This window comes from Thermobia domestica, chromosome 4 (genome assembly GCF_964235325.1).
Source record: "Thermobia domestica chromosome 4, izTheDome1.hap1.1, whole genome shotgun sequence".
Lineage (NCBI taxonomy): Eukaryota > Metazoa > Arthropoda > Insecta > Zygentoma > Lepismatidae > Thermobia > Thermobia domestica.
Window position 1 is genome coordinate 70,937,808 of NC_137457.1, and position 144,179 is coordinate 71,081,986.

A 144,179-nucleotide genomic window follows, 5' to 3' on the forward strand; every position below is an offset into this window, starting at 1 on the left:
GTCACCGGAAGTAAGTCAATATGGACCTATGAATATAGCGAAACAAGTTAATGCTGTTCCGCCACCAACGATGAATTCCTTCACTTGGTTTAGTGTGTATTTTTTCCGTTCTTTTCGCCTACTTCCACATTTTGAGCATCACCAGAAATGCGTCAAAACGGCCCATCAAGGCGTGAGGAAAAAGACCCATTGTCCCGCCACTATCCAATTTCGAGGTCGTTTTTTCACATCGTATAGTGCCTGTTTTGTACCGTTTTGTGCTCCTATTTCCACTTTAGTGCGACAACAAAAATGGGTCAAAATGGCCTACAAGTATAGCGGAATAACCTTAATGCTGTTAAGTCACCATCGAATGTCGAGGTCGTTTACTTCACATTTTTTATGTGTGATTTGTGTCGTTTTGTGCATCAGTGGAAGTGGGTCAAATGGTCCTTGAGTGTGGGATGAATATTTCTTTTTCTGCCATATTTGTAGGTCCTCTTTGACTCACTTTCGATGACGCAGAAAACGTGAAAATAAGCGCACAAAACTACACAAAAATGGAAATTTAGGTTAATTACATGGAAATTTTAAGTTTTTACGGTACTCTAAATTATATGGAAAATATTGTAGATTTTTCTTTTACGTTGGTCTACCTTACGTTTATTTTGGTCTTTCAAATGTTATTCTTTTTTCAATTAAAAAGTATCTATAATTCAACAAGAAAATATTTATCAATGATAATTATCTATATTATCGAATTCATTGTAATTTGGTCCATGACAAACACTTTATCATTTCTACTAGCCGTTATGACTGTTCTTTGCACGGATCAGATAAAATATCAATGTAAACACACTGAGCAACGACAGAACAATTAGGAAACATTTCTAAAATTGGATATATTTTGTGTGAATATATATCCAACAACGTACATGTGTTTTCATTGGGAAGGCCGATGGGGGCTGAATTTGAACGTAAACACTATCGGGGTATAACTATTCGTCTGTGCAATCCCGATAAATATGATTTAGACACAAATATTGGTCATTTTCTACTACTTTTACATGTCCCGGTGAACGTCTCCTAAGACACGCTTGGTTCGAATTGTGAAAGAAATCTCCTCTGCCCCGAGCCAATACCGCGAAAACTGTGAATCTGACACTAACATCGGCCATTTTCTAATACTTTTTACTTATACCGATAAAAGCTAATATGATCCTCTGGGTTGAAGCCGATGGGGGCTGCATTTGGAAGTTAATGACTGTGGACGTATCACCATTCTTCTCAGCTATAGCGAAAACTATGGATTTGACACTAACATCGGTCATTTTGGATTACTTTTACGTTTCGGTATCCCTCTCCCCCATCCCCGTTGATCCCCGGCCTGCAGCCGAATAGGGTGAATTTGGAAGTTAATGCGATCGGAGTTTCACCATTGATCTCAGCGACCGCGAAAGCTATGAAATCGACACTAATATCGGACATTTTCTACTACTTTTACATATCCCGGTAAACGCCCCCCTGAGACCACCTGGTAACAATTTTGTCAAAAACGCTTTTCCTTGATGTGGGACCTGGACAAAGGTACCCGTGACCAAACTTTGGTTACTCTCGGGCAACTTGCCTGCTCCCAGCTCGGTCCCGGAAAACGTCCCCCTGATACCCCCTTAGTTCGAAATTTAAAAAAAATCTTCGTCTTGATCTGGGGCCTAGACCAAGCTACCTGTGACCAAATTTTGAAAAGTTTCAGTCCTCTCGTCTGGTCCACAGGCCGCACAAAGAAAGACAGACAGAAAGAAAAAACTCTTTATTTTATTTATATTACAAAGGTCAGTTCCGCCGATATTGTAATATAGCGGTGCTTGAGCGATTGATCGTAGAAATTCAAACTCCGATGAGTGATAATTTCATAGGCTTGTTTTACTACAAATTTAAACTCTTTATTTAGTAGTGAAGAGGACGCGAATCATGAGTCAGAGTTGATGACAATGGGTTTTTGTGGGTCTGTGGGTCACAGTGGGTGAGAGTGGTTCATATTGGGTGGTGGTCCAGAGTGGGTTACGGTGTGTCGTATGTCATAATGGGTGGTGAGTCAATTGGTCGTGGCTAAAGTTTTCATTGCCCCACGCCCTCTCTGAACTACAGTGTTGAAAATTAATCAGTGAAAATCAATTGCAATTGATCAATCAATTGAAAGTAATTGCTGTGGGAATCAATTGCAATTACTTTCCACTGCAATTACTTTCAATCAATTGATTAATTGCATGTGATTCTCCATTATTAATGGCCAACTGCAATTAACAATTAACCATTACTTACAAATTAATGGTTAATTGTTAATTCAATTGAAATTTGCCCAACACTGCTCTAAAATATCTACCGACAATTTTATTTGCTCTGGTCCACTATTTCCTGCGCTATTACGGTAATATTTACTTTTTTTTCGGAAGAGGCCTAGGCCCCAACGCTGTTTTTTCCGCACAAATTAAAACACGTTTCGTTTATTGTTTTGCGAATTGTCCCTATACGAGCTTTCGTTGTAATTCTCCATACTCTTTAAGAACTTCTGACGTATAATTATTTGCACTTTTGACATTTCGTAATCAACGGTTTAAAAGGTCCGTGATATACGCAACCCTTTTTTTTAAGAAAAATACGAAAGCCAATTACCTCAATTTACGTCTACAATATTTGTGCACAGTATCATTCAATTCTTGGCTTTTAGGCCTCAAATTTCAAAGTTTTCGGTGGGAGATTTTGTCCTTAAAACCGCTTTTCCGCAGAAGATAAACTCGCATTCATTTATTTTTTGTGTATTGTCCCTACACAATGTGTCGTTCCAATTCTCACGATCAAAGGTTAGGGGGGGTCTGTGTCCCACCTTAACCTTTTTTTCAGGAAATACGAAACCCGTATTTCCACATTTTATGTCTACCATATCTCTGCACAATTTCATTCACTTTGGTTCATTTCTTCTGACCTTTCGGGCCCCAGTTTCAAACTTTCAGATGGGGGTTTTGTCCCCTAAAACCGTTCTTCCGCAAATAAAAAAACGTATTTATTTATTTTTTACGTATTGTCTTTACTCAAAGTTTCGTTGCAATTCCTCGTGTCCTTTACATACATCTGACATGCTGTGATTAGTACTTTCGATATTTCGTGCTCAAAGGTTAGGGGGGGTCTGTGCCTCACGTAATCATTTTTCCAGGAAAATACGAAACACTTATTCTCTCATTTTACGTCTGCAATATCTGTGCATAATTTCGGTCCACTTCTACTTGCCTTTCGGGCTTTAACTTTAAAAATTTTAAGTAGGAGCTTTTGCCTCCCCCCAAAACCACTTTTCCATAGAAAAAACACGCATTCGTTTATTTTATGTGCAGTATCTAGCTGCCATTTTTTTTTCAAAATTGCAGTGTCATAATGTTATATGCATCACTTTTACTCTTCTAATAGAAAGAAACCCTTTACCCAAAAGGGTTCCCGTACCAAATGTTCTTTGGACGAAATGTGCTTTGAACTTAACATCCTTGGACGAAATGTTCCTTGGATCACTTGTCTTTTTGACGAAATGCCCTTTGGACCAAATGTCTTCTGGACGAAATGTCCTTTGGACCAATTACTTTTTGGGCGAAATGTTCTTTGGAACAATTGTCTTATGTACGAAATATCCTTTGGATCAAATGTCTTTTCGATGAAATGTCCTTTGGATCAATTGTCTTTTGGACGAAATGTCTTTTGGACCAATTGTGTTTTGGACGAAATGTCCTTTGGACCAATTGTCTTTCGGACAAATTGACCTTTGGACAAAATATCCCTGGAACAAATGTGTTTGGACTAAATGTCTCTGGCTGAAATGTCCTTTGGAAGAAATATCTTTGACGAAACGATCCCCAACCACCCACCGACCCATTCTGTTTAGTGCATTGTAGACAACATCTTCTGAACACTGGTGAGCTCTGTCTACGTTTTACTTTCAAGATCTCTACTTTTCTTCTTTTTCCATTTGTTTCTAATGAAAAAAAGTTCAGGCACTTTTGGATTTTGATATTTGCAATTGTAGCAGTGGCAATAGAAATAGGAGATCAATTTTGAGATACGGCTTGTGAGCTTTTAGAGGAGCTACCTGCTGGAAAAAAATTGAACCACCTGTACTATATGAATTATTATACCTAGTATAAAAACTGAAAGTAACTATGTCTGCGAGATCATCACGATTAAATTGCAAATTCAAATGAAACGACATTCGCTATATAATCATGCCCCAATCCCAACTGGGAAGTTATCATACGCGTATCACTTTCATTATCACACATATCCTTAGTGGGGAGTAGGGGTTCGAATTTTTGCGAAAAATTGAGTATCTTACAAGCCGTTCAACTTAGAGAGCCGAAATTCAGTATGTAACTTTTTATTAAAAATAAACAAAACGTGTTCTGGCATTTTAACAATGTATTTTATGAGCGGGAAGGATTTTCTATATGTTGGAAATTGGTAGTAGGTTGATTTGTAAAAATTGTCGAAAACCATTGATGTTAGTTGAGAAAAAAATTGAGGAATGAAAACTACAAACCTTCGCATTTTATACCCCAGCTGTCTATCATAATAATTGCTGAAGCTGTTGCTTAATATATGGATCGTTGAGAGCATAAGGGAATCAAGGCATAACGTTGTGAGAAAAATTGACAAAACATTTGTATTCCAAGCTTAATTTCATGGGCATTTTAGATTAGTGCGGCATGCTTAATTATATAGAAAACTAGATTTTCTTTCTTTTTTTACGTTGGTCTACTTTATCTTGATACTTTCAAATTTCATCCTGTTTTCTACTGAAATGTATATATGAGCGAAGAAAGAAATAATTATATATGATAAATTTAAATTAATCTTAATTAGGAACTTGAGAAAAACTTTACCATTGTATATCGTAAAGGTCAAATCCACCGGTAACAGATAGGTGCTTCAACGATTGACGGTAGAAATTCCAACTCCGATAAGTGATAATTTCACAGTCTTGTTTTATTTCAAGTGTAACCTCTTTAATCAATGGAGAGAAGGAAGTGGATCATGGGTCAGAGTTTTTGACGTTGGTGGGTCGGAGTTGGTCACAATGGTTCAGAGTGGTTCATAGTTGGTGGTGATCCATTCTGTATTCTACCATTAATTTCATAATTCACAATCACAGTGTCCTTTAGCTCTAAGACACAATCGTGGAACGTAGAATTTAATATTAGTGATGTAATAAACCCATAATGGGGCGCTTCTTTTTTCGCTTTGTTCATTATACTTTTGCAATGGTAAGACAAGCGTTTACATCTTCTGAGTAGTTTCATAGTTTCAAATTTCTAGAGGTGGTAACGGAGTTTTCAATGAAGGGTTTATTACCATCTTGAACGCTCGCTATTTTCCACAAGTTAACATAAAGACTCAAGACTCTTAACATTTTTTTAAAAAAAAATAGCAATACTTTTAAATGACATACTACTTGATTCCCTTTGCCATTTTCAAATTTTGAGTTGCACCCCTCCTGAGACCCTCCGGGGAAACTTGGGGCAAATCTTTTTCCTCGACACGGGGTACCTTTGAAATGATAAAATACATGTTTTCCAGTTTTGATATCTATTTCATCGTTTCAGACTTTTATTAGTGCCAACGGGCTTCATGGATACCATGCTTCTTTATTCTCTTAGTGTTCAGATAAAACCCCCCATGCCGTAAGCGTCAGTGGACCACCGATGTGCAACTGGCAACTTTTCGCCAAAGGTTGGTGATCCCGCAGCTACGATCCGTGGTGACCCAACTTCCGTTTTGAAAATTATACCACCAGCGGCAGAGACTCGACGAAACGCCAACGAACCAGAAAATTCCTCCCCCCTAAAAATGTTAAACCGCCCATATGCCTGATTTGTTTATATTCAGGTGAGTGTAGAAAACACTAGGGAAAAAAGCAAGTATCCCGAGGCTCGAACCATCAACCTTAAGTTTACTTGCCGCATATTCTTCTGACTTCGCCAGGGAAACGATGAAGAAAATCTCGCTTGTAGAAGGATAAATTATTGAGGTCTTAAGTTAGCCAATCAAACAAATCCCTTTATCTCGAGTTCTGTGAGATGGTACTCTAAATCGTTTCGAGATTTATTGCTTTCTGGTGAGCTACTATCTATATGCAAAATTTGAGAAAGTCGCCGACGCGCACCTTCGGAGCCTCTTCGTTAGTGCAATGTTGACCAGAGATGGTATGGGTCAATGAAACCTTGATCCACAACATACTGACCCACGACCCATCGTGACCCGCAATGACTCAACACCCTACGTGACCCATTCACCCACTATGACCCAGTCTGACCCACCACCAACTATAAACAACTTTGAACCATTGTGACCAACTTCGACCCACCAAAATACATCGTCATTAAGTTTTATCCATGATCCGCGCCATACTCTCTACTGACCAAAGACGTTATATTTGTAATAAACCATTTTTCACAGTAGTTAGCTCCTCTAAATCTCAGCCTGCATCTCAAAAGGCAAGTAGTAAGTCCTATTGCCATTGTTAAAACTGGAAGTATCAAAATCCAAAAGAGCCTGAACTTCTTTCTTCATTACAACCAAATGAAAAAAGAAAAATGGAGGTCTTGAAAGTAAAACGTAGACAAACTTGCCAGTGTACAGAAAATGCTATCTAGAAGGCACTGAGCATAATGGGTTGGTGGGTGAATGGGTCAGTGTGAGTCACAGTGATGGTGTTTCGCAGTGGGTCACGCCTTGTTGATCTACGATCCACTGATCCACTCACAAATATTGACCCATTAGACTCACCGACCCACTCAATCTCCGATTTTATATTTAGTATATCATTTAAAAGACGAAACATACCTCTACACATTTTTTCGATTGCGAAGGTTAGCTTGATACATATACCAGCTGAATGGTAATTTCTTCTTAAGGTGAGAAATTTATACGATTAAAAAGCCCATCTTGAAGTGGGTATAAACTACATTCCAAAGTTATTAGAAACGCTTTTAGCGACCCCAGAAAACTATTACTTCGACAAATATTTACCTACAGATGCAAAGGCTCGGAAAAAAGGCTTTTTTGGAAGAAAACTCGTTATTTACTGTTTCGCTTATTTGCTTGGGAAATTTTGGGCTTTTTCCAAAATTGTGCTTTATGTTCAAAAAGCAGACTTTGTTTCGCTTCTCTAAAGCACAAAAACTCATTTATTTAGTGGTTGATGTAGGTAATAATATAAAACCTAAAATAAACCATGAATTACGAAAAGTGTTTTTTTTTAATTGTTAACATATTTACATTATTAATTCCAAAGAATTAACCAATTGATGAAATAATTTTTAAACCTCTTATACACAAAAGTAAGTACTTTTCTTTTTTTAAAAAAATATACACAAATAAGTAGCAAAATGTATGTAGGATTTTTATTTCAAAATATCACACACCCTCTTTTTGAAACAAAATAAAATAAAACATGAGAGAAATATATTTATAAGATATTCTTAAAGGCTGCACATCAAGAGCTTGGTTTCTCGTGTTTAGCATAAAACAAGATACGTGCATTGTTAATTTCATTTTCTGATGTACATTTGTTCGGAAATTATAACTTTTTTCGGTTTCGAAATCTAGTATGACAAATTGCAGTTGTTTTAGCTATACATACGGCAACATTTAACGATGAGCTACAGAAATTATTTTCAGACTCACATATTCATCCTCTCATTATTGATCCACTGCGAGATTCTAATCAGCATATAGAAACAAATTACCTTTAAATGCTCGCAAGGCAAATACTCGCCTGTCGTGGTGATCCTAGAACTTCTGAGGTCTCCATTTTGTAAATACGTACATAAATATTTCATTTCCACTCCCAACTTTCATACCTTATATACACCAATAGTTAATTATGAGCTACACGAGTTGCTTTCGGTCGGACATGAACACCTTCTCATTACTAATTCTCTGCGAGATTCTCATCATTAAATGGAAGTAATACACCTACAAAAGCCCACCTTTTAAACCTCCCGTTGGGATCCAAGACCTATAGTTTTCGCCATTTCGAAAATTCGTACCCACTTCCTTCACTTACACTATCTAGTTGTTTTAGCTATATATATGGCAACACTTAATTATGAGTCACAAATTATTTTTGGACAGACATACGCATGATCTCGTTACTATTCCTCAGCGAGATTCTAATCAGAAAAAAGAAGTAAAGTACATCTAAATGTTCGCCTTGCAAATACTCGCATGCCGTGGTGATCCTAAAATTAGTGAGGTATCAGATTAGTAAATACGCACATACTTTCTTCATTTCAACTCAGAAGTTTTTCTATCTTACCTATAGCAACACTTAATTATGAGCTACACGAGTTTTTTTTCATCGAACATGTACATTTTCTAGTTACTAATCCTCAGCGAGATTCTCAGAAATTGGAAGTAATGTATGTATAAAATCCCACCCTTCAAATACTTGCCTTTCGTGGTTGTCGTAGACTTATAGATGTCAACTTTTCGAATATTCGTACAAACCTATATATATATATATAGATATATATAGCAACACTTAATTATGAGCTATACAAATTAATTTTCGACGTAAATGAACATCTTCACATTACTGTGAGTCTGCGAGATCCTCATCAGAAAAGGAAACAATATACCTATAAAAGGCACACCTGGCAAATACTCGTATGTCGTGGCGATGGTAGAACTACAAAGGTCTCCATTTCATAAACTTAGACTTACTTGTTTCACTTCCACTCTCAACTTGTTCTACCTTACGTAAAGCAACAGCAAATTGTAAGGCTCACACACTGTATTCCGACTTACATATTTATTCTCTTGTTACCGATCAACTGTGAGATTCTCAGCAGAAAAAGGGAAGTAATATACCTATATAATCCCAGCTTTAAATACTTGCATCTCGTGATGATCGTAGACTTACTCTGGTCTCCATTTCGTAGATTCGTACGTACTTCTTCCGCTCCACTCTCTAGTTGTTCTAGCTTACCTGTAGTAACCCTTAATTATGAGCTACAAAAATTATTTTAGATCGACATATTGATAATCCCATTACACATCCTCTGCGAAATTTTAATCAGAAAATGAAGGTAATGTACCTATAAAAAGCAAATACTCACCTGTCATGGTGATCCTACACCTACAGACGTCTCCAATTTGTAACAACGTACCTACTTCTTTCACTTCCACTCCCTAGTTGTTTTAGTTATACATATTGCAATATTGATTATGAGCTACACGAATAATTTTTGGTAGGGACATGTCCTTCTTTTCACAATTGATACTCTGCGGTACTCTCATAAGGAAATGGAAGTAATGTACCTATAAAAAGCCCACCTGGCAAATACTTGCCTCTTTTCTTGATCCAAGACCTAAAGAGGTTTCCTCCTCGTAAATTCCTACCTATTTCGTTCACTTCCACTCTCTACTTGTTCTAGCTAACCTTTAGCAACATTAACTACACAAATTATTTTTGGTCGGATATGTACATCTCTTATTGCTGATCCTCTTCGAGATTCTCATCATAAAATGGATTTAATATACCTTCAGAAACCCTCCTTTGAAACACTCGCCTGTCGTTGTAATCCTAGATCTAGTTTACGATACAAAGACCACTGTAGGTCTAGGATCACCACGACAGAGGAGTATTTGCTAGGGGGACTTTTCATACGTACATTACTTTAATTTTCTAATCAGAATATCGCAGAGGATCAGTAATGAGAGGAAGTAAATGTCCGTCCAAAATATTTGTGTAACTAATAATCAAATGTTGCCGTATGTATTGCCAAAATAACTAGGTAGTGGAAGTCAAGAAGTGGATACGTTTTTTCGCTATAGAGAGCACTGTAGGTGTAGGATCAACATGACATAAGAGTATTTCAAAGGAAGGTCTTATTAGGTACATTGCTTCCACTACCTAGTACATTACTTGGGATCATCATCTCGGAGTGAATGAGGAATGGGAGGATGTATATGTCCGTTCCCAAATAATTTGTGTAGCTCATAACTAATTGTTGGTATAAACAAAGTAGAACAAGTCGAGAGTGGAAATGAAGGAAGTTGGTTCCAATTTACGAAATGGAGACTTGTGCAGTTCTAGGATCACCACGACAGGCGAGTATTTGCCAGGTGTTTTTTTTTTATTTACATTACTTTCATTAACTTGCGAGCATCACGCATAACGTCACTAGTGAGAAGATGTACATATTCGTTCGAAAATAATTTGTTTTTCTAATAGTTAATTCTTGCTATAGGTAAGCTAGAACAAATAGAGAGTGGAGGTAAAATAAGAAGGTACGAATCTACAAAATGGAGACCTCTGTATTTCCAGGATCACCACAAGAAGAGAGTATTTGGCCAGGTGGACTTTATATACCTACATTATTTCCATTTTCGGTTGAGAATCACGTTGAATGTCATTAGTGAGATGTACATGTCCGTCTGAGAATAATTTGCGTAGCTCATAATTAAATGTTGCTATATGTAAGAGGGGTAGATTAGAGTGTGGACTTGAAGAAGTAGGTACGAATTTAATGAATGGAGAATTGTATACGTTTAGGATCACCACGAGAGGGGAGTATTTTCCAGGTTTGCTTTTTAAATGTACAATACTTCTATTTTGTATTGAGAGTCACTCAGAGGATCTGTAAAAAGTGGATGTGCATGTCCGTCTTAAAATAATTAGTGTAGCTCATAATTAAATGTCCCTATGAGTAAACTACAAAAGTAGAGAGTGGAAGTAAAGGAAACCGGTATGAATTTACGAAATGAAGACATCTGTATGTCTAGGATCACCACGAAAGGAGAGTGTTCCACAGGTGGACTTTATATACGTACATTTCTTCCATTTTCTATTGAGAATCACGCAGAGGAACAGTAATGAGAGGATGTACATGTCCGTCCGAAAATAATTTGTGTAGCTAATAATCAAGTGTTGTTCTAGGAAAAAAGAACAGCAACAACTAGATAGTGGAATTAAAAGAAGTCGGTACGAATTTTTGAAATGGAGACCACAGTAGATCTAGGATGAACATGAGAGTCAAGAATTTGAAAAGTGGGCTTTCACAGGAACATCATTTCCCTTATGAGATGAGAATCTTGCAGAGGATCAGTAACAAGAGGATAAATATTGCAAACGGAAAATAATCTGTGTAGCTCATAATTAATTGTTGTCATAGGTAAGATTTAACATATACAAGTGGAAGTGAAGAAGTAAGTATGAAGCATAGATGTTCATTTTACTTCGACCTCACTCACCCTCGCCCTCGCAGTAGCAGTTGGCCTTCGCCCTCGTTCACCCTCGCCCTCGCCGTCGAAGCTTGTCCTCGCCTAGCGCACCCTCGCCCTCGCGGCCAAAACTTGTCCTCGCCCTTGCGCACCCTCGCCCTCGCCATCGAAGCTTGTCCTCGCCCTCGCGCACCCTCACCCTCGCCATCGAAGCTTGTCCTCGTCCTCGCGCACTCTCGCCCTCGCTGCCGAAACTTGTTCTCGCCCTCGCGCACCCTCGCCCTTGCCGTCGAAGCTTTTCCTCGCCCTCTCGCACCCTCACCCTCGCCATCGAAGCTTGTCCTCGCCCTCGCGCACCCTCATCCTCGCTGTCGAAGCTTCTCCTCGCCCTCGCGCACCCTCACTCTCGCCATCGAAGCTTGTCCTCGCCCTCGCGCACCCTCGCCCTCATATCATTGAGGGCGAGGGTAATTGAGGGTGAGGAGGCCTCGAGAGGGCCTCCTTTGTGAGGATCAGAGCATCAATTATTCAACCTATTTGTTGAATTATTTCCTTATCATTAGTGGCGGATCCAGGGGGGCGATCGGGGCGATCGCTCCCCCCCAGAAGAGGAAACTTCTTTATTTTATATATACAAATAAAACGCATCCCAGAGTTTGGATCTCCTAAAAGTAGCTCTAAGTAGCAGTATTACAACCCACCACCCCCACCAGAAGTCCGTCCTGGATCCGCCCTTGCTTAACATACGTCCTAAAGAAAGGAAACTAAACATATCATCGTATAACTTACTGTGGAACACCTAAAATGGAACAACTGTTACAATGGAGATCACTCGGTCGATAGTGACGTTTACATCATTTATCAACAGTCTGAAGAGTGTTTCTTCCAGACATGTTTTTTGGGGGGTACTGCCCCCCGAAGCTCTGGGAGCCTCCCCCCGAAGGAGACCAAAATAATAAGTCTACAATATAATAATGAATAGAATAGTACCTGCAGTGCCGCCCGGGATACTAAATGTGCCCCCCCCAGAACATTGTTTCTAAAAGAAACACTGCTTATGAAAGACTTCTTTTTCTGCGAAACGTTATCTCAATTAGTTCCAAAGCGGCTGACTAACATATCGAGCCCTTGTAAGAAGAAATGAATATGAAAGTACACTCGGATAGGTTAATTTTTTAGCCATTTTTCGTGGCAATTAAAACGCAACTCCTGTAGCTTTCTTAACTGCACGGGAAGACAACTAATACGTACTCAGGGAACGGCAAATATTTTATGGCACCATTTTCATTCTATGAACCTTAATACATACAAAAACTTTTTATTTCCAAATGAAACTATATAGCGACATTAATGGGTCATTTCAGAAGAGTGGGGGGTTAACTGTCCCCCTTTGCCCCCCTAATCAACGCCCATGCTATGATGTGTGGCACATTTGTGCGAAATTAATAATAACATGATTAAACTGTTTACCCACAACAAAATCCTGCTCGTTTTGCTGAAGTGGCTTTTCCTAAGTTTTATATATTTTATATATCCTACAGTTTTTTTTCAGGCCTTTTTTTAATTTGTCCAAATTTATATTTCTCCTCTTACCACACAATCGTTCAATACTTGCACTATAATATTTACAATCAGTTTATCATCTTGTAGCGTATTTTATTCCTAATAAAAATCACTGAACAACACAACATACAAACCCTATCTCACTGGCTTGCACGCGAACCATTGATGCATGGGGTCCTGGGGACAATTCCGAGTGAGAGAACATTGAACGACAGTGGATCGAATTCCGCGTTAAACCTATAGGTCCACTTCTCATAGCCTCGCCGACGAAAGAGGACGCTAAACTTCAATCAGTCAACAGTTGCAAATTTCGGCTGCATAAACAACTTATGTCTTGTGGAACTTATTAAATTTATTTTGTTAAAGCAGCTCTTTTAACAAAATTTCAGTATTAACGTGTCAGATATTTCTATTTAAGGACAAGAAAAAACATATTATTTATTTTGTAACTAAATGATAGCTCTACCCAGGTAGATTATAAAAGCAGAAACAATGAAAATCGATACAATAGTGACTGACATTATTTTAACAAATATCGATTCAGATAATAGTTTGGGCTGTCACAAAACTATGAAAAGTTAAAAATTCCGATTAATTGTATCAACTTCATCAATGGTGGACATTGTAGGAGGATGTATGCTATTAATCAGCCCATTTCATGGGCATCCAAACTCACGAGACCAACGCTCGCTAGCTCGGCATTCGCGCTCGACCGTTCTCGGGTTCAATAATTAAGCGCTGCCCCGAGCGCCAATGAAATAAGTCAGCGCGAGTCCAACTGAGGGAAGTGAGCCCGAGCACGATTCCCAAAGGAATAAATGAGCGAGAGCCCAGTCGAAAAAAATGAGCCCGACTCCGAGAGAGTCCAGAGCAAAATGGCCATCTATGAACCAAAGTCATTCCATCAAGTCTTTTTCCATCTGATCTACTGCATTCTGATGGTTCTCTCATTGATTGTGTTTGTTCAGATATCAGCGCTCTTGTCATTTACGGCTGAATGACGTGAGTGACTGTCTGTCTGTCTACCAACACTCCTGAAACATGACAGTGTAGTAGACACTTCTTATCTAAAACGTCTCCAGCACAGGGAGGGCAACAATGAGGCACACTTACTTCTTAATGTAGCGCTATTTCTACCCGGAAACTTTCATGGGAAAAATCAAATATTATTCTTATTTGCATTATTATTTTTTATAATTAAGTACGTACACACGAGAAATTGTCTACTGCAATTAATTGAAAGGAAAAATACGATTAATGTATAACCTTGCTATGACACTAACTTTTCATCTAGGGGACATGGCAGATGATATTTTTAATTTTGCCTCTCTCCAAAAGAGGTCAAACATCTAACTCCAAAACAGTTGCTTTTAAGGAAGCTTGTCCCCCTCCCTCGCGTGCCCTCGTTCTCCTGAAGGAAGTTGTCTCTAGCCATCGTGCACACTCGCTCCCGCAGTAACACTTGGCCCTCACCCTCGTTCACCCTCGCCCTCTTCGTCGAAGCTTTTCCTCGCCCTCGCGCACCCTCACCCCCGCCATCGAAGCTTGTCCTCGCCCTCGCGCAACCTCGCCTTCTTCGTCGAAGCTTTTCCTCGCCCTCGCGCACCCTCACCCTCGCCTTCGAAGCTTGTCCTCGCCCTCGCGCACCCTCGCCCTCGCTGCCGAAACTTATCCTCGCCCTCGCGCACCCTCGCCCTCTTCGTCGAAGATTTTCCTCGCCCTCGCGCACCCTCACCCTCGGAATCGAAGCTTGTCCTCGCCCTCGCGCACCCTCGCCCTCGCTGCCAAAACTTGTCCTCGCCCTCGTGCACCCTCACCCTCGCCATCGGAGCTTGTCCTCGCCCTCGCGCACCCTCGCCCTCGCGGCCAAAACTTATCCTCGCCCTCGCGCTCCCTCGCCCTCGCGTCACTGTGGGCGAGGGAACTTGAGGGTGAGGATGCCCTCGAGAGTGCCACCCTCGCGAGGGTGAACATCTCTGGTATGAAGTTGAAAAACGGAGGTTTATGTTTTTCTAGTATCACCACGAAAAGGGAGTATTTGCGAGGTACTATTTTTACGTACATTACTTACATATCTAGGTGAGAATATTACAAAGGGTCGTTAATGAGAGTATGTATATGTCCTTCCGAAAATAATTTGCGTAGTTCGTAATTAAAGGTTGGAATTCGTAAGTTAGAACACCTAGAGAGTGGATTCGAAGCAGTAAGTACCAATTTACGAAATCGAATTCTCTGTAGATGTAGGATCACCACGACAGGCGACTATTTGCCGGGTAAGCTACTTAAGGGTACATTACTTCTCTTTTCTGAAGAGAATGCCGCACAGTATAAGTGACGAAAGATAAACATGCCAGTCTGAAAATAATCTTTGTAACTCATAATTAAGTGTTGTTATAGGTAAGCTTGAACAAGACAAGAGTGGAAGTTGACTGAAGTGGGTATGAATTTTCGCAATGGAGACCACTGTAGGTTTAAGTGTCAGCACGGCATTCAACTATTTGCCAGGTGGGCTTTTATAGGTATTATCTGTCAGGAAAGTAAATGAACACATATGTTTCGAGTCTGGCGTTCCTGCGCTCCATCCGTGGAGAGTATGAGAATTAAATCAATCAAGTGTTTACTGAGGGGCAAAAAGAAAAGTTTAATCTGAATAAGACACTGCAGAGGCGCACAAGCTGTGATTACGAATAGTGTATACTGTAAATAAAGGACAACACCGAAAGAGAAAGCCAGAAACAGCTTTTAAACTTAGAAAAGAGAGTAAAAATTGTCGAAGTGGGAACAAAAATTACAAATACAACAAATACACCGACAACTAAACGATCACCATGCCATGACCTTGGTGTAGTGGTTAAGGTGCTGGCTTACAAATGTAAAGGGCGCCAGTTCGAATCTTCGGTGAGGACATTTTTAAAAATTTTTGTTAATAATACATGCAGCTCGTGAGAGATGGTAAAAGAGGTCGTATTTAGTTTTTCGTAGCAATTATTATTGGTAATGTTTAGTACTGATAATACTTTTTGTCTTTGCGTATTGCTTTTATTCTTGTCTTAATTTTGAAAGAGAAGAAAATGCGAACAAATGCCACCAAAATTCCTCATATTTTGAATGTAAACGCCATTTGCAATTAGTAAAGAATAAAATTTGAACATTCCGATGTAGCTGCAAAAAGTAAAAAGAAAAACATGGAAGTGGAGTGTTCGAATCCATACTCATGGCTATTAAAAATACAATTTCTACATGCCTTATACCTCCCGACCACGTTTCTACGTTAGCAAGTAAGATTTTTCTCTTAGGTTAGGCAGGTCAATAAGTTTTGCAGAGGGGCCCGGTTTAGCTCTAACGCACCACAGGTGCGAGAAGGGAGCAAAACACTTTTTCTCTCTTCCTCTGTGTGTCTATTTATCTATCTATCTGTTTATATATATAACACTATTTGTGAATGCATTAACCACCCTAATTTTCAGCGGATTGAGACGAAACTTGGCACAAACATTAATTGTTGAAATATCTTGATGAGTTCGTTAACCAGAATAATCAGATGAAAATGTTCAAAATGGTGGCCCTTGAAACTTTTTAAAACTTCCAAGGGAACCAAATTTTGCCCATAAATAGGTATTCAGAAAGTTTGAATAACTTTTCCTTTTTTACTGAAATATTTGTGTGCAGGGACTTATTGAAATATTGGACCCGATTAATCGCCTAAAGCAGGTTAACGCCCTTTCGCTACGGTAGGCTTTTTTTCGCAGGAGGAGGGTTATTTTCCTTTCGGAACAAGATGATTATTAGTGATGATATGGAATTGCACATTGAGAGTGAAATAACTTGTGAAACGTGTTATTTGAGAGGATAATATAATAAATATGCTTTCCTCTAAAACAGAGAGCTGTAAATCATGTATTTTGAGTTCGGGAGCCTGAATAGCGAGGAGTGTTATTTGATTTGCTTTTTAGTAACACATTGCATTGCAAATAATGGTAGGCAACTTTAGTGGTAAGTAAAACAATAATAATAATAATAATAATAAAAATAGGTGTTGTTTGTGGGAAGGCAATATCTTTTTTAGTTCTTCTTTAAACAAATGATTGTAACGCCATATCTCCCTTACAAACAAAATATTAGCAATTTATATCGAGAGAACGGGAAATTGTAGAGTGATGCGAGAAAAGTCCGGCATTTAGAAATTTCTGATTTTGTCAACATTCCGGAATTCGGAAAAACCCTATTTTTTCGAAATCCGGAATTTTTCTCAATTCTGGAATTTTCTAAATTCCGGATTGTTTCCGAGTCCGGAATTCTTCTGAATTCCGGAGTTTAACTGAATTCCATAATTTTCCGAAATCCGAAAAGTGAAAGTTCCGCTTCCGAAAAATGAATTTATTTTGGTTAATATGAATCGTGGCGGGAATAAGTCTTTGACCGGGTAATGGCGACTGCTTTGAAAGAAATGGGGTGTATGAGAATTCAATCTGTCATATTTGTAGTTTCGTGTGGAGAAAAAACAAACTTGTGAACCAGCGGTTTAAGAACAACTCAAGTTATTAATGTAAACTTTTCCGATTTCATAAAAGAAATACGAAAGACATTTTAAATCGAAGAAATATAACATACAAGTTTGCAAGCGGAGACAAAGAAACCTAACGTAACCAGACTAAAAACGAATCTTTTACCGCGTAGCGATCGTGGTTCAGTGGTCATGGTGCTTGTGGGAATGCACATTGTTTTTTTTTTTACTTTAGGATTTTTGATGGCGATTGATCGGCGATAACATACGTTTTATTATATTCTGATATTTGAATACTCGGATCTTTCAATACTTGAACTATCAAATCTTCAGGAATAATACTAGTAATAATAATAAACTAATAATAATTATTATTATCTCGTAGAAGATTAAAAGCTGGGAGCTAATTATCGCTCAGGTCATACCATTACAAGCAGAAACGTGACATTTGGAAAGAATATTTTGGTTTGGTTTAATGTTGCTCACGAGAAGAGGAGTTTTTCATCTCGTTTCTAAAACAAATAAAATAACATGAGAATTAACATTTTACATTCGAGACGGGTCAAGGCTAACTCAAAATTTTCGTCTCTCTTTGGTGATGAGAATCGAGACGAGACGAAAAGTATGGTAAACATTTCCCGTCTTGTCTCGATTCTCGAAATCGTGTATGTCCATTCTTTAAATAACAATTGCTCTGTAGACTGAATCTCATGGGCTATTTCGTTACATTATATTTCAGAGCTCATTGAATTATGCTCTGTGTAGGTATTTTGTAGCAAAAAGTTTTAATATTTTCCTCTGCATATCCTAAAAATTAGTTTATTATATGCCTTACTGTTGCGTGATATTCAGTTATATTTATTACAGTTATTTCCTTAAAACATACAGTAGAATACTTTCTACATGAAACTTCAATGGAACGTTGCAGTTTAAAATGTTGGTAGTTGCAGAGGTGTGTCTTGAAGGTTCGGAACCCTTTCCCCGAAATCTCTACTTTTAAGTAAGATTTGCCAAATTTCAACGGCAAGTTTAAAACTTTTCTTCTTCTTCTTCTTCTTCTTCTTCTTCTTCTTCTTCTTCTTATTATTATTATTATTATTATTATTATTATTATTATTATTATTATTATTATATCAACACCGTGTATAATCTTTAAAAGTTATACGGTTTGTATCTGAATAGTAGAAACTAATTAACTGTCGATCTTGGTCGTCGAGAAGTCTTCAGGAGGGAAGGACAGCGGTCACGCTCTGGGTTTGAGTTCCGAAGGGACAAGTGTTCGGGCTCGAGCCAAAAATTGTTAAAATTATAGGCTTCAGCCAAACATGTTCAAAACAGCTGGGACTGGGTTCAGGCTTCTCAACGGCTCGAGCGGCTCGGCTTACAGCTCATTCACTTCGAACCGAACCGAAAAGTGAGCCGAGCCAACAGCTCACCCAACCGAGCCGATTTGAGCCATCGGCTTAGTTGAGCTGAATCCAAACGTGCCAATGGACTAGTTTCAACTTAGCTGGCTTGAACCGGTTCACATGAGCCGAGTAGAGGACCCATCCCAACGGAGAAAGCTCGAGCCATTGGCTCAATTGAGCTGAGTCGATGGCTCGTTCCAACTGAGCCGGCTCGGGTCATCGGCTCATCCCAACCGAGTCGACTCGAGCTGTTCGCTCAGTTGATACGAGCCGAGCCGGTTGATATCACTACCCGTGTTGGTCTTCGGCTTGGGCTCAAGAATTCGACAGTGTAGGTCTCAGCCTTGATTTTAAGAACTACCGTATATACTTATATTGGTGACTACGACATTTGAGGCTATCTCGTAATAATAATAAAAAAAAAAACCTTGTCTTCTCGTTATCTAGACGAGACGAGATACACTAAAATTGCCCCACGAGATGCACTAAAATTACGAGACGAGACGCACCCCTGTCGTGAGCAACACTAAAAGTATTCCACATTAATGCTTACATTTCTCATGGCTTTCGCTCTCCAGTCTAATCAGGCCATTATTTCAAAACGAGTTAAAACGAGCTGAACGAGCGAGCGAGCCATTATCAAACTCGACTCAACTCGAAACTTGTCCTCGAAAACAGCTTGACCTTGATCGCTACGCGGTAAACGGTTCGTCTTTAGTCTGGTTACGTTAGTTTTCTTTGTCTCCGCTTGCAAACTTGTATGTTATATTTCTTCGATTCAAAATGTCTTTCGTATTTATTTTATGATGTCGTCAAAGTTTACATTAATAACTTGAGTTTCTCTTAAACCGTTGGTTCACAAGTTTGTTTTTTCTCCACACGAAAATACAAATATGACAGATTAAATTGAATTGAATACACCCCATTTCTTTCAAAGCAGTCGCCATTACCTGGTCAAAGACTTATTTCCACCATGATTATATTAACAAAAATAAATTCATTTTTCGGAAGCGGAACTTTAACTTTCCGGATTTCGGAAAATTATGGAATTCAGTTAAACTCCCTAATTCAGAAGAATTCCGGAACTCGGGAAGAATCCGGAATTTAGAAAAATCCGGAATTGAGAAAAACTCCGGATTTCGAAAAAATCCGGATTGTTCCGAATTCCGGAATGTAAACGAAATCAGAAATTTCTAAATGCCCGATTTTTCCGAATTCCGGAATTATTCCAAAATCGGAATTTTCCGAATTCCGAAATTTGTCCGCTTTTACCTTCGGGAGTCCGGAAAGTAATAATTCCGGAATTGGCTATCTCTAGTTTATACACAACCTTTCAGAACACTAAGCTAGTATCTGTCTACAAACAAACAAGTAATGCAAAGCATTTTGTATCCTGCAATACGTCATGTATTAATATCCGACAGCAGTTTCAACATCTAACCAGAAATTGCATGTATCTAGTTACTGGCAGCTGAGGTATGAAGAATTGTATTGTGTTTTATCTTTTTGTGTCTTATACAACCCTGCAAACCACTGAATATCTAAACGGCTTTCGTTAAATCCAAGTTGTAGTACTCACAGTTACATCCATTTGTGTCTATATGATCGTGTTACTAAAGCTTAATATATGACAGTGTATAGTAAGTGTTTCTCTTCTCTCCCGTAAAGTTGTGATACGATCTACTACAGAATAAAGAACCAATTATCAATTTAACCAAGTTGTTGTATTACTACACATTTGCTTCCGCCAGTGTCAACTTTGGTCAATCTCGTTGACGCGACATATTTGCTTTTTTATACCCCTTTCTTCGTTTACTGAACTAAACAGTAACTATTCTGAAATATACTACTGCGCATGCCTCGTAGATAAATATTTATGATGCCAATAGTTTCCCTTTTGTTCAAGGAATGTTCTTTTCCTTATTCCCAACATGACCCTTTTATTTCATTATATGAAGAGCATGTAGGCCTAAATACCTCATGTATTGCATAGAATGTAGGTTTAAGTCTTTCAGCAAAGAAGAAACATGTGACCATAGTATACAACCCACAGAAGTGATAGCTGGCAATACAGTGGTCGTAATCCGTAACGACACAGGGAGTAAGCGGTGTCCTCCCCGCTGGTCTAGTGGCTAGCACGTGCGCCGGATGTATGGTGTATGGTGTCCCGGGTTCGATTCCCGGCGGGAGAGCATCTATGATTTGTAAACTGTCCTCGATGTTTCTGTGTTCGTGTCCCTGTCGTTGTAAGTTATTAGAAAAAGCAAGTTAAACGAGTGAAGCAAGTAAAATTAGCAATAAGTATGTTACTAAAATACCTTCGGTGAGTCAGTTAAAAAAAAGTGGACAAAGCACTGGCTTTTTGCGCCGTCCATGCGAGTTCGAATCTATCTCGGCTTTATCTTTTATCCATTTGAGAGAAAGTATTGTTTGTTTTCGCTACAGGTAGCCATTTTTTTCGTATTTTTCTCCGTCTTTCACAGATAAAGTAACTGACTATTCTTATTTTTTCTATTATACGAATGATGGATTTTCTCTTTGGTTTCATGTCAAACATGCACACGTAATGAAAAGACGCTGTTGATAATAATAGTAATATGAAATATTACTAGCTAACTCGTATGTGTATTTCGACAATATTATTTTATATTATTATGTGGAAGTAACTAAGGCTGTCTGGAGCCCGCCCCCCTATTTTTTTTCGATGCGCCTTATGGGTCCACGGTGTCCAACGTTGGTCCCATCTCACTAACGCCTCCTGTTCTCTCGATATAAGTTATTGACATTTTGCCTAAATAGGGCTCTGCCGTGACTCCATGACTACCCATGACAATGACCCTTCGTTCATTTTGCATTGAAATCGCTTATTTTTCTGAGTACTATGAGTGCATACTGTCCAACGTTGCTCGCATTACTCTACAATTTCCCGTTCTCTCGATATAAATTGCTAATATTTTGTTTGTAAGGTAGATATGGCGTTACAATCATTCGTTTGAAGAAGAATTGGAAAAGATATTGCCTTGCACAAACAACACCTATTATTATTATTATTATTATTATTATTATTATTATTATTATTATTATTATTATTATTGTTGTTGTTGTTGTTGTTTTGCTTACCACTAAAGTTGCCTACCATTATTTGCAATGCAATGTGTTACTAAAAAGCAAATCAAATAACACTCCTCGCTATTCAGGCTCCCGAACTCGAAATACATGATTTACAGTTCTCTGTGTTAGAGGAAAGCACATTTATTATATTATTCTCTCAAATAACACGTTTCACAAGTTATTTCACTCTCAATGTGTAACTCCATATCATCACTAATAATCATCTTGTTCCGAAAGGAAAATAACCCTCCTCCTGCGAAAAAGAAAGCCTACCGTAGCGAAAAGGCGTTAACCTTCTTTAGGCGATTAATCGGGTCCAATATTTCAATAAGTCCCTGCACACAAATATTTCAGTAAAAAAGGAAAAGTTATTCAAACTTTCTGAATATCTATTTATGGGCGAAATTTGGTTCCCTTGTAAGTTTTAAAAAGTTTCAAAGGCCACCATTTTGAACATTTTCATCTGATTATTCTGGTTAACAAACTCATCAAGATATTTCAACAATTAATGTTTGTGCCAAGTTTCGTCTCAATCTGCTGAAAATTAGAGTGGTTAATGTATTCACAAATAGCATTATATATATATATACAGATAGATAGATAAATAGACACACAGAGGAAGAGAGAAAAAGTGTTTTGCTCCCTTCTCGCGTTGTGGTGCGTTGGAGCTAAACCGGGCCCCTTTGCAAAACTTATTGACTAGCCTAACCTAAACAGAAACCTCTTACTTGCTAACGTAGAAACGTGGTCGGGAGGTATAAGGCATGTAGAAATTGCATTTTTAATAACCATGAGTATGGATTCGAAAACTCCACTTCCATGTTTTTCTTTTTACTTTTTGCAGCTACATCGGAATGTTCAAATTTTATTCTTTACTAATTGCAAAAGGCGTTTACATTCAAAATATGAGGAATTTTGGTGGCATTTGTTCGCATTTTCTTTTCTTTCAAAATTAAGACAAGAATAAAAGCAATACGCAAAGACAAAAAGTATTATCAGTACTAAACATTACCAATAATAATTGCTACGAAAAACTAAATACGACCTCTTTTACCATATCTCACGAGCTGCATGTATTATTAACAAAAATTTTTAAAAATGTCCTCACCGAAGATTCGAACTGGCGCCCTTTACATTTGTAAGCCAGCACCTTAACCACTACACCAAGGTCATGGCATGGTGATCGTTTAGTTGTCGGTGTATTTGTTGTATTTGTATTTTTTGTTCCCACTTCGACAATTTTTACTCTCTTTTCTAAGTTTAAAAGCTGTTTCTGGCTTTATCTTTTAGTGTCGTCCTTTATTTACACTATGCACTATTCGTATTCACAGCTTGTGCCCCTCTGCAGTGTCTTATTCAGATTAAACTTTTCTTTTTGCCCCTCAGTAAACATTTGATTGATTTAATTTTCATACTCTCCACGGATGGAAAGCAGGAATGCCAGACTCGAAAAATATGTGTACATTTACTTTCCTGACAGATAATACCTATAAAAAGCCCACCTGGCAAATACTCGAATGCTGTGCTGACACTTGAACCTACAGTGGTCTCCATTGCGAAAATTCATACCCACTTCAGTCAACTTCCACTCTTGTCTTGTTCAAGCTTACCTATAACAACACTTAATTATGAGTTACAAAGATTATTTTCAGACTGACATGTTTATCTTTCGTCACTTATACTGTGTGGCATTCTCTTCAGAAAAGAGAAGTAATGTACCCTTAAGTAGCTTACCCGGCAAATAGTCGCCTGTCGTGGTGATCCTACATCTACAGAGAACTCGATTTCGTAAATTGGTACTTACTGCTTCGAATCCAATCTCTAGGTGTTCTAGCTTACGAATTCCAACCTTTAATTACGAACTACGCAAATTATTTTCGGAAGGACATATACATACTCTCATTAACGACCCTTTGCAATATTCTCACCTAGATATGTAAGTAATGTACGTAAAAATACTACCTCGCAAATACTCCCTTTTCGTGGTGATACTAGAAAAACATAAACCTCCGTTTTTCAACTTCATACTTACTTCTTCACTTCCACTTGTATATGTTAAATCTTACCTATGACAACAATTAATTATGAGCTACACAGATTATTTTCCGTTTGCAATATTTATCCTCTTGTTACTGATCCTCTGCAAGATTCTCATCTCATAAGGGAAGTGATGTACCTGTGAAAACCCACTTTTCAAATTCTTGCCTCTCATGTTGATCCTAAATCTACTGTGGTCTCCATTTCAAAAATTCGTACCGACTTCTTTTAATTCCACTATCTAGTTGTTGCTGTTCTTTTTTTTCTAGAACAACACTTGATTATTAGCTACAGAAATTATTTTCGGACGGACATGTACATCCACTTTTTACAGATCCTCTGAGTGACTCTCAATACAAAATAGAAGTATTGTACCTTTAATAAGCAAACCTGGAAAATACTCCCCTCTCGAGGTGATCCTAAACCTATACAAGTCTCCATTCCTTAAATTCGTACCTACATCTTCAAGTCCACACTCTAATCTATCCCGCTTACCAATAGCATCATTTAATTATGAGCTACGCAAATTATTCTCAGACGGACATATACATCTTCTCACTAATGACATTCTGCGTGATTCTCAACCGAAAATGGAAATAATGTACGTATATAAAGTCCATCTGGCCAAATACTCTCTTCTTGTGGTGATCCTGAAATTACAGAGGTCTCCATTTCGTAGATTCGTACCTTCTTATTTTACCTCCACTCTCTATTTGTTCTAGCTTACCTATAGCAAGAATTAACTATTAGCTGAACAAATGATTTTTGAACGAGCATGTACATCTCACTAGTGACATTATGCGTGATGCTCGCAAGTTAATGAAAGTAATGTAAATAAAAAGAACACCTGGCAAATACTCGCCTGTCGTGGTGATCCTAGAACTGCACAAGTCTCAATTTCGTAAATTGGAACCAACTTCCTTCATTTCCACTCTCGACTTGTTCTACTTTGTTTATACCAACAATTAATTATGAGCTACACAAATTATTTGGGAACGGACATATACATTTTCCCATTACTCATCCACTCTGAGATTATGATCATTAAGTGGAAGTAATGTACCTAATAAGGCCTTCCTTTGAAATACTCTTATGTCATGTTGATCCTACACCTACAGTGCTCTCCATAGCGAAAATTCGTATCCACTTCTTGACTTCCACTACCTAGTTATTTTAGCAATACATACGGTAACATTTGATTATTAGTTACACATTTTTTTTCGGACGGACATTTTCATCCTCTCATTACTGATCCTCTGCAATATTCTGATCAGAAAATTGAAGTAATGTACATATGAAACACATACCTGACAAATACTAGTTTGCCGTGGTGATCCTAGACCTACAGTGGTCTTGGTATCGTAAATTAGTACTTACTTCATTGACTCCATTCTGTAGTTATTCTAGTTTCCCAATTACAACAATTAGTTATGAGCTACACAGATTATTTTCCAACTGACATGTTTATCCTTTCGTTACTGATACTATGCGAGATTCTCATCACAGAAGTGAAGTAATATAGGTATAAAAAGCCTACCTTGCAGGCACCTGCTACAGGGGACATCCTACAAATACACATATAACCTTTTCGTAAATTCGTACTTACTTATTTTCCATCCTCTTAAAACTTGTACTACCTTACTAATAGCAACAGTTAATTATGAACTTCACAAATTATTTTCGGACGGATATGTACATCCTCTTATTACTCATCCTCTGCGAGATTATCATCATAAAATGGATGTTATGTACCTAAAAAAGGAACACATTTCAAATACTCGACTATCGTGGAGATCCTGGACCTATAATGGTCTCCATTCCGAAACTTCGTACCCAATTCATTTACTTCTACTCTATACTTGTTCTAGCTTACCTACAACAACATTCAATTATGAGCTACACAAATTATTTACGGACAGACATGTACATCCTTGCTTTACTGACTCTCTGCGAGATTCTTATCACGAAATGGAAGTAATGTACCTTTAAAAAGCCCTGCTGGTAAATAGTCGCCTGACGTTTTATCCTGGGCGTACAGTGGTCTCGATATCGTAAATTAGTACTTACTTCCTCGACTCCATTATCTGGTTTTTCCAGCTTACCGATAGCAACATTTAATTATGAACTAAGCAAACTATTTTCGTGCGCACATGTGAATCCTCTCATTACTGATCCCTTGCAATATTCTCAACAGGAGATGGAATTAATATTTCTATAAATAGCGAACCTTTCAAATACTCGCCTGTCGTAGTGAACTAGAACAATACAGGTATCCATTTCGTAAATTCATAGCTTTTATTTTACTTCAACTCTCTACTTGTTCTAGCTTACCTATAACAAAACTTAAAATTAGCTTTGTAAATTATTTTCAGACGGACATGTACATTTCTCTCTACTGATCATCCGCGTGATTCTCAACAAAACATGGAAGTAACGTAGGTATAAAAGCCTACCTTGCAAACACTTTCCTGCGGTGGATATCCTAGAAGTAGAGATATAACAGTTTCGTAAATTCGTACTTACTTATTTTACTTCCTCTCACCACTTGTACTACCTTACTAATAGCAACACTTAAATATGAGCTTAACGCACATGTACGTCCTCTTATTACTCATGCTCTGCGAGATTATCATCATATAATGGAAGTAATGTACCTAAAGAGCAATACATTTCAAATACTCGCCTGTCGTGCTGATCATACAACTACAGTGGTCTCCATTCCGAAAATTGTTCTAGCTTACCTATAACAACACTTATTTATGAGCAACACAAATTATTTACGGACGGATATATACATCCTTGCTTTACTGCTCCTCTGCGAGACTCTCATCAGAAAATGGAAGTAATGTACCTTAAAAAAGCCCCCCTGGGAAGTACCGTCCTGATGTGGTGATCCTAGACCAACAGTTATCTCGATATCGTAAATTAGTATTTACTTCTTCAACTCATTTACCTCTTTTCTCCAGCTTTCCATTACCAACATCTAATTATGAACTACGCAAAATTTTTTTTCGGGCGCACATGTGCGTCCTCCTATTATTGATACCTTCAAAATTCTCACCAGGAGATGGAATTAATATATGTATAAAAATTCCATCTCGCAAATACTTGTCTATCGGGGTGATTCTAGAACTACAGACGCCATCATTTCGTAAATTCGTACCTATTTCTTTCAATTCCACTCTCTACTTGTTATAGCTTACCTATAGAAACACTTAGTCCTAAGCTACAAAAAATATTTTCGGACGGGCATGTACAATATACAACGGTACAGCGGTACAATGTACAACTGGATGTACATTGTACATCCTATCATTACTAGTAATCTGCGTGATTCTCAGCTGAAAATCAAAGTAATTTACGTATAAAATGTCCACTTGGCAAATAATCGCCAGCGGGGGTAATCGTAGAACTACAGATGTCCTCATTTCGTAAATTCGTACCTGCTTATTTTACTTCCACTCACTACTTGTTCTAGATTACCTATAGGGACAAATTTTAGTATGAGCTACACTAATTATTATGGGCGGACATGTACATCCTTTTCTACTTATCCTCTCCGAAATTCTCATCAGGAAATGGTCCTGATTTCGTAAATGTTTACTTACTTCATAGACTCCACTCTCTTGTTGCTATTGCTTTCAAATACCAACATTTATTTATGAGGTACGCAAAGTATTTTCAGGCGGACATGTACATCTTCTCATTACTGATCCTTTGCAGTATTCTCACCAAGAGATGTAATTAATATATGTATAAAAATCCCATCTCGGAAATACCTGTCTGTCGGGGTGATTCTAGATCTACGGAAGTCATCATTTCGTAATTCGTACCTATTTCTTTCAATTCCACTTTCAACTTGCTCTAGCTTACCTATAGCGACACTTAACTATGAGCTACGATAATTATTTTCGGACGGACATGTACATCCTCTCATTACTCATCCTTTGCGAGATTATCAAAATAAAATGGAAGTAATGTACCTAAAATGGCGCACTCGTTTGTCGTTGTGATCGTAATCCTACCGTGGTCTCCGTTGCAAAATTTCTACCCACTTCCACACTGTACTAGTTCTAGCTTACCTTTAACAATAAATTATGAACTGCACACAAAACTTTCCGACTGGCATGTTTATCCTCTCTTTTCTGATTCAGAGAAAAGAGTGATAATGTACCCATAAAAACACCACCTTTCATATACCCGCCTCTCCAGTTGATCCTAGGCCTACAGTGTTCCCCTTCTCGAAAATTCGTACCCACTTATATACGTTCATTATATAGATGTTTTAGCTATTTATAAGGCAACACTTGATTACTAGCCACATAAATTATTCTTTTGGACGGACTTCCTCTCATTATAGATAAACTCCGACATTCTAATCAGAAAAGTTCGACATTCTAATCAGAGTGGTGATCCTAGAACTTCTGAGTTCTCCATTTCGTAAATTCGTTGCTATGTGAAAAAGGAAGAAAGATTACTGTCCACCTGTATATACATGGAAAGATAATAATAATTAAATTCGTCCCTTAATGTTTGAACACTCTCTACACGTAAAGTTTTCTTTTTACTCGTGTGAATGCATGTAAGTTCCACCACCAGCATTGTCCGTCACCAGTAATATGAATTTATTTTGTTTGTATCACATGAGTAATATAATAATACATTAAAGTTAATGTCACTGCATCCTGTCTGTAAGAAAGGAAGAAAAAACATTGTCACAAAACACTTCGTACTCTGAATGAAGCAAAACACTGCGCTTCAGTTTATTTCCCTAGTTATGTGAGAGTTTGTGTCTTCCGTAGTCTCTTCATTGCTATGCAGCAATACATGTTACTTGGAGGTTTGTATTCTGTCGTATGTATTTAATTGTCAGTATCACTGAAGTCATTACTTCGATAACCGGTAATAATACTTAATACTCTGCAAACATAGATTCCTCAGGATCATGTTGTTCGGCTGTCCACATGGTCCATTGTTGATATCTGACATCTTAAATAAGGCATTTATAGGAAACTGCTACTGCTGCTGTTGTTCTTCTCTTGATGATTCTGACATGTTGTTATGTAGGCGTGATCATTTAGTGTTTTTATGCATATAGTAATTACATTCATTTACAGATATTAGGACAAGCACAACTGTTGAGTCGGCACCATTCCTGAGAAGTAGTGAAATGAGTTCCTTGTTAATGTTGGACATTGACATACGATTAAAATCTATAGTAGGCGTAGAAGGCTTAGTTGTTTTATATTTATTTAATGTATCATCATAGAGGTGTATCGAAGAACAATTTGGTTTAATGTGGGAATTTGTTTTCGAAAAAACATATTTGACATATTGAATGTTTGACTTTTAAATATTGTTTGGTTTTAATTTAATTTTGAATAGTTTGTATATTATAAATGACAAAACTATTAAAATGATTACTAAGATAGTAATTATAGGGATGACGGAACTACGTTGTAGAGCGTACCTAGAAAGAGAAGAGAAAAAAAGGTTCAGAAAATGTAGTTGTTACTTGGTTATTCTTCTATGAATTATGTTTGACATAATTTTAATAGGAACCAAATATTCCTTCTTTTTAATTAACTAGTTTCTTTGCGGGATGTTTTGCATTCCTATTGCCTATTTAATCTGCTGTGAAATAGACTCTACTTGGAAAATGTATATTCATAGCCTACTCAGCATTCAATAATTTCATATTTTATTTCATTGTTTGTTTCTTTATTCATTTTCAGGCTTGTGAATATGATTATTTATTTAACGTACTATTCTATTCAGGTTGGACATTTTAATAACTAGAGCTACAATGAGAATTAGTAACACAAATCATACTAGTATAAAAATAATTCCAATGCCATAAGTAATATGAGTATCTAAGTGAACCCATATTGGAGTAGTAGGGTTCACTGTGAAATTCGATAGTTGAGAAGAAAGGTTCTGTAATTTATCCAAGTAAAATTGGTTTCCTACATCTCATTGTGAAAATGACAGATTTGTAGGTACCTCTATGTGATCGTATGTAACTTCTACGGTATGTCTAGTATCTAAGATTATTTGATTTACTATCCCTGAATCGAATGCATTGTAAGGAATAAGCTGCATAATTTGAACATTGTGTTGAAAGTCTGAATAATTTTAATAAAGATGTGTTTGGACATTTCTAGAGACAAAATGAACAGTTGTTAATGTTGAAAACTAAATTCTTCGCCATTTTTTCTATGAGGGTGTGTAGATAAATAAATTTGGAGTTCGTTTGAAATGCTCTTACGGCACAAGATTGCGTCATGTTGGTTTACACAAGATCAGTTATACATCTAGAAACTGGTGTAGTTGATATTTCAGGTGTATCACATAGGAAGAGATAGCTTTTGCAAATGCATTTTTCATGAGAAAGAGGATAAAGTGGTTTTTCATTCAAATAGGCTACATTTGTAGTTCTAATTTAATATGTTATTCCTGATGCAGATAACCTTGATTTGAAATCTGGAATAAGGGACGTACATCTGTGGGTAAAATAAGGGATATTTTTAAAAGTACTGTTAGGACTTGCAAATCCAGATTATGGTCTATAATTGTCGTATGAGTAGTTGAATACAAGAAAGCTAGATCCTGTTTGAAAATAGTGTGTTTCAATAGACTATGCTGTCCAATAATTTGCTTTGCATGGTCCGTATCTAGTATGCGAAAAGAAAGAATATTTTGATAAACATCTGCAAAAGTTTGCAGAATTCCCTCATGAAGCTGGAATGTAGTCATGAAAGGCTTTAGACTTTCTTCGCGGGTAAGATAATAACAATATTGTGTGGTCACTGCCAGGTTCAAAGATTCATAAGATCTTTGAATGGCAAGAATGACGTCATGTTGAATTGAAAGAGCTTTATTAAAATTGGTTTTAGATTTCTTAAAGTTCGAATTCAACGATTTTGTCGTGACGTTCAAGGTTATCAACTACTTTATTTAGACGATGTAAATGATAAGTGTTATAGGAAGAAAAGGTCAAGCTTCTTAGTCCTAGTAAAGAAGCAAATAAAATTGTTTCTTTGTTTTAGACTGGTATGTAACAATTATTTTCCGAAATAATAAAATGACGAGGGTTTAAATTTCATATATTTTGTCTAAATTCGGTATCTGTATCTTTAGTTGATTCTAAATATTTGTGGAATTACGTGTGTAATGATCCTCTTTGACCGTTACACTTTCCCAAAAAGATTATTTAATATGATTACTTAATTACCTCTTAACTAAGAGTTATTTCTTCTCCTTTCCCCCCAATTCTCGATCTCTTTGATGGATTCAATATGGATGACAATTGGGCTGGTTTCTCTAACTGAATCATAATATTTTTCTTTGTTAGTCTATGGTCTGCAACGAGATTGATTCTCCTTTTTCGCACGATGGCGCTAGTGTTGAAACCGAAGTGTTTGCATTTTTATTTAGATGGAATATTTTGTTTGTGAATATATTAATTAAATGGTAACCTATATTCAATCTACTTTTATTCTGTTAAATTAAATTCTATATAATAATTTCCGTTTAGTTTTGTTATATGCTGCGCAATTATAGCAGCCAATCAGGATGCATGGAGGATTGTGTGAGCGCGTTTTCTGTTTCCCTCCCCGCACTGCAGCGAAAAATGGCTACGAGGAGGTAGCTTAATGTTTGTCTTCCGAATTGAGAGAAAGAAAATAATAACGACATATTGAACGGGATAATGGAATTACTTGGAATCCGAGTAGTGGTGGAGGAGAGAAGTGTTACGTTATTGTGAAGTGTCAAAGTAGTTCGTAAACTGATGAACTTATCAAACTGTATTCTGCAGCTTGCTCGTCTTGGCGAAGTCTACTGTCTGAGGTTTTCAACTTAATTTCTTGTCCTTCTCCAGCACCTGAAGTAAAGACGAAGATGTTCTCCTGTAATCCCGCCTGTGGGGTCTGATATTCTGTGCGATAACAAAAGAAATTGTCTTCCTCCTTCGGTTTGAATCTGATTCCGTTGCTTATTAATTATCGGTCAATCCTGTCGCTAGGACCTACCACATGGTGTAAGTGAATTCGTAATGTCATTGAATTGAAGATGAAGATGTTCTCCCTGTGACTTTGCCAGTGTAGTCCGTTCTTATATGTAGTGACCTTAGCAATTGTCATCAACTTTGTTCTGTTGCTGTAAAAGCTGAATGAGAATTCTTGCTGCAATCTGTCCTTTATCTACTTCCCCTGGCTTGGTGCTCCTATAGTAATTCTGTACCCTGATTTTGAAGTATTCTGCTGGATCATGTTAAGTGAGGCCTGGAGGGAGTTTGTGAAGATTAATCCGTTGGTCACGTATGCCTCTGCGATTGTGCACTTCAGAGACTGGTTTGTGCGGTGTTAATCCTATCCTATAAATTGGGAATTCTCTGAGTAGCTGCCGGACTGACCTTAGTCATCAATATTCAGGTAACCTCTTTCAGTGTTGAAATTTCTTACGTGACTTTGTTGGAAGAATTAATATTCGTATCCGGAATATTCAATATTATTAATCCAAGTAATTAGAGGGAAATTGATACTGTCTCCATTTATAAGGTTTCTTCATTCACGAATTATCAATATTGTTTATTTCACTTATTTTACATTCTTTTACGATGTCTGGGTTATTGTTTAACACTATGCATTTCTTGTTTAACATGACAGTCTAAAGCAAAAGTGAGCTCTCCATTCAGTAAGTCAATCCACGCACTGGTGGGGTAGTTCGATGTCAATGTAGTTTCTTTCTCGCATTAGAATTTCATTAGTCGAGCAGATGGTTAAATATAACATTTATTTTAGTGCTAGTTTTTGTGTTCGACCCACTAGCGGACACGACACTTCGTATTGTTAACTTTATAGTTGTCATGATTTGGTAGAGTTTGAAAGGTTAGTGACAGCTGGCTCATGTTCGACCCACTGGTGGGCACTCCGTATTGTTTACCATATAACCTTTAGTTTATGATCTGTGATATGAATTTGCCACGCAGTTAAAGATTCATATTAATCCTTCAAATATTCATGTGTGCTGTAAAAGTTAAATTAAGAAGCTACGTCTAAATGTCTAGTTAGACGTCTCGCAGACGATAGGTATTGCTACTGTTATTCACGACGAAAGGTGGTGGTGTTAGGGGTGAAGTTTAGGTTGCTGGCTGGTATAGTACCTCCGGTAAATGTTTCTACTACTGCTATATTATGTCCCCGCCAATTTTTCAATTGTAAGCCGAGTTAGGTGTGGCGCCCTGTTAACACAGTTGGATGCGGAAAGAGAGTGGAAACGTTATGTGCTTTGGTCGAAGAGGATGGTCGACTCAGCCGCAAAACTACTTCGTCTGTAATGAGATGTTCTTGTAAGTAGTAATACACCTCTCTGTATTTTTTCTTTTTTTCCATTTAATTCCAGGTTACTAAAGTTCACTATTTCAAGGTGTCTATTCGAGAAATGTAAACAATCGTCTAATGTATTATTAAGGATAACAACTATTATATTGTTCTTACTGGCTATTCAATTGTGTTGGTGTAAGAAGTTCTCTAAGACTTTGAGAGACTGCGATACGTATGTCCAATATTTTTTTCGAAGCTATTGTAATTCGAGTCTAGCTGAAACCTCATAATTGCTAATGTTATGTGATTTGTTGAAACCGTCTGCTGTTCACTTAAAGAGGTTAAAATAAATATAATACGCATATTATATGGTGTTATTTCTCTAATGTTCATGGATATTTTCATTTCCTCTCTTCCTATAGTAACGATGGCACCATTGGTGTGCAATAACCTGGTAATAGATAGCTTTTCGCTTACTGGCCAATAATATTAAGAAAGTGAGTAGCATCGGCTACCTATATTTTTTTCTTTTCTTTCCTCTTTCTTCCTTTCTGTGCGACGTTAGGTACGAATAAAAGTAGCTCATAGCCAGAACCGCTCGTCTCAAGTTTGGCAACCCAGATGAAAAATAAGTGTCTCGTCTCACGTGCATGAATTCTTTTTGACCATGTCGAACTGTGAATCAAAGTGAAAGCGCAACAGTTGATAGATATATTGGGAGAAATACGTGCTAAGTCCACGCTGCGGTAATGCTTTGCCCAGATTTCCAATCGTGAATTGCGGTTTCTTTTCAAAGGGTTCGTTTCTGCCAGGCCCGTATCCACGGGGGGCAAGGAGGGCGGGACCCTCCTAAATTTTTTGCGATTGGCTTGCAAATGAACTATCGAGAAACTATAATATGGTTGGGTCGGGCCCCCCTAAATTCTACCAGCCCCCTCCCACATTTTTGGGCTGGCTACGGGCCTGGTTTTGCTAGTGTTTCTTGTACTGTCATGATCTTTATTAAAATTAGATTCATATTTGTGGCCCTGCGACAAAAGGAGAAAAAAATTTGTTCGGATAATACTTTAATATATAAAAACGACTAATTACAAATAGTATGAAAAATATTCAAAAAGCTCTTTGAAGATTTTTTTAATAAAATCACTCTAAGATTGTTGAATGTCTATACATAGTAAATTTTCTACTATCCTACATCGCCTAACTAGCTTATCAAAGAAATAGAATAGTCCCAGGAGAAAAAAGGTATACTCTCCAAAGCACATGTCTTCTTGTACTATTTCATGATGATTAAATCCCCAAGAAACCAACGCTCTTAAGATGGCGTATTAGCTGCACCTCTCTTATATATATATATATATATATATATATATATATATATATATATATATATATATATATCCTGTATGTTGCGAGGCACGGCATGACAAGTTTCACTGTTTTCGATAATTTTAATATATGTCTACCTCATCACCTTCGAGTTTCGTGGTTGGATCTAAACAACACCAGAACTGTCTGACTAAATAAAATGATGAAAATCGTCACAAGCCGGAATCTCATCTACGTTCAAAATTTGAGATCTGTTGGATGGTTTTAAAAGTATTATGTCACTAACCTAGTCAGTTTTATTTTTATTTATATTCAATATTGTATATCTTCCCCTTCTCCTCCTCCTCACTGTTGCACCTTCAAAATGAACGGGAAAATACATTATATGCTTCAATCTCATCCCGGTTAAAAATTTTATAGCGATCGGTCTTTAGTTGAGGTGCTATTAAGATTTGTTTACTTTTGTAACTTATTTTCTTCCCGCCGTCAAAATAAAACGACCTTAACAATCCCAGGCCCGAACATAAGCTAAGTGGAAAATTTTATGGAGATAGAATGGGCGGTTCAGGAGATTATGAGTCACAAACATATTCACTATACCTTGTTTTTTTTAAGTTGTGTTGTTTTCTTTCTGTGCTTGTGCCCTTGCTAAGACAATAGAAATTTTAGCTACTAACTGTGGTAAATGTAAATCTTTTTAATACGATCCACAGATATGTCCCGGGTGTTTTTTTTTCTAAAGTTCGGGAGTACTTCTACACGATATTAATTTGGATTCAATTATTCTGGGATGTACCCAAACCTTGAAAGGAAATATTAAATGTATCATTTCTTTTATGCAGGCTGTGCGATAATAGACTAAACCAAGGTCCTCCGGATTATAAGATGTTTGCTTCTGCCTTGTTGTCAAATTTCTTCAGGTTGATGTACGCCTTTTTGGGTTTTGGTCACACATTATTCCTTATTGCTTTTAATTTCTCCATATCTACTTGTATCGTATATTTGAGTGCGAATGTAAATTCGGAACGTGTCCTAGGGTCGTACTCAAATATTAGAAATCTAAAAGTGTATTGAATGTATATGTGGCAAATATATTTATATGTCGCAAATATAACGTGTGAAAGTCATTTATCCCCCTCAGTATAAGGTTTTTGTACGATGAATTTTCAACAGTCCTGTATTTCTTTATTTATCTGTTCAGTGATTCCATTCAGTATGATTATATGCATCACAAATATTTTGTATTGAGAATGATTGTCGTATTTCTAAGCAAAACGTTGAAAACGTCTTGCTCTATGTACATTGCCTAGGTATAAAACTTCGAATGTTCCAAAACGGAGGATGATTTCTCCGCGTAAGAATTTTTTATATTCTAGGCGTGATATTTGAAGTAACCTAGCCTCTAGGAAGTACTGTAGCTAGTAAGATATATTTATTGCCTCCTTTTTCACTTGGAAACAAACCAGGAGTATATAACACCCAAGCTCAACGCATTTCTCTGGTACGATGATACAATATTTCAGCTTGGTACTTCTCAGATATTTTTTTAGCTTCAGACAGTAGAACTCGCCTTTATTTTATGCGTTAAATATTTTTTTGTGATCTGGCATATAGAATTTCCTAGGACAGTTTTGTTAGACTATCCTAGGGAATGTAAAACCGAAAAGTGATGTAGTTGGATGTTTAAGAAAAGTTGTGAACCACAAATTACCAAGCGACTTAGGGTTCCATAAAATGAGTAAAAGAACAATTTCCGGATGGTTTCCTGAAAAGTATGCCATGTCGAAAAAAAATTGTATCTTGCAAACTCCTGAAAGTTTACATTGTACTCTTCTTTCTAAGACAGTTACGATATTCCTATACTTGTCTTGCATATGTAGTTCCGTTTCTTCATTCGGTAGAGAATCGTTGCAACTAGGTTGTAAAAATTGGACTTGGAGAGAATTAAAAAGGAAAGACTTATAATCCTCGCTTTCTCTGAAGTTGTCGTTCTTCTATACCTTTTCACCTTGAATATTAAGTGTTCGTTGCAGAAACAGTATTGTTGAAGAAAAGAAAAAAAGGGGAGTTTATTCAAAATAAGCATTTATATATGGCATAACTTTAAAGACATTTAATATTTTGCACAATTAGCTCTTGTTGATTGAAAAGTTCCCCGAAATAATGTGTCACCTATGGAGTGAGCGATAATTACGTCAACCCTGGTCTCCTTGTATTATAGCAAGGAAACGCGTGAAGGAAGTTCCAATTTCTGAGTGTATAACAAGATGCAGTGTGAATTATTAATATTTGGTTGAAAGTCTGTGAAGCGATTTAGAAAGATTGGGTTTGTATGTTGGAGGATTATGGAGAATGAGGATCATACCTCATGGAGTATACTTACTATAATATTATGCATCCTTGTGTTTCTTTGGTGGTTAAATCCTTTTGACTTGTAGTCTTCGGTTCTATCTGAAGGATGATCGGGTTGTCACTGGTGGTAAATTTCCTCTTCATTTTAGGCATTATTTTTGTGATATATGCATATTATTTGTTTAAAAAAATATCTGAATTTTAACCTCAAAATTTCAAGGTATTTCCGTAGAAAATATATTTTATTCAACGTCAAACTGTTATATACTGGATACTAGAAGTTAACATGAAATTGACTGAATGAAGTTTTGTGATGAAAGAAAGTGGGAATAAACAGAACAAACAAGACAAAATCCTAAGTATATGCAATTTTGTGGCTAGGGCCTGTAAATTAAAGTTTTATTCTGGCATTCGCCTGGTGGATTGAGCGAGAAAAGCTTGAAAGCCTCAATCAGATTCAGTGTTATCATATTTAGGGAGGGTTATCGGGCTCAGGGCACTCTCGAAATAAATTTGTTAGTATTCGCATTCCAATAATGTTTTCATCGTTCCTAAGGGTTTGAATGACTTTCCATTTTCTGAGGCCCTTTCTTCAGAAATAACACTGTATTTGTCGAAAATTGATTTCAGGTAAGAACTCCGTTAATATTTGTCTATCTTTAGTCCATTCTATTTATCCGTTTCTATTTCATAGTAGTTACTTTCTTTCGTTTCTCCTAACATATTTTCGATCGTTCTTAGTTGTGTTTCAAGTCTTCCGTCGTCAGTAACACCAAAAGTAAGATGCACAACACTAACCTGCACGGCTATCATCATAACGACTTTTTTTATTATAAACAAAGGAATATTTCCATCGTTTATTTAGAAAGAAAGGTAAATGCTTGAATTTTAAAAAAAGATCAAGAGGGGCTAATAAATAGCCCGCAAGGTTTGATAGGCCAAGAGGATGCTTCCATTTTCTCCTACGAATAGAATAAAATGTAATATCCCCTGTTAATTTTTTGTGTGTATCATATCTCATAATATTCACCAGTTTGTAATTCTCGCATTAAATCTAGAATCAGTATATTTCAACGTTAATTTATCTCAGCATTTTCTTTCAGGTAAACCTTGCGCAAACAAATTGAATATTACCATTATTCTAAAATGAAGCCAGTGAAGTTGATAATGCATTACGAATATTTAACGTGTGTTTGCAAAAGCGTTATTTTAGATTGCATTCAGGGTAAGTGCATGCGTCATAAAAATTTCATATATCTTCTTAGTATATCAGTAGATAATCAATAAAAGTATATCTATTTATCAAACCAAGGTGGGCAATTGTCCTCTGCTTCACCGTGTTCTGCATAGCCACACCGAAACAAAATCCTTAAAACGTCACTGGTCAGGGGGTTTGACTGAGGGTTCTGAAAACAGGATTTCCTAATTGCAGGTCGCCCACACCAATCACTCACTTAATAGTTTCTTAGGAGGCTCATTGCTTTTATTCCTTAATACTCCGCATTTTTGTAATTGTATTTATTTATTTTAACGACGAAATGTAAACATACAAAACGATGGAAAGATTTTAAAAAACGTCCATTTTCTTCAGAGGTATTTAATAACTTACATCGTTAGCCTTACCGGGAAATGCAAGACCGAATACCATTTGTTCATGCTTGATGACTGCCACTCACTTCTATTCATGTTCCGTTAATATAAAATATTCCTAAAGTACTAAAATTAAAGCGGTAAAGACACTTCCTTTTACTCGGATAGAATTCAAGTAATAAAATTCTACAAAAATCAGTTGGTTCTGTAATATATTTACCATATCCATTGCCTATATTCTTTACTAACGACTAATTCAGAAAAATAATCTCTACCATAAAATCATTAGCAAAATTTTTACAGCCGCGTAATTTATATTCAATAGCGTACCTTACTTTGTCTCAGAGTCCACGGGGTTCTTCTTTCAGCACAACGCTCCCCCTCCCTCTCCGCCTATCTAGCAGGTGATGATGAAGCTTTCCGCGCTGTACCTGTTAAGTTCTTTCTAATTCAATTACGCCATTTAAATGCTGTCTACGAAAATTGGTAACCCTCAATATAGATACTAATTTTAGAACAACTTCAATGTTTCCATACCCATTGTGCAACATTGTGAAATGCACTACTGTCACCTGACAGAAAAAGAAATCTGATTGGCGAAAAGCTAATATATTATTCTCAATGAATGTGGCAACACTAAGCACGGTACATCATAATCACTTACAAGTTTTGGAAAAATATATATTTTAAAAATAATTTTCATGTTAGTATAAATTAGTTACAGAATATTGAATTATATTGGATACTTCTTTTGCAGGAAAGTGGTTGTTTTCTTTTTTCTGATTTTCGATAAAGTATCATAATACGATATGAAAACCTACGTAGAATTTAAGGTTTTAACAATTCAAGCTCTATTATTTTTAGATTTATATTGTAATATAAACATATAAATGGCATCAATGCAATGTAAAACCAATATTTTACAGCATAAGAAAACTTAAAATTTAGGTAATAATTGGTTTTTGAAACAATATTTGCAAGGGGTCAAGCACAGAAAAATCTTGCAGATAAACAAATTCCTGTAATTTCTATTTCGATAAGTTACCACTAAACGGTTAGAATGATAACAAATAAATCGAAACTGTTAAACTCCACATCCTGAAATAAAGAACCATATATACTGCATGTAGCCTACTGACCAATTTACGCCATACAAATGCTAATAGTAACCAAACTCACAGGACTAATCAAGATGATTTTATGTCTCTTGTTAAGCATACGTCTATTGTCAGTCTTATAGCTTATTCTCACTCCAATGAGTCGTAACTTTGAGTACGTTTATTATAATTGTACTAAATTACTGGTGGCTTGATCATGCTACCAAATGTTTATTCAAAATAAATCTTGTTTGTGAATAGTTAATTGGTATTATCCTGGTCTTATTTTTTTAAAAACAAATCTTAATATACATAACAATTGCACAGATAAACTCTAAAATGTGTCAAGTGCCATTGGTCTCTCGATAATGTTCTCGCTGGTTTGAGAGGTTACGTCAACATCACCTTTATACCATAACGGAGACGTTTCATATTAAGGTCCCATATCCAAGTAACGTATCTTCTCTCATCATCTCGCATATCAATGTAACATATCATGCAATGGCAATTGTCATTCAAACTAAGGGGGTTTGAACAAGGATTTGTAAGAATGCGGTTGCTTAAATCTAGCCTATTTGTCACTAATAAGGGACATTTTGTTTTCTCTCTCTCCCTGTTTTCTTTAATGGCGCAAGTGATAAACAATTTCAGTTGACAAATAAAGTCCTTGACGTAATTTCTCGCACGAGGGTTTATGGTAAGTAAAAATTGATTAAAATGGTTTGTGAAACAATAGACAAATTTCAAATTGTCATATTTCCAAACTCGATTAAGACTTCACGGTTTTGTACCCTTCGTACAGTAGTAGTTATCATGCACAAGGTATAAAATAAAAAAATATGCATGTAAACAAGATAAACATGTCTATAAAATATAACATACAGATTCTTAACGATCTTGTTCTACAATTCTTTTAGTTACTCGTCTTCGCTGACATATGGCTCTATATACTACACGCTATTTTTTCTTTTTCCTCTAGAAATAAAATGACACGACGGCACTAGCTTGCAACATGAATGTTTGAGGACACTTGCTGTTATATTGTCAGTTACCTCACATAAGGTCTATGAATTGGTTTCCGGTAACAAATATTAGTTCGCAGCTTTAATTTTTACTTCCTATGGAATTACTTAACTATTTTACTTTGTTTTCTATTGTCGCTTCGTGCAAATGCATTTTGCTAATCAAAGTTAAACCTAAAATGCAGCTGTAGAAGTTGCAACTCATAATGCTACTACTTCTTTGCTCGGATACCATTTACGTCTTCCTTAACGCAGTCCAGACAATTGACTGTCGAAAACATACTTGAGAAGTAAAGTCTACGATTGGCTGGTAGGGTACACTGTCCAATCCGTAATGGGCATTGATCAGTTTAAAGTAAGTGCAGATGATTTGTTAGTTTTCGGTGCTGTGAGAAAATGCGAAAAAACTTAATTTTCATAATGCTCTGCACAAGGAAGGCACTGTTCTGCACACGCACACAAATAAAAAAATCACTCTCGAAGCCTGCTAATTCCAAAATAGTAGAAGGATAGCAAATCAATGGCACGAACCTTAAGTCACTTTCTCATAACTGTTGAAAATAAAAAAACAATAAATAGAGCTTTTTATCTCTTGTGTAGACGAAATTGTCTAACAATATTAATAATATATCCGTACTCTACTGTGTAACCACAGTAACAACATTACGAAATATAATTTATCTGCCAAGTGATCTAGTAATGTAAAGTATTTAGCCAAGAAAATAGCAAGAGAGGAACTCAGTACTACTGTGAAGTTTCATTTTAGAAGTCGGTGCTTTAAACATACAGTTTTCCATAAGCGTGTATTTAAATGGACCTCTCCTGCCCTCATATTTTATTCAATAGTCAACATGTCAACACTCAAAGGAACGAAACAAAAGAAAAAAGTCACAGTTACTAATATATGCTCCTAATCCATAAATAAAAGTTTCTCAATAACTATAAATATTGATTTTTTTTAAATATTAGTTATAGATCTTTACGATATTTCTGATAGATAATTTATGAATTGACTATTTGCCTAGTTAAAATATAATTTCTAGTAATTCCAAGTCAAAGTAATTTCTAGTTAATATATAATAACTAACTAACGCTATGGCCTGTGGAACCCCGAGGTTCAATGCCGCGTTCAGAAGAGCTCTCTACTGATTTCTATCCTTAGTCAACTGGATCCAATTTCTACTTTGCTTTCGCATTTGTGCAAGATCCATCTTAATATTGTCCTCCCATCTACGCCCTGGTATTCCTAATGGTCGTTTTCTAATTGGGCTTCGAGTCAAGACTTTGGACTACCTTCTTCCATTCCAGCTACATCAGCTGCCCACCTCAGCCTCCTACACTCAATGACCACAACAATGTTCGGTAAACCGTATAAATACGAATTCCCTGCTTTTAGTCAGCATTTAATTTCTTCGTGAATACGATTTTCCCCTGTTAATATGAATCCTAGATATTTGAAAGCATCTAATTTTTTGTATCCCTTTCCTTCCCACACATTGTGCTGTGAAAGTAAACTGACGAAAACATTCCAAGTCCGAAACTTATCTATGTTGAAAGTTCGATTGAGTTCGATCAGGTGGTTCAAGAGTTTTTAGCTTCTATTCATTTTCATATATTTACCCTCCTCTCCTCCCCCTCCCCCGTAGTTCTAACATCAAAGTCAAATAAAAAACTTCCCAGGTTCAAACCTTATCTAAATTGGAAATTTGATCTAGGTTGGTCATTTGCTTCAAGAGTTAATAAGTTTTATTTTTTCTTTAATTCCCCCATCCTCCCCCAATCCCTAAGTTCTAAATTCAAAGTGAATAGCTAAAAACACTCCCAAGCCAGAGCTACTTCTAAATAAAAATGATCGATCGTAGAGTATTTCTAGAGAGTAAAAGCCACAAACATAGTCCCTTTCAATTTGGATCTGAATTTTTTTTGTTTACGACACCGCTATTAAGATATTGGTAGCATAAATTAAATTTCTTCCTATTAGTAAAGTCTCCTTATATTTTAACCCGCATAAAGCTATTATGATATTAAAGATAGGCTACTGCTACAAATCTCTTTAGTGGTGACATTAGGTTCAGTTTTCTTTCTTTCTGTTGTTTTTTGTTTCTCTTTTCAATGAGATATATGAATGCTGCATTCCTAGATTGTTGGTAGTTTACAGAACCCAAGAAAGAGAGAATCGCCTCCCTCAAAATAACGTAGAAAATAATGAATGAGGGACGCCATTGATTTTTGTGAATATGTTGTTCAAAATATTAAAATATCATTAGGTGGACAATATGTTTTTCTCAGGATCTGAAAGTGACGCTAACATTTGCAAAGACACTTAAACTTCTTTCTTCCCCGTCTTTTTACCATTTAGCAAACCTCGATGTCAAAATTTTAAATGAAACTTCATATTTAAAAAGAGTACTTTGAATCGTTCCTTGTTGCGCAATTTTGGGTAACAAACCTCGTTTTCCAAATTGTCCCGAAGTATGCTTGTTATTTATTATAATGTTTCTTAAGAAAGGATAACTTTCTTAGGATAGTTCATTCAATCTCCGTCGCTTTGAACTTTGGAGTGTGTTAATTAAATAAGTGACGAAAAAGAAAGGAAAATCGTGAACTCTGGGAAGGAAATGTTGGAAATTTTCATATTGAGGGTTCAAAAATAACGAAGATGCTGATAAAGAAAGTTTATTTCAGTTTTATTTATCTTGACAATTTTCCCATCACTTTAAGAAACTTAAAATTATATTTGTTGTACCTAATGATATTACAACACATTCAGCAAAAATCAGCGACGTATCGCATCCTAAATATTTTCTACTATTTTTCTTAAACTATCACTTGCAAAAAAAAAAAAAAAAAAAAAAAAGCAAATAAGCAGCGAATGTTGTCCAAAAAGTTTCACGTTTGCACCTACATAGTGTCTACAATCTGCGAAACTTAAAAAAGTATTTAGAACATCTCACCGAAATTTAAAAATAATAATGTTTGGGTATGTATGATGTGATAATTCGGTAAGAGGTGGGGTAGGGTTAGAGACATTTTTTGGTGTGGTTGTATGTTCAAATTAATGATTTTTAGTCAATAACGACTTAATTTGGATCAATGGGCTATTTCACTATCTTACTAAGAAAGGTCTTTTATTATCCGTTAGTGAAACGAATTCCATGAGTGCATCTATTTATTTGTACGTATCAGTTGTTCGTTTGACTTTTAGATTTTTAATTATTTCATTTATATATATTCGAGATTAAAGTTCAATATTGTTATTTTCCTATGATAGACTAAAACATTACTGAGATGAGATTGATGGGTATCAATTTGCGATGCGATGCTATATTTCTTTTGAACATACAGTTTGTGAGAATTGAAGCATATAAGCTCACACAGGAATCGAAACCTGATCTTCTGCGTAAAACCGTAAGTTGGCCACAAAACAATGAGATAATTCTATATTCACTGGTATAATTTTTGAAACAAATGTTTCCTTATTAGCAACTTTTATGACAGTTGAAAACCACTGCAACCAAGTGGTATGTATTGCTGTGTTTATTTGTTTATTTCTTGATTTTGTACAATAATATCCTTTAATTGTACATAAAAGTAGGTATGGAAAATTGTCCGTACAAAATAAGATATGTTTGCAAAAAGTATAAAGTAGAGTCAATAATATGGAGCTGACTCAATATAACATATTTTAGAGATATAAAATGTCTTTCACTTATTGCTAATTTTAGCTAATTGCTAATTTGCTAAGTTTAGCGCTATACCATTTAAAAATTATTTTACCGTTAACGATTGTAGTTTGTGATTTAATACATTTTGAAATCTTATCTGAAGTCGAATGTGGAATGAAGTATAAATATACTATCGAGTATTAAAATATATCTCAAATATCTAGGAATAAACGACCACTTGTAAACGTAGAAAATCGAAAACAAAACGTTTCTACTGTTGAATCATAAACGATTTCCAATGTTTCTTTCAGGCATTACTTCTGCAGTAAATTCTTTGGGATATTAAAGATTCTTGCATTGTTTGCTTAAAGATAATTATTAAAAATTTAAGCACGTGAATGCAGTAAGAACATTATGTTTTTACTTATGTTTTTACTTATGTTTTTGTTATGTTTTACTTATGATTTTTAATATGTCTTTTTTTCAATAACATCTCAGTACATCTTGCATTATATTTATTGTATTACATTATATTATACTATATAATATTTTATTAAGTACATTTTTATGGTGCCTTCATTTCCTATTTTCAGTTGCATCTGATGGTAAGTGCAACGTTTTATTTGACATGTGATATGGCATAACAGTGTGTGATTGCGAACAAATAACTATTTTATTTGAGGAAAATACCGAATATAGCATATAATATAAATCAGACTAAAGATTATTACCACAAATAAATGTTTCATACAGAGTTCTCTTAGATATGTCACTTCCCTTGGTACCTACGTTTATGCGACACACCAAATCCTTACACAGAATAACATAATTCATGTACAGTTCATTATGTGCTGGTGAAGTGTGTGCTCGTATCTGATGTTGATTGACATAATAAATATTTTAATTACTTCTAAATGTTCATTTGATGATAGTTATAGAAATTAAAACCTAGAACCGTTCTTCAATAAACAAACAAAAAAAAACAATTGATTTTCTCAGAATAAGTATTATTTATTTTTATTTATTTGTATCATACTCCAGGCCCCAGCAAGTCTTGCACTCACTTTAAGGAACAATACATTTACATTGGTTATACATATTGAAATACAAAAATAAATTTCTAATACATAATAGATATACATAAACAATAATACAAGTAAGGCAATATCTGTTGAGTTTATCCTTCCATTTATTTGCTACTTTTTTAATGATATTCCTTATGAAATTGGACCTCATATTCTTAGTTTCTGCCATAATAGCTCTGTTATCCGTTTCTTGAATAACGATTTTTGTTTCACTTGTTTTCATTCAGTTGGAATTTCATTGAAGGATTTCATTAGGTAGTTTTTAAGAACTCCTAGTTCTTAACCCCTCCTGTTCTGCATGTTTTTGAAGATTCCGCGTGTATTTGTTTTTTAAGTATTGTCTCATAATTATGAAAATGATTATTTTTATTTACTATTATATTATGATGTATATTATTATCCATAACATTAAACATATAATACATTGCTCATTCTTTAGCTAAATAATCTATTCGTAATACTTTAGAGATGCTTCAGTTATTTATATTTGTGTTTAAGCGTGGCAGATTGTAGGGGGTAGTAATGCTCTATACTTCAAAATTTGTAGTGGATGCAGTGCACATTTGTTCGAACGTCCTAATAATATGTTCATGTAAGTTAGATGAGAGTGTACATAAGCATAGTAGATTTTTTGAGATTCACAATAATATATTTCTAAATCCATTAAGCACCCCTTTATTAGTAAGATTTTTTAACACAAAAATGCTATGTGTGGTCCCCATTCGAGATGCTGATTAATTATTATTCCTAGGCATTTAGTTTCAGTGAACCTTCTTATTTGTTTACCTTGCAAATAAATATTTATATATGGTCTGCATGGATATACGTTTTCTTATGGTAACTCCACCGACACACTTTGGGAGGTGATTCCTTATATGAAATGAAAGAAAAAAATCTGATAAATATAGGACGTAAAACGTCTCCTTTCAGAGTTATGAACCGCCGAAAATTCAAAAAAATCATGTTTCGAAACGCCCTGCCTTTGAAATTATAGGACCTATCCCAAGCGGTTTAAGAAATTAAATAGGAACTAGCATGCGATCTATCTAAATAGCCATGTTTGTCCTCCGTTATCGGCGAAACGAACGCGTCATAAGTACTTACAGGAGTATCCCTATACCTCACTTCCTTTTTACACTTCGTTTCTCCGATAACGGACCACCCTGTATACGTTTTTTCTACCTTTAGTTAAGGTTTATTGGAATTCAACCAATCCTGCTGTAGATTTAGATCCTGCTGTATTATATTTTCTAATATATTTTTTATTTTCCGCTATATATGACACATACATATCGTCAGCGAATAATACTAACGTACCATTTAGTTTGATATTTGCTGCATCATTTATAAATATATAAAAAATAGGAGAGGCCCCAAACAGGAACCTTGTGGTATCCGACGTGTAATTTTCTGTTCTGCACTTGTGAAACTGTTTACCTCAACATATTGCTTTCGTCCATTTAAATAACGTTTCAGCAATTGCAATGCAACTCCTCTAATTCCGTAATTACTAAGTTTGTTAGGCAGAATGTCATGCTTAACTGTATCAAAGGCTTGGCGAAGGTCAATAAACAATCCTGCTGATGCCTGTCCTTTATCTAAAGCCTCTTCTATCTTAACACTAATGTCTGCAAATTAATGATGGCAGCAATGAATTGCGGAAGATAAGTGACAATGACCTGTTGTTGCTAAGGAATCTTTATTGTTCAATCTGCACACACCACTAGTCCATGATTGTTCAGTTGAAGATTCTCCGAGTTACTGTTGAATCTGCAGGACTCTCATTGTCCAAAACTTTGTAATACACACAGAAATTAAAATTGATATTTCTAAGTTCATCTTCATTAAATGTTTCCTTAAAATCGACTTGTATGATGTAAAGAGTTCATTCCAACTGCAGACTGTCGTCCAGAAGAAACGGCTATTTTATGTCATAAATTTAAATTATTTGAAGTATACTCTGGTTCGAAGCGAAAAGATTTTTCAGACAATTAGTATGCGTCTACCACAAAAAGGTTATAAAGGCATTATATATTTTCCTTAGTTTGTATCTATATGTCTGGAAAGAGAGTGACGTTGTAAAAGAAGTGTCCACCCTTGTTCGTTCATAAGAGATTTATTTTTACTTGAAAAATAACACCTTAAACTATTTTTTCGCCATAGTTTCCACCAATGGTTAATAGCACTTGTCATAGCAGGTGAGCAATTTGTTCATTCGTTCCGCACATAAGCATCCCGCCAGTGAAGAAAACTATAACTCTAAAGAGTTTTAAACGTTGTCATCACTTTCAAGGCTCTTATCATCGATCTCCGACTCAGGTGTAAGTACAAATGATAGTTGGACTACGCGAAATCCGAGTTGTACAGCAGGTGGTCAAACTGCTCCCAACCGAACTGTCAGATTAACGTTCGGGTGGAACCAGCTGAATGGTTACAAGCATTATCTTTGACGAACACAACTCTTTTACTAAACACTCCTCTCCTTTCATTTTGTTGGGGCGCGGGGGCCCAGTGGTAGAACGTTCACCTCCGGTGCTTGAGGTCCCTGGTTCGATCCCAACTCGCGCCTTGTAGACTTTGTGGTGGACAAACACCGTGCTCGTGTGTTTTCCGAGGGTTTTCCAGTTTACTCCTTTCTTCACTCCGCCATTTTCATTCATTTCTGATTATCGCAGTCTTCTTTAGCCTAACCGTCATAACCGTGGAATTTAAAACATAAATATTTCACTTCATTTTTTTTCTTTCTATTACGAATAGTAAAAATGTTTCTCACAGTATCGCAGTATCGTTTCTCATTGGTAGTTTCACCGCTGGGTATGAAATCAATCAGCAAAATCCTTTCATGTATAAAATACTGTTCATGTGAGCCTTTTGGTGTCTTATCATTTAAAACTTTTGCTTTGAGCGATATAATGCGTGCGTCTACTCTCTTGATTGTTGCTTCGGTTCCAAGGAGACATAGCGAACACATGTTTTCCTACGATTTGGTTTGAAAGGTCTTCTCGCACCACATTGTAGCCGTAAGTCATGCCAAAGCTCTGCCACTTCGTTTGTCTTTCTGAACATCTTGGAGTACTTTTGGAGGCCAGTGCTAACCCAGTTTCCGATAACCGAAGCAATCGGCAAAAATCTCATGCTAAACCATTATGGAACATTATGGAAACTGATGTTAAAAGATTATCGTTGTGCAACGTGATATTCTCTTCCACTATCCTCACAAAGTCATCAGTCACAACACAGGACAACTACTTCATGGTTAAAAGTGAATATTTGTCAGTTCCTTATTCAGCAGCTTCATGAACGTTCGCAGCACTTACTAATTGCACTATCAGGTTAAGGGGATCTGATACCACTTCGCTTACGTTTCTAACTCTCCATTTGATAACATGTAAAATTTAATATGGCAATTTCTAACAAAGTATTGCAGGTAATGACTTGAACATTTTAATACAAATACACAAGACCCATATAAATCCAGCCACGGTCTCCAATTTACGTTACATGCGTTAGATTAATATTAATATATTCTTCAGTAACTTTGGCAACTATGGTGTGTATAGTATATGGATAGATCTTTTAGAAGGAATTGAGAGCCCTCGGAACCTCTAGCCCTACTAGTCTTCGCGACACGTGGTAGTGATTTATGAGCGCTTCAGGCTAAAAACCAATGTCGCCTCTGATCCTTTCTTTCTAATTTTCTTTCTTTTTCCTTTTTTTCAAAAACTTGTTTTGGGCAACATTGCCCTTTTGTCGGCTGTCTATAGAAATAACAGTCATACTCCCTGGAATTGTTGATTCTCGGTTGGAACAGTCACTTCCTCTCCGTCGTGAACCTCAGTGTTAGATTCGACAAACAAAAATAAACTCGAAGACAGTAAATGTAAAAAGACAACAGCAGCAGTAGTTTGTATTAAAAATTTGGAACGAACAAAAATATTGTATCTAAATAACATATTTGTGTTAAATGTACTTTATCACAATAAGAAGTTCTATATTGTTCTCGTATAAGATGCTATAAATGCTCTACTGTGTAATAAAACTAAAAGTAATGTCTTTGAAAGATGGTATTAGACATGGTAGAAATTGGTTTTGTGGAGCCAATGTAATAATTTCATACATACACTATTTTTATTCAATTTTCAGACATTAGTATATTGGTAATATACAAAGTGTATAGTACATGTAATCAGTGTACAATATTAAGATATTTTATTGATGATTGCTTTTTGGATGAGTTAACTTCAAGCATATAATCATTCTATTCTTTTCTGTATATTAATTCTGTAATTAATATAAATGTGTACACAGAGTATAAATATTGTTTGACAATAGTAAGGTATTTTGTTGGGAAAAAATGCTTTTTGTAGGATCGTTTTAATTTCAGATATATAGTTTCGTTTTCATAAAGTAATTAATATAAATGTACCAACAGTATAAATGTCGTTAGTGTTAGAAATGTAGTGAAATATTTCGTTGATAATTGTTGTAGAATCATTTGAATTTTAACCTTATAGTCATTTAATGGAGTTTCATAGTCTAATGGTTAGAGCTTTCGACTCCTGATCGCCTGGTTCTAGGTTCGATTCCCTGCTAGAATACTCAAATTATTGGCGTCTGCCCATTGTCGTGAGGCAAGCTGGGTAGCCATGTGATTAAAAGACATGACAGTCTATATAATTAACATAAATATATACACAGTACAAATGTTGTTTGACAGTAGTGAGGTATAATTTATAATTCGTTTATAATTTATTTTTGTAAGATGTATACTATTTTTATAATGGTAGAATGTGTGTATACTATTTATAAGATGTTACCTATACATTTCTTTGTATAGACTTTTATAATGTATAATGAATTTTTATAATCAGGAGCGAAAGTTTAAAACCTTAGAATGGGCGAATCTTGCCACAAAAGCAAGATTTACCCGTAGAAAGATTATTATTATTATTATTATTATTATTATTATTATTATTATTATTATTATTATTATTATTATTATTAATAATAATAATAATAATAATAATAATAATTATAATAATAATAATTATAATAATAATAAGGGAAGGAATAAAGACGTACTAAAGGAAGCTAGTAAATGACGACAGATCATGAAGATAATAGGAAAGAGAAGAAAGAACGTGCTTACCTATCTTATTCGACACTCAGGTCGGACACCGTTGGATAGAGGAAAAGGCAGAAGAAAAACCAGGAAGTGGAAGACCGATGATAGAAAAATCTATAAGTTTTACGTCCCACAGTTATGCCTGGTAGGTTAAAGGAGCTAGTGATGTTGAGAAATGAAGGAAATGGTGAGATTCAGGAAGTGGAAGGAAACGGGAGAACCCCGACAAAACCCACACACAAGGTGTTTGTCCTCCACAAAGTTCACTTGGTGCGAGCTGAGATCGAAATAAGAACGCCATGCATTAGAGGTGAACGCTCTACCACTGAGCCACCGCGGCCCGACCAAGGATAGATGCAGTAACGAAGAAGAGACCTTATCAAATTATAAAACAGCTCTCCCAGGGGAGAGAAAAGTTTTAAAATGTCCTTCTTGCCCATCAACCTATGATTGAAGTGAGGAAGATTATTATTATTATTATTATTATTATTATTATTATTATTATTATTATTATTATTATTATTATTATTATTATTATTATTATTATTATTATTATTATCAGTGGCGTATTTACGATTTTGTTTCGGGGGTGTTTGCTAAATTTTGGTGGGCTTTGCCTGAAAATGTGAAAATTCTGCAAGATATTTCATATACTTTACTATAGTAAGTAAAATTTCAGGGGGGGCTGAAGCCCGGAAGCCCCCTAAATACGCCACTGATTATTATTATTATTATTCTATCGAGAATGTACTTCTGGGTTTCTTCCTAAAAAAATACACACACTATTTCCAACTATGGTTATCTTACTTTTTACAAGTTTGTCTAATTCAATATTGGTTTAAATAGTAGTTTTCAAGCTACGAGTTCTATGACTAACTGAATAGTGCACGCCCCTTCTGGCTCACTCGCCACTATTTAACATTAAATTTCAGATGTCTCGATATATTTGCATAAGTTTATTATTTCTAAAAATAAACATTACGTACAAGATCTATTCAAATTGATATCAAGTTTTTCTGGCATGTGTATATTACGCATATCTTTCTTAATTTGCATTACTCACATTACCCCAGAGAACGAACAAATTTTAGAGATCTGGTTTGAACTTCTCTTACAATAGTAAACAAATATACGAAGAACAAATTTACCATTATTGACGATGCGGAGGGGAGGAGATTTTCTGGACTAGGAAGGAATGTGTGCGGGTGCAGAGGAGAGGTCTGCACGGGCCGGAATTTTCAGCCCGGGCCCGGCCCGTGAATTTACAATGTGAGGCCCGACCCCAGTCCGAAATATGTCTTGGTATTTAGGCGCGAGCCCGGACTGAGCTCTGTGATAATCAAATGAGCCCGAAATAAGTCCGAATTACAGAAACTTCATTATTTATTCAAAATTGTATTTTTATTTACGGCAATTCGAGGTTTGATTTTGCAGTTGTGTTTTAAAAGTCCTCCAGAAAGAAAGGTGCAATTTGTATCGTTCTACACAATATTTACAAAGTTAGGCCAGAAAAAGTCCGAGAAATATGGTTGTATATTTAAAAATTCACAGCCCGAACCCAGGGGCGTCATTTAGGGGGCAGGGAGGGGCATTTGCCCCTCTGAGTTTGAGATTTATATATATTTTATCAATAGAATAGTAGTAAGTCAGTGAAAAACGCGAAATTTTATATATATCAATGGGTCTTGCCCCTCGATGCTAAATCTGAAATGTCGCTACTGCCCGAACCCCTCCCGGGCACGAAGTGATGCATGCTTTGTAGGCCCGAGCACGTGCAGACCTGTAGTGCAGAGGCGTTTCAAGTGGTGGGCGACTGCCCACGGACTTGCATCTTTAGGTACCTTGCAAAGACCAACGAGTCTAAAACGATTTGCCACTCACTTTTGTCGATGCAACAATAGAAACAAGTATGAATCTGATTTGACTTACAGAAAAACAATACATAAGGCTTCAAACTAACTTTTCATCTATTCGTATATATTAGATCGCTAGCATACGCGACAGACGGCGAGTTTATTTTAAGATTGCAATAATGAATGTGTATAAGTCTTTATCGTTGAGATGAATTGTTTTCGATAAATTTTATTATAATTAGCAATTTTTAAAAAAGGGGGCAGGAAGGACTCGTAAACCTTACTCGCCTTGCTGTGCAGATGGTAAGGTCAAAATCAATACTGGATAGTGAAAGTGAAAGTGTAAGTGTAAAGGCTAATATGGAACAGAGAAACAAAAGAGAACTTTTTCAGAAGGGAATTGGGAGGGGAGGGGAGGAGAGTACAATACCGTAACACTTGAAATGCGGCTTGATCAGTATACTTCAACAAACTTTTCTTATTAGATTACGCAATTTCTAGTTTCTTACTCCGATTATTCAAAGCGTTCAAATGTTCTCGGAGGGAGTTACCGCCCCTCCCTTTAATCCGTCCGAGGTGTCATTCAGTTTAGCTTTTTGCTACTAATTCAAAATGCTTTCCGAAACAAGTTGTCTTATTGTGACTGCAGGGGGTGGAAGAAACAAACAAACTGTGAAAGGAAGAAAGAAGTGGTTTTGGGCTCTTACAGTCCAGACCATTCTAACCACTGAGAAGTGAGAATCACAACGTGATTTTTCTGGTAAGAGCGTCCTTTTAAAAGCAGCTAACAAGCAAACAGATGGGCAGCCCTCTCCCCTCTGCAGCATACTTTTTATTCTCTGTTGCCAAACTTACTGAAGAATATATTGCAATTAATCTAACGCATGTAACGTAAATTGGAGACCGTGGTTGGATTTATATGTGTCTTGTGTATTTGTATTTAAAATTTCAAGTCATTACCTGCAATACTTTGTTAGAAATTACCATATTAAATTTTACATGTTATCAAATGGAGATTAAGAACCCTAAGCGAAGAGGTATCAGATAACCTTAAATCTGTTCAATCTGACGATGAATTTGGGGCAATGCAGCGTTTCTTGCAGACGAAAAACGGGTAACAGAATGTTGGATGATTCACCTAAACGGAGGTAGAATTAAAAATAATAAAATAAAAAAGAAACACTCAATAACATAGTGCTCTATTAATAAAATTGGTTTGGTCAAATCGTGCCCCTAGCTTCCTGGCCATTTCCATGAGTCACAGAACATAGAATAATAATACGTATATTGTGTGTATCAAAGTGAATATAATTTGCGCTGCAATTTATGTGGCATAAAGCAAAAAATACAGAAGAAAAATGTTTAGAATTCCACAAACTATGCAAATGTATTGTTTTAACAAGCTGTTGGTTGTTGGAAGCTAGTAATGCAAAATATTTTCTCACATTTCCTGTTTCTGGGACGTGATAGGAAGCATACTATAAATGATGCTGAACGTTCCCCGGCAATTTCACCACAAATGACCAAGAAGGTAGTCAAGCAGAGGCAGAGGCGAAAGACGAAGGAAAAAGAGGACTTAAAAATTTTCTGGACTCATCACAGATATGAATTATTACCTATAAAAATACGGGGGCAGCGTTATGGTTGGGCTTTTTTTATTATTTTATAAATGTTTATTGTGACTTGTGTCTTCCTTGGCAGTCTGGCAGTAAATTTTCTCAGTATTAATATAGATGTTTTTCTCTTCCAATTAATTGAAGACCGACGATATCTCATCGTTCGTCTATCCATCTTTTGCACTGTAACAGCTCTGTTACTAATATGGGCTCCCACTGTTTTTCATCAATGTTTGGAATAGAACCCAAGCGAGAAGAATAATCTACATCTGTTTACTAACATAACCCTGTGCTATATCTGCTGTGTATCGCACTTCATCACATCATGTTCATCAACCTTCACTTTTACTTCAGCAAAGATCACAATGTCCTAACTACAAGTGTGTGTAAGAAATAAATAAGTAAATGAATAAACAAATAAAAAATAAATAAATGGATCAATAAAAGTGTCTATCACAATTTTACCTTTCCTATTTTGGCACTTCTTCCTTACACTCAGTATTAAAATATCCCATAACATAAACCAACCCTAATTACTTTCCTCCCTTGTTCTTCTGACAATCATCTTCCCATAGAGGGCGCAACCTTCGAGCGGATAGGTAGCCTCCGGCTAGCAAAAAAAAAAGAGAAAGAAATCAATTATGCAATTTTAAATCATTTTGTAACGAGCAACTTATAGTATTTTTATGGTAACCTTACTCTTCTGACTATAATAAATCTGTTTTAGTGCAAATTGATTTTATTATTTAGGTCAATTCTCATTCCAGACAGTACACGTATATACAAAGGAAAGAATAATCAAATAGGTACTGCTACCGCATTCGAAGTAAGCTTATCTCTGATACTTACAGTCGCCCGATATTTCATTTCATTTGAGGGATCAGATATATCAGGTCAATTTCAAATCCTACAACAGAAAGACTTTCTTGCTTGATTCTAATACGAGTTTATCCAAACCCCTCAGCTTGAAGGAAAAACAAAGAAATCACCGCACCAGCATTCCTAGTACAAAAATATGTAAGACTATGTAAGACATAACACAATAGGTATTGAATGTAGTTCCATATGTTGGAAAAATTCAACCCAACATCGAGTTGGATATGCTACCTACGTGTATTCTTTACGAAGCTTCTTGTTGAGCCTATTAAAGGATCAAGGGGAAACATAACGAGGTAAAAATGTTTTACGAGAATCCCACTAACCCTTAATGCATTTACGCTTAAACGTTTCCAATAAGATTTCCGAGTTGTCTGTTTTACTGAATCGATAAAATACAAATGTTTTGATAACTTTTGCTTGTAGTTTATAGTTCCAGAAAGAAAGAGATGTGTTGTTGAATCTTCTTTGGTAAAGAAGATTTTCTATGTCATTAATTATTATATTCTATGAAATACTTATGAATGTTTTATGTGAACTTAGAACTTTTTTAATATTCAAGTTTTAGTACTATTATTCAATTTTTCTAGTTATTGTGGTTTCTGAGATTTTCATTCCTCTTCATATTCAGGTTTAGAATGAGATATGTAACATACATGTTTTCTGTTTTTTGATTGACACACTAAAATACGTCTCGTACATAGATCCAGTCCAAAAATAAATATTGTTTTGAGTAATAGCAAAGCAAGTCAAGGCAGACGTGAGAACACATAACATTGTAAAGGAGTTCAAGGAAGGACGGAGACGGTAAATAAAAAATATATCTATAGCGCAAATAACGGTCTATGACCACAAAAATTAGGCTCTTAAAACGAGGTCTGAAGGAAAATAGCAATATTTTAGATCGAAAAAAACATACTAAATACTAGAAGTCCAGAGCGAAAATAAATGTAATTCAAGGGATGGCAAGAATTGCGCTATTTGCAACGAAGTGTTCGTCTCTTCTTCTAAAAAATATTTCCAGATTGAAGGGGAATACTATATTTCGTCGTCCACGTAAATGAAAAATGCATAGCATATTTTCCTATGGTTGGAAGTAAGGCTGTCTGCAATGAAGACGAGAATATATGGTATTAATGTTAATAAATTAAAGTATATTTCGCTGTTGTTATTAACTTATTTTTTGCTTACCACGCACATATATACGTATGTATATTGCTAGCATCATTTGTTCTAGATTATTATTACTATAATCCTTTCTATTTAAATATGTCTTGTTGGAGTGACTCATTCAAGTTTAGTATTCCATTGTTATGCTAAATGGTATACTAGAAAACCACAAGGAATAATTATGTGTAACTTTAATCTGAAGAGTTTACATTAAATGCTGAATTACATGTGAATAAATAACTTCTACCTCAATTTATAACCCAATACAGTTATAAGGTGAAGGAGAAATATCACAAAGAACATTAGTACTAATATACATTACATCACATATTTTAAACATTTTATCTGACGTAAGTGGAAAGTAGTCAAGAGTATTGCAGAAATAGCGAGAACCGGTACATAAATGGAGAAGTCATAATTAATAAACGTTAATCTCAATTAATCAACATTATTCTTCATTAATCTACATTAATCATTCAACCACTGTGTGCCCACTAATGGTGGAATATGAAATAATCTAGAGGTATGTTACATATCTCATTCTATGCCTGAATAGGAAGAGGAATGAAAATCTCAGAAACCACAATAACTAGAAAAATGGAATAATAGTACTAAAAGTTGAATAGTGGAAAGTTCTAAGTTCACATAAAACATTCATAAATATTTCATAGAATATAATAATTAATAACATAGAGAATCATCTTTAACAAAGAAGATTCAACAACACATCTCTCTCTTTCTGGAACTATAGACTACAAGCAAAAGTAATCAAAACATTTTTATCTTACAATGAGCCAATCCATTCAGTAAAACAGAGAATTCGGAAATCTTATTGGAAATGTTTAGGCGTAAATGCATTAAGGGCTAGCGGGACACTTGTAAAACAGTTGTCCCTTGTTATGTTTCCCCTTGATCCTTTAATGGGCTTAACGTGAAGCTTCGTAAAAAATATACGTAGGTAGCACATCCAACTCGATGTTGGGTTGAACTTTTTCCCACATATGGAATTACATAGTCTTACATACTTTTGTACTGACTTACTAGAATCAAGCAAAAAATCCTTCATGTTATAGGATCTGAAATTGACCTGATATATGTGATACCTCAAGTGAAAAAAGAAATATCGGCCGACTGTACTTATCAGAGATAAGCTTTCTTGGAATGCGGTAGCAGTACCTATTTGATTATTATTTCCCTTATTTAAACCTGTACTGCCTGGAATGTGAATTGACTGAAATAACAAAATCCATTCGCAGTAAAACAGATTTATTTTAGACAAAAGAGTAAGGTTACCATAAGTATACTATAACTTGTTTGTCACAAAATGATTTAAAATTGCATAATTGATTTTTTGCTAGCCGCAGGCTACCTATCCGCTCGAGGGTTACGCCCTCTATGGGAAGATGATTGTCAGAAGAACGAGGGAGGAAAATAATGAGGTTTGGTCTATGGGATATTTTAATACTGACTGTAAGGAAGAAGTGGTAAAATAGGAAAGGAAAATTTGTGATCGACAGTTTTATTGATCCATTTATTTATTTATTACGCACAATTGTAGGTAGGACATTGTGATCTTTGAGTCACAGTCATGACGTGAAATTGAAGGTTGATGAACATGATGTGGTGAAGTGCGATACATAGCAGATATAGCATAGGGTTATGTTAGTAAATAGATCTAGATTATTCTTCTCGCTTGGGAGCTACTCCAAACATTGATGAAAAACAGTAGGAGCTCATATTAGTATAACTATACAAATCAAATATTAAGAACTATGGCGTTTATCTTAACTTTCATGTATTAGGCCTATTGGCGGATTACTACTTCTTCGATCCCTTTGTCGGGGTGGGTGACACACAGGATTCGTAGTCGTTGCTCGACCTTTCTCCTGTGATGGGAATTTCAATGTTCGTCGACCGACTGGTTTGCGCTTCTTCTGGTCATCGTGGGTCACGTCAGTAGTAACCACTGACACATTATAACATTGTCCACTGTTGGTTGATGACCAAAAATTGTCCAATTACAAATTAGTTTAGATTTCACTTAGGCAACTGGGTTCACTTGCTAATTTTCGTTCTCATGGGAACTGAAGTATAAAAATTCTCTCAGCAACTTTTCGAACAAAGAGTTATTGTTCTACGCACACACACACATATGGAGATAAATTTAATTTTGGCGTCTTTAGGTCGAAACCGATGATAAGACTGGTTTCACTGTTGCCAACTAGTGTCCTTTTCACTAAAATTGCTTGGGAAAACTAATAAAGCAAACGTTTTAATTTTCTTGCTTCGATGAGCGTCCCGCTGTCGATAGCAATAAAACAATAAAAGTTGTCTTTAAAATATCTAAAGAACTGTTCTCTCAATTTACTTAAAATGCAAACTTTTAACGGACGCTGTCTTTAAATTTATCAAATAATTTTCAATACAATCGTCTGGCAATTTGTGAAAAAACATCAAATGTGGCCAATGATCATAATTGAACTTGTATTCAAATTCTCTTATAAACTCCTCTGATAATTTTTGTTCACTTGCAATGTAACGCCAATCTACAATATCCTTTTATTTCTCTTATATAGATTCTGATATGTTTCTCTAGATTTAACTTCGGTCAAATTAACTCTGTTTCCACATTCTATTATAAACTCTTTTGATAATTTTGAACACACGAGATTTCCTTACAAATCACCTATCTCTAAAATCTCATAAAGTCTTCTGATATTTCTTAGTATTTGCTTACATTATCCCAATCAACCTTCTTAATACGCAAATGTCGAGATATATATCTTGCATCAAACCTTCATCTCCATACATTTTATCCAACTCATACAATAGACCTTTTTCAAACAGCTTGTTTGCCATAAATTTGTAGCTTTTGTTTTCTTCACAGAGTTGTTCTGATTTATATTCTATGCATATTATTGTTTCTATCAGGTCATATTTTCTTAAACATTTCAATTCTGATATGCCTAGATATGCCTTTTGATTGTGGACGGTAAAGTTTGCGCACTTTTAAAAAATTATTTCATCTTTTATAGAACTTTACAAATATGAACTTACTCATATTTTAATACAGAAAATTGTAATTGAACATGTCACTTCCTAAACAAAAATTATCTCTTACACTTGTATTCAATCTTGTGTGCTATTATTTAGATCATGATGAAGATGAAGATTTTTAATTAATGCTACAGTGCCCGAGAATTATCCTGGCAGTGACGTAGGCTTCGCTCTTGCTCAAATGCCATCCCACTGGTTAAAGAAGGCGCTTCGTTCAATTCAACGTCCAATCCCAGGAAAGAGAAAATGCGCGAACACAAATACCAACTTAAAAGCACGCTCCGTTCTCTACAACAGGAAAGCGAAAGAAAATGAACCGAAATAGGAGATTCGTTTTTGATAAATATATTGTCATCTTTGTATAACGATAACTGGAGTTCAAGGAGACATAAATGCTACATTTTTTGCTTTTGTATTTATATAACTTTCATAAAGAATATGGTTATTTTATATTTGAATTTTATATTATAAATTTGTGGAAAATAATTTTAAATGATAGCCATTTATGTTTATTCTGTTCTAACAACATTCAGATTTCAACATTATACAAACTTTCGTTCTGTTGAAGATAGACACAAATATGCAGTGGACGAAATGGGAAGGGAAGTCCAAAGTTTATTTTAAAGAAATCCCCATGTCTTTACCTATCACGGTCCTTGAGTTAGAGGATGATATATGAACATGTTTCCTGGTGAAGGAAACAGAGCGTGGGGGTTAGTGAATGTAGCTCTTTACCAATAGTACACAAGAAAAACACACAACCAAATTATAAAACAAAAGCGAAATTAAATGAACTGAAAAGCGCGTGTTTTCTTTGTGTAGGGCTGTACAGTCTGTGGTGACTGGTGAAGTTGTCAATCCTTTGTTTGGTTCTCGTTCTCGAAATTTTGTGTATAAGAATGGGTGATAGTACCTTAAAGAAAGGCAAGCCATTCCATTGTGATGCAGGAGACATTGTTTTTAATGTTTACAACTTTTCTTGCAGCAAACAATAATAAATCTGACAGTATTCATGAAACCTCCCGTCAGTGAGAGATCCGTGTGGCGAATTGTGAAAGAGGAGTAAAGTCTGGACAACCTGTCGTAACACCCTATAAAGCAAGACCAAATACACAGAAAAGACAAACAAATTTAGATACTTTCGATGAAGTAGGCTAGTAGTTCGTAGACAATTCACAATCTCTATGCTGAACGCATTGTCGCCACCTTAAAAAAATATTGTGCGAACTTAAGAAAAGCATTAACTTCAAAGGTTCGTCTGAGTGGGTATTACAACAAATACTGCGCAAGTTAGGATGTAGGTTTAAAAAAATTCTATTGGAAATGGAAAATTGCTTATTGATTGGAAAGATATTGTCGTTTGATGACATAAATATAGGATCTAATCTTATTTTTTCTTTCTTTGTCGTAACAATGCAGACATATATACTAGTATTATTCAAATACATTGTTATCCAAATTCTCTCTAGTTCGCAACCAGCATTATTTTAAACTGTTTTTACGACGTGACTCGCGAAGCATGATTTGTGAATAGCGTAAGTTGGTAGCTTTGCAACTGAGAGCGATGACGTCACTGCCAAAATAGTTCTCGCCAACTGTAGGTATGATGCAGATGATATTTTTGTAAATCAGATGATTATAACAATTTACATGATGATGAAAGAGTTATTTTTTATAATCCTGATTTAATTAATTTTTGCACTGCTATTATGACGCAGGATCATTTATTTAAAATATCCGTTATGGAAAAAAAAGAAAGCCTTAAACAAAATATTATTGAGAAATATATTATGAATTTGTCACATGAAATATTAGATACACTCACAGATTAGCAATGGTCTTATGTGCGTTTTAGTAAAAATGATACAGAAGAATTTATACGTAAATATAACGATAATAATAATTGGGAAGTTTTAACGTACAATAACTTATCAGAAGACTTCATAAGACGGTTTGCAGATAGCGTTAACTGGTTGACTATAAAATACATAGAATAATCAGAAGATTTCAGAAAATTGTATAAAGAGAGTTTGCTAATAAGGCTGATCGGGGGATTAGATCAAACCAAACATTATCAGAAGATTTTATTAGAGACTTTTCTGATAATGTTAATTGGGATGATACATCATGGTTTCAAACTTTATCTGAGAACTTTGTAAGAGATTGTGCTGATAGCAATTTCGTAGGTAGGATAGGAATATCATTGATACAGTGTTTATCAAAAGCTCTTGGTTTAGAAATTAAAGATAAAATTCTTAATTCCGATCTCCTACTGCTATGTAGCCACTATTTAGAAATTCTATTTGATTTAATTTTGTAATCTGATTTTAGCTGGAGCAATGTTCTAGCTAATTTCTTAGACATCGCGTTAACAATGCATCTGATGATGCGAAACCTTCAGAACCTCTTTCGCTTTCTTTATGAAATTCAGTAATTACTTTAATTGATAATGATTCATGTTTTATTAAAACTAACTGTGCAATCCGCTGAAATTTTTCAAGAATAATTTCAGCACTTACAAGGAAATTTAAAAAATCTAAGCTTTGAATTAAATTTCGGTTTAGCACGTGTGGTCTATAATGGAAATCAGTGAGTTTTTTACTTACTGTTTTGTTTCTATTTTCTCCAGAAATGTGAAGTTTCATATATGCTTTTTAAAATTCATACTCAATACACGATTTACTAAAAAAATCACAAGCTTTAGATGTCTGAAATAATTTAAAATATATTCATGTGGTCCATAATAATCCGCAAGTGGTAAACCTTGTAACAATTTTGTCGTAAAGTCGCACAGGCACTTCTTCATATTTTCTTCAAGTCGCCTGTTGCTAGTCAGTTGTTTATACGCATCAGGTACGGCTGTTAGGTCTGGTGTCTGCATATAGATATGAGGAAGTCAAGTAAATAAAATTAAATTTGCAGATAGTTGATAGTAATTTCGGAATATATATGTGTCTTACTGATAAGGAAATCGTAGATTTTCTTCTGAGTGACGACATTGATACACGAAATGAAGTGGAGATTTAAACAGATGCACAAGTATGCAAAGAAGATATTGTATACCTGTTTAGCGATTTTTAAGAAAGTGTCTCGTATTATGTTGAAGAAGAAAGTGAATATTCAGGTTCAACAGATTTATCTGATAATGAGACAGTCAACGATATTATGGATTACGTTTTCTTATCAAAAAATAGCTGTGTGTGGACTTCAAAACCACCCGTTCCTTCTCGGCGCCGTGCATCTAATCTAGTGTCAAGCAAACCAGGACTCACAGAGTACAACGCTCGTGTTTCTCCTGAACGAGATTGTTTCGAGTTATTTATTACGGACAATATTTTGAATACTGTAGTGAAACATACAAATAAAGCTGGTGAAACAGCAACACTTCAATGGGATTTTGGGAATCCTCATCAACCAAACTAATTCAAACCTTTGGAGAACGATGAACTACGTGCCTGTATTGGATTGCTGTTTGCTATGGATGCTCTTCATCAGAGTCAAGTCCGCATTTCAGATTTATATTCTCTACTGATCAGACATATTTTGCCCTCTATTTGTCACCACATCATCTCAAAACTAATTTACAGAGTTTCTATTTGTCTCTTGTTTCGATAACAAGACAGCGTAGAACCAAAGAAAAGAGCCTGATAAACCTTGCATTAATTAGAGATGTAACCGGTATGTTTTCCCTAACTGTAGAGAAGCTTTCTGCTCACACGAAAATGTGACAGTTTACGAGCAGTTTGTATAGTACAGGGGAAATGTCCTTTCAAGGCTTTAATGAAATCAAAGCCTGGAAAATATGGCATAAAGTTGTGGCTTCTAATAGACTCAAAAGTGCATTAAACTTTTAATCTGCAAGTGTACACTAGGAAGAGTGGTGAAACTCATGAAAAAAGACCAGGTCCCGTAGTGGTGCAAGATTTTATACTGGCTTTGCACGGAATAGGTCGAGGGTTACAGTCGACAATTTATTTCCGGATTGTAAACTTGCATTATCTCCTCTGCAACCAAATATAGCCCTCGTTAGCGCAATGGGGATTCAAAAGCTTGATATCCCACAATATTTGCTAAAAAGCGAAGGACGTGAAGAACACTTCTTTATTTCTGTTCAGCGGGCAATTCGCAACGATTTCATATATGACAATGTCAAATAAAAACGTCATCTTACTTTCCACACAGCATCATGATAAAGCAAGAGGAGACGTTTCAGCTGATAAGAAGCCCGAAATTATATTACATTACAAAGGAACGGCAGGCGGTGTTGTTTTGGTAGATAAAATGGTTAGAAGCTATTCTTGCTGTAGATTTGCAAGAAGGAGGCCATTTCGTTTTTAACTATGTTGATATAGCAGCTTTACATACTTTTATATTTTTGTGCCATACACAGCAACGTAACGATAAGGTACCAAATTTGAGAAAAGAATTTATTCTGGTAGTTGCAAAACAACTAGTAGTACCATGGATCAAGACAAGACTTCAAACCACTCCTTGTCACCGGAAACACGTCTTTCTTGCTGCTGCGTGTATTGGAATAGAAGCTCCTTTATCTGCAACTCAGGAAATCTTCATATGTACTGGTAAGAAAAGAGGAAGATGCCAATTCTGCTTTCAGACAAGATAAGGTCATAGAAAGACAGACATTCAGCCAGCACTTGTTTGAAATGGATTTCCAAGGAACATCGACAAGTCACGTCAATTTAGATATTAATCTTGCAGCTGTAAGGTGAGCATTTTCAGTTAAAATATTAATTTCAGAATAATGAGTATTAACAATGAGGGGAACTGATTATGTATTCTAACAATATATAATCTAAGCTGTAATGGAATCAAGCTGCTAATTTCGTAGTATTTCCATTAAAAAAAGTATGATACATATCCCGTTTCCATTTCCTTAGTGTCTAGTGATATCAGAAAAACGTCATTGCAATTTGCGACCAAGGGAATCAATATAATGACAAAAAAGGGTGAAGTCCAAAATGGAATCCATGTGATAAAGAATGTCAAAAAATATGGCGTTAAACGGAATGTTAAATCCAAATAGTTCACAAATAGACCATATTATCGACGTTCTTTTCTAAATTACTACCGCAACTTTTCCGTTATTTCCACTATCTATAGCACCAGCACATACATCTATGTTTTTTTAAAATCAAACTTGACCTACAAAAGACCTTCCCAAAGTATCCTTTTGTTATGTCCATCTTAATACCAATTTTAACTAAATTAGTATGCCCAGTATCTATTCTTACAATCTCGGAAGAATAGAGATCATAGCCAGCAGAATTTTTTTATAATAATTCTAAGAACAACACTACATTCTTTTAAACAAACAACTTTGAGAGACAGAATGCGACATTCATTCTTATGAGATAATTCATAAAATGTTTTATTTTCATTAGGAACATCATGAAACGCGATGTCCGATGCTGGAAATATATTCTGTTTCTATATATGTATACTCTTAATTGTATAAATCTGCTAACAAGATCTATATTGCTTAAAGTTGAATTCTTTTATTACGTATATAGAGCGATGGCCGGATTTCCAGGTATGGCTTTTTCATTACAGTGTTCCAATAACTCCTGTGATTGTTTATTTTCTAACCGATGTTTAAATCTCTTACCACCATCCTGACACAACTTAGTAGCGCTAAAGTATCCTTTCTGCTTTACCTACATTAATTACTTTTTTAAATTTCATTGTCCGGTATTCCGGCTCTTGAAATATATGCCATTAGCTCTCTTCACTCCTAGCCAATGAGCAACTCTCATACGAACGTCTTCACATAACTTAGTAGCCGGAAGCTAATAGGTCTTTCTCGTTCTATTTCTTGGATTGTTAAGATATATTTTATTTAGCTAGCAGAAATTCTGGCTAACTAACAATAGTCTAACCACCAAATTGACAAAAGTTTTAAACACACATTTACCAATCGCACAAATAATCAACTTTTTAAACTAGGTTTTACTCTGATAGTGGTTTCCATAACTCATTACCCTTACCTTTACTAGTATATGGTTCTTGCTGCATTCCAAAAACTTAACACTGTTAGTACCTCTATTTTTTCATATATTATCCCGAGGTTTGGATATTTATCGTATGCATCAGTAAGGGTTTATGTAGATTTCTTTTTTGATATCAGATAGCATAATGGGGAAGAGGATAATTTAGTTTGATTCTTGTATATGATCAGACAGTTATCTTTTGAATTATCATTGATATATTTTGCTACTATTTCCTTTAACTCTACATTTTGATATTTTAATTTATGCATTGATTGTTCGATATCTTTTATTTGTGATTGCAACTTTTCAATGTTTCCTTGACCTTGTTTAAAGCCTCGAGCGACTTTTATAACACTTATCGTAATAATCAATGAAAATTCAAGACGAGGTGGTTAATACTGTAATACTTTCTTTCTTTCACATGTTCCTGTTATAATTGTGCTTGCTCCTGCTTAAAGTATGTATATAGAGATATCCCTATCATCAAAAGAATGCTCATTCGTTTGTAGAATGATATTGTACAAACTCGTTTGATTCTTTAATGTTCAATATAGTGTTTTTCCTGGAATTCCCGGAATCGCTTTTTCATTATAATATTCTATTAGTTAATTAGATTGATTATTTTCTATACGGTGATCAGACCTTTTACCACCATCTTCGCACAAACTAGTGGGACTAAAATATCCTGTCTCCATACCTATGATCTATTTAAAATCACCAAATAAAACATACGAAATACTACCTTTAATCTCCTGGTAGCAAATATCGTTTAAACTGTCAGTGTTAGCCATAATGTCTATATTTATCATGAAGAAAGTAGTTTTATTTTATTTTTATTTGTCTTGCTCCTAGAAGGGGCACCTGACGATGAAAATAGCTACTTTTTCTACGTATGTTGATGTGGTAGGAATCCCGGTCATTGGAGCGGTTAAGGGAAGCCCGGCCATCGCTTTTTTCATTATCATCTCTTTCTTTAGATTGCTAATGAAAAATCTCTTAATGATATCCATCCTCGACTAGATATCCTACCACACAATCCTAGAAAACGTTTGTCAATAATAATCATAAAAAGACAAAACATACTAATCTTAATCTACAACATATCTTCATCTATCAAACTATTCTGTGACTTCAGCGAACACTAGCCATTTAACATATATTTAGTACTTTATTACCTTTCTTACGCGATACTTTTCCAACAAGGTACTCATCTGTGTATTTTGTGCTTAATAATTCTTGCTCATAGAAACTTCCTTGTACATCCAATTCTATTATTATGTATGTTGGTGAATCAGAGGAATTTAACATCTTTAATATCAAATATTCCACCAGTTAGGCGTATACTTTTTCTCAAAAAAACTTTTAGATTTACTTATATGAGCGTAACTATTAATTTTATATTTAGGTTTAACAAGCTTATATTCTTTCCAATATGCTTTCTCTATATTATTTGCTCATTCATTTTATTAACTTCTACGAGCTTTATACCTATGTACCTTATTATTATAATCGCTAACATATTGGTAATATCCCTGTCCATTTATAATTTCCTTGCGTAGTAAACTTTTCACATGTTTTTAAGGACTTCTGTTGAAGCGTTCTATGATTGAAGACATTTATCACTATAAGCTGAGTAATTATTGATGTTATACTTCTCTATAATCTCGTTAAAATCTTTGATATAAAATTAACCAGTTTATAAGTTACTAGATTTTCTAATTTTTTAATAATGATTAAAGCGCCTCTGTAAATTTTTAACACGAACAGCAAATGCATATTTCAAGAATAAATCAATAATCGTTACTAAAACCTTTGTTTAATTAGGAAACACCTTCTAGTACCCTGCTATCAATTTCCACAAGATCACAATGCCAAAGGTGATTTATACCTTGTGTAACAACACAGCCCAGGATATTTTTTCTTGCAAGTTTGTGAATTTCTTGTAGAATGTCTTCTCTAAAATATCCACCTTCTTCTTGTCAATATTTCTATTTACAAATTGAGATTTAGTAACGCCGCATGCAGAACAAACAATTTTCTTTATATAACTTCAATTCCCTTGTTATCTCTATTCTACTGGTATCTTTCTTTTTATCTGTTGACTTCTCACTTAACACAATACATAATAATTATTATACAGAAAAAGTTATGGAAGTACACTTTCTATGCACATAATAACAAATAGAAATTGGCTTTTTTCGAAAGCTGAATTTTTATCAGCTTGAAACGTTATCTCAACCTTTTAATATTTAAAGGAAATATATCTACAAAAATATATTTAGAAAGTATCTATCCAGACTTTCTCTAATGTTATGACTATCCAGACTTAACAATTTCATATGGATTATTTTTTTCCATTATAAGGAAACATATATCCATTCGATGGATAAGAGATTCTAAAGATTAGAGCTTTAACAATTTTAGTTATCAATCTTCATAATAAAGGTATAGTTTCCTTCTACATAATGAACATATTTGCTTATTTGTTTGATGTTTGGAAATTGTTTGTAATAAATTTATCTAACGCTGACTGAAGTTGACGTAATCTTGCATCACCATCATTTGTAATTGCATAATGTAAAAGATTTAATAGTAAACTTCCAATGAGTATGTAACTATCATTTATCCAAATATTTAATTTTGATAATTCTGATCCAATATCTAATTCGTTTTCATTAAGTACGTGTCTTGCTATGACTTTAATACACTTTCAAACTTCCATCCATCATTTCAAGTTGACTACTTATTGGCTCAAGTTGTTCCAAATTTACTACATCTTGGTTATCAATCGCACTAGCTACATTAGCAAGTCTTATGTATTTAGATCATTGCAAGACACACACCATTCGTGTTATTGGATGTAAAAACTTTATCTAGATCACTAAGGTTTTTAGGCTTTTATTTCGTATACAATTCTTTAATAGTTCTAATTGCTCTTTCCTAATATTTATATCTAATGTCTTACTTAACACCATGCGTAACACCTTACATATAATACTTCAGAATACTTAACACAAAGAAGAACAGTGATATGAGCTCCACAAAAATTATTTAAATCACCATTCTCATCTCAAATTGAAGCTTTGATGCTGTTAAATGCATTGCGGTGTATTGGGAAAAGTATATTTTTTTGAGTTCATATATAATTGGTTCTCTAAACTATGCATTTGTTCTAAATGTTGCGATTAAAACTATTTCATTGTGTGTTGTGCCATTGTGTTTTAAAATCATATATTCTACTAAATCACAGTAAATATTTATAGTATCATATTGATGAAACTTTGGAGCCTTATCTCTAACATATTATGTTTAATTAGGTATATTCTTCTCATATTGAAACCTAACACAGTGTTAATGGTATATCTAATTTAATGTCACAAGTTTTGCTTAATATTGTTACTTTATTTTTCTTTCTGTCTTAGGTAAATTGAACTCTATGTAATAAAATACTGACGAAACCCATTCTAATCAATCAATCTATTCTATTCTTCTAATCCTTTTAAATTGCATAGCACAGGAGGGACTGTGATTTCATATGAAAACGTTACCTACTCTCCAGCAATTATACATCTGTAATGAATACTAACTTTTAATTTATTATTTTTTCTGTAAATTTTCGAGTTCAGTATGTTGTGTATAATCTTGCAAGGGTTATTTCTAAATTCTTTCCAAATGGAATGTTAGAACAGATAGTCTATACAAACGGTAAGTGTACAGACATGCTTAGTACAGATGTATACGTTTAAATTAAATACTTTCACTAATTATATAAAAATATAATTTTGATATTAAAGTAACGTTAACAGAACAAACAACAATGAGAAGAGGTGTACTGCTTCCTGATGATATAAAATGTTTAATACTTGGGTCTAGTTTATGCGGAAAGCGGCGTTTATGATTGATAATTTCTTATTAGAACGTGACTGGTTAAAATGTGGAAATCTTTAATCTAAAACTCTCAATCAACTAAAACATCAAAAAATAATACAACTTTTTCGAGATATAGAATGTGGTATTAAAGATACAGTAGCAATTGTAAGAGGAAAATACTATTCCACTAGATGAATGTGAGAATGATTCTGAGGTAGTGTTTGATGATTTCATTTTAGAACTAAACCCTGTAACAGAATATTTTACTATAGGTCGACAAAACTTTTTAAAATATTTCTTCCTATAAAAAAAACTATTCAAAACTACCAAAATAATTCATTAGAGCTAACTTAAAACTTCTTTGTATCTTGAGACAGGACAATGTAAATTTAATGTGTATATATATATGTAGTTAAAAGTGGTCATGCTGTACCCATTTAGATACTAAATGACCATTTTGCATGTACGTGCATAGTTGCAATGGTCATTACACCCCTGAATGGTCATTTCACACCTAGAAAATGGTCATTCTGTACCGCAACAAATATTGTTAATGGTCATTTTATAACAATAATGGTCATGTTGTTCCATTCAGTCGTACCAACCTATTTTTGACAAGTTACTGTTGTATCATTTGATATGCAACCATTCATCAGTTGTTGTATCAATTATATAAAAAAATACACTTGCATTTAGAGTGCTTCTTGCTATGCGCGTTAGGATATCAAAATCGATACTTATTGAAATAGTCTGCACTTATTTCACTTTTCTAATGGTGATTGGCTAGCTACTTTTGTAAAGTTAGTGTCTTTTTTAAGAGTTAGGTACGAATGAAAAAAAATGCAGCCTTTGAAATATACTTTCCATAATACTGAAAATCCTTTGCAAACTCAGATCTTTCATAGAAGTCCACTGGCATACCAATGCTTTCTTGTACCTACAAAAACACCAATTGGGAGGGGGGAGGTCAGTGACTGACCACAAATGCTAAATGTATACCGAAATTAGTGCTTCTCTGTGGTTAATTTTAGTTAACAATATGTTTGATAGACCTCCGAGCTACGCAATTAAGTACTGGATGTGCTATCGGACGACTACGTCCGTCCGTTAGTCTGTTTGTCCGTCCATATGTAAAGATGTATCACAGCAAAATGGCAAGAACTATCGATTAGTGGTTTTCGAATTCTATTGAGCGTTCCAAGAATAGCTTCAGCCTCTTTCAACAACCTCCTACTTAAACCAGAAGTGAAAGATATAGACCACTTCCAGTTCCAATGATAATGTTCATAAATCAAAAACGGTAATAGATAGCGGTAAACAGTTTTCGGAAATCGATTTTGGGTCTCAAATCAACATATCATTTTTAACGGAGCGGGCAGAGTCATCTTTACTTTCACAAACCGGAGTGGCGAATTCACCATTACTTCCGGTTCCAATATTGATGTCCACAGAGCAGAAACGGTAAGAGATATTAAGAAGCTGTTTTAAGGATTCGACTCACGGTCCTAAAAATACTTTTTGTCTCATTGGACATCCTTCTATCTAAACCAGAAATGGTAAATATCGACCAATTCCGGTTTCAACAAGAATTGTCATAAATCAAAAATAGTAAAAACTTGCGACAAAAGGTTTCAAGAATCGATTTACGGTCTTAAGTAAATATAAAATCTTTAACCTTATATCTTTAAAAATTGGAAGTGGTATAAATTCACCACTACTTCCGGTTCCAACATTTGATGTCTTTAAATCGAAACCGGTAAGAAATATCGAGGAGCGGATTTTTGTACTCGGCTCAGCATCTAAACAAATGATTTATTTTAGTCAGTTAAACTTCTATTCATACCGGAAGAGGAAGAAAACCATTTTGATTTTGAACATTTATCTGAGTAAAAACGGTAATAGATAGCAGCATATTGTTTTGATGAATGGACTTAATTTTTATAAAATATAAGCTAGACTAATATCTTTCTCCTAAAACTTGTAGACAAATACTAAATCCGGTTTCAATATTGAAATCCATATTGCAGTAACGGTAAGAAACATTCAGAAATGTTTTTCTTTCTGTTGGATTCATTTCAGCATCCCAATGGTAGATCTGTTTTAGTCTGTTAATCTTCATTCAAACTGGAAGTGCTAGAAATTAACTGTATGCGGTTTCAGTATTTATGGACATAAAACATGTTGCAATGGCGACAGCTGTTTTTGAGGATTGATTAAAATTCCAAAGCAAGGCATAATTTCCATCCCATCTCGCTACTAAAACTGGAAGTGGAAGAAATTTACTTACTTCTATTTTCAGTGTATAAATATGAAGAACATAAACGCTAAGAGACGACAAGAAATTGTTCCGAAAAGAGAGACAATGATATGGGACTAACTGTTCAGGGTCAATAACGTCTCGAGAATAAGTTCCATCTCAGTTATCTTTTTCATCTACTGAAACTAGACTACCAATTCTTTTGGTTTCAATATTAGTTTCTGCATCGTAATAACGGTAAGGAATAGAAAGAATCTATTTTTCATGTAATTGGAATACAGTTGTGTAGCACAAGAGCTATCTCAAATCACAATGCAAGAAACCAGCAGCAGCGATAATTTTAGGGGGAAATTTGCTACCAGCTGTAACGAGTGGCCTTGAGGACACCCCCAGGCTCTGCGACTGGATGGACTCGTCCCATGGTGTCAACGTATGAGAAGCTAGAGATTATTAAGAAATAAGAAATAATAAGGGAATAGATATTAACGTAATGTAATAGTGTTGTTAAAAACATGTTAGCTCTAACTTGCACACATATTTAATCTTTGTATTTTAAAGTTATCAGTTAATAATATTTTAAAATAGTAGGAAAGAAATAATAGGAGTGCGCGAATCTAAGAACTAAAATGGAAATCTTTCATGTCTGCTAGCGCGTCACATGATAGATAGAGGCTTCGTGATATGCGGCTGCCTTGTGCCCGTATACTTTCTCTTAGTTGGTTTTGCAGGACGGATCGTTTACTCATAGTTGAATGTGTAGTGTTGGAAATGGAACAAAACGTGTACCTTGAGTTGCTTGGTGTCGATGTCTGTGTCTGTGCTTAACAGTGATGTCGAACGGGGGCAATGAATATATTGGGCATTACGGCAGAAGGAAAGAAAAGTGTTAAAATTAGTGATTTGTGCGATGAAATCATTTGCAGTTTCTCAGTGGCAAGTTATTCAGTTAAACTTTTTTCATTTTTTTAAAACAGAAAGATTGTAGTAGATTAGGAGCCGAGGTAGGAATTGTGCGGGAGACCGAAGGAGGTCAACTCTATGCCCGCTTATATGTTACGAATTTGTCCTACTAACCAGAGAAATCGTTTGATTACTATAACCTTAGTTATATCTGGTTAGTTTGTGGAGCATTTTTGCCCAAAAGGATGAATTCAGCTTTTTTGTGGGGCAATAAATCTGTGAAAGAAAAGAAAGAAACTTGGAAACGATAGTTACTTGCTTTGTTTTAATGCAGAAAGCTATTATCTTAGTGAGCTCAACTGCTATTGCAAGTACTTGTTCTTATACCAAAACCTTTTCCAGGTTAGATTTTTTGGTGAGAATATTTTATAAGGTTCTATTTAATAAGAGCCGTTTTTGTCCAATATGTTTGTTCGCTTCTTTTAACATCTTAATGGTCAGTCAACGAAGTCATTCCAATATTATAAGACCGAGATTCAAGGTAACAGGAAGAATGAAAAATTGGGTGAGTTAAGTTTCAATTTTAGTAGTAGATGTGTCACTTTGTAAACAAAACCTGTCTGGTTTTTAAAATAGTTGTTTCCGCTTTGACTACGACGTTAATTGCATTTGATATAAATTGCCATAGTAGGGTTGTGTTTCATGTTCTAGATGAATCCTCCCCAGACTATTATTTTGAAATTGGTGGAATGATAATCCAGGAGACAGCTGCGAACTAGTTTGAAGAATAGTAAGAAGTTTGCGATTATTCCTTGTGGATATGTTATATATATCTTGAAGCTTTGGTAAGATTCGTTAATTCGTGCATAATAAATTTATTTCTGATGAATGGTTTCCATTGAAAGTTTTGATCGTGCACTAAAGAGTAAAGTTTTTCGAAGAGCATTTAAAATTGAAGGTTCATTGCGTAAACGTTTAATTGTCATAAAAGATTAGTAATTGTGGAATCAGTAATTTCCGTCATTTTGAAATCTAATTTATTTCTTCAACTTTGTACAGTCACGTCCAAAAATAATAGGACTAGGTGTAATTTTTAATAACGAGTATTATATAGTATAAATTGAATTTGATTGGAATGAAATTCTTATGATTAACTCTAACAGTTGTCGATGTCACCAATTAACGAATGATGTACAGTGGGTGGCAAAATTAATGGTACCATAGGTTTTGAGTCAACGTTGAGAATTTTCGCTTGATATTAAAGGAAGAATTTTTCTCTGAATAGAATATTTGAAATTGAGAAAATATTGTTAATACTCGTTCGCTTCAGATTTATTATAATATTAAAGTTCTCTAATACCTCGGGAGTTTACTTTAACTTCTAATGTTATACTGGAATGAAATTAGAATCAAATCGTATTGAGGTACCTAAATTGCTGTTTTATAATACGATTGAATTAACTATCAATCTTTTGAATCAAGATAAATTAAGTTATTGTTAGATTCGGAAATCAGTTACGAATTAATTCACGGGTTAACTATATATATATTATTTTTTATATTATTTTTTATATTATCATTTGTTGTTATTATTGCCTTGTGTATATATATTAATCTAACGCATTAGTGTATATACACAAGCATCTTTGTTGTAATAAAGTTTGTTATTCAAAATTTGAATTTTGTTTTTTTTTTATTTATTCTTATTAATTGTAACCTGATTTACTTTGTGCATTGCATTAACGTATTCACAAGGAATATTAATCCGTCCAACCTAACGTAGCGACTTTAGTTTATGTGTCTGTTCTGCCAAGAACCTTCTTTCAGGTCTGCTGCTCGAGTTTAAATCGATTCTTGATTTAAAAATCTTTTTATTTTTTTTCTTCCTTAATTGTGACTCTCGATTTGGTTTCGTGAGGTGGGATTAGAAGGAAAGGGTCCTTACAGTAGCTAAGAGAAAGTGCCATCATCTTAAAAAAATCAGTATTAGAAATATATCTAGTTCTTATTATAAAAGTAAAAAGAGAATTAGTTTTTAAATTATATTTGATAATAAATCGTGTATGTCTATTCCCTTAATTTGTTTATGCATCACATATTCAAAAGCTATTGTGATTTAATAGTAATAATTAGAAATAATTGTTATTTTTTGTCTCTTCCGAATTTTGAAATTTCGCAGCTAGTTTTGGTAGAGTCGATTCTCATTTGTGTAGAAGTAGAAGTAGTCTTAGACTTAGCTTGTACTTATGTTAATATTAAGTAACATTTATTATATATTATTTGTATTCTGTTTATGCTTATTGAATTTCAGTACAATGGTCGATCTTAGAGATCATACAGTCATTGATATTCCCGAATCCGAATATTTAACGTTGGATGCCACAGCGCATTTTGATTTTGATAGAACTTTAGAATTTGGATCTGTTAATATGGAATTTACTCCTCCTACGCAGGGTAGTTTATATATATGCGACAAATACCATCGCCTTTTGTTAATTTATCTAATCAATCCACGCAATCTTCGAATGGTACTTTTGGTTTCAGCCGCATGGTTAATGCTACTAGTTTAGATGGTTTTAGAATGGATCACAGAAAGGTATCGTTTGCTGAACCAATGTTAAATGAAAGTAATTCAAGACCTTCCGAGAATAATCCTGTAGGTGATGAGCGATTGAATCATCAATATATAAATTAAGGAAACTTACAGAGGAGTTTCTTATATTAGAAATTCAACTCCTCGAGTGGGTAGTGATAATACGTTTGCTCGGAAATCCAAATTCCGGTCAGAGATTAGAAATACCAAATCCTGTAGACCTAATGTGTTTTTTTCAAACCCAGGTTCTCATGTAGAGTCGAATCGCTCTGACATGTATATTGAGCATAAGGTAATGGTTAAATATACTCATATCCGATCTTTGAGTTATTTGGAAAATAGGTTGCGAGACATTAAGAATGTTAATGGCAAAAACAGTATTCAGGTTTTTGAAATGCTATTCTAGATGGAAGAAATATTAATGGATAGCAGTTATACTTTAGCAATGTTACTTTCTGTATTAATACGTAAATGTGAAGCGGAAGTATTTAAAGTGGTAACTTCAGCATTGAATGAAAATATGAGTTGGGTAAATTTCAAGCAGAGTATTTTAATGAAATTTGTAACTCCCTTCATTCACTAATAGGAGAGCGTGTTTATAGAAAACGAAGAATAACTGAATTTGTTAATGATTACGTGAAATCAATTATAATTTTCATGGCTGTTTTGAACATGAGTATTGAGGAAGAAGACTTGGTCAAAACAATTTTATGCGGAATGAATCCAAGTATTAGATTTAAAATGTTGAATTATTATGTGCCTTCGAATAGGTGGGAATTATTAGATATTTTTGAGAAATTTGTTTCAAGATATAGAGAACAATTAGAATACAACAGATTTGGTGGGATTAACAAAGGCAAACCAAATATGGTATTATCAAATAATAGTTTGTCGACTCGAGATATTAAGATGAAAGATAATAGTGTTAAATCATTTCATAATGTAAAACTGAATTCAATGAATGAAATATCCTGGACTTCGATTTCTTCAGGGTTTCGTTCATCCAAAAATAATCGGTCTGATCAAGCACTGAATAAGAACTGTAACAGAATTCCATCTGAAATGGACGGAGTTGTTGCGACGTTTGTTGTTGTCAAAGTGAACAATATACTAACTATTGTTTGCGTCGATGGGGGGTCAAGTTTCAACCTCGTTACCATTGATATGGTCAGGTGTTGTGGTTCCGAGAAATTCATTTACGAAGTGGAAGAGAAAACTGTTAATGCTCCTTCGGGTTTAAACTTCGTAACCAAAGAAGAGATTGTTCAAACAATCAATCTATCAGGATATTTCCAAACTGTATTCTTCAAGGTAGTTGAACAATTACCTTGTGATTGTTTGCTTGGAATGTCATTTCTTCGCACTACGTCTGCTATATTAGACTATGATAAAAACCTTTTGATTTTGTACAATGGAAAAAAGAGGTTACGACTTCTGTATCCACGAGATGTGTTTAAACGGAATAATGATGGATTTAGATCCAGTGATCGTGGTGGTCACGGAAAGTTTAAGAAGAATAAGTCGTCTTCTGCGTATACGGTCAATAATAACTCTTCAGGCCAGACTTCATTGTTCTTCAGGGCCGATGTATCTTCCATGGGGATCAAGGAAAAAGGTGTTCAGTGTGATTTGGATTTACAGCAGCTAGAAGCTCAGATGTTAACTATCAACGCTCCGAGTTCTTCGCAACTTTTGAAACTGCGAGATTTGATCGAATGCAACTTGTGTAAGGGACATAGTGATGCAGTGGTAGCGTATCTCGAGATGGAAAAAGAGAAACTGGTGACAATTGATAATCAGGAACTGGATATTCTTGAAAAATTAGTGAAGGGTGATTCCATTAACCATCGAAATGATACTTCGGTTGATTTACCCATGATTTTAACCAATCTTGAGCCAGTTGAAAAGACTGATGATCGTCGTAGTTCGGCTAATAGTGCGAGTCCCAACGGTCATTTGGATGGAAATACTTCGTCAGTGTTGGATTACAAACAGGTTCCCACTGTTTGTAATGAATCTTTGGGTCGATCAACTTTGAAGAAAAGGAAGACGAAGAAGAAGAAAAAGAAGAAACATTCCAAAGATATGTTGAATCGAAGTGAAGAAGTTGAGCCAGAGAATGAAGAAGACAAAGGCGCTTCGGTCCATCCATTTTCAAAGCTAATTAAAGAAAAGCAAGTGAAGAGCAGTTCGTCAGAAGCTTCAGATGCTGATGTTGAATTAGCTGAAAATTTTCGTACTCTTTTAAAACGAAATAAGAAGTATGTGATGGAGAACTTACCTCGTCGGACTCTAAAGCTTGATCATTCCGAACAGGTGAAAAACCATGAAAGCATACAGGTTGAAAAACCAAAAAGTGACGACACCTGGAGTTATCGGGATCCGGATGTTGAATCATTTATTGACTCAGTTAAGAACGAATATGCAGATATTATAACTGAACGCGTTGGATGTATAAAAGATTTTGTTGGTAGGCTTTATTTGTCTGACAACAAGCCATTTAAGCAGAATCCTTTTCCAATTCTCAAGAATAAAGAAAACTGTTTGATAATCAAATCAGGGATATGATAAGACAGGGAATATCGGTTGAGGTTGACCACTCGAATTATGCGAGTAGTTGCTTTTTGGTTAAGAACAAAAATAAGACTTTTAGAATCGTGGAAAATTACGTTAAAGCGAATGAAATCATTGTTAACAATCCTTATCCATCTCCCAACATTGAAGAGTGTTTAGCTGGGCTTGCAGACAAGCATTTTCACAGTAAAATTGATCTCAAAAAAGCCTATAGGTGCCTTCCATTTCAACTCAGGCAGAGCATGTACCATCACCATCTCAGAAATTGTTGAAACTTTTTTTGTAGCAACTAGACATGTTTTTAAGAGACCCATATTTTTTTGTTTTGTCGAAAAAAATTTTCCCGCCAAGTAATGGGCCATCAAAGACGAGGAGTACAATTTATGAATTGTAGAAGACATGGAAAATGGTCAATTTCGGAGCCTCACCATTCGGCTATGGAGACAGGTAGAGTTATAATTCTTGTTGTGGTATGTACATAGGGATATAAATAAACTATATTTTATTATAGTTTGGTTTGCGCATGCGTATCTTTTTGTACATAAATTAACAAATGAACGTCAATTTATCTGAAAAGTCGAAATTTGCGAATTTTTTTCGAGCACTTCCGGTTCGAATTTTAAAATTCTGTTTTCACGGTTAGTAAGACCTAGTTACCCGCTTTCCGAAAAAAAAATTGTATCGCTTCTGTGGTGAACCGTTTTGTCGCAAAAAATTCGAGAAATTGTAAAATTTTCAAAAATCGCCATTTTTGGGCGCCATTTTCTCGAAAACACCATTTTCTAAAATTCTGAAATTTTGTCAGATGGTTCAACTTTACCTGAATAATAAACACACCAAATACCATTCTCGACCAATGCTTCATGGATTAACTGCAGTCTTTTAAAGTTAGCGAAGTTTCGCTAATTTTGATGTCACAGTTAGCAACACTGGGAACAATAAAAGTGCAATGATTTGATGATGTTTGTGGTTCATATTCATTAAATGAAGAATAAAAGGTTTTCTTGGCTGGTTTTTTATTATTTTGAACAAAGAGGCGCTCTGAAATAGTAAAATAAGCCTCCCCCTACTCCTCCGTTTTCTTAAACTGAAGTAATCTGAGGTGGAAATTACGATTACGAAACACACAAATTTTAAGTTTACTTGAAATGGCCATCCAATGAATTCTGATGATCTATAAAAGGCCTTAACTATTACCTCAGTATGATTTGGAATGCTCCAGACAAAGTCTCAATTAAGTGCGATGTCATTACAGTGATCGAAAAATGACAAAAAGTTAAAAAAAAATCGAAACGTTTTCTTACGCGTTCCAAAGAAATTTACTGAATTTTTAAACAGAACAATCCCAGCATAAAAATGGGTCACTCGGTTTTTTATAGTATTCGACTAAAGTGTGTTAGTCCGCAACCTGAGAGGGAAGTGTGTGTGTGTGTGTGTGTATTGTGCAAATTTTAAGTTAGCTGCTACTGCGTTGCTACAAATCAAAGGTGCAACCTGTATTGAAGCTGTCATGAGTGACCTATTTCCTTTAGTAGTATGATCCGTAGAAAATGACAGCTGTCTTCTTCAAGAATGTGGTGAATGTCCTGGAGTGGAAGAAATAAGTGTGGTGTCTTTAATTATTGATCCTGATGAAAATGATAGTGGTTACTTATGCCATATGGGAGAATAATGCTCTCGTTAGGGAAAAAAAAAAAAAACTGTGCCACTTTCTGTTTTCGTATCGTACATTGCCGGTTTAATTGTAAGAATTGTAATTCATGACTACATCAAGAAAATCCAAAGAGAATCAATTGGTACCGAAAACCACCGTATAAAATTTCAAGATACAAATTCTATTTTACTTCATGTGGACTTCGTTGAAAACTGGACTGTTATTCTGCAAAGTGAAATTCAGAGTTATTACCGAAATATGAAACAATTGACAGTTTTGTTGTAATAAACGACGATAAAACACACGATTCGGCTCATGAACTCATAGTCATAGACAAGATTCTAAACATACTCGAAGAAAAGCGAAAATATATTTTATAGAAAAAACTTTGAAGGTTGAAAATAGGTGTCTACAATTTCCCAAACCGTGTCAGTGATTTCTGATGGTGCTGCATCCCACTTTTAAAAACCGCTTTCAGATGTTCGAGATGCAGACAGGTCCGATAAAGCAGTGTTTTTGCAGTGAAACCGGCCATGCAAGGGTCTCTGCGACAGTAGTGGGGAAGGGGGGGGGGGCAAAGAATGTGGCAACGCGCCATAGCCTTAGGCTAAAACAGATACACAGTATTAAAACCGCACAAGAAAAAAATGAAATGAAATCTTCAAGTTTTACGTTCCACGGTTATGCCGGTTAGGCTGAAGGAGACTGTGATTATGAGAAATGAATGAAATGGTGGAATGCAGAAAGTGTGAGGAAACGGGGTAACCCCAAGAAAACCCACGAGCACGGTATTTGTCCACCACAAAGCCCATACGGCTCGAGCTGGGATTGAACCAGGTACCCCAAACACCGGAAGTGAACGCTCTACCACTGAGCCACCGCGTCCCCACTAAAACCGCAGGAGAATTCGTGATTATAGTGCAAGTACAAACTCCGGGTATTACTCTCGTTTTGTTACCTGGAACTGAATTCGACGACTTCCGGAAGAAAAAAGGAAAAGTATGGGACCGGTAACTGGTATTCAACGAAGTTATCTTTGGCTTTCAGAAAATTGCGAAGTTTTTATGGCAGTAACGGGTCACCATGAACTAACTTCATACTTCCGCCAAAATCGAACTTTTGCAATTCAAAGTGTAGATTTAAGAAATCTGCAAAAAGGAACTTTTGTTATATACATATATGTATGATAACCAGTGGTGCGTAGCAGAAATATTATGAATAAATCATGAATTACGTGAAGTTGAAGTGCTGTTTATGCTTCCACATGAACCTTCAGCAGGGTACAGGTTTCCAGAAGAGCATAAGAGAAGTGAAAATAAGTGTTTTGTGACTATCGACAATGTGCTACGCAGGGGCGGATCCAGGACGGACTTCTGGCGGGGGGGACTGTAATACTGCTACTTAGAGCTACTTTTAAGAGCTCCAAACTCTGGGATGGGTTTTATTTATATATAAATAAGAAAGTTTCTTCTTCTGGAGGGGGCGGCAATCGTCCCCCTAGATCCACTCCTGGATGAGTTATGAGTGAACCAACATCTATTGGATCATCTGCACGGTTACATGCTATTAGCAAAGAAGACAACAACCAAGCAAATGATTGGCCCATGTTAAAAAAAAAAAAAAAAACAGTGAAATTTTGTTTCCGAGGACCATTTTAAGTAAGTGAACTTGAAATTTGTGTGTTTCGTAATCGTAATTTCCACCTCAGATTACTTCAGTTTAAGAAAACGGAGGAGTAGAGGGAGGCTCATTTTACTATTTCAGAGCCTTTTTAATCAAAATAATAAAAATAAACAGCCAAGAAAACCATTTATTCTTCATTTAATGAATGTGAACCACAAACATCATCAAATCATTGCATTTTCATTGTTCCCAGTGTTGCTAACTGTGACATCAAAATTAGCGAAACTTCGCTAACTTTAAAAGACTGCAGTTAATCCATGAAGCATTGGTCGAGAATGGTGTTTGGTGTGTTTATTATTCAGGTAAAGTTGAACCATCTGACAAAATTTCAGAATTTTAAAAAATGATGTTTTCGAGAAAATGGCGCCCAAAAATGGCGATTTTTGAAAATTTTACAATTTCTCGAATTTTTTGCGACAAAACGGTTGACCACAGAAGCGATACAAAATTTTTTCGGAAAGCGGGTAACTAGGTCTTACTAACCGTGAAAACAGAATTTTAAAATTCGAACCGGAAGTGCTCGAAAAAAATTCGCAAATTTCGACTTTTCAGATAAATTGACGTTCATTTGTTAATTTATGTACAAAAAGGTACGCATGCGCAAACCAAACTATAATAAAATATAGTTTATTTATATCCCTATGTACATACCACAACAAGAATTATAACTCTATCTGTCTCCATAGCCGAATGGTGAGGCTCCGAAATTGACCATTTTCCATGTCTTCTACAATTCATAAATTGTACTCCCCGTCTTTGATGGCCCATTACTTGGCGGGAAAATTTTTTTCGACAAAACAAAAAAATATGGGTCTCTTAAAAACATGTCTAGTTGCTATAAAAAAAGTTTCAAAAATATCTGAGATGGTGATGGTACAATTTTATATTTTTTTGCCTGAGTTGAAATGGAAGGCACCTATAACCAAATATTATTAGATAATAACTCGCGTGACATAACTACTATTGTCACCCCTAAAGGGTTATACCAATATACTACGGTATCTGTTGGTATTAAGACTGGTAGCAACATTCTACCGCGTGCTATGCATAAAATACTAGGTGATCTTGAAAATGAAGGTGTTAAATCTTTCTTTGATGATGTCTTGATATCTTCTGATAATATTGAGAGTCACAAGGGAACTATCCGAAAGGTATTATAACGTTTAAGAAATATAATGTTACGGTTTCGTCGGATAAGTGTATGTTTTTCCATACTAAAATGAATTACTTAGGTTCCGTAATTTCCGGTGACCAGATGAAAATTGATCCGGCCAGAGTAGCTGCGATTAAAAATATACCTCCACCTCGAAATAGGAGAGGCCTTATGAAGATACTTGGTATCTTTAGCTATTATGCTAAGTTTGCATCCGAGATGCAAGAGATCATGGGACCTCTCAGTGAATTGAAGTCCACAAATAGCAAATTTGTCTGGACATCAGAACATCAGAATAATCTAGGTATTTTGAAAAAGATCTTGATGGAGAATGTAGTCCTTAAGACTCCGAATTTAAATAAAAGGTTCACGCTTAACGTTGACGGATCTGGGAAATGTATAGCGGGCTGTCTGTCTCAGGAAAATAGGAAAAGGGAAATGTAACCCTTCGCGTACTATAGTAAGAAATTGTCTGAGGCAGACAAGCACCGTAGTATTTACGAAATAGTGTTCATAAGTCTCGATAAAACCATTGCCAGATTCAGACATTATTTGGTTCGTGAGTTTGATGTCCTGACGGACAATAAGGCATTAACTTGGATCTTGAGTAATTCGAAATGTCTATTAAAGTATGGAATACTCGTCGAGACCCTTGTCAATTTTCCTTTAAAATAAAACATAAGAGGTCAAGCGACAATTTAGTTGCCGATGTTTTGACAAGGGTTTATGACCCGTTTCAATTTAACGTTATGGATGGTCCAATCGGTTTGGCAGCCTTTAATAACAATACGAGATTGGCGTATTCTTGGGCACTTCCATTAGTGAAGGACCCAATAGATCAACTTCAAAAGGAGGATCCAGAATTAATAATTTTGATAGATAAAATTAGTAATGGTGATTCTGTTCAAGGATATATTGTTAATGAAAATATTCTCATGAAGAGAACTAACTCTGCCCTCATTCCCTATAAGATAGTAATACCCAAGGACCTGCGGAGAGTGTCAGTGGAGTACTATAACCAGGATAAGTAGGTTGATGGACACTCCGTTATTTATAAGACTCAGAGAAAGCTTATGAAACGCTTTACGTGGAATAAAATAAAATAGAAGGTAACAGATTTTGTTAGGACCTGTCATAAGTGCCAATTGTCTAAAGAACAGAATCCACGGAAAATGGGTCTTCTTGTGTCGGAGTCTAGCAAAAGAGAAGGTGCACATTGGATGTTTGATATTATAGGAATTTTGCTCAATTCTAAAGAGTATAAGTTTATCTTAATAGGTGTCGATAATGGCAGTCGTTTTGTAGTACTGGAGAAATTGAGAACCTTAACATCGACATCGATAGCCTGTAAGATGACTGAGATTTTCAGTATACTTGGATTCCCAGAAGCAATATCGACTGATAATGCCTCAGTCTTCGTTTCTGATTATTTCAGGAAATTCCTATTTGGGCTTGGAATTAAACATATCAAACTAAGTCCATACCATGCAGGTGGTAACGCTGCGGAGAGATTCATAAAGACCTTGAAATCCTCCATTAGAGCTTATTTTTCAAATAAGCAACATTTATGGGCTACGCTTATTCCAGACCTTCAGTACACTATAAATATTAGCGAGCAGTCTGGGCTAAAGATGTGTCCGATCGAAGATTTTTATGGACGTCCGAGTTATACCCCTATGGAAATGCGATGGAAAATCTGTGAGTCCGATCTCGCTGGCAAATCATCCCAAAATATTTCGCTGAAAGCTTTGGCCAATATGGAAAAAAGCTGGAATAATAAGAAGGAACTCATGATACAGCGTAGAAGAGAGGTGAATTTTAATATCTGAGATAAGGTTTTACTCCGTACACATGTTAAATCATATTTAAAAGATCGTATAGCCAAATCTCTAAGTGATAAATGGCATGGGCCGTATATTGTCAGGAAATTCCTCACACCAAATACAATTCTAGTTTCTGACGAGAGCGATTCTTTGACTTTCTATAGAAGGAGTCACGTATCTGACGTTAAGATTTATCGTGAACCTAGATCAAGAGATAATTAGTTATGTTTTGAAACAAGAAGAGATAAGAAAATTTATGGTAAGAGATAGATAGTTAAATAATTGAATATTGCAAGGAATATATATATATATATATATATATATATATATATATATATATATATATATATATATATATATTGAGATGTGTAATTTCTTTGTTTTGTTGAAACGAACTGTGAAACCGTGGCAACGGATTCAACATAAATTTGCTGTTATGGTAAGATTGATTATAATATATTAATATTAATATTTATCTTAAAAATTTGTAAATAGTATTTATTGAATTACATATGTATATATTTGCTTCGTATATAGTTTAATATGTTTTCTTTTATTGTAGCCATAGTTGTATTCCTTGCCATTTGGTAAAAAATTTTTGCATGTGGTAAATTTTTTTTACGGCGGGTGGATGTAACGATTCGCCTTGAAGCAACTGGATGGACTCGTCCCATGATGTCAACGTATGAGAAGCTAGAGATTATTAAAAAATAAGAAATAATGAGGGAATAGGTATTATCGTAATGTAATAATGTTGTTAAAAACATGTTAGCTCTAACTTGCACACATATTTAATCTTTGTATTTTTCAGGTAATAATATTTAAAAAAGTAGAAAACAAATAGTAGGAGTGCGCGAATCTAAGAACTAAAATGGAAATCTTTCATGTCTGCTAGCGCGTCACGTGATAGATAGAGGCTTCGTGATATGTGGCTGCCTTGTGCCCGTATACTTTCTCTTAGTTGGTGTTGCAGGACGGATCGTTTACTCATAGTTGAATGTGTAGCGTTGGTAATGGAACAAAACGTGTACCTTGATTTGCTTGTTGTCGATGTCTGTGTCTGTGTTTAACAGTGAGGTCGAACGGGGCAATGAATATATTGTTCATTACGACAGAAGCAAGGAAAAGTGTTAAAAATAGTGATTTGTGCGATGAAATCATTTGCAGTTTCTCAGTGGCAAGTTATTCAGTTATTCAGTTAAACTTTTTTTCATTTTTTTAAAACAGAAAGATTGTAGTAGATTAGGAGCCGAGGTAGGAATTGTGCGGGAGACCGAAGGGGGTCAACTCTATGCCCGCTTATATGTTACGAATTTGTCCTACTAACCAGAGAAATCGTTTGATTACTATAACCTTAGTTATATCTGGTTAGTTTGTGGAGCATTTTTGCCCAAAAGGATGAATTCAGCTTTTTTGTGGGGCAATAAATCTGTGAAAGAAAAGAAAGAGACTTGGAAACGATAGTTACTTGCTTTGTTTTAATGCAGAAAGCTATTATCTTAGTGAGCTCAACTGCTATTGCAAGTACTTGTTCTTATGCCAAAACCTTTTCCAGGTTGGATTTTTTGGTGAGAATCTTTTATAAGGTTCTATTTAATAAGAGCCGTTTTTGACCAATATGTTTGTTCGCTTCTTTTGACATCTTAATGGTCAGTCAACGAAGTCATTCCAATATTATAAGACCGAGATACAAGGTAACAGGAAGAATGAAAAATTGGGTGAGTTAAGTTTCAATTTTAGTAGTAGATGTGTCACTTTGTAAACAAATCCTGTCTGGTTGTTAAAATAGTGGTTTCCGCTTTGACTAGGACATTAATTGCATTTGATATAAATTGCCATAGTAGGGTTGTGTTTCATGTTCTAGATGAATCCTCCCCAGACTATTATTCTGAAATTGGTGGAATGATAATCCGGAAGACAGCTGCGAACTAGTTTGAAGAATAGTAAGAAGTTTGCGATTATTCCTTGTGGATATGTTTATATATTTTGAAGTTTGGTAAGATTCGTTAATGCGTGCATAATAACTTATTTTTGATGAATGGTTTCCATTGAAAGTTTTGATCGTGCACTCAAGAGTAAAGTTTTTCGAAGAGCATTTAAAATTGAAGGTGCATTGCGTAAACGTTTAATTGTCATAAAAGATTAGTAATTGTGGAATCAGTAATTTTCGTCATTTGGAAATCTCGTTTATTTCTTCAACTTTGTACAGTCACGTCCAAAAATAATAGGACTAGGTGTAATTTTTAATAACGATTATTATATAGTATAAATTGAATTTGATTGGAATGAAATTCTTATGATTAACTCTGACAGTTGTCGATGTCACCAATTAACGATTGATGTACAGTCGATGGCAAAAGTAATGGTGCCATAGGTTTTGAGTCAACATTGAGAATTTTCCTCTGAATAGAATATTGGAAATTGAGGAAATATTGTTAATACTCATTCGTTTCAGATTTATTATAATATTAAATTTTACAAGTACCTCGGGAATTTTCTTTAACTTCTAATGTTATACTGGAATGAAATTATAATCAAATCGTATTGAGGTACCTAAATTGCTGAAAAGAATATTTGAAATTGAGGAAATATTGTTAATACCCATTCGCTTCAGATTTATTATAATATTAAATTTCTTAAATACCTCGGGAATTTACTTTAACTTCTAATGTTATACTGGAATGAAATTAGAATCAAATCGTATTGAGGTACCGAAATTGCTGTTTTATAATACGATTGAATTAACTATCAATCTTTTGAATCAAGATAAATTAAGTTATTGTTAGATTCGGAAATCAGTTACGAATTAATTCACGGGTTAACTATATATATATATTATTTTTTATATTATCATTTGTTGTTATTATTGCCTTGTGTATATATATTAATCTAACGCATTAGTCTACACAACCATCTAGAAGATTACACAACCATCTTTGTTGTAATAAAATTTGTTATTCAAAATTTGAATTTTGTTTTTTTATTTATTCTTATTAATTGTAACCTGATTTACTTTGTGCATTGCATTAACGTATTCACAAGGAATATTAATCCGCCCAACCTAACGTAGCGACTTGAGTTTATGTGTCTGTTCTTCCAAGACCCTTCTTTCAGGTCTGTTGCTCAAGTTTAAATCGATTGTTGAGTTAATTTTTTTTATTTTTTTCTTCCTTAATTGTGACTCTCGATTTGGATTCGTGTGGTGGGATTAGGAGAAAAGGGTCGTTACACAGCAGAAAAAGTAAATTACACTTTTAGACACGAACCACCCCCAAGAAATGTCTTAATAGCAGATCTCGTAATTTGAAATAACATGCGAATCATAGGCAAAAAATCGCGTTGGGGTCAGTCCTATTGGTATGGGAGTGTTAGAGTACGGGACTTTGGCGTGGAGTACCTAAGTTCGGTTTCTGTAATTTGTTAGCGTGGGCGAGGTTTTTCCTGGTTTTCCCTTACTCCCACCAGGCAAATGCCGGGATGGCACATAACATACAGTTCCCAGGCCGCTTCTTTCCCTTCCCATTATTCCATCCCGTTTTCTGGATTGTGTGCTCGCTGAGCGACGTCATCCCTTAAGATGTGGCGGGCTTAAAGCCGTAGCTTCCGGTAGTTCTCACAAAATGTATCAATAAATAAATAACCCGAGTTCGGTTTCCCTGGGAGCTCTTGCGGTTGTGATTACACGTTAATCTTTAGATTCACATCTCATATAGACTTGCTGCTGAAACGATAAACACTAAATCAACGATCCAACTACATACATTGTAGCAAAATATGAAAAGACGCGAAACGCTAGAAAATTTCAGATAAGAGCATTTTTTAAAATGGAGAGATTCAGTTTAATACTTACTTTTTTTCACCGTCCTACAACGTTAGAAGCCTGTAGCCCTGAATATTATTCTTCCTAAATATTATTCGTCCCTCCTAAACTTTATGGATAGTGTTATTACGGATGAGGTCTAAAGTCGGAGAGTCCGAATTTTAGTGAGTACTAGCTCACCAATATTAGTCAGTTGAAGCCCAAGTGAGCCCTAGCCCGATTGAGCACGGGCCCTATCAAGATAAGTGCGCCCCAGACCGAGTGAACATAAGCCCCAATATTAGTGCTCTTGAGCCCGAGGATGCCTATACCACGTATGGCAAGTATGAAACTATAAGTGTCAGACAAAAACTTACCAAACCTACCTGTAATAAGAACTACCAAACTAACTAATAACACAAAATCATCACTAAACGAAAAGAGAATACAAAATTACCATTTCATGTAAATGAGAGTAATGTAAAAAAAATCTTGAAATGTTTCATTTCGCCAGGGGTAGAAAGTACAAATTAAGCCTGAGGCAACTTTAAAAGTAATGTGATGCATATAAAAATAATAATACATTTAAAAAAGACAAACGAACTGGTGCACCCGCATACGAGCAATTGCTTATCAGCGTTTTATCTAGAATTGCAATAGAAACCAACTATTACAATTAGGGTGTGTGAAGATTTGTTTTTTAGACCAATATTAGGACTTTTTTTCAGTATTTGTAATTGAGTAATACTCAAAGGCTTTTACATTCAATACTGAGTTAATTATTTCACATTGCCACACTCCCTGTTATCTAAAAATTTGATGTTTTATTCCTCGGAGATAACTTACTTTCAACTGGTAGGGGTTTAATTAAGATTTTCTGTTAACAACACATTGATAATTTTTTATGTTACATTTTAAAATAATGAACTATATTTTTGCCTTAGGGACTTACAGTTGTTTCCCTGAAATGTCCTAAGCGTTCAAGCAAATGGAACTTGCATCATTCTCTACTATTCAAACCCTAGTGTGAGGAAGAGCCAGGGCTCAGCTTACCCTGGCCACCCCCTAGCTACGGGCCTGCTCAAAGAGAAAAGCGTATAATGTGATTATTTTTCTGGGAATATGGCATGTTGACTTCTTTATTCATATATTGTTATAGGCCTCGGCAAAAGAATAACGTAAGGTTCATATGCGCTATGTGATTTGTTTGAATGTCTAACCGGTAACTTAAACGTCGGTTCTCAAGTTGTGTTCTTTGAAGCAAATGTAAATGCATCGCAAAGAAATTGAAAACTATAACAGCAAATACGTTTTACACGCAATGAGGAACTATAATCATAAAGACACATTTTACATGGATAATTCATAGTTTGCTTATCGATTCCCAAAGTGCTTTCCAGCTTTATATAGCGCAGTTCGTTTATTTGCTTTATTTTTTAAGTTTCCAAATTTTCAGTTTTCCTGTAAGAAGGTTATACAATAAAACTGTCTTCATTTACGATGTGCCTTATTACTTACAAAGTTGGTTCTAGATAACTTATTTGTTAAAGAGAGACTGACTTTCAGACTAAATTTCTATCAGATAAGAAGTTTCATAAAAAATCCCCAACGAAATCTTATACCAGAATCCTCCCAACAGCATCACACTAATAAATCGAATAAATAAGGATGAAGGAACTTCACTGTAGAAATAAACTTTTAGCACAAACTGTTTGTCAGCCACTGGCAGTTTAACACGGACTATTAAAAATGGCCATTCAGTGACAAAAATGGGGCGAAATGGCCATTTTAAAGTAGTTAAATTGTGTACTTACCACCTAACTGAGAATGTCTTGCTTAGTTGAGGCAAACAGGAGGTTTTTTCCTTTTTAATATTTGAATAATTTTAGTATCGATTCAAGGGGCCTTACCAATAATAATCTAGATTATGGACAAGACTATAAAGTTACGTATCTCAAGATAACTGTGCTATATAGTTGGATGAGTGGTATTAGAGCTAAGGTCCATTTCAACAGCGAAGCTATGAGATATGTATGTACAGCTTATTCTATTGTAAAAGAGAGAGAACAAAGCATATTTCTATCCACGAATAAATTTAGTTTATTTACTCAAACTATCCTTCTCTAGGTTGAAATTATTTTCGTTATACCTAGGTAGATTAGTTTGAGAGTGGAGTGTTTCATTTTTTAAAAAATAGTTCTAAAAGAGTTTTTTTAAAAACTTTTAGTGATGTTAGTACTGTTTGAAACAATCTTTTATAGAAACACCTTTAACAGTGGTGTTGATATTACATATCGTTTACAGTTGCATAACTAAAAATTAATCGGTCTCCCCCATAAAAAATCTAATGATCATGTTTCTCTCTCTCTCTCTCTCTCTGTCGCTCTCCCCTATGTAATTGGCAACATGGCCCCTTATACCAATATTTATTATAATATTTTGATAACCTTTGAATTGCATGGCCTTATAAACCCAAAAACGGGCTCTATGAACCGTGTGAGCTCCATACTAGGAACTCATGTGTTATGTCACTAGCATGTCACCAGAAGGCCTTTTATCAAAACGCTAAAAGTGGCATCAATTTGATTCAGTTTCTCAGCACGTTACTCGGAATCATTAATTGCACAAATAGCGTGATTTATCTTTCGAAATTTTGTAGGAGAAAAATAAAAATATAACAACTGAATCAGTCATTGTTAAAAGGGACATATGACAAAATTAACATTTCTAGATAAACGCATAAAGAAAACTCTAAATTGTCGTATGGATTTTTTTGCTAATATTTATAGTTGGAGGTCTATGGGAAGTATTTTTATAAGTACTTATCTCTAAATCAAAAGTATTTGTGCTTATACGATTATAGAAACACATAAAAGTTTTGTGCTTAACCCCTTTTAACAATCACTGCAAATTAATGCGTCTTTGTTCTGCTCTGACCTGTTTTGTATGATTTATTTTTAGACATGACTAAATGTTGACACATCTGAAACTGTTGACATTAGCGTAACTAGAATATCTTCCTCGGGGGAGGGAGGCATGACCCCTTAATTATAAGAATTGAAAGAACTATTCAACAACCGCATGGTATTCCAACAGTACTAAAGGGGTTCAACAGTGTTCTGGGTGTGGCGTGGCCACCCCAGGTCCCATCTAGTTATGACTTGATAGCACAAATAACATTAAGTTATGTAGAACACTTCACCAAATATACCATTACAAAGAAAACAAAATCACCAAGAAGTGAAGCACTTTATTTTTTTTAATATTCATGTTAATTTTCACATAAATCAAACCAGGTTCTGAAATAAAAACAACATACATTTGGGACGACTTTTCAAAGCAGAAATTATTGCAATATAGAGTACACAAATACTCGTATTAAAAATCTTACAAGAAGTCTGGTCTCTACTTTTGTTTGCTTCTTGTCTATTCTTATGAAGTGAACCATTGTTATAAACAAATAATTAAAGAAACAGAAAAAGTTCTTACAAACATATGACAATAGACTTACTTTCATACAGTGGTGGATGCACGAGGGTTACGGACGAGGGGGCCTCCTCAAAGATTATTTTGCTATGTTGTTCTGTATTAACTAGTTAGTAAATAAAAATACGACATATCCTCAGCGATCCAGACTTTGCGACACAATATATGATAATGATACCATGCAAAAGAATATTGAAGGCACAAAAAGTATGTAAAATCTCAACTGCTATATATTTTATAAAGGAATGGGATCACAGTATTCAGCACCATCCCGTTCAATTTGTGGTTTCTGGGACGGATAAGAAATGATAAGAAATGATGTGAGAATTCCATATCCAGATGAATAAATTATTTTGCACCAACTTTGACTTCAATGATAGGAAAATAAAACGAAATTTCAATTTAAAGTCTCATGGTTTGGCCTTTAGGCTAAAAAACACACGACTAATTATTAAAACTGAATGATTATGAAAATTGCTGAAAATGTGAGATGAAACGGAAGAGCCCGGAGAAAACCACGGACACGATGCTGTTTAACAAAACTCAGTTGACCTAGGATCGAACCAGGGAACTCTCTCAGTAGAGGTGAGTACCCTACCACTGAGCCACCTTACTCCATATCAATGATAGGAATATCAATATGAATGAAATTTATAGTATACAGTCAAACAATTCTTACAAAATGATGGTCCATGTATTCCCTTATTTTATGCATCTCTAAATATTTTGAATCTCAAGATTATATTACAGATAGTAAACATGTTACTTTCCCTGATGTGTCCAACAGTTTCCTGTTTTGGCGCGGAGTAGTATTAAGTTCTATCTCCATATAGCATGCCCACGATACGCCCATTCCCTCCAAACTACTATCCTATCTGGATAATAAAAAGTATATAATTGGTTAGAACTAAGAAGGAAATAACAAGAGGATTATCGTATTTGGTCCAGTACTTTCTGTGCATTTTTTTAACATGACGCAAACACAACTATTGCTCTAAGTTAATAAATGTAAAAATTACGTCAATTACAATGTTGGACATGACTTCTTGCCTCCATTATAGGAGCGGTGTGCATGCCCATGCCATTCACATTTCGTTTCTGAAGGATTCTCTTCCTATGTGTACTTCTACCTCCTTCTGCGCAGTTGCCCGGAGCCAATTTTTTTTCTCGTGTTTGTATGTGTACAGTCGCGGCCACCGATAAACGGCCCTTACCTATACCCTAAGTAAGAAAGAGTCACTGCTGCAAGCATAACCACAAGTGACCACAAAAGTCTTTTCGGCAAAAGGACAAGGTTGTCACATTTTTTTCTTGAAAATGTCTGGACACCCTTCTCTTCTAAAGAAAGCCATAGAGAAAGGCGTCGTAGAAACGTATCGATGCGTGAATTGTGTAATAAAAATAATCTAAGAAAAATGTTATATGATCCATTGCCTACAACATAATTCAAATCGGGCGAAAATATCAAAACTCAAAACGAATCATTCTTTTTACTTAAAAAAAAGAAAAGATAAGAAAGACATATACACTATTATATAAAAAAGATTAAAATGACTTACTCATCAATAAGTAAGTCAAGTTATTGTAGACACAAACATGAATTCGTAAGTATGTTACTTTGTCACACAATCAAGGACTAAGAATAGATTGTTTCGACGTAAGTATTATTTGCGACATCCTATCGCACTCTTGATTACACAATTTGGAGTCCCCATGGACAATAACGAATGAATCAGGGATGCTTTGGCCCGGGATTGCGTCACCTATTGAAATTTTGCTTATGCTTATTCAGGGGCCATGTACGCTGGTGTGAATGAGTCAAAGGTACCTTGGCCCGGCTATGACGTCTTTCAATTGGGATTTTTGGGTTAGAGGTTATGATGATTCTTTAAAATTATTAAAAATATGGTCTTGATGATTTATTACGTTATGAATTAGTAGAGGTTTATGAATGTTTTTTTTTTATTTTTCGTCCCCTTTTATGGCATAACATTTGGAAATTGTTATCCCTTTGATGAGATGGACTAGCACTGGTGCAAATGAAATCTTTAGTTTTACGTCCCACGGTTATGCCGGTTAGGCTAAAGGAGACGGTGACCATGAGAAATGAATGAATCGGTGGAATGAAAGTGTGGGAGGAAACGGGAGAACCCTGAGCATAATGTTACCAACCACAAAACTACCTTCGCGTCGATCCAGCCAGGGACCCCATTCCGCAGAGGTGAACGCTCGACCATTCAGCCACCGCGCTCTCTACTGGTGCGAATGAATTAGAGGTATTTGATCCGAGCTAATGTATGAGATAAAGCTTGATTAAACTTCATTTCAAGCAATATCAATGTCTCGATTCGGCTATGGCTTACCAAACGGTTCATCGTCTCAAAAACTTACTCCCAAATATTTCTTCAAGACAATTAAAATTTTAAAATCAGTAAACGGCTATGATTATGCATTATGAAATGAGTTATGACCAAACAGATCATTGCTATTTTTTAAAAAAAAAAAATTATGAAGTTTTCTCGTCATCTGAAATGATAAACTTTTATGACTATAAAATTTAAATAGAGGATAGTTATTGATGAAAAGTTACCTTTACCCAAAATTGGTTAATCCTCTTCTTCTAGCTCGACCTTGAAATCCTTTGATTAATTTTACACTTTGAATTTTAAAATTGCAAATGTAGTCGAAAACGTTCATTTGTTGTAAACCGTTTATTTCTAAGGTGTAATCTAGTTAAGCGATCACTTTCAAACTACTTAATTATTTCTAAAAACGTTTGTATGAAAATTTCGAATTATTTTTAGTTCGAAACTTTAAACTTTCAGTTCGAAAATTTTGGTTTGAAATTTTAGTTCGAAAATTTGATTTGTAAATTTCGTTATAATTTTTTAGTTTGACACATGTTGAAATTTTTAATTCGATAATTTCAGTTTGATTTTTTTCGTTTGAAAAATCTTGATTTCATTTTTTTGTTCGAAAATTTTACTTTCAACTTTCTAGTTCTAAAATATTGGTTTCAATTTCTTTTGGTTCGAAAATTTTGATTTCATGTTTCGAAACTTTTAGTTTACATTTTCTAGTTCGAAAAACTCAGTGTGTAATTGTTTGAATTGAAAATTTTGAAATCGAAACTTTTTATTTCATCTTTTTTGTTCGAAAATTTGGAATTTTCCAAAATTTGTTTCGAAAACGTTTAATTCTTAAATTTCAGTTTGCATTTTTTTCTTTGATTTGAAATTTCGAATTCAAAAAATATTATTTCGTTTTTTCCAAAAATGTTTAGTTTCAACATTCTAGTTCTGAAATTTGGTTTCTACTTTTTTAGTTAGAAAATTTCAAGTTATAAAATTTTCAGTTTGACACAGGTTGACATATTTATTTCGAAAATTTCAGTTCAAATTTTTTGATTTAAAACTTTTGCGTTCTAGATATTTTAGTTTCAAATTTTCACTTGAACTTTTGTAATGGTTCACAATTATTGGACTCAAAATTTAATCGAATAGTTAAAAACCGTTTATTTGTTAATCGAAAAGCTAAAACCGTTTATTAGTTTATCGAATAGTTAAAACCGGATAATGTTTGCCGGTTAACCGTGAAACAATTCCCTCTTTGCACTCACTGAAAAAATTTTGGCTAAAATATTTTGCGATGATGATTTTAACTAAACCGTCAATGTTATTTAAGATATTAATTACACGAACTAACAACAAAACCAAGAAGGTAACCTTAAAGTATCGTGGTTCTCTTTTATCAAAAAGCTTAAGAGGAGTGCATTAAGGTACGCATATCCTCATTATATGTAAATAAAGTGACAGTAAACTCTACTTTGAAGAGCTCACACAACGTCTATGTGGAGCATAAATCCAAAACAGCACAAAAATTTGTTAATATCAGTCATATAAGCCATCATCGAGAATCAAACTCATGACCTTCGGAAAACTAAATCTAGCCTGTGAATGTCTATGACGTAATAAAGAGAATAGATGAGGTTAGAAACTTTCCCAAATTATATCTTTAGCAATTTTAGGTGATCAAATACTAAAATTAGTTCTGGAGACCATGACTTTGGTTCTGCCAAATAAACCCACCAAACATGAATTTTAGTGTTCGTTCATGTACCCATGCCCTATAAAAGCCTATACTCATGACGTCATTATTATTTATCCCCGAACGGAAACGAAAGGAAGTAACTACTTTCAGCTCAGCACTTCCCTCTTTTACCTTCTCTAGGAATGAATGTATTCTTTCAAAGTAAACCATTACACATATATGTTCCTGTTTTGTCATAAGAAATAACTCCTCATTGCTATCTCGTTACATGAGTATGATTAATCGTTATTACAATGAACCAATCAGTTTTAAGCAAAACGTAAATGTGACGTCGCAGAGGAAAACAAGAGGTACTAACTAGGTCCAAAATAACATCATCTCATCCCTTTTCTCCTTCTCAAAGAATGAATATATCTTTTCAAAGTAAACCATTACACACTATTTGACAATTAAACACCGTACTTGTTCAAACAAACAATGCCAAGGTAACTGTGACAACAAATACGTAAGCATAGGTAACACGATATAGCTGACGTTTCCTTTTAAACGTATGATTATAAGTCAATACACAAAGAAGCTTTTTAAATCTTTCCAACAGTTTTATTTAATTCACAAACGAATAAAATATAAATTATTGTTGGTAACCAGGTCCGGGATCGCCCCTCTCCCTCTTTTGTGGGTCTCAAATAAATGTATGCTTTCCTGGACACACTTTTTTAACAATTGAATATCGTGGTTCGAGTCCCAGAAGTCCCGTGAATGAAAACTATACCTTAACCAAAGTTTTCGAGTTAAGTTGATTTTGAGTTTAACGTCCCATTCAGCAGCGATAATAAAACCTACTAATTAACGTGAAATCCGAACCGCGTGAGCTCCTTCCGGAAATCGAGCTGTGGTCTCCCACGTTAAAGGCACATACGCTAACCGGTTAGCAACGGAGGAACTCCAAAGTTTTCAAGTTTCATATTAATACTAATACTAATACTATTACTGGGGTCTACTAATTCATAATGTAATAGATCATCAAAAAAGAAGTCAAACCTTCTTTGAGTAATTTTATGACCATAAAACGGAACGAAAGAAGCCATCATAACTTCCAAGCGAAAAATCCCAGTTCAGTGACGTCATACCAACACATTAGCTCGAACCAAATACCTCTAATTGATTCGCACCAGTAGAGAGCCTGGTGGCTGAATGGTAGAGCGTTCACTTCTGCGGAATGGGGTCCCTGGCTGGATCCCCGCGAAAGTAGTTTTATGGTGGGTAACATTATGCTCAGGGTTCTCCCGTTTCCTCCCACACTTTCATTCCACCGATTCATTCATTTCTCATGGTCACCGTCTCCTTTAGCCTAACCGGCATAACCGTGGGACGTAAAACTAAAGATTTCATTTGCACCAGTGTTAGTCCATCTCATCAAAGGGATAACAATTTCCAAATTTTATGCCATAAAAGGGGACGAAAAATAAAAAAAAAACATTCATAAACCTGTACTAATTCATAACGTAATAAATCATCAAGACCATATTTTTAATAACTTTAAAGAATCATCATAACCTCTAACCCAAAAATCTTAATTCAATGACTTCATAGCCGGGCCAAGGTACCTTTGACTCATTCACATCAGCGCGCATGGCCCCTGAATAAGCATAAGCAAAATTTCAATAGGTGACGCAATCCCGGGCCAAAGTATCCCTGATTCATTCGTTATGGTCCATGGGGACCAAAAATTGTATAATCAAGAGTGCGATAAAGTGTCGCAAATACTACTGACGTATGTCTTATAGGGGAGTAAAAAAGGGCTTAAATAGCTTTCGCTAAGAACAGAGTATATCACGAATCCTTGAAGTTATTTTAATTTAAAACTTCCGTTGCTGAGAAGGGGAAGTAGACATTTTTTATAATATTATACCTATAATTTTAGTTTTATTGAAGAAAAAGTCCCAGGTAATTAAAAACAAACATTACTAGGGATGATTCCACTCCGGGACCAAGTACCTGGAGAAAACCTATATATCATCTGAAAGCTCTTGCCATGAGAAGTACCAAACAGTTTTCAAATGAGAGGCAAACCCTCAAACTGACCCTATATGAAGACCGTTTGTTGGTATTTGTTTCCCTATGTATAATATATTCGACAGAAATAAAAACGAACGTTACGATGCATCACACGTAAGCCCCTGAGCATATCATGTTCCTGTTTAGCTTACTGCTAGAACGTGACTTGGGTAAAGATTTGATAATATCACTTTGCACCCAAATCTACCCATTTCCTCAGTGTTGCCAACGAATTGTAAATACAACGTGGCAGATGGTTTCTGTACCACTCGATGTATATCCATGAAACGTGGCATAAACATCATTCGCCACTACAGAAAATATATGTCGGACATATTTCTCTCCCAAGGACCTCAGTTTGTCAGTGTTGTCAACCAAGTATAAAAATAAGAAACTGTAAAACAGGTTGCGTGCGATGAGAGGTTTATACACCAAGCTTGGCAGAAACATATCACAAACTATAAGAAAAAGCTGTTGACTGTGGCCATCTCCCAACCATTCCCAACCGTTCATTTACACGCAACTTTGTCTCACGTTCTGCCCCAGACAGGAACATACTATGGTCGTAAGGAAATAAATTGCAGGAAACAGAATCGCTTCTGAGGAAGAGAGGGAAGCATAGGACCTCGCTGGTGGATGTTGTGAAAGATGTCAGGTACCGACTCTAAGTCATCCAAGAAACCTCTATTCCATATGTGATTTCGCTTCAAATATCCAATATCTCATTCGAACTCTAACGTACAATGGCGAATATTTGCTGTTTTTCTTGCGGCCTGCTCTATATTACCCCGGATGAATTTAAACCAGTAAACATAGTCCTATAAATCTCACATCCCTCCTTGATGATTTGCAGCAAACCGCATGGAAATCTGACTGCAGCCAGAAATTCTAGAGCCAAATGAAATCCGTGAGTTTTTAAAGAATCACCTTCTATATACGTATATAAGATGCAAAAATATATTGATCAAAAAAGTCTTAGTGGAAAGGGCAATATAAAGCAGGATGGTTTTATCAGATAATAGTTGTACAAATAGTTGACTTCTCCTCCAATCAGACACTTTAGTTAGTTTCCCTTAAGGTAAAGTGTCTGATTGGAGGACTTTGAAGACTAAAGTGTCTGATTGGAGGACAAATTTCTCGTCATGTAAGTCCATAAAATGTTAAAATCCCTCGAAATCTAGAATTCCAATAATTTCAGAAACACAATTCAATATAAAGCAATATAAATTAGACAGTAAACAGTAAAAACGATAGTAGACAGTAAAAGTACGTTCTACACAAATTTTGAACTTCAAACTAATACACTCATTTATCCTCAAAGTTGAGTTTTTAATAAATCCTACGGTCTACTTCAGTTTGAACTTAAAACTAATACGCTCATTTATCAAATCCTATGGTCTACTACAACGAATCTTTCTTTACACCTAACAATTCTATTACATTATACTGTATAAGTAGTAATTACAAAGAATAAATTAGGTGCTCTTTAAATTCTAACAAGGGACATGTTTCGGTTCGAACGCGAGGATCAACATAAAACTTGGTAGACATATACAGGACTAAGTACTGACCACTGTATGGTATGTCATTCCCATGTAAAACTCGTTTTCCTCCGACAGCGCCACCTATCCTTCGAAACACTAGCAGTTAGATTCTTCGTTATAGGTACTGAGTGAAGATTAGTCAGGTGCGTCAGTGTGTGGTAGTAAGCTCGAATTAGTGTTAGGTGTGATAGTCAGTGTGGAAAAAATGGGGCGGACTGCTGGCATTAACTCCCTTCATGAAGTTGAACTTTTAAAAGACAAACTAAGGCGCATATTTAAGAATCAAACATCAGTTGGAGGAGAAGATGAGTCATTTGCTACATTTTGGTGCAATTTAATTATCAATGAGTACGAAAATGAATTGGAAATGATACACACATCGACACTGGACAGAGATGATAAAGAAAATGTCACGGCGCAGAAAGATATCTATGATAGCAGTTCAGAGCGGGGTGAAGACAGCAGTCCAGAGTGGGAACAAGACAGCAGTCCAGAGCGGGGACAAGGCATTAGTCAAAGCGAATACGACGTATCTTCAGCATGAAAACTGAAAAGAATAGATATTTTATCGCAGTTTACGGACGAGGAATTCCGGCGTATATACAAAGCTTATCATGAAGGAGAATACAACTCGTACAGGATCTTTCTGACACGACACAAGAAAATTATTTCTTTGAATAACTGCAAACCTATTTTGGATTATGAACATGCGCTGTCTACGAACACCGCTTCATTTAAAGGGAATGGGGAAATGAAACTCCAAACAATGAAGTGCGAATTCATCAGATTATTTGACGAGGCGCGAGAGCATGTAAAATCAGTGCAGTACTGGTATTTACAGTGCTGGGCTCTCCAAGCGATAAAAGTTGGCTTATCGCATTTCAAAAAGGGAGCCGACTTTTTTGAAAATCTTCCGAAACAAGCAGGCATTATTTCACGAAAGATTACGACCTTTATCAAATAATCTGATTATTTCACATTTCACTGCTTGGAGTTTCATTTCCCGATTCTCGGTTCCCGCTCTGGACTGCTGTCTTCACCCCGCTCTTAACTGCTATCATAGATATCTTTCCGCGCCGTGACATTTTTTTATCATCTCTGTCGAGTGTCGATGTGTGTATCATTTCTAATTCATTTTCGTACTCATTAATAATTAAATTGCACCAAAATGTAGCAAATGATTCATCTTCTGCTCCAACTGATGTTTGATTCTTAAATATGCGCCTTAGTTTGTATTTTAACAGTTCCACTACATGAAGGGAGTTAATGCCAGCAGCCCGCCCCATTTTTTCCACACTGACTATCACACCTAACACTAATTCGAGCTTACTACCACACACTGACGCACCTGACTAATCTTCACTCAGTACCTATAACGAAGAATCTAACTGCTAGTGTTTCGAAGGACAGGTAGCGATGTCGGAGGAATACGAGTTTTACATGAGAATGACATGCCATACAGTGGTCAGTACTTAGTCCTGTATATGTCTACCAAGTTTTATGTTGATCCTCGCGTTCGAACCGAGCATGTCCCTTGTAAGTATAACTTGCTTTTAATGTGTCTATACACTTTTTTCCTTGTACAGCACCACGGCCGATTTAAGAGTGGCTGCAGCCCCCGGGTCCCGAAACTGAGAAGGTCTCCTTGTAATTGGAAACTTTACGCAACATTCTCCATTTATTGTGTTCGGCCTAGTTCTTTGGTCATGCATTGTTACTCTTGAATAAAACGAAAACATGTGCATTCCAAGGCGAGATGCAAAAATAATACCGCACGTTTTTAACTCGCGACGATTGATTCAGAAGTAGTCATTTTAGAAATGAAAGTTGGGGGTAGGTGCCCCTTTCGCTGAGTGCAATAGTAGTCTAAGCAAACCTCGCCACTATTTTTTAGATTCTTATAGATTTTGAATCACAGTGTATCCCTTTAAGTATTAATGGTTGTCTTACTTTTCTAAGAATTCATGAATGTATATCTATTGCGTGTTAATAATGATACCATGATATGAAAAATAAACAGAGCTTTGGGTTGCGTTTTCAATACAGAGTGCATATTTAGTGCTTATTCGTAAAATATCTAGTGAACATTTTGTCCTAGCCAAGAAGACTTTGGGTAGGCTCTTGTCCTACCATTGAAAATTTAGAGCGGGCTTTTGCCCGGGTGGGGATTTGCCGGTGGGTTTTTGTCCGGGTGGCACTTGCTGTATTTTCTCCTCTCCTACTTTTATATTTGATGCCTTTTGTCTTTCTAACGTTTATCCCATATTCTTCGCAAGCCTTTTTCAAGTTTTGTAACATCTTATTAATATTGTTTTCAAATTCTGCAACAAGCGCCATATCATCTGCAAACCGTATACACCTAACCATTCTACCTTCTCACAGAATTATTTCTAAATGCCAGTAACTCATTCCCTATTTGATCTAGAGACGTGAAACGAAAAGTATAATACTCACTATAGATTAAAAGGGAGCAAAAAGTAATGAACTACTGTAAGACAGGGGATAGTTTTATTAGGATTACACAGTGCGGTTTATAATAATGTAATGTTAGAACGTCTGTCCGTCCGTTACTCTGTACGATAACTTTTGAACGAAAGCGAATTTTTGAATGTTTTCTGTTATCGATAGGTAGAGTAAATATATCCGAGGAGTTCGTTAATCGGGTTGATTGAAAAAACAGAAGGGGTTAAACTCAATCATTCCGGAGGCGATTGATTAAGCGTCTCAAGGATACATTTCATCTTCACCCTTACGTCTCTACTGAAACCAGAAGTGGTAGAAATTCACTGGAACATCTGGTTTCAATATTGATCAATATAAGCAGGAATAGGGAGACCATTTCGTTCGAAATTGATTGAGCGCTTTAAAAGCAGGTATTATCTTCCCTTTTAACCCACTATTCAAACCGGAAGTGGCAGAAATGAACCACTTTGTTTTAGCATTCATTGCTATTGTGTAAAAACGGTAATAAATAGAGAGAAGTTATTTTTTTACAATCAACTAAGCATCTCAATAATATATTCCATCTTCACTCCAATCATTCTACTAAAACCGAAAGAGGTACATGTTTTAATTGAAGAAAATATCACGTGATTATCTTTACTATCTTTACCGGTTTTTGTTTCTTTCTTTTTTTTCTTGATCTTAGAAAATATGTGTGCTTCCTGTTCATTGTAGACATATTTTGTCTGTATCAATTAGAATCATAAGTAAGGTATTGTAAAGAGAGTATAGAGATTTAAGAAATATTTTCTCAATTATAATTGAAAGCAGACTTCTAATACTTCCGCTTATAAGTAGAGATATTAGAGTTTAGATGGAATATATTCTTTGGGCACCTAACTGATTACAGAAATACACTTCTCTTGTTATCTACTATGATTTATACTCTATAGCAATATATAGCAATATAAAAATAAGAAACTGTAAAACAGGTTGCGTGCGATGAGAGGTTTATACACCAAGCTTGGCAGAAACATATCACAAACTATAAGAAAAAGCTGTTGACTGTGGCCATCTCCCAACCATTCCCAACCGTTCATTTACACGCAACTTTGTCTCACGTTCTGCCCCAGACAGGAACATACTATGGTCGTAAGGAAATAAATTGCAGGAAACAGAATCGCTTCTGAGGAAGAGAGGGAAGCATAGGACCTCGCTGGTGGATGTTGTGAAAGATGTCAGGTACCGACTCTAAGTCATCCGAGAAACCTCTATTCCGTATGTGATTTCGCTTCAAATATCCAATATCTCATTCGAACTCTAACGTACAATGGCGAATATTTGCTGTTTTTCTTGCGGCCTGCTCTATATTACCCCGGATGAATTTAAACCAGTAAACATAGTCCTATAAATCTCACATCCCTCCTTGATGATTTGCAGGAAACCGCATGGAAATCTGACTGCAGTCAGAAATTCTAGAGCCAAATGAAATCCGTGAGTTTTTAAAGAATCACCTTCTATATACGTATGTAAGATGCAAAAATATATTGATCAAAAAAGTCTTAATGGAAAGGGCAATATAAAGCAGGATGGTTTTATCAGATAATAGTTGTACAAATAGTTGACTTCTCCTCCAATCAGACACTTTAGTTAGTTTCCCTTAAGGTAAAGTGTCTGATTGGAGGACTTTGAGGACTAAAGTGTCTGATTGGAGGACAAATTTCTCGTCATGTAAGGGCCATAAAATTTTAAAATCCCACGAAATCTAGAATTCCAATAATTTCAGAAACACAATTCAATATAAAGCAATATAAATTAGACAGTAAACAGTAAAAACGATAGTAGACAGTAAAAGTACGTTCTACACAAATTTTGAACTTCAAACTAATACACTCATTTATCCTCAAAGTTGAGTTTTTAATAAATCCTACGGTCTACTTCAGTTTGAACTTAAAACTAATACGCTCATTTATCAAATCCTATGGTCTACTACAACGAATCTTTCTTTACACCTAACAATTCTATTACATTATACTGTATAAGTAGTAATTACAAAGAATAAATTAGGTGCTCTTTAAATTCTAACAAGGGACATGTTTCGGTTCGAACGCGAGGATCAACATAAAACTTGGTAGACATATACAGGACTAAGTACTGACCACTGTATGGTATGTCATTCCCATGTAAAACTCGTTTTCCTCAGACAGCGCCACCTATCCTTCGAAACACTAGCAGTTAGATTCTTCGTTATAGGTACTGAGTGTTAGTCAGGTGCGTCAGTGTGTAGTAGTAAGCTCGACCAGCTAGAATAAGGTGCTCTTTAAATTCTAACAAGGGACATGTTTCGGTTCGAACGCGAGGATCAACATAAAACTTGGTAGACATATACAGGACTAAGTACTGACCACTGTATGGTATGTCATTCCCATGTAAAACTCGTTTTCCTCCGACAGCGCCACCTATCCTTCGAAACACTAGCAGTTAGATTCTTCGTTATAGGTACTGAGTGAAGATTAGTCAGGTGCGTCAGTGTGTGGTAGTAAGCTCGAATTAGTGTTAGGTGTGATAGTCAGTGTGGAAAAAATGGGGCGGACTGCTGGCATTAACTCCCTTCATGAAGTTGAACTTTTAAAAGACAAACTAAGGCGCATATTTAAGAATCAAACATCAGTTGGAGGAGAAGATGAGTCATTTGCTACATTTTGGTGCAATTTAATTATCAATGAGTACGAAAATGAATTGGAAATGATACACACATCGACACTGGACAGAGATGATAAAGAAAATGTCACGGCGCAGAAAGATATCTATGATAGCAGTTCAGAGCGGGGTGAAGACAGCAGTCCAGAGTGGGAACAAGACAGCAGTCCAGAGCGGGAACAAGGCATTAGTCAAAGCGAATACGACGTATCTTCAGCATGAAAACTGAAAAGAATAGATATTTTATCGCAGTTTACGAACGAGGAATTCCGGCGTATATACAAAGCTTATCATGAAGGAGAATACAACTTGTACAGGATCTTTCTGACACGACACAAGAAAATTATTTCTTTGAATAACTGCAAACCTATTTTGGATTATGAACATGCGCTGTCTACGAACACCGCTTCATTTAAAGGGAATGGGGAAATGAAACTCCAAACAATGAAGTGCGAATTCATCAGATTATTTGACGAGGCGCGAGAGCATGTAAAATCAGTGCAGTACTGGTATTTACAGTGCTGGGCTCTCCAAGCGATAAAAGTTGGCTTATCGCATTTCAAAAAGGGAGCCGACTTTTTTTGAAAATCTTCCGAAACAAGCAGGCATTATTTCACGAAAGATTACGACCTTTATCAAATAATCTGATTATTTCACATTTCACTGCTTGGAGTTTCATTTCCCGATTCTCGGTTCCCGCTCTGGACTGCTGTCTTCACCCCGCTCTTAACTGCTATCATAGATATCTTTCTGCGCCGTGACATTTTCTTTATCATCTCTGTCGAGTGTCGATGTGTGTATCATTTCTAATTCATTTTCGTACTCATTGATAATTAAATTGCACCAAAATGTAGCAAATGATTCATCTTCTGCTCCAACTGATGTTTGATTCTTAAATACGCGCCTTAGTTTGTATTTTAACAGTTCCACTACATGAAGGGAGTTAATGCCAGCAGCCCGCCCCATTTTTTCCACACTGACTATCACATCTAACACTAATTCGAGCTTACTACCACACACTGACGCACCTGACTAATCTTCACTCAGTACCTATAACGAAGAATCTAACTGCTAGTGTTTCGAAGGACAGGTAGCGATGTCGGAGGAATACGAGTTTTACATGAGAATGACATGCCATACAGTGGTCAGTACTTAGTCCTGTATATGTCTACCAAGTTTTATGTTGATCCTCGCGTTCGAACCGAGCATGTCCCTTGTAAGTATAACTTGCTTTTAATGTGTCTATACACTTTTTTCCTTGTACAGCACCACGGCCGATTTAAGAGTGGCTGCAGCCCCCGGGTCCCGAAACTGAGAAGGTCTCCTTGTAATTGGAAACTTTACGCAACATTCTCCATTTATTGTGTTCGGCCTAGTTCTTTGGTCATGCATTGTTACTCTTGAATAAAACGAAAACATGTGCATTCCAAGGCGAGATGCAAAAATAATACCGCACGTTTTTAACTCGCGACGATTGATTCAGAAGTAGTCATTTTAGAAATGAAAGTTGGGGGTAGGTGCCCCTTTCGCTGAGTGCAATAGTAGTCTAAGCAAACCTCGCCACTATTTTTTAGATTCTTATAGATTTTGAATCACAGTGTATCCCTTTAAGTATTAATGGTTGTCTTACTTTTCTAAGAATTCATGAATGTATATCTATTGCGTGTTAATAATGATACCATGATATGAAAAATAAACAGAGCTTTGGGTTGCGTTTTCAATACAGAGTGCATATTTAGTGCTTATTCGTAAAATATCTAGTGAACATTTTGTCCTAGCCAAGAAGACTTTGGGTAGGCTCTTGTCCTACCATTGAAAATTTAGAGCGGGCTTTTGCCCGGGTGGGGATTTGCCGGTGGGTTTTTGTCCGGGTGGCACTTGCTGTATTTTCTCCTCTCCTACTTTTATATTTGATGCCTTTTGTCTTTCTAACGTTTATCCCATATTCTTCGCAAGCCTTTTTCAAGTTTTGTAACATCTTATTAATATTGTTTTCAAATTCTGCAACAAGCGCCATATCATCTGCAAACCGTATACACCTAACCATTCTACCTTCTCACAGAATTATTTCTAAATGCCAGTAACTCATTCCCTATTTGATCTAGAGACGTGAAACGAAAAGTATAATACTCACTATAGATTAAAAGGGAGCAAAAAGTAATGAACTACTGTAAGACAGGGGATAGTTTTATTAGGATTACACACTGCGGTTTATAATAATGTAATGTTAGAACGTCTGTCCGTCCGTTACTCTGTACGATAACTATTGAACGAAAGCGAATTTTTGAATGTTTTCTGTTATCGATAGGTAGAGTAAATATATCCGAGGAGTTCGTTAATCGGGTTGATTGAAAAAACAGAAGGGGTTAAACTCAATCATTCCGGAGGCGATTGATTAAGCGTCTCAAGGATACATTTCATCTTCACCCTTACGTCTCTACTGAAACCAGAAGTGGTAGAAATTCACTGGAACATCTGGTTTCAATATTGATCAATATAAGCAGGAATAGGGAGACCATTTCGTTCGAAATTGATTGAGCGCTTTAAAAGCAGGTATTATCTTCCCTTTTAACCCACTATTCAAACCGGAAGTGGCAGAAATGAACCACTTTGTTTTAGCATTCATTGCTATTGTGTAAAAACGGTAATAAATAGAGAGAAGTTATTTTTTTACAATCAACTAAGCATTTCAATAATATATTCCATCTTCACTCCAATCATTCTACTAAAACCGAAAGAGGTACATGTTTTAATTGAAGAAAATATCACGTGATTATCTTTACTATCTTTACCGGTTTTTGTTTCTTTCTTTTTTTTCTTGATCTTAGAAAATATGTGTGCTTCCTGTTCATTGTAGACATATTTTGTCTGTATCAATTAGAATCATAAGTAAGGTTTTGTAAAGAGAGTATAGAGATTTAAGAAATATTTTCTCAATTATAATTGAAAGCAGACTTCTAATACTTCCGCTTATAAGTAGAGATATTAGAGTTTAGATGGAATATATTCTTTGGGCACCTAACTGATTACAGAAATACACTTCTCTTGTTATCTACTATGATTTATACTCTATAGCAATATATAGCAATATAAAAATAAGAAACTGTAAAACAGGTTGCGTGCGATGAGAGGTTTATACACCAAGCTTGGCAGAAACATATCACAAACTATAAGAAAAAGCTGTTGACTGTGGCCATCTCCCAACCATTCCCAACCGTTCATTTACACGCAACTTTGTCTCACGTTCTGTCCCAGAGAGGAACATACTATGGTCGTAAGGAAATAAATTGCAGGAAACAGAATCGCTTCTGAGGAAGAGAGGGAAGCATAGGACCTCGCTGGTGGATGTTGTGAAAGATGTCAGGTACCGACTCTAAGTCATCCGAGAAACCTCTATTCCATATGTGATTTCGCTTCAAATATCCAATATCTCATTCGAACTCTAACGTACAATGGCGAATATTTGCTGTTTTTCTTGCGGCCTGCTCTATATTACTCCGGATGAATTTAAACCAGTAAACATAGTCCTATAAATCTCACATCCCTCCTTGATGATTTGCAGGAAACCGCATGGAAATCTGACTGCAGTCAGAAATTCTAGAGCCAAATGAAATCCGTGAGTTTTTAAAGAATCACCTTCTATATACGTATGTAAGATGCAAAAATATATTGATCAAAAAAGTCTTAATGGAAAGGGCAATATAAAGCAGGATGGTTTTATCAGATAATAGTTGTACAAATAGTTGACTTCTCCTCCAATCAGACACTTTAGTTAGTTTCCCTTAAGGTAAAGTGTCTGATTGGAGGACTTTGAGGACTAAAGTGTCTGATTGGAGGACAAATTTCTCGTCATGTAAGGGCCATAAAATTTTAAAATCCCACGAAATCTAGAATTCCAATAATTTCAGAAACACAATTCAATATAAAGCAATATAAATTAGACAGTAAACAGTAAAAACGATAGTAGACAGTAAAAGTACGTTCTACACAAATTTTGAACTTCAAACTAATACACTCATTTATCCTCAAAGTTGAGTTTTTAATAAATCCTACGGTCTACTTCAGTTTGAACTTAAAACTAATACGCTCATTTATCAAATCCTATGGTCTACTACAACGAATCTTTCTTTACACCTAACAATTCTATTACATTATACTGTATAAGTAGTAATTACAAAGAATAAATTAGGTGCTCTTTAAATTCTAACAAGGGACATGTTTCGGTTCGAACGCGAGGATCAACATAAAACTTGGTAGACATATACAGGACTAAGTACTGACCACTGTATGGTATGTCATTCCCATGTAAAACTCGTTTTCCTCAGACAGCGCCACCTATCCTTCGAAACACTAGCAGTTAGATTCTTCGTTATAGGTACTGAGTGTTAGTCAGGTGCGTCAGTGTGTAGTAGTAAGCTCGACCAGCTAGAATAAGGTGCTCTTTAAATTCTAACAAGGGACATGTTTCGGTTCGAACGCGAGGATCAACATAAAACTTGGTAGACATATACAGGACTAAGTACTGACCACTGTATGGTATGTCATTCCCATGTAAAACTCGTTTTCCTCCGACAGCGCCACCTATCCTTCGAAACACTAGCAGTTAGATTCTTCGTTATAGGTACTGAGTGAAGATTAGTCAGGTGCGTCAGTGTGTGGTAGTAAGCTCGAATTAGTGTTAGGTGTGATAGTCAGTGTGGAAAAAATGGGGCGGACTGCTGGCATTAACTCCCTTCATGAAGTTGAACTTTTAAAAGACAAACTAAGGCGCATATTTAAGAATCAAACATCAGTTGGAGGAGAAGATGAGTCATTTGCTACATTTTGGTGCAATTTAATTATCAATGAGTACGAAAATGAATTGGAAATGATACACACATCGACACTGGACAGAGATGATAAAGAAAATGTCACGGCGCAGAAAGATATCTATGATAGCAGTTCAGAGCGGGGTGAAGACAGCAGTCCAGAGTGGGAACAAGACAGCAGTCCAGAGCGGGAACAAGGCATTAGTCAAAGCGAATACGACGTATCTTCAGCATGAAAACTGAAAAGAATAGATATTTTATCGCAGTTTACGGACGAGGAATTCCGGCGTATATACAAAGCTTATCATGAAGGAGAATACAACTTGTACAGGATCTTTCTGACACGACACAAGAAAATTATTTCTTTGAATAACTGCAAACCTATTTTGGATTATGAACATGCGCTGTCTACGAACACCGCTTCATTTAAAGGGAATGGGGAAATGAAACTCCAAACAATGAAGTGCGAATTCATCAGATTATTTGACGAGGCGCGAGAGCATGTAAAATCAGTGCAGTACTGGTATTTACAGTGCTGGGCTCTCCAAGCGATAAAAGTTGGCTTATCGCATTTCAAAAAGGGAGCCGACTTTTTTTGAAAATCTTCCGAAACAAGCAGGCATTATTTCACGAAAGATTACGACCTTTATCAAATAATCTGATTATTTCACATTTCACTGCTTGGAGTTTCATTTCCCGATTCTCGGTTCCCGCTCTGGACTGCTGTCTTCACCCCGCTCTTAACTGCTATCATAGATATCTTTCTGCGCCGTGACATTTTCTTTATCATCTCTGTCGAGTGTCGATGTGTGTATCATTTCTAATTCATTTTCGTACTCATTGATAATTAAATTGCACCAAAATGTAGCAAATGATTCATCTTCTGCTCCAACTGATGTTTGATTCTTAAATATGCGCCTTAGTTTGTATTTTAACAGTTCCACTACATGAAGGGAGTTAATGCCAGCAGCCCGCCCCATTTTTTCCACACTGACTATCACACCTAACACTAATTCGAGCTTACTACCACACACTGACGCACCTGACTAATCTTCACTCAGTACCTATAACGAAGAATCTAACTGCTAGTGTTTCGAAGGACAGGTAGCGATGTCGGAGGAATACGAGTTTTACATGAGAATGACATGCCATACAGTGGTCAGTACTTAGTCCTGTATATGTCTACCAAGTTTTATGTTGATCCTCGCGTTCGAACCGAAACATGTCCCTTGTTAGAATTTAAAGAGCACCTTATTTAACCATTCTACCTTCTCACAGAATTATTTCTAAATGCCAGTAACTCATTCCCTATTTGATCTAGAGACGTGAAACGAAAAGTATAATACTCACTATAGATTAAAAGGGAGCAAAAAGTAATGAACTACTGTAAGACAGGGGATAGTTTTATTAGGATTACACAGTGCGGTTTATAATAATGTAATGTTAGAACGTCTGTCCGTCCGTTACTCTGTACGATAACTATTGAACGAAAGCGAATTTTTGAATGTTTTCTGTTATCGATAGGTAGAGTAAATATATCCGAGGAGTTCGTTAATCGGGTTGATTGAAAAAACAGAAGGGGTTAAACTCAATCATTCCGGAGGCGATTGATTAAGCGTCTCAAGGATACATTTCATCTTCACCCTTACGTCTCTACTGAAACCAGAAGTGGTAGAAATTCACTGGAACATCTGGTTTCAATATTGATCAATATAAGCAGGAATAGGGAGACCATTTCGTTCGAAATTGATTGAGCGCTTTAAAAGCAGGTATTATCTTCCCTTTTAACCCACTATTCAAACCGGAAGTGGCAGAAATGAACCACTTTGTTTTAGCATTCATTGCTATTGTGTAAAAACGGTAATAAATAGAGAGAAGTTATTTTTTTACAATCAACTAAGCATTTCAATAATATATTCCATCTTCACTCCAATCATTCTACTAAAACCGAAAGAGGTACATGTTTTAATTGAAGAAAATATCACGTGATTATCTTTACTATCTTTACCGGTTTTTGTTTCTTTCTTTTTTTCTTGATCTTAGAAAATATGTGTGCTTCCTGTTCATTGTAGACATATTTTGTCTGTATCAATTAGAATCATAAGTAAGGTATTGTAAAGAGAGTATAGAGATTTAAGAAATATTTTCTCAATTATAATTGAAAGCAGACTTCTAATACTTCCGCTTATAAGTAGAGATATTAGAGTTTAGATGGAATATATTCTTTGGGCACCTAACTGATTACAGAAATACACTTCTCTTGTTATCTATTATGATTTATACTCTATAGCAATGAACGTTAAAACCGAAGGTTGTTGATTTTTGTCACTTCCGGTTTGGTTTGAGAGTTAAGAAGGAAGATGGCACCTATTGTTAGAATGCTAAATCGATTTAAAAAAAAATATGATTATATCTTATCGTTTTTATTCTATTTAAATCAATATTAAAGCTCGAAATTTTAGTGGATTTCTATCACTTTAGATTCTAGTAGAATGTCAAGAATGGGTCTGAAAAGTATTCGTGGGACGTTTTATCGATGCTGAGACCACTTTTTGGTATCTGTTGCCATTTTTGCTCTATAGCGATCAACGTTAAAACATAAATTGCTTGATTTCTACAACTTCCGGTGAATGGATCACTTCCATTAACGAAGTCCTCCGAGATAATTAATTTACCCATCGCTTGCAAATGACAGAATTCAAAAATTCGCTTCGTTTCAAGAGATATCGTGAGGACGGACGGTTGGAGGGAGTAACTACGGGCGGACGGACATGATAACATTACAATAATATAAGTCCCACTTACATGATCCAAATAAAACTATTATTGAACAAGACATACGGAAGTTTAATAGTATACCGCTACCGGGACTTATAAGATTGGAAGTTTAGTACTGACGTCCGTCCGTTACTCCGCACGGTAACTCTTGGGCGAAAGCGATTTTTTTCTGCAATTGACAGAAAGAGTAAACATCTCGGAGTTAGTTCATGGAGGAACTCTACTAAAACAGAAGTTTTAAAAATCAACAATTTCCGGTTTTAACATAGATCACTATAGAGCAAAAATGGTAACAGATAGCGAGAAGTGGTTTTCGGCAATCGACTAAGCGTCCCAAAATATCTTTTATGGTGCCCTCCCATCTCGCCTAATCCAATCTCACCTAACGACGTATCAGGCACTGATATCTCGAAGATAAGAATGTCCGCCATTTTAGGCAAGATGAGAGTTCCCATCTTGCCTAATCCCATTTCGCCTAAAATGGTAATAAGATGCAAGGAGTGAATTTCTGCAGTAAAGAGGGAAATCCTGGATGAGCATTTTAACCACCAACACTAAGAAATCATGAATCATATGCACCCAGAAAATAAATACTCTATGTATTAATCTTTCGTACATAAGAAAACCAATAACCTTTTCAATATATTTCAATCAATATTGGAGATCTCTTCTTTATATTCCTTTAAATTCTTACCGCCTATACTCTGCAAATCTCATAAAGAGAACCTGCTACTTTCATATATCAGCAGCACAATTCAGTACAATTATATAGGGTGTTTTAAAACAATACCGACAATGTTTAGGAAATGGTCCCTGATACTAAGATAAGGCAAAAAGTATAGATCAACCAAGGTGCACAAATGCTTTCTTTTGGCGCTATGACCAGCCGAAAAGCTGTCGGAAAAATGCAAAAATAGCCATGATCCCAAGAACAAAAGTCGGATCGAAGTGTGGTAAAACGAAATGTTCATTATTTTTAGTCATAGATTCCATTATTGCACAAATCGATGTGGTGCAGGGGCGGCGCAAGGGTGATCCCCATTGAAACTGAAGAATTCCTGGGGTATTTTATCAGAAGTTGATTGAGAAAAATTGGCTAATATCAAGTACCTTACGTCAATGAACAAAAATCAGGCTACATTGTCCAAGTTAGAACAACACTAAGAAAAGATACCCATGCTTCATTGACATAGTTTGCCTCAGAGCAAAATAAATTTTCCGAAGGGGAAGTGCCCTTGCGATAGACATATTCCGTGAGTTTCTGACTTATTGTTTTTGGAATATACTGAAATATTTATGTTACATGTGAGAGCACAGCTTTCGTAAGTGTATTAATGCGTTGTATTTTGTGACCAATCTGTTACTTTAATCTCTCTCTTATCTTTATTTTTTCTTTTTCTTTCATTTTTTTTTAAATTTCAGAATATATCCTTAGTGTGTTTACATTCCTGAACTAATTCAATATTGAACTTACTATCATACGAAATTCTAACTTCATTATATACAGTATGTTACCTCACTGTCTTTTCCGTCTTACTCTTCTAAGTTCTCCTAGTAGAAGTTTCATTCGTGGAGTCCTTTCACTTTTCATGGCCTAATACGTTTGAGATACCCCAAATTATGTAAAAGTTAGGAATCACTGACAACAGCAGAGAGAAATAGGAGGAAGAGCGTCCATCGCCGGAGTCGACGCCTGCCCTCTGCAGATAAATTGTATTAGGATACAGGTGAAGTAATATAAAGTTACCGTTTTCGTATACAAAAATTTGCTGTCTCCTAGTTTTTTTCTGTCCCTTAGCTTACACCAACAAATTAATTAAAACTGGAGTCGTCATGTTAAGAATCTTTCAGTGAGTTCCTGTATTAATTTCATCCGAATTTAAAATACTTTTCACTGATTATTTTATTGGTTAAGAAATAGTTACTGACTCAATGAATCAATCGATGCAATTTAGCACACTATTGTGGACTACGTACGGTAGGTCTTGTAGAAATTACCTTGAAACATCTATTTAACCGTAAATCCTAATATGAAGAGTGCTCAATATATATCCTCTCATATTAATGTTTAGACCTGATCAAATTATGAAATGAAGTAACCGATGCTATTTTTCGACGCACTATCCTGCCACTACTTTTTTTACCTGGCTATGAACCTCTTCACTCAGTCATTTTAGAATTATTTTCCCCGTTCCTCCTTCAATAAAAAAAGTCTGAACTATTTCTTGTCCATAATACAACTAATAATACTAAGACACACAAATCGAATTTAGTTCATATCTGTAGCATTTCTTACAATCAACCTACAACTGTAGTCTTTCGAAAATTATGAGCCCCATAGACGGGATACGGCTGTTTCGGTGTAGGATGTTACGGTGTAGGACGTTTTGGTTCAGGACGTTTTGGTGCACGGATGTCTCGGTGTAAAGACGTTTAGGTGTGAGGCTGGTTCGGTGTAAGATTTCCAATGTTTACACCGAAACGTCCACTCTTCAAAATGAAAATTATTCGTTAGGGAGAAATAAATTCATGAAGTAGAAAATATAAATTAATAAATAAAATAAAAATTAAATGCTGCTGTAATTGACAGGGGTTACTTATTTATAGTGAGTCTCCTATCTTCACTCTATGGCATAACTTCTTATATCCTCAAATGTTATAATTATAAATTGATTGGAAAAACTTTTATGGTAATGATATATAGTAAAAAAGTGTGTGATGCATAAACATTGTGTACACCACACACACCTTATTACGGCAATAACTGTGCACAAATCGCAAAATGCTGCACAATCTTTGAAAGGAAATTTTCAAACACAGGTGGTTTTCCTTCCAAATAACCGCTTTTATATCATGCATACCTAATAAGATTAGCAAATCTAGGAGAAGAAAACTGATTATGAATCAGTGTTTGGATCTTAATTATATTATTACGGAGATGTAAATTCACGTTATAGTTGTAGAGAAGGACAGTGTCAGAAAAATATCTCAAGATTTTTTTAACGGCCTAAAGAACGCAACAAGAGGCTGAATGCTACCAGTTGTTCCTCCATAAATGGTTTATGTTATGAGTTACTCTTTTTTTTCTTAAAATAGGTTCAAAGTTGATGAATTGTGACCACTCCACGAAGCTAATAACAAAATGGACTTTGCATTAGACGCTTGAAGAAAAATCTCTTGGAACCATGATCTCACAAGATTTTGTGAAAATAGAAATGAAATAAAAAATATTTGAGTAGGGTTTTGGGTTCGTTTTCCGTGTGTCACCATTGCTATCATGTGCACCACTGTTAAAGTCTCCTTTCTCTGAATTAACTGGTTTATGATTCGATAAAGACTGATTTCACGATCCTATCTCCCCGCGGTATCCCAGGGCTTTAGGGAAATAGGATCCCCTAAACCGAGATCAAACGAAAATTAATTTTATTTGCACCTGCATCCATGTATCCACATGCTGCAATGCTGAAAAAGAATCTTGCTCTCTAATTTCTAGTTTGTAGGGACGAACTAGACTGATTTTCATTTCCCATGAAAATTGAATAATAATAATAATAATAATAATAATAATAATAATAATAATAATAATAATAATAATAATAATAATAATAATAATACAAGAAATAAAAAAATCTTGAATTTAAAACTTTGATTCAAAGATCATGAAAATCAGTTCAATTCAGTCCATGGCAGATAGAATTAGAAAATTGCCTATATTGTCTTAATAGTTTAACCTAAAAGAACAAAGTGTTACCGTTGAGGTTAGGGATGCAATTTGTTTATGAAAGAAAAAGTTCACGAATTTTAGGTTAAAAAAACAATAAAAGCTTTAATGAATAAAAAACAATAAAAATGTTTAGATAAAAAAATCGAGTATGATTAAAATTAAGGCTGCATTTGGAATATTGTGATAACAAGTGTGAAAAATAAGGCAGAAGGCCTTAGCACCAAAATTAATTTAAGTGAATTACATGTGTTTTCTTTCTTGACCTCCAGCTTGAATGGCTTATTACCAGTAACTTGATATACATGAACAAACTAGTGAGATCGATATACATGAACAGTCATATCTGAAATTTATGATTGATTATCCTTTCATAACGAGCACAATACAAGCTTGTTAATTTACGACCTTACATTTTAAAATACCTATGTACGTAACATTGGATAATAAAATATTAGCGTTGATCAGCTGATACTTTATGACTAAAATTCCTAAAATTATGAATTTAAGATTTGTATAGTGTGATGGAACCTGAATCCAGTTACCTACGATTTAAGTAAAGTAAAATTAATATATATTCCCGAATAAGTTGGAATACATTGAAATAGCAATAAATCGAAATAAGTTGGACTAAGTCATGACTTTGATTTAGAATTTAGTGAGAAATTTGAGAGAAAAGCAGAATGAGCTAAAGAAAATGAGTAAGCCTAAGCCTGACTTCTAATTGTTCGTAGTTATCACTGAGAATTAGAGATAATTACACCTGATATTAAATTTGATATCATCATAAACAACAAGAATACCTCATACATAATACCAATGTGATGAATATAATGATTTTACCATGCATAACACACATATTAGCGAATATAGCAAAATATAAAGACACAAATATACACAGATAAATCATAGATATAAGCATGCATATATACACAGAATACAATTTATACTAGAATATTCATAATAAGTGCAAATACATCTTTTGAAATAAATTTTTAGACAAATTTATCTATTTTCATGGTTTCTCTTATGTTGCAACAGTAACATACGCATGTATTCGTAGGTTGTCGTAATTATTGTGGCCTATTCGCATAGACTTCTGATCGCTCTATTGGCTTGAGGATCAGAATAATTCATTCAATTCGGATTTGCTTAGCCTACTTCATGGTTATTGCCTATATATACTTTTCATGATAGATTCTAACAGCTGTTCCGTTCTTAATAAAGGATTTCGTATCTCTAATAAAAATGACTAATCGTAAGATTATTCGCGCTTTGCTGATTACTAATTAACATTTAAGCTTTCTACGTCGAATACTTTCATTGAAACATGATACAGACTTTTTATAAAGCTCCTATTACCATATTGATTGAAACGAATTTACTCAGTTACCAACTCCTTTGTAAATGACTTTACAGGCATAGTGATTCCATACAATTTAAACAATACACTGATTACACTTTAAAAAATATCAGGGCTTGGTTTTTAATTATCTTACATTAAAAAGAGTGCCTGTCTATGGCTTAAACGTATTTTCACTGCACACAAATTAAAACATTCTAGTTTGAATACTTAATCGTCATATTTTATCAAGAATTGCACAATTCGAGCCACCGAAAAGTCTACATATAGTAGCCTACATAAGTGACAAAAAATATAGGAACTAATATGTCTTGAGTGAGAATGATGCGGTGACTAATATCACATACTACATAAGTAAAATTGGCAAAGTGTCTCTACACTTCAATGTAGGCTGACTTTAAGGTAAAAAAATTCTAATCGTTGATAGCTCAAGTTCGAATTATAATGTCTATTCTCAACGCGATGGAATTATGCTTGAAAGTCTAAACTATTTCCGGACTTTAATTTTGGTACAGAGAACGTTTTGTATTCTTACTTAATGCTGAGAATTTTTCCTTTTTCTACCAATAAATAATTTAGATGGATCCTACCTTTCGTTGTCACCACTGCCTTGACCACACTCGTTGTTGCCACTGCGCTGACCACTTTCGTTGTTGCCACTGCGCTGACCACACATCACAGATGTCCTTACGTCTCCTCTTTCCATGCCTGTGCGACGAATGTCTTGTGTCCTGAGTTCTGTCCTCAGACTCCTAATGAGCATTCCTCCTAAACTGCCAGGGGCGACGCGCTTTGGTCTGTCCATGTCCATCGAAACAAGCACTGTTCCGTTGATTCATCTCTCCGACAATGCACTTTTCTGCACTAAGAATTCCAATTATTACACTGCACCATCACTCTTTGTGTCGTGAGTGTTGTGTCGCACGGACTAATTATATTAAATGTTCTTATGAAGTGTTCATGACAATTTAAACTAATTTCGTATTGTTAGGGCTAGTCTAACGGCTGTTTGAAAGTGTGTAGGCAACATTCAAGTTTGTTTTCACGTCTAGTTAGTACTCGTAGCGTCTTAGCGAAATCAGTTTATTAACGCTTGCTGTGCAAGATTTTTCATAAATGTATGTGTATAAACTATATCACTCACACAAAATGTCTGCAAACGTTTACTTAGCAGCGGAATTTTAAAGTTTTAGTTTGTTGCAGAAAATTTAAGTATAAATGCCTATACTTTAGTGTTGTTGAGTGATCGTCCACCGGGCTACTTGTTAACCTAGCCTCACATACTGTTTCTTAATTGACGTTTGACTTAATGTAGTGTGTGTGTGTGTGTGTGTGTGTGTGTGTGTGTGTGTGTGTGTGTGTGTGTGTATTCCGGGTAAAAGTTTTTGAACGCACTTGTTCCCGGTTTGTTGAGTATGTAGCACTGAATGACTGACTGAAAATTTCGAATTCTCAACTTCTCGATTGTTTAGGACACGCCTCTAACTGGGTTTATGCTCCCCCTAATTTTCTTTCATTGGTCAAATTATTTTGTGTCCTCAATTTTTATTTTCTTGGTCTCCACTTATTTACGGTATTCGAACGTCGTCTCTCCGACGTACGTGCATTCTTCAAATTTCACATGTTATATATAAAATTTTTATAGGGGTTGATATGGCGTCCTTTCGTCTCATGCGTGCTCTTGAACCAAGTTACAGACCTGTGTCAAAATTTTATCTAGGTTCTACGTGGAGACATAGTAACGAGTACGCGCGTTTGACAAATACACAGAGATTATTTTCCAGTTGGATTCAATATGTGCAGACTTTATTAATTTCGGAATTTCACAAAAAGATGCTAAGAGCTGTTTTGCTTTCCTTCCTTGAAGTCACGGAAGGTCCTGTGTATGTGTGGTCTTTTTTCTACGCGTGTGGCTTAGGCAGCGGTATTAAGAGACAATAGAAGGGTCTTTCAAATGTCATCGCCGCAACGGCAGGTATACAGAAGAAAAAAAGAAAACATCTTACTCTCGGATAGTGAAGGAAAATAAAGAATGTCCTTTGCTTCTTTAAACACACAAAAATGAAACTGTGAAAATGATATTCGTTAACGTTGTTCATAATTATATGCGAAATTGAATTAAACAGATTTATTTAAAATTAAATAAAAATGTTGATGATGCAACTGTCATCATTTTATGTTAAATTTTCTGGAGTTGATGCTTTCAAAAGGATATCTTCAAATTTAAAGAGGCTGTGTTGTACTACAAGGCCAAATGTTCAATTGTTTTAATACAAACCAATTAACAGTGGTGATAACAAAACACTATTTGCAGAAATTAAAGGCTGTATTATGTAGCTACGAGTCATATAATTTACTGACTGTGCCACACTTTCTACTGTTTGTGTTCCTGTAAACACTAGAATTTCCAAATTAAACCATATTGTTCAGAGTTATAAATATTTTCTTTTCAATAACATGTGTTGCTTCACATTCGCGACAAATGCATTGGCACTGGCTTCTAACTTCTGGGGCTATATATTTAATCAAACGTCCTGTTAAAATAAGTACAGAAAGGGGTTTCAAATCAGTCCGCACCTTCTCACAGTAGTCCCTGCGAATTATAATTGTTCTTGGCTAACTGCAGAACATTTCAAACCAGAAAACTACTTGTAATTGTAATCATCATATTGGATCCGCCAACTTGAATTTTGTAATTTTAACACCAGGTTCTGAATCACCTGTCCTAAAGCCCCCTTGGCAGTAAGCTGGCAGTATCATTAATTTTATGTTTTAATCATTATTTTCTGTTTATGCTTGGAGACCACCTCTAACGTTCGAAGGGTGGTTTCTACCCTTAAACTCGCATCATTGTCAAAATGAATAAACATACGTGACGATTATTTGTTGATATTATTATTTGTTGGTTTGTATGCAAAGTTTCATTAAAAATCAGTAAATTAAACTTCCGTAAGTCTCCTTGTTAGTGCTGTTCAAATGGAACAAATAAGTTAATTGGCGGACATGAAGTCAGAAAGAAGGAAAAAATACGCCGATGTTACGACGAGACTGAGCAATAACAATGAGACTCAATAACAATGTTAATCAGTTTACACTATTACAGAGTGGCTACACTATGACACTTCATGGTTGTTCATTACAAGCATATGATTAATGCAATAAAATATTAGGGTATACACCGAAACGTCCTTTACAGCCAAGCGTCCTTACACCGAAACATCCGTACACCGGAACATCCTACACCAAAACATCCTACACCGAAACATCCTAGACCCCCATAGACTCTTTTTTCCTTACAAATAATAGCAATAATAATTAACTTATTAAAACCTACCATAACGGTTAACCATCGACAAAATGTAAGCAACCTCTGAGAAATGAAATAAAATATTTCAGTTTAACGATCTACGATTATGCTCTTTAGGCTAAAGGAGACAATGATTAAGGCAAGTGAATGATGAAGGAAGATAGGGTGGTGAAAGAATGTGGAATGAAATTGGAGTATCCCAAGAAAACCCACAGACACGATACGATGGTGTCCATCACAAAGTTACTTCGCTCGTGATCGAACCAGTGACCCCACGTACAAGAGGAAAGCTGTTTACCACTGAGTCACTCTGTCCCAAGCCCTTGAGAGATGCGGGCAACAAGTTAAGAATAACTGACTTAGAGAAACGTACTTACCATTTTCGCACGAAGGAAACTCCACGAATCCCATATTCTGACCGTTTGTCCTTCTCGTATGTTGGTTTATCACACACAATATTTAGTATATCGGTACATCTGTCAGAATCATAGTGCTCTCGCCAAAGTAGGAGCACGGCGGCTTAGTGATAGAGCGCTTACTTCTGGTGCAGGATGAACCTCGTTCGATTATAGACTCTAAAAGTTCGTGGTGGAAACTATCGTACCCGTGAATCTTCTCGGGACTATATGTTTTCACCTATATTCTCATTTCACGAATTATTTCCCAATAATTAGCTTCCATCTGTTATCTGTCTCTATTATTGGATCGAATTTGAGTTTAGCATTCCTTCTGTAGCACAGTTGTATGAGACATGGAGCTACGGATTAACGTAAAAGTCGAACCGCTTGCGCTTCCGCCGGGAATCGGAGCCGGGTCACCTATGCCAAAATCCCGTATGCTCCCACATAGCCATGAGTGATTTCTCTGTCTTTATTAGCCTAGAAGGCATAACATTTAAACGTTATGGATTTCATATAATTCCAGTTCTTCCTCAATTGCAAATTCGATACTGAGACAAAGTAGATCAATCAAATATACTTATATATTTTTTTCGAATTATAACGATGATTTTGTAACTTGGACCACGGTCTATGACTTTTGTTAGTTGAAATATAGTCTTTAATTGTAGTTAGTTTAATCGTATATAATTGTAATCAACATTTAATAAAATATTCCAGGATTTCCTGAATTTTTGGGGTTGACCCTTGCGCCGCCCCTGTACCACATCGAGTAGTGCATTAATGAAAGCTACGACAAAAAATAATAAACATTCCCTTTGCCTCAACTTCGATTCGACATTTTGTTCTCGAGTTATGTTTTTTTTAAAAATTTTTCCGATAGATTTTCGTGTGGTCATAATACCGAAAGAAAGCATTTGTCCACCCAGGTAGATCTATACATTTTGTCTTATCTTGGTGTCAGAAATCTGCTCCCAAACGTTGTCGGTATTGTTTTGAATCACCTGTATGTTTCTATCCAGTTTCTGATAAGCTCCTGTCTGCTAAGCACCTTCCAGTTTTCCCAAAACAAACCAAAACTGAACTACATTCACTACATCGCCTTCCCCCTATGCTTTCTTATTGTATAGTACTTATTAAACATTTATGTATATTGTAGTTGACAGGGATTGAAAATATTGACTGAAATATTTGGTTAAAATGCTAGTAGAGGAATTCCCACTTTAGTGCAGAAATTCCCTCCTTGTATCTTACCGCCATATTAGGCGAGATAGGATTAGGCAAGATGGTAACTCTTATCTCGCCTAAAATGGTTGCCATTCTTATCTTGGAGACATCAGTGACTGATAAATCGTTAGGCGAGATGGGATGAAATCATCTTTTATATCTATCCTTAACACTCCACTAAAACCAGATTTAAAAAGAATCACTACAACCTTCGATTTTAGTTTAAATAACATACAAGAAAAACTATTACAGATAGCGAGAAGCGTTTTTTTTGTAATCGATTAATCGTCCTTAGAATATAGTCTATCTGCACTATAATATCTCTACTAAAGCAATAAGTGGTAGAAATCAACAACTTCCTGTTTCAGTATTTTTTGAGGAACTATTTCGTGATTCTCTTTACCGTCTTTACCAGACCTTTTTTCTCAGTATTTCTATGCAGCAGCATATATCTAGCATACATTTTAGCATACATCTACTTTCGTTTTGTATACCCGTCTTTAAAGGAAAATTAAGCACACTTATTCTTTTCCGCTAAAGACACGTTTTACTGTATTTCAATAATAAGCCTATGGTGTTGCGTAAATCAATTATCATTTAAAAAATTCACAAAGGGTAGTTTACTATTTTGGGTGAGTTTTCTTCGGGCGGTTTCTCGAAAAAGCCGGCTCCTTAAGTCCTTGGTGACTATATGGTAAGCGTACGCGTATTCGGCATCAGAGATCGAGGTTCGATTCCCGGTGGGTGCTAATGCGATTCGGATCCCAGGTTAAAGTCTAGGTCCATGACTCAAAGCTTCGGTCCTGAACGGGACGAAAATACAATATCTATTAACCAACTATCTAGTTGTCCCCACTCATAATCCCTAACAGCTATTGCATAATGATAACATTAACGTGCACTGTAATAATTATTATTAACAAATAATAATAATAATAATAATAATAATAATAATAATAATAATAATAATAATAATAATAATAATAATAACGCTAGACTACAAATGTGATGCACAACACAGTACATATGTAGAAACCAATACATAGTCATTGAGTATGTAATCAGCAAGTTGTTCTAGGGGGTGGAGGAGAAGGCATGACTTTATTTTAGGGGAGCAGATTTTTTTAGATACTAGAAAAAGCAGACCAAACTTTTTTCCAGCTTATGGAACCATTACAGTAATAACACAATAAATACATAGATATTATAGAATGCATACGTAAAAATAATATTTAGTACTGATGCAGCACATTATTGATACTTCCCTCTAACTAATATCAATCCCAAAGTAAGTTTCTAATATCGAACAAAATACACATTTTGTTTCATAAAAAATACACTTTTGACGATATTTTCTGAGATTATTTTATTTATAATCGGAGAGGAAGTTAGGGATGTAAATTCCCCCATTATTGAGCCATGTCAACTCCAAGCGTGAGAGTCTATTGGAAATACTTTAAAAAAAGTATATTCCAACAAAATCAAATTGTTTTATTTTACAAAAGCTCTAATGCACAATTTTGTTTCGAAATCATACAGTGGGACTAGGAGTAGGTTAAATCACTCCTCATTTTTGCCAACTTAAAATCCAAGCATTAAAGACATTGCCTAATTTCTGGAGCAGCAGAGTGGGCAACTGTCCTCCCATTTATGCTACCCGCCTTTTGAGAGTGACTTACTTTAAGTTAAAACTTGCTTACTCCAAATATGATATGAACATGTATGTATAAATGAAACACGAAATAGGTTTACCACATCCAAGAAAGAACTTTCACAGGTATAGACTTTAAGTCACGCAGCAGATATATATACCTAGCTAAAATCAGAAATGAAACGAAAGTGGTGTTCTGAGCACATTTCAGTATAATGTTCACTCTTGTTAACATAGTTGATTGTTGAAGCGATGGATCCTCTCCCTTCATTTTCACTTGGGGGTTCATATATGACTTGGGGGTCTCGGACCTGGATCTGGATCCGAAATTCCGATTTCGGATCTGCGTCCGGATCTCAGATCTATATCCGAAACTCGAATCTTAGATCTTGATTCGTACCCAAACCTACATCTGAAATTGTGATGATAAAATTTAATATCTAAAATTCGTCAAAACTTTTTTCAGATTCACTAATATAGTATGTTTGCAGTTTTATATATATATAATGTGTTTTGTTCTACATTTGCTCTTTACTTTATTTTAACCTTGCAATATTTACATGTTGCACTTTCTGTCGAATTTCCAAGTTTGATTTCTTTCCATTTCAGAGTATAGTGAACTGTCTGAAAACTGATGTAAATGGTAACAAATTTTCCTGTTTAGCTCCTCTTCAAAATTTAATATTAGCTTCACATTGAAAATATTTATTTTATTCTTAGAAATAAATTCTCATATACAAATGAAATATCTTTTATATAAGGCCCTTCCAATCACAGGGGTACTAGACAAAACAAACTCTTTATTAATTGTAGTTTCTGACTCACTAAAATCCAACAAATGTAATAATGAATATGTTTCACTTCGAAGGTACAACAAAAAATATAGACTGGTTGGCGTGGTACAACAGTAGATTTTTAAACATACACACGAGAATTTCAGGAGAGCGATATAGTTGTGTAGTATTATTAGTACAGTGAAACCTCCCTTAACGGCGAGGTTGATATGCATAAAACAAAATGTTTAACACAAGTGTTTAAAACATGTTTTAAACGAGGGCTGTTGTTTTATTCAGTTTGTTTTAAACATTTTAAACAAATTGTTTTAAACGTGTTTTTATTCGATAGTGGTTGGACATGTTTAAAATAACTAAAATATCAAATTGAAGAAGCTAATTTAATTTTCTAACAAACAACCCATCCTCCGCAGGATTTGTGCATGAAGTAAATTACAAGCAGAGTTATATTCTTATTATAACAGCAATTACTGAACGAAATTCTGTATATCAATGTGCGTATAACTAAACCAACAGAAATTCAAGTGTCGTATTTGAACATTTCTTAATTTCCAAGAAAAATTGAGGTTAAACACAATATACACTATTCTAAGATCCAAATTCACAAATTCAAAACTTGAATATTTTTTGGTCACTATCATTTCCATAATAATGAACAGTTCTCACATCATAAGCTAGAAGAAATACTCTGACAAATACATTACAACTCATAGAAAAAAGCAGTGACTAGCCTACAAGGAGCAAATGACATGTTTTAACTAAACAGTTTTCAAGATACATCTCTATCTGCAACATGGATAGCTAACAATGATTGGTGTCTATGGCATAACAACACACTTAACTTTTAGACGCCCGCCAGGGATTTTAACAAAATGATACTCTCACGTTCGGGACTCTGGTGACCCTGCTAATTATCACAGAGTCATGATTTATACACAGTTGGAAAGCTTATAGACCACAGATTCTAATGAGGTAACATTCAAGAAATTCACGCCGTATTTGTAAAAACGAACAGACACAAAAATAATTTTAAAAATATGAAAATATTGACTTTGCGGGGCCCTGGCAACTCTTGCAGTCACCGCAAAATGCTGTGAAAAAAAGCTGCTGAAAATGTGCAAAAAGTGTGCTTTTGCGCTGACAAAATGATGCTAATGTGTAGGCCACATATTTGTGACAATAATATAAGAAATAGTAGCCAGTGCAGCCATTGCCTAACGAATTCGTTTTATGTAGGAAGTATTTTTTTAAAATGCGCAAAAAAATCGATGAATGAGACATTATCTCCCCTCCCCCACGACAGTACCACGTCCATATGCAAATCATTTTTGCTGCACCCATCATGTATACGAACAAAAATTTTGCTTCTAGACCACCTCAGTAAAATATATCTTGCCTTATATGGAACCGTTCTGAAACTAAATGTAAATTAGCCAAATTTGACCCCCTCTTCCTCTATAAACAAAAATACATATACAGGTTACTATCATGTAGGAGACTACTTCATTGTTTTATATACCAATTTTTGTGGATGTACCACAAAGGGGGACGAATGGCCTCCATAATCTGATAAAAAAATATGAAAAAATTAAAAAACGAACTTCAAACTCCCTCTCTCGGCCGTACATAAATACCCCTACATGCATAAAATGTAGGGATGTGCACGAGCGAGTTCGAGGTAGATTTCATTGAAGCTCGACTCGAGTCAAAACCGACATCATTGAGCTCGACTCGAGAACTCGGCAGGAAAAATTTCCTCCAATTCGACTCCAGTTTCGAGTCGAGCTGAGCCAAATCGAACCAAATGCTGTGTGTAGTTTAATGTACTTTCTTCAAGTATCCTACATAGACAATATAATTATTATCAATGATACTTTCTATTACTACAACTTATTATTATTATTATTATTATTATTATTATTATTATTATTATTATTAAACATGAATGATAGGCGGTTTGTATTTGAATACATAAAATTAGTTTACAGCTGACCTCGGAAAAGGTGAAGTCAACGAGGCAAGGACATCGCTCACGAGGTTCTGTAAACTCTTTAGTCGGTAAAGAAACCGTGGATCGTGTCAGAGTTGATGAAGATGTGTTTTGGTATCACAGTGGCACCCAGGCTGACAATGGTGGGTCGGAGTGGGTCATAGTGGGTGGTGAGCCATAGTGGATCACGGTGGGTCATGGATCAGACTGGGTCACGGTGGGTGCTGGGTCAGTGGGTTGTGGGTCAAGTTTTCATTGACGCACGCCATCTCTGGGTTAACTGGTTTGGGTTCAGTTTAAACTTGAAACAGAATGTGCCCGCTTATTTCAGAAAACGAACCGTAATTTGGTTCAGTTTTGTTTGAAAATATACACTATATTGCCACTTTTCAGAACATCCTTATATATTTTGGAAAAGTTCCAAACGAAATGTAATGATTACAGTTTAGGTTAAGGTATTATAAGTCTGCTATTTCACTTTTGAATGGAATTACGATTCCCCACTTTTTTACATATTTTTTGTAGAAAAAAACGTTAATGAACAATAGAAAATTCAACTGTTTTTCGATTCGGATTGGTTTGGGTTAACAGCTTGAAAATGAAATCTTTATGCTTAATGTCCAACGATTATGCCTGTTAAGTTGATGAAGACTATGATTGAAGAAAGTGAATTATGATGGACGAAATGGTGGAATGAGAAAGTCGGAGTGTCCCGAGAAAACCCACGAATACGATGTTGTCCGTCTCAAGCTTACTTGCCTTGGGAACGAACCAGGCACCCCACCCATCAGATAGTTCAGTAGGCGGGGTCTCAGTTTCAATTCCCGGTGGGAGAGCCTTTGAAATATTTAATGTCCTCGCTGTATCTGTGTTCGTATCCGTGTCGTTCAAGGTTACTGGAAATATCTGTAAAACGAGAATAACCGAATATAATAGGATAAAATACGGAGATACTTTCGGTCTTTTGTATAATTTAAACTTGAGTTCTCTGGACTTCTGGGTTTCAGTTCCGGAGGAGCAAGTATCCGGTCTCAAACCAAAAATCGTTAAAAGTTAGACTGGGTCGGTCAAACATGTTCAAACCTGCTCGGCACGGGTTCTCAACGGCTCTAGCGGCTCGGCTCACACCTCATTCACCATCGAACCGAGCCAACAGGTCACCCAACCGAGCCGGTTCGAACGGATGGCTCACCTGAGCCGAGTCGGTGACTCATCTCAACCGAGACGGCTCGAGCTGCTCCTCAGTTGAACTGAACTGAGCCAGTTAACATCACTACCTGGGTTGGGTTTCTGCTTCGGCTCAAATGTTAGATCGTGCAGGTCTCAGCTTTGTGGGTAAGGACTACAGTATACACCGGTGTTTACATTGGTGCTCACATTTGAAACTGTCTCGTTATAAAAATCCATAGTCGTCCTGTTAATCGAGACAAGACGAGATGCGAGCAGTGTCCCATCTTCTGAGCAACACTAAAAATGTTCCATATTACTGCTTACATTTCTTATGACTTTTGCTTTCCAGTCTAATCTGGCCATGATTTCCAAACGAGCTAAAACGAGCTAAACGAACGAGCCGTTTATCAAACTCGACTCGACTCGAAACTCGACCTCAAAACAGTGACCTGGCTCGAAACTCGACTCGTGAAAATTACCTTTGACTCGATTCGAAATTGCTTCGAATTTCGAGTCGAACCGAGCTTTAGCTCGACTCGTGCCCATCCCTAATGAAAATGCATACTAGTGGAAAACTTCAATCCTCAGGAATACTTTGGTACCCAATCATGTTTCTAGCTTAATTAGGGGCTGAGATATTGATGTTTGTTGTAAAAATAAATGTAATTTACGTCAGAAAACTGACACTCCAAAAATTGTCTACCTTTGCACCCTCCCTGCTCCCCCATATAAGAAAGAAGTACAAATAAAAGATATTACCATGTAGTGGCCTACTTCATTGCTTCATTGTACCAATTTTTATGAATCTATCCCCCAAGAGGGGAATGGCTCCCAAAAAACCGTTTAAAAAGAAAAAAAGAACACGATATTTACCCTCCTCCCACCGCCACATGGTACCCCCACATAGACAAGATGCACACCAGTGGAAAGCTGCTCCTTCAGGAATAAATTGGTTCCAAAGACATCTTCTAGCCTTAATTAGGGACTGAGCCATTGAGGTTTAAAGCCCTGATACAGCAGTTGCGTCAATGGGCGCTTAAAGATTAAGAATGCAGACGACTAGTAGAACGTAAAGCAAAGAAACTACATATTCAGTGAACAGAAATTTTGAAATCCCGATTTCTTTCTCCGGAATTGAACATTTGGACGGATCGAGATTAGGGAAGTTCCAGAAATTTGATCTAACGGTTGAATATAGATGGCAAGCAAACCTGTGAGCGTGCAAAAATGGAATATATATATGCGTATTTAGATTATTGTTTTAAACAAAATATACATTTTAAAGTTTTTTTTTTGTTTAAGACAAAGTGCTTTGTTTTAAACGTTAAGAACGTTTTACACAAAAACATGTTTTAAGCATAAAAAAACGTTCTTTTCTTTAAACTTGTTTTTTTCAATCCTGCTTAACGGACTCCTCTCAATAATGGACAGCTCTACAATACGGACATTTTTTTATGTCCCAGCAAAAATACTGTATATGTTCTCCTACGGAACAAAACCCTCCCTTTTACGGACACTCTCACATACGAACGCGGGCAGTCCTTTTTCCCCCCAAACGTTTCGATAACCTCTTCATAACGGGCAGGAATTATTCTCGGTTCTGCGATATATTACAGTAGACAGAAAAGTATTTTCCCTACAAGTGTGTCTATCATGAGTCTAGACTTGGTGAACCATCAAACAGAACAGCTTCAAGCTGAACTTGAAATTATTTTTTTTATCTGCCCACAATAAACCGTTTTCTTCTGGAAATCCTAGAAAACCTTCAATAAGTAATAACACTCATACAGGGTCAGTTGTATGACCAAGAATTCTATGTGAAAGATCTTCCCTTCCCTATTAGTCATTTTTCCTCTGGGCCTTGCATCTTTCCCGACAATTTCATAGGTAACAAAACAAACATTGATTGTTTTACAATAAGATTCTCAACGAGGAATGTTTCCTCTAGTACTTTTTTTAAAGCAACATTTTTTCTTTTACTTATAATACTGGAACAAGTCTGGCTTGGAGTTTTTCCGGCTTCCTTTTAGGTCAATAAACATATACACTTCCAATAACTTATCTTTTCATCGATTCCGTCAACGAATATACCACACTATTGCAAAACACACATACTCACACACACATTTCTACACAGGACACTTGCTAATGAGTTTTGTTACCCTTGTAGAGGAAAAAGTAAGCCTTTTTCGCTAAACAAAGGAGTTTAGAAGGTTAGTTGGTTCCTAACACATCTTTTGAGAAGGTTCTGAGAATGTGAAATAAATGAAAAACTACCCCCCCCCCACACACACACTTTCCCTCCCATGCATCTTTTGCAGTATACAAATATACTAACACATCCCCCAGCAATAATATTATTTAACAGAAATGAATCTCTCCTTCATCCCTTCCAGTAATTCAAATACGTACTAAATACACTATTTTCATATTGAATTTTACGTATTTACGCTCATACATAATGTATTACTGCATACAATTACTGTTGCGAAATATTAAATTTTTGTAACCTCTCAGTAACGGACAAAAGCTCATGTCCCATTGGTGTCCGTTATTCAGAGGTGTGTTTGTTGTATGATTTTATCACCTAACTTATCGCTTGCCCTACTGAGGTCGGGGATTGTTGAAGGAGTAAATAAAAAAGAGATTTCTGTTATTTTTTCTTCACCCTCCAGGTTTCTTTAATCATACATTGCAGCAAGTAATCAAAACATATTCATGCATCGTATCATTGAAGTGTTTCTAATTTTGTATATTAAAGTGTTCAAAACTATTTAACATATTCGCATTTGTTCATGTGATCTCAGGTTCAATTCTCGGTGGGAACATACATGAGAAAATTGAAGGCTAAAACAATTTGAAAATAGTATTTAAAAGACAAGAAATTTATATTAAAACTTTAGTTATGTGTTGGGACTGTAAGGCTGTAGTTAAATTAACCCACACGTTTCATGAAGATTATTATGTCATTATTGTTTATTCCCTACAAGCTAGCAGATCCGTCCTGAGAGGTCACTTTACACTGTAGTAATCAACAGATGAAAACACCATTGGAAAAGGAATGGAAGCAAGGTCTTCAGAGCCTTAGATTAAGGTACTAACCTAGCATTTGCCCAGTATAACTGAGGAACAACCCTGGAAAATCCTCAGTCAGGATGCCTGGTCTCCGAATTCGAACCCGGTATTACCCAATTGCGAAGCTAGAATCCTAACAACTAGTCTAAGCTCGCTCCGTATTATTATTATTTAGCTAATAATTAACGTAATGTTCTAAAACTAGTGTAAATTAAACCCTACTTTCTTTATTGCTGATGTTATAGTTATGAGGCCTACATGAGACATTAGTACCCCATTAAATTGGACTTGCTCAAGAAAGAATACCAGAACTGGAATTCAGGAAGCGGGGGTGAAGAGATTATTGAGGATCAGGAAACTACGTACGATGCAAAAACTAAGTAATTATTACTTCATTACAGATATATTCACTTACATACGTGAATTAATATTTCTCTAATACAGGGCACTCTCACTTTCTATAGTGGCAGAAAAGAGACAAGCTTTTGCAAACGAACATACTAAGCACGTGCCTATAGATGCAATGCCCGTGCAAAGAAACATAGGTAAAACTAAAAAAAAAAGAAGAAAAACAAGGGGCAAATGATAAAATGCCCTTCAACTTAAAAAAAAGCTAAAGTAACTAAACTTAGGAGTTACGAAAGACGCGAGACGAATATTATTGAGAAGATTGCTTTTCCTTAGTGATTAGTTGTGCTGACTATGAAGATGAATTAAAAAAGAAAACAAGTAGTTTCGCAAACCAGTTGAAAAGAAAATATTGGATAAAATTTAATAATAAATAAGGCATTTATGATAATTAAAACAAACTAAACTTTTGGCACCACAGTCCTTTGGTTCCTACCAGCGGGCTTACGTTCAAAGTGGAAATGAGTAGTCAACGCACTGACACCCGAAGTCCCTAATGCCGGCTTTTAAGACTGGAGTCCGCTACCTCTTACTTCAGATAACTCCCCAATTGCCCTCACGATGCTAGGTAAACACCGAAATTGTTTAGTACCTCTCCGGAAATTGAATCCATGAACACGGGCACCGAATGCACGCGCTAACCACTGCGTATATGAAAAGATGACAGCTTTATATCAAATTATTTAACCTGCTGAACGCTTTGGACGGATTACACTGTAACCATTACGACACCAAACAGTTATAGAAGTAAACGAGAACAGTTGAAAACACCTATGCTCGGAGCGGGGTTCGAATCCAAGACATTCACAGCAAACGATCCACAGCTTAATGCCGTAGATCACTTGACTATGGCTGTCGGGTATTCTCGGCTAAGCAGTATCACATTTAAGGTAACTGATTATTTTAAAAGTTGCTCCTAAATACTGACAATCTAAGTCTTATGTATCAAATATTTCCTTCGATAAATATTTGACAGAAAGCTATACTTACCCATATTATCTAGTACGGAAATAAGTTATAATTCTTTAACCCTTTCCGGATCCTGGCTTTTTGGGCTATTTTTTAGACTTTCAATCAAGCAGGTACTGTATCGTCACTCTTTATACTACGATCATGGTTCATACCTCATTCTCTTCAGAATAGAGCTGGCTTTCAAATGGTACCACTTGCATCCTCATATCATATACCAGAAGCGGGGAAAAAATGTCAAAGTGAAAATTTCGGAGGGAATTTTTTTTCTCGAACTTTGGCCTCCCTGCGTGATTGTAGCCATCTAAAAAAATCTGAGAAATAGCGCTTGGTATACTGAATGTGTGTGCCAAATTTCAAGTTTCTATCTTGAATAGTAAGGGCGGGAGAATTTTTATCAAAAATTCCCACAATGCCCCAAATTACCATAAAATACTATGATCTCAGGGAAAATATTCCTGAGACATCCCTAATTACCCTAGGACAATAATCCGCCAATCATTCCCTTCAGAATAGAACTGTCTTTCAGGCGGTACCATTCACATGTCTCCATCATGTATCTAAGGCGGAAAATTCCTTAAAAAAGGGATTTTTGGGGGCTAAATTTCCCTTTTTTCAACTTTTAGCTCCTCTGGACCCACCCTGTTTTAACGCAGAAATCTAAAAAAAAATCTGTTAAATACTACTCGGTGGACTGAATGTTTGTGCATAATTTCAATCTTCTAGGTGCAAAAATAAGCCCGCCAAAAAATTCAGAAAATTCCCCCATGTTACCCTATACAGAACTATATTTTGAAAAAAAAATCACTGAGACGCCCTAATTACCTAGAATAATAATTCGACCGTCATTCTCTTCAGAATGGAACTGCCTTTCAGACGGTATGACTCACGTGCCTTCATCATGTATGTAAGGCGGGAAAATGACGAAAAACGGGATTTTGGGGGTAAAAAATATCCCTTTTTTTACCCCTTTGCCCCTCTGGTTCTCCCCCTGTTTTAGCACTGACATCGGAAAAAAATCTGGTAAATACTACTCGGTGGACTGAATGTTTGCGCATAATTTCAATCTTCTAGGTGCAAAAATAAGCCCGCCAAAAAAATTCAGAAAATTCCCCCATGTTACCCTATACAGAACTATATTTTGAAAAAAAATCCCTGAGACGTCCCTAAGTACCCTAGAATAATAATTCGACCGTCATTCTCTTCAGAATGGAACTGCCTTTCAGACGGTATGATTCGCGTGTCCCCATCATGTATGTGAGGCGGGAAAATGACGAAAAACGGGATTTTGGGGGTAAAAAAATCCCTTTTTTACCCCTTTGTCCCTCTGGTTCCCCCCTGTTTTAGCACTGACATCGAAACAAAAAATCTGGTAAATACTACCCGGTGGACTGAATGTTTGTGCAAAATTTCAATCTTCTACGTAGAAAAATAAGCCCGCCAAAAAATATTGAACATATGCTTAGAAAATGAGAAAAGAAATTTTTGACTTATGACGTCATCACCTCCTATGTCTGGACGCACGACGGTCTGAAACCATACTTAATGTCTTCTACAAGGCCTCTGGACTTGGAAAAAAAAACTGACGAGAAAGCTCAAATAGAAGAGAAATAACGCAATGTACCATGAAAGACGCCTATGGTACAAAATTGTACCATAGGATCCCCAAAGGGTTAATAGCTGCTGATGGTGATAGTCAAGGTTCACCGAAGCATGATCCCCAAACCCAAACTGAGATATTGATGTTACTGGAACGGCTGAAAAGTCATCGTGGGCAGATGAGTTGCCCATTTGTCAGGATGAAGGGCAAAATTAAAATGAAATGAAATCTTCAAGCTTTAAGTCCCGCGGTTATGCCGGTTAGGCTAAAGGAGACGGTGATGATGAGGAATTAATGAAATGGTGGAATGAAGAAAGTGGGAGGAAACGGGAGACCCTGAGAAAACCCACGCACACGTTGTTTGTCCACCACAAAGTTTTCTTATCGGGGTCTGGGATCGAACCAGGGAACCCCAAGCACCAGAGGTAAACGCTCTACCACTGAGCTACTGCGGCCCCAGGATAAAGGGCACTTCTGATGTCAAATGCGGGGCAGTCAGAGGTACTACTTATAATAATTGGATTTATAATTTTCTATGCTGCCGTAAACCCTCTTCAAGAAGATAACTGTTAATCTTAGCTTTGAAAATGTTACATAAGGAGTTGTATTGCTATCTGTAGGTTGCATATAAATCTCTTCATTTTCTAATTATCAGATCTATTTCAACGCTTAACTTTCATATCTCATCTGATTTACGAATATTTAAATCGCGATTATCTCCTTAAGACAGTGTTGGGTAAGTTACTTGTAAAAATATAACGCGTTACAAGTTATTTTACCTTATCTTAAAATGTAACGCATTACTTGCCCCAAAAAAGTAACTGTTATTTTATTCCGAAAGTAACGCGTTACTAACGCGTTACGTTTAGGTTCGAGACTTTGAATATGTCTGAATCTTATTACTTCAATTTTCCGTACTACCGCTATTATTATTATTATTATTATTATTATTATTATTATTATTATTATTATTATTATTATTATTATTATTATTATTATTATTATTATTATTATATTATTATTGCACGTTCTGAATAGCTTTGTGTAAATGCAAGGATAAATTTTTACTTTACAGCAATATGAACATTTTCATATAATGTAACATTGACTAAAATGCCATACTGCATTACTCGTAGGGATGGGCACGAGCGAGTTCGAGCTATTTTTCTTTGAAACTCGATTCGACTAGAAACAGATATCTTTGATCTCCAACAGAGAACTCGACTCGAAAAATGTTGTCCAAGTCGACTCGAATTCGGGTCGAGTTTCGAGTCGAGTCGAGCCAAATCCGGTGTGTAGTTTCCAGTACTCTCTTCAAGTATTTTACATAGGAAATATAATTATTATCAATGATACTACTACTACTACGATTATTATTATTATTATTATTAATATTATTATTAATATTAGTATTAGTATTAATATTAATTATAACAACACTGTGTATAACATTGAAAGGTAGGCGGTTTGTATTAAATACTAAGAAAAAAAAGTAGTTGATTGCCAATCTCGGTAGTCGTGAAGTCTAGGAATGAAGGACATTGTTCACGAGCTTCTGAATTTGGGTTGAAGGTCTAGGTTAAGTATTCGGGTCGAGCCAAACATTGTTAAAAGTTATAGGGCACTCGTCAAATATCTTCAAAACTGCTCGACCCGGGTTTAGAATTGTCAACGACTCACGCAGCTCGGCTCACAGCTCATTCACTATCGACCCGAACCGATAAGTAAGCCAAGCCAACAACTCACTCAATCGACTCGGCTAGAGCCCTCGGCTCGGTTGAGCCGAACCGAGCAGATGGCTCATCCCAACCAAGCCAGCTCGAGCCGATGGTTCACTCAGAGCGAGCCGGCTCAAGACATCGGCTCAGTTGAGCCGAGCCGAACTGAATTTGTTATAAAATACCTCTCGGAATCTCACTATCGAAACGAGACGAGATGCCAGTGTACCAGTGTACCCTCTCGTTGCGACACTAAAAGTATTCCATATTACTGCTTATGTTACATTTCGCTTTCCAGTTTAATCAGGCCATAATTTCAAAACGAGTTAAAACGAGCGAGCTATTTATCAAACTCAACTCGACTCGAAACTTGACGCCAAAAACAGTGAATCAGCACGGAACTCGACTCGAGAATATTACCTTTAACTCGACTCGTAACTAGACTTGAATTCGAGTCGAGTTTTAGCTTGACTCATGCCCATAACTATGCGTCAGAAGAAATGGTTGGTTATTATTATTTTGCTACACTAAGAACAATGTTGTTATGTAAAATTAAAAATACAGAATATAGAGACATGAGAACACATGAACTGGGGGTGAATCAAAACTTGCCAGTAACTCTAAAATCGATACATGCTTTTTAGAGCTCTCAAAACAACGAGATTCTAAGATACGCAAACTGATCTGAAAGAACCAGGGGCGGATTCAGGACGGACTTGTAAGGGGGGGGGGCTGTGGGTTGTAATACTGCTACTTAGAGCTACTTTAGGAGCGCCAAACTCTGGGATGGAAAATGAAATGAAATCTTTGAGTTTTACGTCCCACGGTTATGCCGGTTAGGCTAAAGGAGACGGTGATGATGAGTAATGAATGAAATGGTGGAATGAAGAAAGTGAGAGGAAACGGGAGAACTCCGAGAAAACCCACGCACACGGTGTTTGTCCACCACAAAGTTCACTTGGCGGGGGCTGGGATCGTACCCGGGACCCCAAGCACCAGAGGTGAACGCTCTACCACTGAGCCACCGCGGCCCCTAAACTCTGGGATGGGTTTTATTTATATGTAAAATAAAAAAGTTTCCTCTTCTGGGTGAGAGCAATCTCCCCGATCGCCCCCCCCTGGAAAGAACTCTAACATTACATACCATCAACAAACTATTTTCTAGTAATGGAGTAGCCTGGTCATCAGAACACAGTTTATTCGTATTAACTCGTTACTGTATGTCGTTGATTATGACACCCTAATTGTTGATAAATATTTCCCGCCGGGGCACCACTTCACTTTTAAATCCTGTCCATTAGGGATGCGCGCGAGACAAGATTTGTGGCTGTCTCGTCTCGAAAATGTGTTGTAAATGTGATGTCTCGACTAGAAAAATGTATATTTCTCTATTGGAAGAGCCGTGTCTCGACTCGCATTTTGTCAGGGAAATCCTGTCTCGACTCATCCCTACTGTCCATCATCATCTTCAGCTTTTAAGAAAATTATTCTTTCAAATGTTTCACGTGGTTTATATTGGAAATTTACCTTGCATGTATATGTCGAAACTTACAACATAAGGGTAGATTTTACCCTGTTTTATTCCATACTTAGATTGTAACTCCAAGCAATAGGGTTACATCTGCAAGTCCAAGGAAGGCGCATACCAAATTTCATTTAAATCCCGTAAGTTTTTCGCAGGATACCATGGCACAGATGGATGGACAGATGGAGAAACGGAAAGACGGATAGACAGGCAGATGGAGAAATGGACAACGAAATCTCACACAAATGCCAATCGAGTCGAATGGCAGGGAGGGAGAGGGTAAAACGTTTATTATTTTGTTATGAATTCATTTCAAATCCAAGTATTTGCGATTATTATCACGTCAAAAAATGCGCCGTATTATATCAAAATTTAATATTTTACATTTTGATTTCTTTTAATTAGGGAAAGGGGGTATTTGACCAAGAGTGAGGGTTTTAATTCATTGTTAATTCTAGACATATATTACAAGCAATGAGGACTGTGAAAAAGCCCTGATGGGCTCCCAGACAGAGATTCCCATTCATTGCTGTAGCATGGGGCCCCGAGAAGAGAAGACCCTGAAGACTGAAATCGGGCAACCATATATGTAAACCAGTTTGGGATTCCCTTTGTTATGGTTTCTGGCCAGGGAATGGTGCGAAGTGGATTTTGTGATGGACATTCAATTAATAATGTAGAAGTGATAAGGAATTAAAGTATTTGTGACGTCATTTAACAAGAGCAGCCAATCACAGAACGGAAAGTTAAAGATGAGGTGGATTCGGAAAATCTCGCCTCCGATATCTCTATCGATTGAAAAAAAAATTGCTTTCGTTCAAGTTTTGTCCTGCGTTGAAACGGACGTAATTGCTTAAAAACGGGACTGATGATATATTTCCTTAAGAAGCATAATCTATTTCTGAAAACCGCTTGTCACTATTACGGTTTCCGTTTTATAGCCATTCATGTTGAAACAGGAAATGATCAATTTCTACCTCTTTCGGTTTAAGAAGAAAGCTCTCAGAAGAAAAGGAACCTATTCTTGGGACGCTGATTCGATTTTCAAAAACCACTTCTCGATATCTCTCAACACTTTTGCTTTCCTACCCTTTTGAATCTCCACTGAAACCGGAAGTGGTAGAAATCTACTACCATTTCCTGTTTCAATATTAATTGTGGAAATATCGCACAAATATGCCAAAGTCCTTCATGTAGTGTACACGTGGCAATACTACTTGTTTTATATTTATACTACTACATATTGATTATATTACTACATATTGTATAATGTAAGCATGCTGAATAAAATAAGTGTTCAAATTTTAAATTTACTGAGTTCTCTACGTATACACTATTTTCCTACGTACAGTGCGTATTATTGTTTACTCGTAAAATATCAAATGAGTTTTTGCAGGGGGTAGCGGAGGATTTAGACCCCCTTCTTAATAAAAGAATAAAGTGAAAATTCAACAGCAAGGCTAAGCAACTTAAGACGTTGTATGGGAAAAAATATAGAAAATGTTGCATATTCTGGGACTACAGTGGTGATATATACAACTAAATTTTCGAAGTAAAAGAGAAAGAAGTCAAGTGATGATCTGGAAAATAAAATATTTGATTTTTTAGTTCCTACGGTTATGACGGGTAGGCTAAATGAGACGGTGATGATGAGAACGAGTAAAATGTTGGGATAAAGAAAGAGGCAAAAAATGGGAGAACCCCGAGGACCCACGAACACGGTGTTTGTCCACCACAAAGCTCACTTAGCGCGAGCTGGGATCGAGTAAGAGACCCCAAGCACTTGAGGTAAACGCTCTACCACTGAGCCACAGTGGCTCGAAGTCAAGTAATGCTGATGGTTGTTGCTTTCTGTCGCGTCCCCTGCGAATTTTACACTTGGCAAGAATTATCAGAAGCTCGATTAATATGACAAAATAGTCGTTATACCTATCATTAAATGGAGCCCCGATACGCTTAGGGCCCCCGCACTCGGGGGTTACGGGTTCTTCGCTACGCCTATGGGTTCTTGACATAGTCAGGAAAACTTTTGGTAAGCTTAGTCTTACCTTCGAAATTTAGAATGCGCTTCTGTGCGGCTGGCTTTTGTCCGTGCCCTTATCATTCACCCCTATGTATGCTCGATTATTATAAATTATTCCTAAATGCCAAAATTGTAATAAGAAATACACTGATTCTCCTTCACGTATAATCACCCGTTAACAAAATGCACCCGTTCCCACAGAGTATATTCCTACCCTGATGTTTCTTTTAGAAAAATATCATTTAATATATTCACGCGCACAAAAACACAATAGCAAGGTTTTTGTGACCACGATTGTCTCAATGTTCGCCGCGTTCTTCTTTCAGTATAAAATTCCTGCCTTTCTCTCTTGCTCTTCCTCCTTCTTCTATCGACGCGTCACCTTCCCGCGCGAGCATGTGAAGAGCTTGAGGATTGATTGAGTACTACTTAGGAAAGTTGGCAATCCTGACTGTAGATAGAACAATTCGAATATTTCCATATACATAGAATATTCTTAAACGCACTTAGAGTCACATGACACAAAATAATTTTCTGATTGGCTGAAAGCGATATGGTAGTGAGTATGGCAACACTAAGGACGGAACAAAATGACCACTTGAATTTTTTTAAAAATGTATTTTTTTAAAAATATTTTCGTCTACGTTATAATTGCTTTGCAGAAAAATGAATTATATTAGTTGATAGCCAAAGTATTTACATTTCACAGCGTTAAGATAAGAAGGTACGAATATTATACATATAACAAAAAAAAATGGGGTGTACTGACCATTTTTTATTTTTTAAATTCGTAGTTTATGTAAAATAACTTATATATATTACTATCAAACAAAACACCATTTTTCCTAAAAATCTTTGCAAATAATTCCACCACTTTCAAGAAATTTCATTACAAAATATTGAATAGTTTCTTCGCAAAAAATTTTAAACTGCCTGTTTTCATTTTCTGACTTTGGAGAAAATGTCTATGAGGTATCAGAAACAACATAGACTTTCAGCGCTAAAAAATTCAAACTTTTTACTCACAATTTGATATCATAGTAGATAATCGTTAATAGCATCATTGCAATGCGAGAGCAATATACCATAGCGCAGAAATAGTAAACATTAAATAATAATGAATTTTTGAAACCATATTTGCAAGAGGTCGAGCATGCAAAAATATTGGAGATAAGCAAATTCCTTTAATTTATTTGATAACAGTATATTAATAAACAGTCAGAATGGGAACATAAACAGTTAGAAATTGTTAAATATTACATCCTAAAATAAAGAATAATACATACTGACTGGGTAAGAAATGACCACTTTACGCCATATATATATATATATTGAATTAGTTCAATCTGATTTGTAGTTTGAAAAAATACAATCTTTATAGAATAAGTGTTGGGTGAAAGGGATAATTTCTTAACAATAGATATGACTAGGAACACAAATAATGGTAAATATACACATAAAATTAAAGTTTCTATAAGTGAAATTGAAACATAGGTGTATGATGAATAACGTGGGTGTTACGTTGTGTTATGTTTTATAATACAATTTTGACTTTCTAAAAGTACAATTTAAACGTAAATGAAAACGTACGTGAACGTAAATGAAAGTTGGTGAACGTGGACGTTGTGTTAGTTGTTTTTTACTTTTCTACATAAAACAAATGGATGTTAATTGAGCTACGAACCGTATAAAGTTAAGACAAGCAGTTATTAAAATATTTAAGGCGATTACACAGGCTAATCAAAGTAAATATGAGAAACATAAAGAACCAAATCAGCCTGTTATGGTTGATTTTAAGATTTAGGACAAGATATCTCAAAAGTAGAAGAATAAAAAATATCTAATTCAAGAGTTAGTTTCAGTTGCACATATAAGTGTGAGAGTAGATTCAAGCTTATTAGTCACACCTCCTTTGTATGCTACTCCTATAAGTGAAAGTGATACACCTATCACAGACGAAATAAAATACATCAAAAAGCAAATTAAGTATAAAATAGAGGAAATAGAGTCTTCTGAAACTACTCATTTCGGTACGATTGCCTCAACATATTGTGCAACTAGAGATGATAAAATTTTGGAATAATCTCATTTGATAAAGATGGGAAAATTATGCATATGATAGGGGAATACTTAAATTAAAATTTATGAGATTAGTTAGTCATTAATTATCTGCATTACACAGGATTGTGCTAGGTATATGGACTGTGCTAAATATTATTGGCTAAAGTCAGTCCCGCATTTAATAGAAGAAAATGTGTAACTTAACTAAAGTAATGCGGTAAACAATATTGGTTAGTGACGAGTGTGCAAGAGGCTACATGGGTACACTTGTGAGTTTGGAGTGATTTGAAAATTTGGTTTGCATTTTACTTCTGGCAAAACTGTGAGTACAACACTTCAAAAATTTGTTATACATACATTACACATTTGTATGTAAGACGTACAGCGGGCACTGACATCTAGGCCGAGAAAGGTGTCAAAATATGAGATACACTTTGTATACTGTTTCAGAAATTTTAAGAGATTAAGTAGGCCATAGTATGAGAACACTTCCTGAATTGCGAAAGTCCTAATAACGACAGTGTCTTGAGTTGTTTAATATCGTTTTAAAGCCTATAGAACGCAGATTTCAACTATGTACCATTCATTCCTAATTGACCCACCGCATAGAATGAGAAAAAATGAAATTTGAAAAATTTGGAAGACATTATTTATTTATTATTGTATAATTTTAATTGCTGTATACGTATGTTGTATTACAGATTTTATTGGAGAATGTATACCATTGTATAAGAACATGAATATAATAGTTGTCCTAGTTTGTTCCAACTGGAAAATTGACTAATAGATGTGGAATATGAGCATTAACAACCTAACAAATTTAGGTAGGGAAACATCCTTGAACCGCGATCTTATTGTAATGTACAATTTAGTGTTGACACGTTTTATAAAAAAATACCATAGTAAGAAGTGGTGGAAAGTCTACCACTCTTTGAGAGTGCGTAGGTTCCCTATGGTGAATTTTACAATAATATTTATATGTTGAGGATTGTTCATTAATTGGAACCATCTTCTAGATATAAATTTAAAGGAAACTCTTAAAAATTTTTAAAGATATTTTTAGAATATTTTTCCATAGTGCATTACATTTTTTTATCCAGTACAGTGTTCAGTAGTTTCAATGTGTTACAGCTTACATTACAATATATGCTACACAACTCAACCTATATGCATTATGTTGAAAATAAAAATTAAATGTACTAATATATGTGTATACAACTACGTTTAGTTCTGCTACATGGAACTGTAAATGAACAAAGCAGTATTTAAGAATAATAAATTTAAATTTTCAAACTTGTGAAAATATTTGGAATATTTATAGCATCAATCTGTATACCATAAGCAGCTATAGCATATAAGTGTATCTTCACTTATAATTTCATATTTATCTCAGTCGTCATCTATTTCAACTTCCACAGAATTACACCAACTTTTACCTCTACAATTCGTACAAGCATTTATATATATATTATTCGTTTCCTTCTGCAAAGTGTAGCAGATTATGTTATGATGAATCTAGATTTTCCAACTTTTTATAAATAATTGAGTGATGGTGATTGAGCCATTTTAACTGGTATTATATGAATTTCCATCCACAGCTACATAGGTCCATTTGATTATCCATCCACTGTTGAATCTGGTGATACACTCGTTAAGTAGGGAATTATTATGCATTTGCTGAAGAAGGAAATCTTTCCTTTTCCACCTGAACTGTTGATTCTGTCGTCCGTAGTGAGGACATGTTGTTTAGTGCATCTCCTGAACTTCCACCATAAAGGTAGACCATAGTTTCGTGGCATCACCACAAACTTGTTTGGTGATATAGCTGATTGTAACCTTTGCAAAAGCCATGTTACAAACGCTTGTTTATTGTTTGTTACAAAAAAAAAATTCTTTCTTGACATCAATCCCTATTGAAGGCGTAAAATGTACTTTTGGTCATTCAATCCTGTTGTTCAGTTCCGATGAATTTCTGACTTGTTGATATCTTATCTTCGTAGCTATAGAAGACAACTGGCGCCTTTCCGCACTTCGAGAGAATATTGTATTGATAATCGTGATTTTAGTTACTGAAATGACTTTACTAATTATAAATCAAAATAAAAGTTACTGTGCTTGAAACATGAAGCAACACATTTGTATTATAATCGCGCTATTTATTCCTATTGCATCAGACAGCTAAACATTTTCCTTGTAATCGATGTCTACTTTCGGAAGAAGACCTACTTTCATATCAATGTGTTGCATAAGGACTTTCATTTCAAGTTAAGTGATGAAGCAAGAACCCACCATCAATGACATACTGCACATCTAACTAATTCACGTATAAATATGCAAGTTGAGACTTAACGGAATATCTCGTTCTATCAAATAATGAAGGAGGGTACGTGCACAGCTCGTAACAAAACACATTTTTTAAATCAAGGCCAGAAGTTTGATCAAAAACAATCAGGATTTGGAATAGTAGTTCGGGCTCAATGACGAAAGAGAATGCCGTACAACAACAAAGCCGTAAGTCACAGAGAAATGTGGCTCTGCCAAAATGTTAAAGATGAATCACTAAGGTGCTTCTGATTTCAAGATACTTGGGAAATCAAACGAAGTTCACATTATTGTCCACGAAACTAGAGTCTAAATTTATTTTGAAAATTCAATAGATGCACTAATCAGGCGAAGAAATCAAGTTTAGTCGAAACCCAAAGGACTGCCTCCTTCAGTAAATGCATGCAAAGTTCCTAGTTAACGAGTGTATCCTCAGGTTTAATGGTGAATAGGCTCATGTAGCTCGGAACGGAAATTGCGTAACGTACATGTGACACCAGAGAAAATGACTCGATCACCAGCACTCATTTTATTGAAATATGTGAAATGCAGATGCAGCATTACCCAATGAACTACCCTCAAGTGCGTATGCAGATGGCTAGGAATGATATGTACATATCATCGTACTCACTTTAGAGGTACACGTAGAAGTCTCCTTCTTTCTCACCTCAACCATAGGTTGTTGGGCAAATGGAATTTTTTAAAACTTTGGGAGAGCTCTTTTATATTTCGATAAGGTGTCTTCTTTGTAACTGCACCTAGATATTCTACCCTTGGACATTCTCTCCTTAGTTTTCATTCAGTATTTGCCTCTACCAGCACAGTCATCCAATCAGAGTACCAGATAAGATAGCCAAGAATGCTGTTTTTCTTTTTCCTATTAGTTTCATAAACTATTGTCTTTCATTAGCTTCGTTTTGTATGTTTCCAATCCTTTTCTTTTCGGTCCACGATATGCACTGCTTCCTGGCCAACACCATATTTCAAACGGTTCTAGCTTGGATATTTCAGATTTCTACAATGTACACATTGCTAATCCGTATAGCTTCATGCCCCATACAAGCTGCACGCCCTCGCAAAAAATAGTATAACTAACTTTGAAAAATTAAATCTATTATTGTTAAACATAAATTAGTTCAATGTAGCAGAGCTTAACATAGTTTTGTACTCATTCTACTCGTAGATTTAGTTATTATTTGCAACATAATGCATATATGTTAACCCGGCATCGGAAAATTCTGTATTGTAACGCAATCGGCAAGTTGTGAGGGAATCCTTCACTTTTTATTTATTTCGTTTCTGTGTTCTTAAAACTTTGTCTATCTTACTCATAAGTAAAACTATGGTTTTAATTATTATTATTATTACACTTTCGGTATTTTAGTCCATATTTTGTATTATGAAGCCTTTTTTGGTTGTAACATTGAATTAGTAATACTGTAATTTAGTAACATTATATTATATACCAAAATTTATTAAAACATAAAAATACTTATAGTATATTGCGTAACAACTTGTTCTTGCGTTTGCTATTTAATTTCCTACACAAAGATTCAACATCCTACACGATTCCCATATTTCATGAATATTCACATTCAGACCGGTAGCAAGCCCAAAAATGTAGGGGGCGGTAGAAGTAAGGGACG